The sequence below is a fragment of the Carcharhinus amblyrhynchos genome, chromosome 9 (genome assembly GCF_965287045.1).
Source record: "Carcharhinus amblyrhynchos chromosome 9, sCarAmb.v2.hapA, whole genome shotgun sequence".
NCBI classification, from domain to species: domain Eukaryota; kingdom Metazoa; phylum Chordata; class Chondrichthyes; order Carcharhiniformes; family Carcharhinidae; genus Carcharhinus; species Carcharhinus amblyrhynchos.
In genome coordinates this window covers 21776440-21920618 of record NC_137332.1, presented here as the reverse complement: position 1 = coordinate 21920618, position 144179 = coordinate 21776440, and the positions used below count along the sequence as shown (strand labels likewise).

General features: G+C 44.6%; 2 protein-coding genes across 2 annotated transcripts; both read left to right on the top strand.

The window, feature by feature from the left end:
* Positions 1-31594: 31594 nt before the first annotated feature.
* On the top strand, positions 31595-67654 carry c9h1orf210 (chromosome 9 C1orf210 homolog). The gene is made up of 5 exons (XM_080195301.1): positions 31595-31924; positions 38779-38899; positions 45929-46442; positions 51206-51370; positions 62308-67654. Exons 2-5 carry the CDS (start codon positions 38798-38800, stop codon positions 62643-62645), a joined length of 1119 nt encoding a protein of 372 aa, XP_080051427.1. The 5' UTR covers positions 31595-31924; positions 38779-38797; the 3' UTR covers positions 62646-67654.
* An 8016-nt stretch (positions 67655-75670) lies between these two features.
* On the top strand, positions 75671-138528 carry LOC145347643 (AP-1 complex subunit mu-1-like). The gene is given in 13 exon segments (XM_080195300.1): positions 75671-75943; positions 75946-76011; positions 90702-90858; positions 95086-95153; positions 98307-98437; positions 112089-112236; positions 117970-118096; positions 121726-121868; positions 124519-124590; positions 129989-130147; positions 131079-131204; positions 132575-132650; positions 134201-138528. Coding segments are annotated over 13 exon segments (1557 nt in total). The 5' UTR covers positions 75671-75685; the 3' UTR covers positions 134227-138528.
* Positions 138529-144179: the final 5651 nt, after the last annotated feature.

The following is a 144179-nucleotide window of genomic DNA, read 5'->3' as shown; positions in this document are numbered from 1 at the left end:
CTATGAACAGTATGGTTTGTCTGTATAGTGTGCAAGAAACAATACTTTTTCACTGTATCCCAATACACGTGACAATAAAAAGTCAAATCAAGTTGAAGACCCTGAGATACTGATAAATACAATACTGATACTGATAAAAACAAACTCACCGCACGCAATCTTACCAACCGTTCACGCCCCACTTCCACTGCAGCGAGGATGGAGAATTTGGTGTCCAGCCAATCTCCACTCGTTTGCATGACCAATTAAAGAAAGATTTTTGCCAGAATTCCCCAACTTTGTCCTTAGATTCTCCAGTCCCACCACAGTCAATGGAGTTTTGGCTGAGGGTCAAATTCTCCGTTCTCGCTGGTAGCAGTGGCAGGGTATAAGACATGGAGAATCCGGTCATAGTATCATTGGAGGCAATACAGAGGAGGTTTACGAGGATGATCCCAGATATGGAAGGAGTGCGGTGTGAAGAAAGATTAAACAAGTTTTTCTTTTATTCATTCATGGGACATGGGCATTGTGTTTGGTCAGCATTTATTGCCCATCCCCAGTTGCCCTGGGAGAACAGTTGAGAGTCAACAACATTGCTGTGGGTCTGTATTCCTTGGAGTTCAGAAGAATGAGAGGAGTCATGATTGAAACATATAGAACAGGATTTTACAGCCTTGCTTGAGCGAGACTGGAAAACCTCGGCCGAAATAAGCGGGCATTTCTGTTGTCCACCCCTTGCCTGCTCTGATTCCAGGGTGGGCGAGGGGCAGACAATGGGAGAGGGGCAGTAGAATTTCAGCGATAAGATTCTTAGAGAGTTAGATGGGTAAATGTTGGGAAGATATTTCCACTCATTACATTTGTGACTGGCAGACTGGGAGATGTCGCAGATGTTGCTCTGTGCACCACTGGAAGGAGTCGCTGGTGAAAAAGTTTCGTGCGCCTGTGACTTTAAGGGCATTTTTTGTTGTCCAGTTCCATGGGGTGTCAGCTTAGGCAGCATGTGGCAGAGGTGGCCCACCGAGCCCCTGAACAGACGGAGTCTTCTTTGGCGTGACGCTCAGACACCTGAAGGTGTGAGCACCTTTACCAGAAGACTCTAGGCCGGTACTGTCGCTAAGTTAGATTCTGCTCCCTGGACAGCTGCAGGCTTTTGGTCCTGGGCTGGTGTGACATTTTGTCTTTGTCTCTGCTGCTGGCTAATCGTGATTAGCAGAAAGGCCAACTCCGCAGGACCATGCTTCTCCTGGATCATATATTGAAAGAGTGAGAATATCACAGTGAGTCATGAGGAGCCCTACCACAGCCTGACCCTCATCCCTCTGTGCCTCCCTGACTTCCATCCAAGTGCTTCCCATTCACTGAGCTAATATCTGCTCTCCCTCCTGACATCCCCTCTGACACAACAGCCACAACCCCCCATTATTTTCATTGTAATCCTCCAGGATGAATAGTGTTGAGTCTCCATTTTTTCATGGCATTTGACCCACCCATTTCCCCCTTACACCCCGGTATGGTGAGAGAGAGAGAGAGAGATCCTCACCCCAGCTCCAAGCTGTCCCCAGCATTCTCCCTGGTGCCCCTTGAATATTGGATAGGCTGAGGAGAACCAGAGTGTCCACCCTCCAATATTCCCCTGGGAGGTGAAGGTGCCAGGTTATGTAGAGTTGTTGTAAATGGTGCTGGTGTAACGTCACACCAACACCTGCCGAATATTCGGTGCTGGCCCAATATCCAGTATGAATGCTCAATAATGAGATGCTAATATACTAAAATGCGGTTCCCAACGTTCCGTGGCATGTTCTCGATCACTCCGCCAGCAGGCCTAGTCCAAAACTGCAAAACGCCATCCCAGCGGGAGAAGATCATGTTTCTCAAAACTCTCTGGATTTTGAGCATGCGCTGCTATTCTGGCCCAAGGTTCTACCCATTGTCTTTGTTACAACCTAATTGAAAAGATATTTGAATATTGTCATTAGGTTGCACAGAACGTGAATGTTGCTGAACATAACTTTTCATCTTGCAATCCTCAGGATAAATTCACAAATTGACCAAATCTCAAAGGGAAACAACAATTTACACTGCATGAGAAAAGCATACTGATTGGTTGAAAAATAACAGACATTCCCTCATTTCTCCCTCATGACAACGCCTTGACCAGTCAGTGCCAACTTGCCTGGTTGGAATCTAAGCAATAGCTTGGCAGTTAACTGTTCCCTGGTGCATTGTCTATAGCATCACCTCTACCAATCAGAGTCCATTTAAGTTTTTTTTTAAGTTAATAAAATAGACTCTGATTGGTAGAGGTGATGCCATGGACAATGTAACAGGAAACAGTTAACTGCTAAGTTATTGCTCAGATTCAAACTGGGCAAGTTGACACTGATTGATCAAGGCATTGTTATGAGGATGGAACCAAGGAGTGTCTGCACCCCAAGCTTTTGGTTCATCAGAAAAGGTGCAAATGTGTGAATGTTCGTATTGTTTGCAGGGTCCTGTGCATAAGCACGTGTAAATGTGTCACACTACAATGATCATTTTAATTTGGTTGTCAGTGTAACTCTTAGTACAATCAAGATGGGGATCTTTAAGGAAATCTCCTTAAGCACCATGCATCTTGTGCCAGACCCTTAGTCTTTTCCGAAGCAAATACTTCCTCACTTGATGTCCAAGTTGACTGAAAGGAAATTGTCCCTTTGAATTTTAATAGCAGCAATACAAATGTTCCAGAGAAAATTCAGCCACTATTGTAAATAAAGTCTGACAAACTGCCAGGAGGAAGGAAGGAGAACAATCTCACGCACATAAAACTGGACCTCTTATATTGCCAGTCTTATCCAACACACACAGACCCACTATATTGCCTTAATGATCTTTGCAAAAACAAGTTAACAGATTAAAATAACAGATGATAATCATTAACCACTGGGATCATTATGTTCTCTGTAGTTTTGGGAGACCAATAATCATCACTTATCGGTTGGACTTGATTCTGGGTGCAAATTTAAGGTTGTGTTTGGAACTGATACAAAGGAGTCAACAAGTCAAAAAGAAGCTACTGAGACTGCATTGACTGGAAAATCATTGGTGCTGAGCTAAGAGAATATACAATACCAGCTCTGCAACACACAGACCCTGTTACAGTAGTAGCATTACACCAAGAATATCCGTCCACTTCACAATAACCCTGTGCTAACCTTCACCAGTAGTGCTCACCTTCATCATGGGCAGCATAGTGATGCAGTGGTTAACACTGCTGCCTCACAGTGCTGGTGACCTGGGTTCGATTCCCACCTTGGGTCACTGTCTGTGCGGAGTCTGCACATTCTCCCCATGTCTGCGTGGGTTTTCTCTGGGTGCTCTGGTTTCTTCCCACAGTCCCGAAAGACATGCTGGTTAAGTGCATTGGCCATATAAAATTCTCCCACAGTGTACCCAAAGAGATGCCACAGTATGGTGAATAAGGGATTTTCACAGTAACTTCACTGCAGTGTTAATGTAAGCCTAGTTGTGACATAAATAAACTTTAAATTTTAGTAATCACCTATTATATTGGGGTTCTAATGCAAGTTCTAGAAACACAGATGCAGGTCCAATTTGAGATCTACACCTACGTATACATATATAGAGTACATATAGAAAGCTTTCTATACCTATTAGTGTGCCAACTGTAGCCACCATCCAATAAATAAAGTGTCATGCCCAGAGGACATGAAGGAAAAAATTATAAACAGAAATGTCTATATTATTCTGGTTACTTTACAAAATTATTATTTTTTTTAAATGAGAAGGGGTTTACACTGTCTGAAGCCTGACTAGTTATGATTCATACAAAAGGAATTTCTAGCCTTCAGAAAGGAGCAAGGATCTATTAACTCCAAAGGTGATTGCAGAAATCAAAGCTGGGATTTCCCCAAAAAAATTCTAAGTGTCAAATTCATGAGAAATTGGAGCAAATCACATTTTTCCATTGGGAGTTCACAATAGAATCTCCCACATGCTGTGCAAAGCAGAAGCCACCAGCATGGATATCATTAGATTTCAGTGGACGTGGCCTACTCCCACCCAGTAGGCTGAAACCAGCGATCCTCTGTGCATGCGCAGTGACCCTGAACTGTCAGCCTCCCCATTTGCTAGCCAGCTCAATCATTGGCTAGCCTGGGACCCTCGTTGTGCTGCTCCCTTGATCCCTTCACAGCCTGATTGTGGCCCCCTGACCATTCCTGGACCAGCCCCGAACCCTCCCTCCCCCATTCCAGACGGCCTGATCTCCAGCCCCTGCAGCAACAGATTCCTTTGACAGACCTCCCCCTCCCCTGGAAAGCAGACACCCCCCCCAAGGCAGATCGCACCCCCCAACAGACCCCACCCCCTCCCGGCAGACTTCCCAGACTGACCACGTCCCCCACCAGTCCGCCTCAGTCGCTGGCCTCCCTCCTGCTCAGACTGGATTCCAATGCAGAGTGGCAGCAGGAACCCCCACCTCCACTAAAGACCCCTAGGCACTGCTCCCAGCAGGCCCCACCCCAAATAGGCCCCACCCCCTTGCCACCACCACATGCCTAATGGTGCCTCGGTGCCCCCTGGGCATGGGCCCTTGGACAGTGCCAGGGCCCAGAGGCTGGCATGGCCAGAGTACTAGGGAGCACCATACTCCACCACCTGACCCCTGGGGAGCCCCGATTTTCCCTCTTCACTCCAGCGGGGTCGGACGCTTGCTCTCTATTAGTAGGGAACTCGTAATTCCTGCTGGAGTGAAACACTCCGGTGGTGTGGGAGATGTTAGCCGGCCTGGACTAGCTAATAGCATTTAAATAATGTGCTAATTACTATTTAATGACTGACCCCGCCTTCCAACCGATTTCCAGCGAGGAGCAGATCACACCGGAAATCCAGCACTGGGTGACGCAAGCATGGCACCAACGCTCGCGGGAATCCTGTGAATTGGCTGACATGCAATTCTCCCAGCTCACTGCACTAAAAAACGAACACAGTGGGATGGGATGGGAGAATCGTGATTCTAAGACTCAGGCTGGAGCTGAGGTGAAGTCCATCACCAAACTTAACAATTTACCTCTCTCCAATCTTCCAGAAAAAGCCTGGGATTCTCACTCAGATTTTACCTCCATGATGAACCCCTAGATCTCGGACAAAATCGACGAGGGGAAAATAAATAGCTTAGAGCCTTGTCCGAGCTGCTCAAGCCCACTTTCAACAGATTCTGCACAATGGAAGCAGAGATGTTGCTGGAGGTGACTATTTCAGCAGAAGGACATTTTGTACATCAGCAAAAAGTGAACAGAGGAAATGAGACAGCAAGATGATCTCAGAGAGTTGGTGAAATTCCTGTGCCTCTGTGTCAAGCTAACGCAGTAGTATTTTTCATTGACAACTGTGGCACATTGCGCATTTTGATTTGTACTCAGGATGTGAGTGATACAGGAAAGATTACTTATCTAGGGATCAAGATCCGACCACGCAACATGAGATTGGAATCATTTTGTAGCCCAAAATAGGCAGGATGGCAGCTTTCCTTCTCTGAAGGACATGAGTGAACCAGATGGGTTATTGTAACAATCCAACAGCCATTAGGAGTACATAAGAACATAAGAACATAAGAAATAGGAGCAGGAGTAGGCCATCTAGCCCTTCGAGCCTGCCCCGCCATTCAATAAGATCATGGCTGATCTGTTGTGGCTCAGTTCCACTTTCCCGCCCTCTCCCCATAACCCTTAATCCCCTCTCTTATCAAGAACCCATCAACCCGCTTCTTAAAAATATTTAGCGAGGCAGCCTCCACCACTTCAACGGGCAGAGAATTCCAGAGATTCACCACCCTTTGAGTGAAGAAGTTCCTCCTCAACTCCGTTCTAAACCGCCTCCCCTTTATCTTGAGGCTGTGCCCCCTAGTCCTACTGTCTTTTTTGAGCGGGAAGAGTCTCTCCACCTCTATCCTATCCATCCCATTCATCATCTTATACGTCTCAATGAGATCTCCCCTCATTCTTCTAAACTCTAACGAGTACAAGCCTAGTTTATTCAGCCTCTCCTCATAGCTCAATCCCCTCAACTCCGGTATCAGCCTAGTAAACCTCCTCTGCACTCCCTCCAGGGCCAAAATATCCTTGCGCAGGTGCGGCGCCCAAAACTGCACACAGTACTCCAGCTGCGGCCTCACCAATGCCCTATACAGCTGCAGCAAGACCTCCCTACTTTTATATTCAATCCCCCTCGCTATGAAGGCCAGCATCCCATTCGCCTTCCTGACCACCTGCTGCACCTGCAAGCTGGGTTTTTGCGACTCATGCACAAGGACCCCGAGGTCCCTCTGCACCGTCGCCTGCTGCAGTTTTTCGCCACGTAAGTAATAGTCCTTCTCACAATGCTGTGGCACAATTTACCAGATTTGTTGAATTCAGTTTCACAACTTGCAGGATTTAAATTTATCATCTTCTCGACTTTTATGGGGGGATTGTCCTGTCCCACTCTCCACTGGAATCATAGCGAGGGCAAATCATGTAAAGGTCCTTTAACCTTGGGCGGTTTTGGGTGACCATGACTGGCAAATCCCACCATTAGTTGAGGAACACAATCACAAGGTTACTGCATTGTTTATCATTTTCCTTTGATGCTCACACATGTGAATCAGCCATGCCCTGCTTAGAGGTAATTGTCCAGTTTTTAAGTTTATTTAGTGTCACTAGCAGACTCACATTAACACTGCAATGAAGTTACTGTGAAAATCCCCTAGTCGCCTCACTCTGGTGCCTGTTTGGGGTACACTGAAGGGGAATTTTGCATGGCCAATACGCCTAACCAACACGTCTTTTGGATCATGGGAGGAAACTGAAGCACCCAGAGGAAACCCATGCAGACACGGGAAGAAAGACTCCTCACAGACAGTGACCCAAGCCAGGAATCAGACCCAGGCTCCTGGCACTGTGACGCAGCAATGCTAACCATTATGCCACCATGTCGTCCACAATGTGGGCATAGTGAGTTGCTTGGAGTCTCTCCAATGTGCTCCTGGCGCATTGCTAAATTATACAGTGACTGCCTGTGAGCCTGTATTTCCAAGAGATCAGCAAGACACGCACTTGTAAAGTATATCATGCGTGAAATTAAAACAATCCAAATTTTATGGGAACACTGAAACATCTGGAGCTCAGATAACATAATCATCCAAAACTGTACAGTGGAGGGGCTGCACCCAACAGGGAAACATAGGGGTGTTGGATCTAACTAATTCATGAGGAAACTGGGTGTGTTTGCTTTTTAAATAGATTTTAATTAAGGTTTCGTCCACAGCGGAGGAAATAAAGCTTAGTATTGGTTTGGAAAGTACACATTTCCTGTGAGATATAAAAATAAACTGTTATCAATCAAATTACTCAACAGATAATGTTGCTGGATTAGGAAGCCAGAGGATTGTGAGATAAAAATGTATCATCAGTATGTTATTCAGCAAAAAACAACTTGAATATTGCAGCAAAGCAGTTAGGGCCAATTGTGAGTTTTCCTTTAGGATTCCTTTGTTAAATCTAGTGCAGTTTCAAAGAACAAAGAAAATTACAGCACAGAAACAGGCCCTTCAGCCCTCCAAGCCTGCACCGTCTGATCTAAAACCCCCTACCTTTCTGTGGACCTATCCCTCCATCCCTATTCAATTTATGTATTTGTCAAAGCGCCCTTGACAAATACATACTGTATTTGCTTCCACTACCTCCCACTCCAGCAAGTTCCAGGCACCCATCACTCTCTGTGTAAAAAAAAATTGCCTCATACATCTCCTTTAAATCTTACCCGTCAAATAGAATCACAGGCTGAACCATGAGCTTGTTTGGTAAATTTTGCCTATACTGCCTGGAGTTTAAAGGAATGAGAGGTGCTGTCATTGAAATATAAGAATATAAGAACATAAGAAATAGGAGCAGGAGTAGGCCAACTAGCCCTTCGAGCCTGCCCCACCATTCAATAAGATCATGGCTGATCTGTCGTGGCTCTGTTCCACATTCCCGCCCTCTCCCCATAACCCTTAATCCCCTCTCTTATCAAAAACCCATCAACCCGACTGTGAAGAGGCTTGACATGGTAGACACTGAGAGGCTGTTTCCTCTGCCTGGGGCTCGAGAACCAGAAGGCATTGACTGAGGATAAGGGGGCGATTGTTCAGAATCAAGGTGAGGAGAAATTTTTTCACTTGAAGAGTTGTCAGTCTTTGCAATTGGCTACCCCTGAGGGATGTAGATTCTCCTTTGGTGAGTACATTCAAGGCAAATCTGTGATCCCTTAGGGAATCAAGGGATTTGGGGAACTGTCAGAAAAGTAAAAATGGGACAGAGGCTCAACCGGGATCGTATTAAACGGTGAAACAGACTCAAAAGGCTGTATGGTCTATAATGGCACTATTTCTTATGATGAACAAATGAAGATTCAGGGCGCGATTTAAGGACGTCACCTCCCACCCCCCCCCAACCGATTGGCCCCATCTGCAGAGTTCCTTCCTTGCCCCCCCCTGCAGAGTTCCCATTCCTCCCTTCCATCCCCGGCAAAGTTATGGTTGCCAGTGAGCAGTGCCAGGGTGTCCAGTGGACAGTGTGGGGGTGCCAATGGGCATTGCCTAACCCTACCACAACCACCCAGGGTGTTTCAAAGGCCATCATGTCTGGCCTCCACTCATGGAGACCATTCATGATTATCGCCAGTGAAAACCTTGACCGGCTAGGTGGTTAAGGTAAGTGAGTCCGGCACAGTGGCAGTCCAAAGATGTGTGGTTTGGGTGATTGGCCATGCTGAATTGCCCCTTAGTGCCAAGTGGATTAGCAGGGTAAATACGTGGGGATACAGAATGGGTAGGATTGTGGTCGGTGCAGACTCGATGGGCCGAAAAGCCTCCTTCTGCACTTAGGCATTCTATGATTTTATGATAGTGGCTGGGAACCATTAATTTCATGCTAAGCATGTCATTAAAATTTAAATTGGCTTTGCGCCCTTTCTTGGTGCAAAGATGATTTCTTCAGCAAAACAGGGCTGGTACCAACAGGGGAGGTGAGAAACCGGAGCCTTTCTGGTTTTTCACCTCCTGTTCAATCTTACCACCTTGCCTCAGCAGAAGTTGAGTGGGACAAAGGCATAAGATCATGACCTCAGTCAAAGGGCAAACCGTGTAAATCAGTCACTTTAACAACTACGAATCAGTACTGAATCAGAACAATAATATTGACCACAGGATGTGAGAAACATTCCACAGATCTGGAAGGTGCAACTGGATTTGGATCTTGATAAGCAATTGACAGACCTTAGGTCTATTTGGCTTACAAGGGACTATGGATTCATCTCCAGTCCCCGTAACCCTGCAGTAAGCAAATAGCTCTCCCTACGTCTTCCAATATGGTCAGAATGTTCTCACAACACAGTAGCATACTAACCACCAGAGTAGTAGAGATTCAATCTATTCACAAACATTAACACAAGTTTTGGTAAGTTTATTGGAAAAAAATTGTCAATTAAATTAGAGCGAAATGCTCATTAACCATCCTTCACCTCAATATACCATCAGTCAACGCCTGATTTCTTAAGGACAGTCAAAAGCTAACATAGCCTCTGGAAAGAAACAAAAGGACATTTAATTGGCCGGCTGAGTCCAAACCACATTGGATAGTTTAAGCTTTACCCACAATTATGTACTCCCAATAGTAACAAACACTTTAGTGAATGCGTTCTTTTCTATTTCAGGCTTTTTCTGATACTCAGCTCCGACACAAAAAGCTCTATCATTTGACCCAGGATCAAACTGACGAATAGTATATATCGTCAAACACCAGCTGACGTGCAAGGCGTTGTGCCAAACATTCAATCCAAACAGCTGAATGAAAATAAAGCACAAAAGAATGAGACAGAAGAAGCATAACAAATAGGAGCAGGAGTAGACCATATGACCCCCCCAAACCCCCTCTGCCATTCAAGAGGATCATGGCTGATCATGGGCTTCAACTCCATTGGCTCCTTGTCCTGAGATTTGGCGCCCCCTATGTTCAGATTCTTCAGCCAGGGGAAACAATCTTTCACTGTCCACTCTTGTCAAGGTCCTCTAGCATTTTGTATGTTTCCATGAGAATAGCTCTGATTTTACTAAACTCAGGAGTGTAATTGATCCAATTTACTCTGCCCCCCCTTACAGGACAACCTTCATTCCAGGAACCAATCTATTAATTTTATTTGATTTGATTTATTATTGTTACATGTATTAGTGTGCAGTGAAAAGTATTGTTTCTTGTGCGCTATACAGACACAGCATACCGTTCATAGAGAAGGAAAGGAGAGAATGCAGGATGTTGTGTAACAGTCATAGCTAGGGTATAGAGAAAGATCAACTTAATGCAAGGTAAGTCCATTCAAATTCTGATAGCAGCAGGGAAGAAGCTATTCTCAAGGCGGTTGGTACGTGATCTCAGACTTTTGTATCTTTTTCCCAATGAAAGAAGGTGGAAAAGAGAATGTCCGGGGCGCGGGGGTCCTTAATTATGCTACCTGCTTTGCCGAGGCAGTGGGAAGTGTAGACAGAATCAATGGATGGGAGGCTGGTTTGTGTGATGGTCTGGGCTTCATTCATGCTCAAATGTTCCCCCAGGCTTCCTCCAAGGATGTATTTCCTTAGATAAGGAGACCCAAACTGTGTGCAATATTCCAGGTGCGGGGCTGGATTTTCCAGACCCGCTGCAGTCAACAGAAATTGACTGAGTGCAAATTCTCCGTTCTCAATGGCAGCAGAAGCAACAAGAATGGCTAAAGAATTCTGGCCATAGTCTCAACAAATCCCTGCACAATTGCAGCAAGGCTTCCATATTCTTGTTCGAAGATCTCTTTTTAATATGGGCAATATAGAATTTTCCATCCTAATATCTTGCTAATCCGGCAAGCTGAACTTTTATGTTTCTTGTCTGAGTACAGCCAAGTCCCTCTGAGTATCAACATATACAATTTTCATGTCTTTAAAAACAATTCTGCTTTTCTATTCTTTTCTATTCTAAGTTAATCACACATCTGTCACTTTGTTGCCCACTCACAAGGAAGGGGCTGGGAGGACCTTTAAGTTGGACTGAGCCTGCCACCAGCTTATTAATTGGCTCAGAATGAGATGTTCCACTGCATCGGAGAGGAGGTCTTGTCTCTGAGAGCTGCCAGCTAATCAAGTGGAAATTTGGTCCTAGCATCACCACTGGGAACAGCAGCCACTGGCGGGAAAACAGGCAATCCCTTACCAAGAGGAGTCATATTGTGAGGCACCCAACTAATTTTGGTGTTTCATCGGGGCCAGGCAGACCCCACCAAAGGTAATGGGAGGGATGCACACGGCAGGACAATGAAGGGAGAGCACAGGGTGGGCGGCACCATGTGGGAACAGGCCTCTGTCATTAGCAGGGTGCCCAAACAGGAGGGACCATCCTACACCAACTGCCTACAAGGCTGCCTTGGCACTTGACCTGCGCTGCTACCAGTACGTGGCAGAAGAAGACCTTTTAGCATCATTAACTTTGCATTACTGCCTGTACTAGCCCTAATCCCCCTCAGATTGTTTGATCTCTAATCTGAATGGAGATTAATGGGGTTGGATGTGGAGGAAGAGGTGAACCAGTGTCAACTTCTTTGAGGCCCTTTGAGTGTCAAACTGATGAAAAATTAGGTTGGAGTGCATGAAATGTTTCAATCTCATTAACTACATTTCTTTTCTGCTTTCTGTAAATGTAGGCCCTGCCTCGCCTTTTGGGGATGCTCCAGTTAGAAATCAGTAAGTAATATAGTGTCACGGGTTTTTTTGCCCCTTTTACCTTTGCATCTGGATAACAGGCATTTGGTCAATAGGAAAATCAGCATTCAAATTTTATTACCAAAAGGAATAAAATGCAGGCGTTGGTAACTACAAGCAAATTCTTCACTGTTTATAATGTCAAAGTTCACGAAACCCCCCATTAATGAGAAACCATGCCATGATGACCATGATAGAATGTTCCCGATGGTGGGGGAGTCCAGAACTAGGAGTCATAGTTTGAGGATAAGGGGTAAACCTTTTAGGACAGTGGTCAGGAGAAATTTCTTCACCCAGAGAGTGGTGACTATATGGAATTCTCGACCACAGAATGTATTGAGGCCAAAGCATTGTGAGAATTCAAGAAGAAATTAAATATAGCTCTTGAGGCTAAAAGGATCGGGGTATATGGGGGGAAGGCAAGATCATGATATTGATGATCAGCTATGATCATAATGAATAGCAGAGCAGAATGGCCTACTCCTACTTCTATTTTCTATGTTTCTATTTCCCTGTGAACCTCATTAGATATGAGCTCACCTGTTAGGTGAGTGGAGGCTTGCCCAATAGGGAAGGAGTAGTGGGGTGTTTAAAACTAGCTGGCTCCACTCAGGCCAACAGTGTATAGACTCAAGGCTGATCTATACTCTCTGTAGCAGTTGAACAATGTTTGGTATCACTGTAAATAAAAGGATGATTGGTGTTGGAAAACTGGTCTCAGTAAGGTTATTACAAGTGTAGTACACTATGTCATTCTTTAGTCTGTCATTTCACTGTAGATTGGACTGACCAACTTGCAATCCTCCCATTTTATAGGAATAAGTCTCATGATCCTGACCCTGAAGCCAAAGAAAGAGCTTTTGATATTCCTGCATCATTTGATAGTGTGTGACATTCCTGGTCTTATATTGAATTGAGGTTTTTGCAGTTTAGCCAGTGTTGTTCTGTCAGGGAATATAAATAACTTCCTGTTAGTTACATAAATCCTCTCATTTCAACAAAACAAAGGGTCCTTCAGGAAGTGTGTTTTCCCCACCCTGTTCCTCATCCATACCAGTGTATAAAATCAAAGCAATGTTGTTGTCCCTGTTGCTGATACAATTGATGCCCATTCCAGCCTGACTTGCAAAAAAAAAGGTACTAAGATCCATTGGACTGATGCAGAGAGGTGGACGGAGCATTGCGTAAGTCATTGCATAAGTCATCTATAATGTTTGCTAAAATTTTAGGTTCTTCCTCAACTTCCTCTCAAAATGATACCCTATCATGCTTTAAACATTGGTACGATAAAAGAATGAGGGCTTGGAAACCCTGATAAAAAAAATTCCCAAGCAAACTCCACTCTAATTATCACAGTCAACAACTTAAGTGTTCTGCAGCATTTATGCCTGGCGAATGATAGAGTGTCTATCACTCAGTTGTTGAGCTTGGTTAATTAGCTGTGAGTAACCTACTTCCTACCACAGTTTATCCCTTGGAGAACAGAGAACATATAACTAAAATAGCGGTCTTCTGCAATGCCAATGTACTCTAAGGACAAAGATAAGTGAGATATTACTCCTTTCTCAGAGTTACAAAGCCAACGTTCAGAGTGGACAGGGCAAGCCCTTAATCTACCTCCTTGCTTTCTCCTAGAAACAATTCAAATTGAATCCAATTCATGGCCCTCACAACAGCGACATACAAGATCCAAGTTGACAGGAACAGACATTATCACCTGATCTCACATTTGATCTGGCACATTTTATTGATCCCTGCACAGTCCAGGGACTGATCCTGGAAATTCACTTGACCTGTTTAAAATCAAATTCCTTTGTTGTAAATTTATGTAATATTTAATTTCTTACATAATAATACATAAACACAGTAATATCTTTCTTCCCTGAGCCAAGAAACTATATTAGCACTGTAGAATAATTAGCGGATTGATTTCATTATGTGTGACGGTCTGGAATGCTATGAAGATTGGCTGCACACATGCTGTCTTATTTAGTAACGCATTTCAGTGAGTCAATGGTTTCTTCTTTCTCATGTTATTCGTGAACAACCCAATCAAAGTGGACAAGCCTCCAAATAAAAAGACAGTCGGGGAGTCCTTATCATATCCAATTCTTGAGACACTTTACCTTTGCTTTGTTCACATAGATCATTGAAATACGCAGTGCACAGGAACGCCAAGGAATATACAATGTGCGCAATTAAACAGCTTTGTTTAGGCCACACTAGAATATTCAGTGCTCAGTTTTCAAGTTGCCTAGACAGCTGGCATTCAGGGATTGGGCCTCTGTATACTAAAGTCTGAACTTGGTAATTAGACCTTTGCAATCATCTCAATAGCTGGAAGAACTTTATAACCATGGTCCGTGCATGCAGTAACTGATCCAATCTCATGGTGGGACACAATTAAAACTCTTGCAATTATTTTCTGGTTGTGGGGTGCCTGCATCAGCAGTTGTCTTTTGAAAGTGTGCGTACAAACAGGCTGCACTGAATTTTTCTGATAAAGGCTTCTGGCAGTAAAATTGATACAGAACTGAGTCACAAGGCACTAAATTAGCCTCACTGAGAATGCGTCGTTTGTCTGATAAGAACTGGAAGTATTTCACTCACAACTTATTTCATTGGCGGACATCTATTATCTAAATTATATTTGATAACTGCTATGATTCCGCGGCACGGTAGCATAGTCGTTAGCACTGCTGCCTCACAGCGTCAGGGACCCTAGTTTGACTCCTGGCTTGGGTTTCCGTCTGCGTGAAGTCTGCACATTCTCCCCATGCCTGCGTGGGATTACTCTGGGTGCTCCGGTTTCCTCCCACAGTCCGAAAGACATGCGGTTAGGTGCATTGCTAAATTCTCCCTCAGTGTACCCAAATAGGCGCCAGAGTGTGGTGACTTGGGGATTTTCACAGTAACTTCATTGCAGTGTTAATGTAAGCCTATTGTGACACTAATAAATAAAACTTAAATCTTAAGTAAGATCATAATGAATGGTGGAGCAGACTCAAATGGCCTCCTCCTGCTCCTATTTTCTATGTTTCTATGAAATACTCTTAAAAGTAAACTGAGGACACATTTGTCTAGTACCATATCTTATTTAACACTTAAAGTGTGTTAGCAACACCCCACCTCCCAAATATTTAAGATTCGACATGTACAATGAAGTGAAGTCCTATCCCCCCCATCCACCCACCATGCCACAACCCATATTTCAGACTAATTAGATGTCGTGCATCATAAAGTGAGACTAATCCAATATCAGTCAGCACTACATAATGAAATGTAATGCTACGGAAAACCTGATGTACCCTTACAGAACGAAGATTGTGTCATTTCTCATGGTGCTCTCTAATTATCAAGCAGACTATACCAGTCTGAATGTTGTGGTCATGGTTGATATGAGTAACTCAAACCTGTGTGTGAGAGAATTAGGCCCAGCAGAGATACATAGAAAATAGAAGTGGGAGTAGGCCATTTGGCCCTTCGAGCCTGCTCCGCCATTCACTTTGATCATGGCTGATCATCAAGTCAAATTGTAGCGAATGATCCATGAAAAACTGTGCTGTGACTGCTTGTTATTGGGGTATAGGGGTCAAGAAGGGGTGGATACAGATTACTTAAAGAAAACTGCAGACATCAAACTTTGAAATGATGTCTTCACTTATAGTAAGATAGTTTTTATGAGTATCAGCAGATTAAACGTAGTGTTGAAAGAGCTACCTACCACTGTTCACAGTCGCGGTTGTGTTGTTTTCTTTAAGGACTAATGTAGGGAATGGGAAATTTGCACACACAAGTCAAAGGCAGCAATGAGAAGGTCACACCACCATGAGAGGGTTGCCTAGTTTATCACTGCAGTCTCAGCAGGGAGGTAATTCAGGTGTGTATATTGCGGCACCAGACTTAGAGGGATTTTCACTGACATTGCTTCCTCTCCAAGTGGCTTTTTAATTAACACAGTCAGTCTTCCAAATGCCACGTGCAATAATTCTGCAACTTTACACTTAAATCCATAAATTATACTGATTGATTTCTCAGAAGGAAGATTTTGGCTGAATGTAATGTAAATGGAAATTCGTGCCAATAGGTGGCTCACACAGATTCATTGCGTCCTTACAGTCAAAGCAAAATGTTGCAGATGCTGGAAATCTGAAATAAAAACAGCAAGTGCGGGAAATACTCAGCAGCTCAGGCAGCATCTTTGGAGAGAGAAACAGGGATCAAGAGATTAACAGAGATTAAGGTCAAGGGCCTGAAAAAGGCTGCTGGACCTGAAGAAATTTCCTTGACCTGAAACATTAATTGTTATGTATAATGGGTGGCACAGTGGCACCCAATTAGCACTGCTGTCTCACAGCGCCAGGAACCCAGCTTCGATTCCCAGCTTGGGTGACCGTCTGTATGGAGTTTGCACATTCTCCCCATGTCTGCATGGGTTTCCTCTGGGTGCTCCGGTTTTCTTCCACAATCCAAAAATGTGCGGGTTAAATTGATTGGCCGTGCTGGATTGATCCTTATTGTTAGAGGGCTGTCAGAGGGATTAGTAGGGTAAATATGTGAGGTTACAGGGATAGGGCCCAGGCGGGATTGTTGTTGGTGCAGGCTCGATGGCTGACTAGGCGCCATCTGCACTGTAAACATTCTATGTATTAACTCTGCCTCTCTATCTCCACAAATGCAGCCAGTTCTGCTAAGTATTCCCAGCATTTACTGGTTTTCATAAGTCCTTGATCCTGTATAATTTGTCGCATGGTAATAAAGCTATTATATTGATTGATGAGAATACACTGAGGAGGCAAACATTCATCTTTGGAACTAAGATAAAATAACCCCTACCCTGAAACCGTAAGAGAGAATGATCAAGAGCCTAAAATGTTTTGACCCTTACTGCAATGACTCTTTTGACAATAGAATTCCAGGAAGAGGAACCATAGAGACAGGAATTTTCTTTTCCCGGGCTTTAAGGGCAAAATCCTGCCGCTTCAGCAAGAAGCGATAAAGTATTTATACTGCACATATAATCAGCGCAGAAAAGTTAATGACATGGAAGATGGATGGAAGAAAATTTCCTCTGTGTGTTTTGTACTGCAAAACCATAAATCAGTTTGCAAAGATAAGTTTACAATTTCGTAGTGCACAAGGATTATATTGTGTTTTGGCTTTTAATCCACAATATTTTTCAAAGCAACGGACTTCAGAACTAACCCTAAATGTGCTGTGCAATTTTCTTTTACTCACAATTAAAAATGATTGCTGTGTTTTGAATCAGGGTGCACCCAGGATGATGTCCAGACTAGTCCCAGCCAAGCAACGTTTCAGGTTGTTGAACTGAGAAGAGACCAAAATATCCAAAACATGAGATGGTGAAGCATATTAATAATGCCAAAACATTAACCTGTGGGTGGCACGTTGGCACAGTGGTTAGCACTGCTGCCTCACAGCGCCAGGGATCCAGGTTCGATTCTCGGCTTGGGTCACTCTGTGTGTGGAGCTTGCACATTCTCCCCATGTCTGTGTGGGTTTCCTCTGGGTGCTCCAGTTTCCTCCCACAGTCCAAAGATGTGTGGGTTCGGTGAATTGGCCAAGCTAAATCGCCTCTTAGTGTCAGGGGGACCAGCTAGGGTAAAAACATGGGGTTATGGGGATAGGGCCTGCATGGGATTGTGGTCAGTGCAGACTCAATGGGCCAAATGGGCTCCTTCTGTATGTAGGAATCTATTATTCTACGATTCAATTACACCATACCTTCGTGCTCCCAATCTCTCACCGGAGAGCGTTGCCCCTTTCGTGCCACCAGTGGTGGGACAGAAAGGGATGCGAATGTAAAGAGCACTGTCAGAGTGATGGACAGAAAACATAGTAAACTCAAAGCAGGAGTAGGCCATTCAGCCATTTGAATCTGCTTCACCATTCATTCTGAGCATGGCTGATCGTCAAATTCAATACCCTGATCTTGTTGAAACTCTTGTTTCTCATCTGGAATCCCAGTTTTCACCTATGAAGATCTTGTTTTGTAAATCTCGACAAAGGTTGCTCCAATTCAGGCGGCCTCCACTCTGCCTGAATCTCATTCCCCAGGACTCCAGTCCTCTGGGTTCCTGAATCTGCAATGTATTTGTACTCCATGAGGCAGAGAGTCGAAAATGAGAGTCGGATACATTGCACAAAAATACAAGCAAACAAATGAAATTGTAAAGACTGTGATTTATTGTTTTCATTCAAGTTGTGAAATAAAATCTACTGTTAGATATTTATAAGAACAACAACTATTACAACCCAACCTCACTCATGCGTACACAAGTGAAAACATGAAGGCAGTTTGATATTAGTTCCATTTAGCCAAATTGCATATTAAAATATTTAGATAAGTTTTAAAGATCAGGCCAAGAAGGAACTTGGTTTTTTCCAGGCATTCTTCAATGTACAGGAGATGGTCGCTACATTAACTTCTTTGCTCTTTCACGCTTCACTAAGATGTGCCTGAGGCAAGTCGCTGCATTCCAAACTAATGCATGTACATGAAGGGCTTGAAGGCAATTCCGAGAGAAGTAGGATTAGGCAATATAGAAAAGTAAATCTCTTTAATTTTCTTGACAGCGCGATTGCATTATTTGTGTGGAGCAGATTGTTAAAAGTTTCACATTCTCCATTGTTGAATACTTAATTTACTTAATATGGCTAAATGATCCATACAGTGGATATCATGTACTCCTCTTCAGAGGAGGTAATGCAGGATGTGTCTTGGCAATTAAATATTTGAAAGCTGAGCACAAATGTCTACTAAGTGACCATATTGTTTGATTAATTTGATGTAACTGTGCTCTGGTGTAATAACAAATGGACTAGAATTTCTCAGAATCCGTCAAAGGCAGATAGCAGGCAGGAAAAGTGACGTTAAGCCAGCCAATGGCAGTGACAACTTTTCACGCCATATAATGTGGCATTTAATATTCAACCCAGGACTTTGCGCAAGGTGTCCAGCACATTGATGGTGTCCTTTCACAGTGACTGAACACACCAGTCATGCCTATACTCATAGAGAATGAGGATGTCTCCCACAATATGCAGGGTTAACCTCACTCATTTCAGTCATGGTCAATATGCACCTTTGAGCTTAACCCCACGCCCTCTCCCCCCAACCCCCTCTCAGCTCACAAAGGATGCTATTGGATCAAGAGATGTAAAATTTTCCCCCACTGCATTGCCATGATATGACCCAAGTCATTTATTCTTATTTGTTCATGAGACATGGGTGTCGCTGGCTGGCCAGCATTTATTGTCCATCCCTAGCTGACTGAGTGCAGTTGAGAGTCAAACACATTGCTGTGGGTTTGGAGTTACATGTAGGCCAGACCAGGTAATGACAGCAGATTTCCTTCCCTAAAGGGCATTAGTGAACCAGATGGGGTTTTCCTACAATTAACAATAGTTTCATGGTCTTCAGTGGATTCTTAATTCCATTTTTTTTATTGAATTCAAATTCCACTACCTACCATGGCAGGATTTGAATTCAGATCCCAAGAACTTTATTTAAGTCAAGCAATAATATCACTGGGCCATTGCCTTCATCATTGAGAGCAAACGAGTTGTGATCAGTCAGACAGGAGTCAGATATTCACAGAAACTCTATGCACTGTCCCCATTGCAGGTCATTATCTTCCGCCTGGAATGTAGGGAGCTTGGGTAATTACTGCGTCCCCAGGACAGGAGTCTTATCACAGAGAGTGTACACCGCCATTGGTCAGATAGGAATGCAGTGCTCACAGAAGTTATGCAAAGATAATGGGATGTGCTCATCACCTTCCATGAATTTAGCGGCAATGAATGCATCGTAAACTCATCTTCCTTGTCTGAACATCGCCATGGCCTCACGACTGACATCCTCTCCCTCGAGGACCTCCTCAGCCTCATCCCCTTTGACATCCCCCTCCTCAGAGGAAACATGTCACTCCTCCATCTCGTCCTCAGGTTGTTCTTCCTCCTGTTGCAGCGGCAGGTTGTGCAGCACACAGCAGATGACCATGATGCATGACACTCTCTGTGGATTGTATTGCAGGGCTCCACCAGACCAGTCCAGGCACTGGGACCATATCTTCAGCATCCCTACTTCCCCAAAGTGCAAGTTGCAGCATGAGCCTCAATATATCTTGTCTCAGCTGGACTCTGTGTCCTGTCCATAGGAATCATCATCCATGTCCTCAGTGGATAACTATTGTCCCCACAGAGCCAACAATCTTGCAATGGCTGTGGACTCTGAAACATGTCTGGGATCTGAGTGAATATAGGAGTCATGCACACTCCCAAAGATCCATGCACACACCTGAAAGATACATTTGGTGTGGTTGCAGACCAGCTGAACATACAGTAAGCATCCTTGTCGTTCACACAGTTGACAGCTTGATGCCCTGGAGATCTGCATGCCACATGAGTACAGTTGAGAGAATCCAGAGATTTGTGCAAAGCCCATCAGTCTTGTTCCTGGCTTGCCTGATCTGATCGAAGTGGATGAAGTTGTGTGCCTTCGCGAAAATTGCGCCCGTCACATTCTGGAAACCCTCGTGTGCAGAGGCTTATGAAATTCTGCAGAGGTTACCTGGAAATTGCCACTTGCCAAGAAATTGAGAGCCACAGTCACATGCAGCAATACTGGCAGTGAATGATGCTAACCATTGCGCCACCATGTCCATTGAGTTACAGGCTGAATAATCTCTGCTGCAATGGGGTGATGATCACTGGCATGTTTTCCAATGAGCCTAGCCTTGTTAACAACACATCTTGAGAAGCATTCCCTCCATATTTGAGTAGAACTATTAGGACATGATGACTGACAACCACCCTGAGCATCGTCCAGGCTTCCCTTCCCTCGATGAGGTTCTACCAAGAAGCTTGTGATCCAGCAGCAGAGACTGTCCTCAAGAATGGTACTTTACACAGTTGACAGTCAACTCCAGAGTCTATCATCCTCAGTACATCCTAGATCTAACCATCATATCCACCCTTCCCACACTGCACACTCTCCCAACAAAGTCAACCCCTGATCTCCCACAAATCAACCCCCTGGTCTCCCCCAAGTCAACCACCCAGTATCCCGGATTCAAAACCTCTGCCCCAGTCCCCGCACCCTTCCTGCCCTACCCCCACCCCCACCTCCCTCCCCACCAATTCAACTCCCTGATACACTCTGAATTAAACACCCCTCTCCTCTGCCGGATCACTCAGTGTCAAACCCTCACACTCCCTTTGAGTCAAACTCGAGTACTACCGAGTCAAGTCCTGGTACTCCCAAGTGAAGGCTGGTGTCTGGCAAGTCAAACCTGGCGTCTTGGGGGTCAAGACTCTGTGCACCTGAGTGGCCTCTCAGTCAAATGAGATTTCTAACGTTGAATGGTCAGAATGTCTGAAATGCAGGCCCCCACTGATGGGCAGGAAAGGAACAATAATAGCAAGCTGTCACTTCTCACAATAGTTGAACACACCTGACACAATTGGGAGTGGAAAATCCCAGTTTATGGCTCACAAAACTTGGAAGTTAGTGATGCAAATGTTCATCTGACTCAAGATAAATGAGTTTTGCATTAAAGTCTTGCAAACATGGACAAGGTTTTCCATATTACAGGCAAACTCTATTAATGATGCACAAATCAAAGCAAACTGCCAACATATTTGTATATATAACATACATATATATTCGTATATATAAGGAACATATAATGTTCCTTCACTGTAGCTGTGTTAAAATCCTGGAATTTCCTACCTACTAAGGATGAGTTATCTTCACCACATGGAAGACAGTGGTTCAGAAAGAAGTCTCACATTCTCTTCTCATAGGCAGCTATGAATTAGCAATAATTGTTGGCTTTGCCAGCAATGGCCACATGGAATCATTGCATGGTTACAGTACAGATGGAAACATCTGGCTCATTGTATCCATGCCGGATCTCTGGAAGAGCATCCCTACAATGAATATTTTTTTAAATGTGGAATCCATTGCACCCAGAAGAAAATGTCTAATCATAGCACAGGGCAACGCGGAGGCACAATGGTTAGCCCTGTTGCCTCACAGCCTCAGGGAGCCAGGTTCAATTTTGGCCTTGGATCACTGTTTGTGTGGAGTTTGCACCTCATCCCCATATCTGTGTGGGTTTCCTCCAGGTGCTTCTGTTTCCTCCCACGCTCCAAAGGTAGGCAGGTCAGGTTGATTGGCCATGCCAAATTGCCCCTTAGTGTCGGAGGGACGAGCAGGATAAATATGTGGGGTTATGAGAACTGGGTGTTGGTGGAATTGTTTTCGGTGCAGGCTGAAATGCTTCCTTCTGCTGAGTCTAGGATTCTATGATTTAAATTGCTATTTACCTTTTGAAAAATTGATGTATCTGGATGCCCTCATTGGTAGCACATTAGTGACCTCCTAAATATAATTGGACATGGTTGACGGCAAGATGTTCCTAGAGTTCAAGATCTTCCTTGGAACTTGGAGGATTCTGTGATAGAATGAGCACAGTGACCTTAGTGATACAGGGGCAATCAAATAAAAGTGATTTAGATTGGTGTTAAAGCTGTGGATGAGCGAGCAGATCCCCACTGAATTTATGTTTCACTCAGTAACAGAGAGCACCTAATCTTATTAAAACCTACAATGCACTGAAGAGAGCTGTGCAGAGTCAAATTGAGTTAGTACTTCTACAGGGAACGGTCATATTGGACTCGAAACGTTGGTCTGGATTTTCCAGTCCCGCCTGTCACAGGACCTGAAAGTCCCACCCAAAGTCAACAGACCTTTGGCTGCTCCGTCAAATTTTCTGTCCTGCCTGTGGAGCTTCCCGGCATGGGTGAGACTGGAAAACCCGAGCGTGAACTTGGCTTCTCTCTCTGTGGGTGCTGCCAGACCTGCTGAGTTTTTTTTCCCCGGCACTTGCTGTTTGAATTTCAGATCAGCTGCGTCCACAATAGTTCACTTTAACTTTTACTAAAAACATAGGTAAAATTCCAGTTGCCTGTTCAGCAGTAATAAAATTCCAACATTGCCAGCAGGTTGAGTGCGCACTGTCTAGTCTTGCTTATGATTTATGATTTATGAAACTGACAGTTGCTTTCTACACGGCCGGCATGAATGTAGCACTTGTAACGTAAGGAATGCGTTACACAGCGAGGCATGACAAAAATGAACGTTGAGCTGAGAAGGGAGATGGTATGGCTAAAAGAGGGCCCTCCAAATGATGAAATGGCAATAAGCTCAACGGAGAAATAAAGGGCAACCAAAAAAGCTTTAATGCATAAATACATGGATAACACAAGAATTCTCTCCAATGATGAAAGAGTATTAGGAGAGTATACCTGGTCACTAATCATAGAATCCCTTCAGTGCAGAAGGAGGCCATTCGGTCCATCAAGCCTGCACCAACTCTAACTGGTTAACTCCCTTTCCCCAACCCTATCCCTATAACCTCTCATATTTACCCCGCTAATCCATCTGACCAACACATCTTGGGACACTAAGGAACAATTTATCATGGCCAATCTACCCAACTGCACATCTTTGGACTGTGAGAGGAAACCGGAGCACCCGGAGGAAACCCGAGAAGACATGGGAAGAACGTGCAAACTCTGCACAGACAGTGACCCAAAGCCGGAGTTGTACCTGGGTCCCTAGCACTCTGAGGCAGCAGTGCTAACCACTGTGTCACCGTGCTGCCCACAAATGTGGATCCTCAGAAAGTGCAAGGCTGGCACTTCCCTGCAGCAATGCCCTGTGAGCGCAGTCTTCCTTCTAACCCGGAAAGTCAGTTTTGAACACTAACTGATGTCAGTGTCATCTCCCAGATCAAAGGCAAATTTCCAAAGGGCAGCAACAAGCGATGGCCCTGTTCTGTGAGACTTTAACAGGAAGCAGCCAGATCCTCAAGATATCAATGTTATTGTTCAAGCGTCTTTCATGAAAACATTGCTTTCACTGTGAGGAAATAAGTCTGCTCTGCCCACCGCTCCCCCTGCTCCCACCTCCCCCTCCCCCAGACAAAGGTAAAAGTACCGGAACAAATCTGGAAAGGCAGAATTTTCCCACATTGCCATCTGAATTTGCTTTCTCTCTGAAGCATGGCTGATATAAACAAAAGCATTTCAGTTTCTGATAATAGAACTCCTCCACACACACAGTTCATATTGACTGCAGAACAACATGTGATGCACTGAAGTATAGCTACAAGCAGTATGGCACTATATCATACAGAACAGCATTTGATAGCATGTGTTAAAATAGTGGTACTGAATTGTACAACAGTGCCTTTAACGCAGGGGATGCCCCAAAGCACTGCATATGGAGAATAGACACTGAACAATGGAAGCAGAAGGGCAATCATAGAATCCGCATAAGGCAGAAGGGGGCCATTTAGCCCAGCAAGTCTGCACCAGCTTTTACTCGGGCTTAACCCCTGTAATCACAAGTATTGTACCCTCCAAAACCCTAACCAAATATATCTTGGGACCCTAAGGAGCAATTCAGTATTTGCAAAACACATTTGGACAGTGAGAGGAAAATATATGCAGTGCTCTGGGGCATCTCTTATGTTAAAGGCACTGCTGTACAAGTTGATATCACTGGTTAGTAACCCTTGTGTCTCCCAGTAATGATGGGGCTGGTTATTAATCCCAGTGTCTCTCAGTAATGACTGGGATGGTTACTAATCCCTGTGTTTCTCAGTAACAATGGGACTGGTTACTAATCTCAGTGTCCCTCAGTAATGATAGGGCTAATTACTAATCCCTGTGTCTCCCATTAATGATGATCCTGGTTACTAATCCCAGTGTCTCCCAGTAATAATGGGGCTGTTTTCTAAATCCTGTGTCTCTCAGTAATGTTGGAGCTTGTTACTAATCCCTGTGTCTCTCACTAATGATGGGGTTGGTTACTAATCCCTGTGATCCTCAGTAACCATAGAGCTGGTTACTAGACCCTGTGTCTCTCAGTAATGATGGGGCTGGTTACTAATCCCTGTGTCTCTCAGTAATCATAGACCTGGTTACTCGTCCCTGTGTCTCTCAGTAACAATGGGGCTGGTTACTAATCACTATGTCTCTCAGTAATAATGGGGCTGGTTACTAATCCCTGTGTCTGTCAGTAATGATGGGGCTGGTTACTAATCTCTATGTCTCTCAGTAATGATGGGGCTGGTTACTAATCCCAGTGTCTCTCAGTAATAATGGGGCTGGTTACTAATCCCTGTGTCTCTCAGTAATGATGGGGCTGGTTACTAATCTCTATGTCTCTCAGTAATGATGGGGCTGGTTACTAATCCCTGTGTCCCTCAGTAATGATGATCCTGGTTACTAATCCCAGTGTCTCCCAGTAATAATGGGGCTGTTTTCTAAATCCTGTGTCTCTCAGTAATGTTGGAGCTTGTTACTAATCCCTGTGTCTCTCACTAATGATGGGGCTGGTTACTAATCCCTGTGATCCTCAGTAACCATAGAGCTGGTTACTAGACCCTGTGTCTCTCAGTAATGATGGGGCTGGTTACTAATCCCAGTGTCTCTCAGTAATCATAGACCTGGTTACTCGTCCCTGTGTCTCTCAGTAATGATGGGGCTGGTTACTAATCCCTGTGTCCCTCAGTAATGATGGGACTGGTTACTAATCCCTGTGTCTCTCAGTAATGATGGGACTGGTTACAAATCCCTGTGTCCCTCAGTAATGATGGGACTGGTTACTAATCCCTGTGTCTCTCAGTAATGGTGGGGCTGGTTACTAATCCCTGTGTTCCCCAGTAATGATGGGGCTGGTTACTAATCCCTGTGTCCCTCAGTAATGATGGGACTGGTTACTAATCCCTGTGTCCCTCAGTAATGATGGGACTGGTTACTAATCCCTGTGTCTCTCAATAATGGTGGGACTGGTTACTAATCCCTGTGTTCCCCAGTAATGATGGGGCTGGTTACTAATCCCTGTGTCTCTCAGTAATGATGGGGCTGGTTACTAATCCCTGTGTCTCTCACTAATGATGGGACTGGTTACTAATCCCTGTGTCTCTCAGTAATGATGGGGCTGGTTACTAACCCTGCGTCCCTCAGTAATGATGGGGCTGGTTACTAATCCCTGTGTCTCTCAGTAATGATGGGGCTGGTTACTAATCCCTGTGTCTCTCAGTAAAGATGGGGCTGGTTACTAATCCCTGTGTCTCTCAGTAATGATGGGGCTGGTTACTAACCCCTGTGTCTCTCAGTAATGATGGGGCTGGTTACTAACCCCTGTGTCTCTCAGTAATGATGGGGCTGGTTACTAATCCCTGTGTCTCTCAGTAATGAATGGACTGGTTACTAATCCCTGTGTTCCCCAGTAATGATGGGACTGGTTACTAATCCCTGTGTCTCTCAGTAGTGTTGGGGCTGGTTACTCATCCCTGTGTCTCTCAGTAATGATGAGATTGGTTCCTAATCCCTGTGTCTCTCAGTAATGATGGGGCTGGTTACTAATCCCTGTGTCTCTCAGTAGTGTTGGGGCTGGTTACTAATCCCTGTGTCTCTCAGTAATGATGAGATTGGTTCCTAATCCCTGTGTCTCTCAGTAATGATGTGGCTGGTTACTAATCCCTGTACCTCTCAGTAGGATGATGCTTGTTACTAATCCCTGTGTCTCTCGGTAATGATGGGGCTGGTTACTAATCCCTGTACCTCTCAATAGGATGATGCTAGTTACTAATCCCTGTGTCTCTCAGTAATGATTGGGCTGGTTAGGAATCCCTGTGTCTCTCAGTAATGATGGGGCTAATTACCATTTCCTGTGTCTCCCAATAATGATGGGTTGGTTACTAATCCCTGTGTCCCTCATTAACGATGGGGTTGGTTACTAATTGTTGTGTCTCCCAGTAATGATGATGATCTGTTTTGCATAAGGCTTCCTCCACCAAGCAGATGACATAAAGTGAGATCATAAAGTGCTGTTTTCAACCAAATTGTCCTGGATTTTACTCACAGTGCTGACTCCATAGTTTTTTTCTGGTATTTAAAAAACTTTCTTGCTATCCCAAATCATGGAAATAAACTCTCTGCTTAATATTTGAAATCAGAGAACATTTGCCATGTTTCCATCTCAGGGATGGGTACCAAATGCCACCCTTGCTGTTGATGCCTGCGTCCTGTGTAGGAATACATTTTTATAACTCTTTTCTGTCCAGGTCACATGACTGTGTTGACAGCAAAGTTCAAAGGACAGTGATTGCCCCAGTCAGCAGGACATTGAATATTGTTCTTGAAGCTCATATCTAACTTCCTCCCGAGCCTGAGAATCAGTTCTGTCTTGATTAGACTGCGGAAGTGCTCCGTATTTCCAGTCCCAGTTGAAAACTCTGGGTGTTAGCCACAGCTCAGGAATTAATTAGTGAAGATTTAGGAAGGACATTGAAGGCTGTCGATCGCAGGGGTTTAGATTTCTGTCTCATTTTTAGAAGACAGCATCTTGATGCAAAAAGACATTTGCAATAATTTCAAGAATTCATAGAAATGGAAGTAAATGTGAGCAAGTTTGTGAGAGTGGATTGATGGTGCATTTGCGAGCTTACAAATGGGCGAAGGTTTGACAGTTTCATAGAGGGTTTAAAAGATGGCTAAGGGACTAAAAATACATGAAGGAAATTGAGATTGAACGCGAGATGAGCGCATTGGAGAAGCTGAACATGGCAAACCTATGAGGGAAAATGAGGAGGGACAAGAGAGCAGGAAGATTACATTGATGAGATTGCGAGTCAGCAATTGTATGAGTGTGGAGAGTCTGCAGAAGGATCTAGATAGGCTGGGCGAATAGACCAGGAACTGGCAAATGGAATTTAATGTTGGCAAATGTGAGGTTGTCCACTTTTGTAGGAATAATGGTCGGAAGGACTATTACTTACATGGCAAAAAACTGCAGCATGCCACGGTGCAGAGGGACCTCAGGGTCCTTGTGCATGAGTCACAAAAACCCAGCCTGCAGGTGCAGCAGGTGGTCAGGAAGGCAAATGGGATGCTGGCCTTCACAGTGAGGGGGATTGAATATAAAAGTAGGGAGGTCTTGCTGCAGCTGTATAGGGCACTGGTGAGGCCGCAGCTGGAGTACTGTGTGCAGTTTTGGTTGCTGAACTTACGCAAGGATATTTTGGCCTTGGAGGGAGTGTAGGGGAGGTTTACTAGGCTGATACCGGAGTTGAGGGGGTTGAACTATGAGGAGAGGCTGAATAAACTAGGCTTGTACTCGTTGGAGTTTAGAAGGATGAGGGGAGATCTCATTGAGACATATAAGATGATGAATGGGATGGATAGGATAGAGGTGGAGAGACTCTTCCCGCTCAGAAAGGACAGTGGGACTAGGGGGCACAGCCTCAAGATAAAGGGGGGGCGGTTTAGAATGGAGCTGAGGAGGAACTTCTTCACTCAAAGGGTGGTGAATCTCTGGAATTCTCTGCCCGTTGAAGTGGTGGAGGCTGCCTCGCTAAATATTTTTAAGATGCGGGTTGATGGGTTTTTGATAAACGAGGGAATTAAGGGGTATGGGGAGAGGGTGGGAAAGTGGAACTGAGACACGACAGATCAGCCATGACCTTATTGAATGGTGGGGCAGGCTCGAGGGGCTAGATGGCCTACTCCTGCTCCTATTTCTTATGTTCTTATGTTCTTATGTATGAGAATGATCTGAGCTGTAATTTTACCAGCCCCTTGGCAATGGGCTAGGAGAATATGAAAAAAAAACGTGTTAGGCATTTGGTTGCCTGGACTCGTTGGGCCGAAGGGCCTGTTTCCCGTGCTGGGCTTTTCTTTGTTCTTTGTTTTGTTGTTTTTTGGAGACCTGCTACACAATGTCATTTTGCCAGTGACATAAGCTTGGCCGATGTGTCACATAGTGGAGCCCAATTGAGCCAGTTAAGTGGCCAATTAAGGGCTTCTTCCAGCCTCTGTGGACATTTCACCGGTAGTTTAGCAGCCTTCAAGCGGCCTCCAGGGAGGCATCACTTTTTGGGCACTGTAAAGCCCAGGGAAGGATCCCCTGGCAGCAAATGGTCATCCCCATAGCAAAAGGTCCTCCTGCCGTCTGTGACTACTTCCCTCCCCCAATCTCTAGGGCCTGCCCGCCTGACTTGGGCGATCCCAGATTCCACTCACCCATCTTTCAGGGCACCAGGCCAAGCCATGTGCCCTCACCTCACAGCTGCAGTTCTCACACTGGCCACCACTAACAGTGGTACTGCTGAGCTATCGAACCTCTGAGCAGGTTGGCAGCTCTGATGGGTGGGCCCCTGTCCTTAACGCTTGTACATTGATACAGGACACACCATTCTCAAGGTGTCGGCTCACATCGGCATTTCTGTGAACAGAAAGTGTCGGGGTCTGTAGCTTCCCTAAAGTAGAACAATGCATACCTATTGAGACACTCTCTGGCCTGTTGGCCTTCCTTACTGCAAGTTACTGACAGACAGGTAACTGAATGTTGTGAATCTCTGACAAACTACTCTCAGAGTGTCAGATGTAGGTGAGGAAAATTGTCCCAAAATACGAGGGTGAAGCTTCAGGAATGAGGGGATTGACAGTGAAATGGTTGAAATTTACTGTCTCTTTATCAGCAATTCTCTGAAGCCATTCATGAACTAAACTGATGAGTGGTCCAAATAAGAAGCTGGAGAAAAGGATTTGGTGCAATTTGTGGGGAGTTCACAGTGGGTGGCAAACTGAAATAGCTAACACCAGGTGTGGCAAGAAAACATGAGAGTGATCTTTCAACTTCCTACAAAAGGGTCAAAAAGGATCTGAGTGACAATGTGATTTGCCCGAAAGCAACTTCCGTGGCAGAATGCCTAATCTAGCCGTTGCAAATGCTATGTCCTTTGAAGAATTTTGCAATGGTGTTACACATGCAATCTTGAAGAGACTGACATGGAAGCACTATCAATGTGTCAATGTCTCATCAAGTGCATGCTTTGGCAATTATATTGTGAAGCTAATTGCTTTATTAAAGACAGGTGCTGGTTATTGCCTCAAGCTCCAAAAGAGAATAGAATCGCTACAGTGCAGAAGGAAGCCTTTCAGCCCATTGAGTTTGCACCGAACACAATCCCACTCAGGCCCTATTCCCATAACCCCACATATTTACCCTGCTAATCCCCTGACACTGAGGTCAGTTTAGCATGGCCAATCAACCTAACCTGCCCATCTTTGGACTGTGAGAGGAAACAAGCAGCCGGAGGAAACCCATGCAGACATGTGGAGGATGTGCAAACTCTTTGCAGACAGTGACCCGAGACTGGGATTGAACCCAGATCCCTCGCGCTGTGAGGCAGCAGTGCTAACCACTGTGCCACCAAACCATAAACACAACTGGAACAATTGGTCTGGGAGAACCATCTGGAGTTTGTATATCCACTGTGCTCTTTGTAGAATTGAAGGTAAAAAATAAGCTGCTGTATTATTCATCCATCAGATACTATTGTTGAATTTCACAAACACTGTACAAAATATTTGACATTGGAGAAAACTCTGCATTCTCCCCAGGAGAGCTACCTGACAGTTTCCAGCAAAACATTGACCGTTACGAAGAAGACACACCTCCTAGCAATGTTCAACAGATCGTGTTTTTTTCCATAAAAAACACTGCCTGAAAACCAAGAGGAACAAGAATTGGATAGTCTGAAACCAGGGCAAGGCAAAGGCTGAAGGGCCTATTCCTGTGCTGTAATTTCTTTGTTCTTTGTTCTATGTATTGGCGTATGTAATTAGAGATAGAGTCTTAGGGTTGCCAACACTCCAGGATTGATCTGCAATCGTCACAAAGAGAAAATCAATCTCCAGGGCACTGTTGTGTGTAATCCTGGAGAAAATCCTTCAGAACATATACATTTTTCACTTTCTCCTGACCAGGTAAAAAATTTTGAAAATGATGGGGGAAAGGGGAAGCATCATCCCATTGGGTAATGAGTCTTTTTGCTTTCCAATTGGTGTAGGAAAGCAGTACGTCACTAACTGGCTAATTGGGTAGCACAGTGGTTAGCACTACTGCCTCACAGTGCCAGGGACTCAGGTTCAACTCCGGCCTCAGGTCACTGTCTTTGTGGAGCCAAAGCTGTGCGGGTTTCTCAGGGTGCTCCGGTTTTCTCCCACAGTCCGAAGGTGTTCGGGTTAGATTGATTGACCATGCTAAACTGCCCCTCAGTGTCAGGGGGACAGGCAGGATAAATATGGGAATAGGCCCTGGGTGGGATTGCTGTCGGTGCAGACTCGATGGGCCAAATGGCTTCCCCCTGTGTTGTAGGGATTCCATAATTGGAATTCTATAATGCCTGGAATGCGAGGGCAAGTCATGCGATGAAACCTCCAGAAATACACTAAGACATTTTGTCATTATTTTCAACAGTAACGACTTAACGCCAATGTCAGCAGTCATCACTGTTGCTACTGATCTGTCTGCAGCAGTTACATTTCTTTGCTGCCAGGCTCAAGGCCTAGTTAAGGAGCAGGTGAGTGGCCTGATGGGTCATCCAACAAGGTATGTACACTGTGGCACTTTAATGGTTAATCCTGCACTGGCAGAATGTTTTTGTCTCACCTCTGTAGCTGATGCAGTAGAAAAAGTTGGGCAACTGCATTCCTTTGAATCCACCCATATTTACTGTCACCTGCAAAGCATGTATCATGACTGTTGTCTCTTTCTGTAGCCTGTAAGAACGAGTAAACTTACAGGAAGTGTTTCTTGTATGGCAAGTTCAGCTCGGGCACTGATCAGCTGGGAACACATGCAAATACATACAATTACACACAATTGCTCCTGTCCTCTTGGACTGGTTAGCTCTCAAGACGAGCTTTCATTTTCCTCAACCTGGTGTTCAATATCACAAGACTGGTAGTGTGCGTGAGGCCAGGGATAATTACTACCCTGCCTGCAACACAACAGCGAACACAAGGAAAGCCAGAAAAGGTTTGATTTGCTTGTTTGGTTAAAGATTAGCCAATACCGAGCATGCAGGGATCAGTTAACCACGGACGGATATAACCTGGAGAAGGTTAAATGTGGGCTGCAACCTTTGCACTGTAGCACTCCCGCGTTACAAACACTCCTGCATTTGGAGAGGCGAAACAACGGCAAGAAAGCAGCCTTTTTTTCAAAAAAATTAAATACCCCTTCAGGTAAGAGAATCCATTTGCGTCAACTTCAGTAAAAGGGTTTCAGGTGTTCAGGCTGACAGAGACGGGGAAGAATTCTCCCCCACCCCTCACCTTCAACCTGTAAGGGATCCGTCAATGGGGAGGTAATGGTGGAGTGTGCAAAGGGGGATTAGGTTTCCCTTCACGCAGATACAGGATCCAATGGCCTGATATTTGAGTTACTCTGCAGAGGTGTAAGAAATCTTGAAGGAAGATATAGGAACAATAATGAAATGTGGAAGAATATGCAGAGTAAAACCGAGAGCACACGAGCAAAAGCGGCAATGATTTGGAGTGGGGCAACTTTAGAGTACAGGAACATGGTAGACAGGAACCAAAGGGGAAGGATTTTCATATAGAAGAGCTGTGCAGCACAGTGGCAGAGTGGTTAATACAGCTGCCTCACAACACCAAGGACTCGGGTTCGATTCCAGCCTCGGGTTATTGTCTGTGTGGAGTTTGCATGTCCTCCCTGTGTCTATATGTGTTTCCTCCCACAGTCCAAAGATGTGTGGGTTAGGTAGATTGACCATGCTAAATTGCCCCTTGGTGTCAAGGGGTCTAGCCAGGGACACATGGAGTTGGAGGGATAGGGCCTGGGTGGGAATTGTTGTTGGTGCAGGCTTGATGGGCCGAATGGCCTCCTTCTGCTGTAGGGATTTTATGTATATTGTTATTTCCTCGGCACATTTATAATATTGTGCAGGATTACCCGGAATGTAGGAGCTGGACAAATTCCCATTTATTTAAATGATGCATATTCTATTAAACAGACATGCTCATTGAGATTGGGAATATTCATTATTGCACCGACAATATACGCTGTTGTAAGTTTAATTACAGTTGTGAATAATTTATAATCTTTGAGCAGCACCTCCTTGTGAAACTTCCACAGAAACAACTGAGAAAGAATGTTGCCAAGACATGGTCTCCATATGTTAATCTAGAGTTCCCAACCTGAAATATTTAATGACCCTAAAGAACAAAGAACAACACAGTGCAGGAAACAGGCCCTTTGGCCCTCCAAGCCTGCACTGCTCATTGGTCCAACTAGACGATTCTTTTGTATCCCTCCATTCCCAGTCTGCTCATGTGGCTATCCATATAAGTCTTAAACGATCCCAGCATGTCTGCCTCCACCACCATGCTTGGCAGTGCATTCCAGGCCCCTATCACCTTCTGTGTAAAATACATTGCTCTGATATCTGAGTTAAACCTCACCCCCCCCTCACCTTGAACCTGTGACCCCTCGTGTTTGTCACCTCCGACCTGGGAAAAAGCTTCCCACTGTTCACTCAATCCATACCTCTCACGATTTTATACACCTCTATTAGGTCTCCCCTCATTCTCCGTATTTCCAGGGAGAACAGTTTACCCAATCTCTCCTCTTAATTAAGACCCACCATACCAGGAAACATCCTGGTAAACCTTCTCTGTACTCTCTCCAAAGTCTCCACGTCCTTCTGGTAGTGCGGCGACCAGAACTGGACACAGTACTCCAAATGTGGCCTAACCAACGTTCTATACAGCTGTAACATCAGAAGACAATTTTTATATTCCATACCCTGTCCTATAAAGGCAAGCATGCCCTATGGTTTCTTCACCACCTTCTCCACCTGTGCTGCCACCTTCAAGGATCTGTGGACTTGTAAACCCAGGTCCCTCTGTGTGTCTATACTTTAAATGGTTCTGCCATTTATTGTATAGCTCCCCCCCTACATTGGTTCTATCAAAATGCATCACTTCGCATTTATCTGGATTAAATTCCATCTGCCATTTCTCTGCCCAATTTTCCAGCCTATCTATATTCTGCTGTAAAGAGCTGTTAGATATTGGGCCGTTAATATATGAATGTGAATCAGCTGAACAGCAAAAGATTGATGAAAGCTGATTCTGCCTAAACATTAAAAACAACTGCCTTGAAGTTCAATAGCACCCAAGGACTGGTATACTGGGGGAAGCATAGAGTTGCCAACACCTTCAGGATTGATCTGGAGCTCCCAGGAATTGGAAGTCAATCTCTAGGGCACTGCAGTCCATGTGCCACCCTGGAGAAAAATCATAGAGTCCCTACAGTGCTGAAGGAGGCCATTTGGCCCATCGAGCCTGCACCAGCAACAATCCCCCAGGCCCTATCCCCATAGCACTATGTATTTGCCCTGCTAAACTCCCTGGCAATTTAGCATGGCCAATTACCTAACCCTCACATCTTTGGATTGTGAGAGGAAACTGGAGCATCCGGATGAAACCCACGCAGTCACAGGGAGAATGTGCAAACTTCACATAGACAGTGACCCCAGGCAGGAATTGAACCTGGGTCCCTGGCGCCATGAGGCAGCAGTGCTAACCACCATGCCACTCAGACCTTGTATTCCACAGGCCCCCAAGGATATTAAAAATGGATTGTGTTGAAAAGATATTTCTTCGAACATTTTTCTGATATAAAGCTACTGAAAATGGAGGGGAGGGGTTGGCGCGAGTGGATGTTAATGGCTGACAGTCAGGCATCATCCAATTGGGGATTGCTTTCCAATTGGCATTGTAGGAGGCAGTGTGTCACAGGGATAGATATGGTTGCTGAGTAACCGGAGCACGGGATGAGGCCATGTGAGGAAATGTCCAGGAAAACATTCAATCACAGTTATCGCCCCTATGGGGATAGGCTGCCAGGCTGCACATGTTGGTTCACAGGGTTGTAGGGTTGGTAGGTGCTGCTGCATTATCATGTGCCTGTTTAGGAGCAGAGGAAATTAGCGACACAAATTAAAGGCACTTCTTAAAGGGGAATACAGAAAATGCTGGAAATACTCGGTAGGTGACACAGTGGTTAGCACCGCTGCCTCACAGCGTCAGAGACCGGGGTTCAATTCTGGCCTCGGATCACTGTCTGTGTGGAGTCTGCACATTCTCCCTGTGTCTGCTTGGGTTTCCTCTGGTTGCTCTGGTTTCCTCCCACTGTCCAAAAATGTGCGGGTTAGGTTGACTGGCCGTGCTGAATTGACCCTAGTGTCAGGGGATTAGCAGGGTAAATATGTGAGGCTATGGGAATAGGACCAGGGTGGGTTTGTGGATGGTGTAAACTCAATAGGCCAAATGGCCTCCTTTAGCACTGTAGGGGTTCTATGATTCTAGGTCTGGCGGCATCAGTGGAAAGAGAAACTGTATTACTGGGTGGGATTTTCTGTCCACCTATCCTCCCTACCCCCGCCACGGCATGTACAGCAACAGCGGGAGGCAAACCGCTGGTTTAGCTGGGCCTCAGTAGGGAGGTCTCTTTCTCTGTCTCCCTTTTTGCAGAGCTTTCCTCTTTCTACATCCTTAACTCAAGTTGCCAACCCATAGGCATTCCTACCACAACTCCTATAGGTCAGATATTTGTCTGCCTTCCCTAGCTGTAAGTATCAGCTCTCAAAAACCAACTCCAAACATATAAAAGCGAGCTTCTAAAAACTCTGCCCAGGGAGTAGTGAGTCAAAAACACCTCACCTGGAACTTATTGACTGGCCCCTTTAAATATTGGCGGTAGAGAGCCCATTTTAGAGTTGAAAATTTGGGGTAGGATTTTCCCCTGGGTTTTGGAACCGTAATGGTAGTGGTGAGCTCTCACCTGCCAGGAACCCAGACTGGGTCTCCCAAATGACTCCCACCACGCCCACCATCCTATTCAGAAAGTTCTAGAATGGTGATGAGGAGCATGCATGACAAGGCAGTGCAGTCAATGGCACTCGGCTCTCTGGGTGAGCGTGCACTGTGGTAAAACACAATGCCCCCTCATCCTGCTCTTCCTTCCCCGTTAGGTAGGCGAGGTAAGTGTTCCTCTTGCGGTACAGAGCCTCTGCGTTGTTCCAGATGCAGCAAACTGAGAGATGCCTCTTTCTCAAATCCCTGCAATACCTTTTGCTGAAATATTAAGGGCCAATGTTTGACCTCGGCAGCTACAAACATTGCGAACATCTGACGCCCTGAGATTACCACAAATGATTCCTAACAAGTGACTAAAGGTCACTCAAAGAGTTAAAAATCTGGAACTGCAAATAGGTGGCGGTTTTAGCTGATAGATGCCACTTACAGCTCCTAATTTTAGAGTAATGTTTATAATAATGCCTTGCACTCCAAAGTATGAAGCAGTTGGGGGAAGTGCCAAATTTATATTCCACATTGTTTTTGCAGAACAATGGTTGTATCCCCCCGCCCCTCCCCTCCCCCCTCCATGAGAACAGCCAAGCCTTAATCTATTTACTGTAAGAACACTGAAGGTTCTGGCCATGGCCTCCAGGCGACTGTAAGATCTAACCTGCAGAGCATTAGAATAACAGTTGAGAGCTCATTTGGCTGCTTTCCTCATCAGGACTGCGTTTAAACAATGAGTCCATCACCTTGTGACCGCAACCATACACTCTTTATTTTCTAAAAAACAGACAGGAAAGGAAGTTTAATTCTTCAGAGGCCCATTTTCTGACGCTGGCAAGTATATGCCATCTAATATTAGATCAAAGGAAGATATACAAGCATAGGGACAAAGAGCAGGGGATGGCCATTCAGCCCCTCGAGCCTGCTCTGCCATTTAATTAGATCATGGCTGATAGTCACCTCAAATCTGCATCCCACCTACTCCCAATAACTTATCACCCTTCCTTGTGTACCAAGAAACAATCCGCCTCTGCGTTAAAAACATTCAGAGACTCCACTTGTAGCACCATGGGCGGCACGGTAGCACAATGGTTAGCACTGCTGCTTCACAGCTCTAGGGACCTGGGTTCAATTCCTGGCTTGGGTCACTGTCTGTGTGCAGTTTGCATGTTCTCCTTGTGTCTAGCTGCTCTGGTTTCTACCCCCAGTCCAAAGATGTGTGGGTTAGGTTGATTGCCCCTTAGTGTCCTGAGATGTGTAGGTTAGAGGGATTAGCAGGTAAATATGTAGGGATACGGGATAGGGGCTGGGTGTGATTGCGGTTGGTGCAGACTTGATGGGCCAAATGGCCTCTTTCTGCACTATAGAGTTTCTACAATTCACCTTTTCAGGAACAGAATTCAAATGCTCATAGCTCTCTGAGTTAAAATGCTTTTGCTTCATCTCCATTTTAAACGGGCAATCCCTTATTTTTAATCAGTGATCCCAGGTCCTAAATTCTCCCATTAGTATTTAGAATCATAGAATCATAGAAACCCTATAGTGCAGAAGGAGGCCATTCGACCCATCAAGTCTGTACCTGCAATAATCCCACCCAGACCCGATCCCCAAAACCCCGAATATTTATCCTGCTAATCCCTCTAACATACACATCCCAGGGCACTAAGAAGCAATTTAGCATGGCCAATCAACCTAACCTGCACACTTTGGACTTATATAAAGATTTATAACCAATGAAGTATTTTTGAAGTGGAGTTGTTGTTGTGATGTAGAAAACACAGCTGCCATTTTCCATTGAACAAACTCTCAGCAACTTGAAAATGACCAGATAATCTGTCTATTGTGGATGCTGTTTTAGGGATTAATATTCCCTGCTCTTCCTTAAAATAAAGCCATGAGACCTTGTGCATCTACCTGAACTTGCAAATGTGAGCTTGCCCATATAAAAGGCAACACATTCAGATCATAAAACAATAAGATGTATCAGCAAAAGTAGGCATTCAGTCAATCAAGTCTGCTCCACCATTCAGTGATATTGCGACTGATCTGATGTGTTACTCCTCAACTCCACTTTCCCGCCTTATCCCCAAACCACTGATTCACTTACAATCTAACAATGCATCTAACGGTACAATGCTCCCTCAGTATTGCACTGTTGGAGTGTCAGGCTTAACTCTTACACAAACCCTGGAGTGGGACTTACATAAAGTTTTTAAAATTTATCAACTAGTGTGACAAGCAGGTCTACATTAACACTGCAATGAAATTACTGTGAAAATCCCCTAGTCGCCAGATCCCAATGCCTGTTCGGATAAACTGAGGGACAATTTAGCAAGGCCAATGCATCTAACCAGCATGTCTTTCTGAATGTGGGGGAAAACTAGAGCCCCCAGAGGAAACCCACACAGACACGGGGAGAATATGAAGACTCCGTGCAACAATGACCCAAGCCGAGAATCAAAGCCAAGTCCCTGGTACTGTGAGGCAGCAGTGCCAACCACTGTGCCACTGTGCGCCCATATGCAGAACCTTGTTAGTCAGACACAAGATGTGCAGGTTAGGAGTTAACGATTGCACTGTGGACTAACATTTCATTGCTGCAGCAATATTGGTAATAGTCAGATAAACCATTAGTAATAATACTTAACTTCAATATTCATATTAATTGAGAATTTTTACGATCAGATGTGAGAATTAGAACAGAGAACAGTACAGCACAGTACAGGCCCTTTGGCCCTCGATGTTGTGCCGAGCTATGCCCAAACCCAAGATCAAGCTATCTCACTCCCTATTACTATGAGTCAACTTGCATCATAATTTTTGTTATGATAAATCTCTATTGTGGACCCTCTGATTGTTGGATTGTCAGCATTTTGTTCTATTAATAAATTACTACTGTTGCTAATATCCTGCTTATTATAACATGTGGAACAGTCAGAGGAAACATCTTAGTAAGATGAGTTCTGAGTTAAAAATGTTTTTGCCTCATCTGACATATTCGTAATCACCATTAATATTAACATTACCCAGCTTTGCAACAATTTTATTTTACAGCAATTTTAATGCTAAGATAATTTATAAAGATATTGATTTTCAATTCTCACATTTTACCATCAATAATCACATCAGCATTGGTGTTCGGATACTTTACTGATCATTGTGGGTACTTGGATTTTAAAACAACCTCTGAAAATATTAATTTATAGAACAATTCTTTGAAGAACCATGACAATAATTGCACGGCATTATGTTGGCCTGGTCCTGTTCTCTCTGGGATGCGTGGTGGCTGTTACACATACAGTGAATCACTGTGAAATCCACAATGAAGTAAGTGACATTGGAAGTTTCTGTCTGATTGGTGTTTACACTAACTTGTGGACGATATCTTTTTTGTTACTCATGGGACATGGGTGGCACAAGCGGTTAGCACTGCTGCCTCACAGCACTAGAGTGCCTGGGTTTGATTCCTGGCTTGGATCACTATGTGGAGTTTACACGTTCTCCGAGTGTCTGGATACTCTGTTTTTTTTAAAAAGTATTGAAGTTTATTTATTAGTCACAAGTAAGGCTTACATTAACACAGCAATGAAGTTACTGTGGAATTCCCCCAGTTGCCACAGTCCGGCGCCTGTTCGAGTCAATGCACCGAACCAGCATGTCTTTCAGAATGTGGAAGGAAACCGGAGCACCCGGAGGAAACACACACAGACGCAGGGAGAACTTGCAAATTCCACAGCCCCACAGTCTGAAAGACATGCTGGTTAGGTGCATTGGCCATGTTAAATTCTCTCTCAGTGTACCCAAAAAGGCGTCGGACTGTTGACGACTAGGATAATTTCACAGTAACTTCCATGCAGTGTTAATATAAGCCTACTTGTGACACAAATAAATAAACTTTTTCTTAAACTGGGCGTCGCTAGTTGGCAAGCATTTGTTGCCCATTCCAAGTTGCCAAGGGCAGTTGAGAGTCAACCACATTGCTGTGGATCTGGAGTCACATGTAGGCCAGACCAGTAAAGGACGGCAGATTTCCTTCTCCGAATGGCATTAGTGGGTTTTTCTGACAATCAACAATGTTTACATGGTCATCAGTAGATTCTTAATTCCAGATTTGTTTTAATTGAATTCAAAATCCATCATTTACCGTGGCGCGATTTGAACCCAGGTTGCAGAAGATAGCTGAGTTTCTGGGTAAAGGGTGGGTGGGTGCGGGGGTGATGTGGGTGATGAAGTTCTGGTGACACCATTGCCAAGATGGTAGCCAACCCGCGGGCCATAGACTGCTGATAAAGGACAGCACCCCCAACTGGAGCCCACTGGGAGGCCACTAGACTTCACCTGTCAGTGTCGCCACACAAAATGTCTGCCAAAGCAGGAAACAGGCATTCATTGGCCATCCAAATTGGCCATTCAGCAAGCAATTGAACCACCACAATCCTGCTGCTGGAAATTTGGCTTTCAGAGTCATAGAGGTTTTCAGCATGGAAACAGGTTCTTCGACCCAACTTATTCATGCTACCTTTTTTTTTAAAATCCCGAAGCTAGTCCCAATTGCTCTCATTTGGCCCATATCCATCGATACCCATCTTACCCACGTAACTATCTAAATGCTTTTTAAAAGACAAAATTCTACCCGTCTCTACTACTTCCTCTGGCAGCTTGTTCCGGACACTCACCTGCCTCTGTGTGAAAAAATTGCCCCTCTGGACACTTTTGTATCTCTCCCCTCTCACCTTAAACCTATGCCCTCTAGTTTTAGACTTCCCCCTATCTTTGGGAAAAGATATTGACTATCTAGCTGATCTATGCCCCTCATTATTTTACAGACTGCTATAAGATCACCCCTCAGCCTCCTACGCTCCAGAGAAAGAAGTCCCAGTCTATCCAGCCTCTCTTTATAACTCAATCCATCAAGCTCTGGTAGCATCCTTCTGCACTCTTTCTAGTTTAATAATATCCTTTCTATAATAAGGTGATCAGATCTGTACACAGTATTCCAAGTGTGGCCTTACCAATGTCCTGTAAACTTCAACAAGATGTCCAATTCTTGTATTCAATGTTCTGACCAATGAAACCAAGCATGCTGAATGCCTTCTTTACCATTCTGTCCACCTGTGTACATGTTATGTACCTGTATCCCTAAATCCCTTTGTTCTGTCACTCTCTCCCAACACCCTACCATTGACTGAGAAGTCCTGTCCTGGTTCAATCTACCAAAATGCATCATGTCGCATTTATCTAAATTAAACTCCATCTGCCATTCGTCAGCCCACTAGCTCAATTGATTAAGATCCCCTTGCAATCTGAGATAACCTTCTTCAGTGTTCACTGTGCCGCCAATCTTGATGTCATCTGCAAACTTATTAACCATGCCTTTTATATTCTCATCCAAATCATTAGTATGAATGACCTTCTTGGTTACCCCTTCAAAAAAACTCTATCAAATTTGTGAGACATGATTTTTCACTCACAAAGCCACGCTGCTTGTCCCCAATCAGTCCTTGCGTCTCTAAATGCCTGTAGATCCTGTCTCTCAAAATACGTTCCAACAACTTACCCACCATAGATGTGAGGCTCACAGGCCTGTAGTTCCCAGGCTTTTCCCTACAGCGCTTTTTAAACAAAGGCACAACTTTCAATCTTCAACCTTCAGTCTTCAGGCACCTCACCTGTGACTATCAATGATTTAAATATCTCTGCTACGGGAGTTGTAATTTCCTCCCTAGCCTCCCACAATGTCCTGGAGTACTTTTTGTCAGATCCCGGGGATTTATCTACCTTGATGTGCTTTAAGACTTCCAGCACCTCCTTCTCTGTAATATATACACTCCACAATATATCACTTTATTTCCCCATGTTCCCTAACATCCATGCTTTTCTCAACAGTAAATACTGATGAGAAATGTTCATTTAAGATCTCACCATCTCTTATGGATCCGCACATAGATGACCTTGTTGATCCTTAAGAGGCCCTACTCTCTCCCTTGTTACTCTTGTTGCAATTTTACCAGTCCTCCCACTGTAATGACTTTAATCAGGAAATTGAGGTGGACCTGTTAGAATATGAACTCCATGATTAATGGCCAAATTGATGGGCCAGTTTGGGAGCCTATTGCTTTGTATTTAACCAGGAGTGTCAGTTCCTCTGTGACTCTGAGTGCAGACTGCTAACTGATGTCAGACTTGTAAATAACGGGATTTTGGTGAAAGGACTTCTGCCTCCGAGGACTTATGACACCCATCCATCAGCCTGTCACCAACGGGCTAGAAAACTGAGCCCACCAACTAATGCTCTGATTTCTTCTTACTCCTCAATTTTCCTTTTCAACATTTACAACAAAGACAATTGTTGGGCTTTCAATATAAAGAAAGTTTCAGAAGCATAATTAGAAAAAAAAATGGACAACTGAACTTAGAAGGAGATATTGAGCGAAAGATTGGATTAGGTCTGATATTAGACACCGAGATCAATGTGTGCAATGAATCCATCATTGTCACACTGAGGCAAACTCACAGTGTCTGACATGGGTGGAATGGACAGCGCAGTGTAAAACGCATTACTGATTGACTTGTCGAGCGTGAACTCCAGCAGTGTGTGACTAATATGACATGTAGCTGGCCTGCAATCATTAAAGGCCATGTGCCCCTTTCAAAAAGGAAATGTAGTCGGACTACAACAGTTACTGGGATAGCGTCAGGAAGGCTATGTTTGAAGGAAGTAGACTAGGAATGGAACAGCAGGTCAGAGAGCGGGCTCTCCTGTTCTTGGACGCAGTGCTGAAGACCTTACTGACAGGGGTCGAAAAAGGAGTGAGGGTCTGGGTGGCGCTTCCCAATTTTCTTTCAATGCATCAGCTCATTCGGGAAGAGCGGAGTGCAGTTTACCAGCTGTGCTGCCAACTTTCCTATCATATTCATTGACATTTTGGGGAAATGAAGGGGCAGGTCCCACAATGTCAACCTGGTAGGGCAGGCAAAAATTGGCGTCATTTAAAAGGGCATCCTGATATAAATACAATCAATATTAAAAAGAAATACCCATGGAACCCCCGCCCGACCGCCATCCCCACACGGACTCACCCCTGCCCCCCTACCCCCCCACCCACCAACTACAGAACCCTGGCATCTCCACCATGGAACACCCCTCTGACACTGTTCTTTGGCAGTGCTGAGGGCTGTTCCCCTACTGCCCAGATATGACCATTCCCTCCACCACCACTACCAACCCACCCCCCCCCCCCCATTCACCCACCCCCCAAAGTCCGTCCACAATGTACAATACACCAGTCCGAAGTGCGATGGAATACTCTGCCCACTTGCCTGAACCTCCAACAATACTCTAAAAGCTCAACAGCATCCAGAACAAAGCAGCCCGCTTGATTGGCACCCCATCTACAAACATCCACTCCCTCCACCACCGATGCACAGTAGCAGCCATGTGTGCCATCTACAAGATGCACTGCAGGATATCGCCAAGGCTCCTTATGAAGCATCTTCCAAACCCATCGCCATTACCATTTAGAAGGACAAGGGCAGCAGATTCCTGGAAACATCACTATCTGCAAACTCCCCTCCAAGTCACTCACCATCCTGATTTGGAAATATATTGCCGTTCCTTCACTGTCAATGGGTCAAAATTCCACAACTCCCCCCAATAGCAGCCCAGTGAGCGGATCTACACCACATGCAGTTCAAGAAGGCAGCTCAGCACCACCTTCTCAAGGGCAATTAGGAATGGGTAATGAATACTGGCCTAGCCAGTGATGCTCATATCCCACAAATGATTTAAAATTATGCAATTTTCTGAGTTCATCTTTCTGACTTTGTTTGATGTTGAAGTTGATCATCCAGCTTGACGAGATAAGTATGCTCAGCATCAAACTTCAAACTTACCCAGATTGATGGCTGAAATCCCTCTCCAAAATTTACAAACTCTGATTTTGGTAGTTGACGTGTTTCTCTCATGGTGGAAAGAGCAAGTAGGGAAACTCAGGTCTCCAGATTAAGGTCCTGATGGGAAGATTGCACCAATTGCTTTTAGGCGGCATGGTGGCACCGTGATTACTGCTGCTGCCTCAGACCACCAGGGACCCGGGTTCGATTCCGACCTTCAGTGATTGTGAGAAGTCTGCACATTCTCCCTGTGTCTGCGTGGGTTTCCTCTGGATGCTCCCATTTCCTTCCGCACTACAAGGATGTGCAAGTTAGGTGGATTGGCCATGCTATATTGCCCCTTAGTGTAAGGGGGATTAGCAGGGTAAATATGTGGTTGTGGGTGGGATTGTTGTCAATGCAACCACAAGAGACCAAATGGCCTCCTCCTGCAATGTAGGGATTCTATGATTCCCATTTGTCATTTCCCAATTGGCCGTCTTCTAAAGAAAGTGGACTACTTTTGATATGCACCTCCCGATATAAGTGAGAATCTGGTTTCCAAGTTTTACGGCCTCGTTCTCCAGCACCCAAAACTGGCAAGGTTAGTTGCTATAACACCCTGCCATGGAGTCAGGAGTAGACAAATGGTGGAGTGAGACCAACGATTTGTCTTTTTCCTAAGTTTATTTATTAGTGTCACAAGTAGACTTACATTTAACACTGCAAGGAAGTTGTTGTGAAAATCCCCTAGTTGCCACACTCGAGCACCTGTTTGGGTACACCGAGGGAGAATTTAGCTCGTCTTTAGGATTATGAGAGAAAACTGGGGAACCCGAAAGGAACCCATGCAGACATGGGGAGAACATGCAGACCTATTTATGTCAACCCTCTGTTTCCTGTTAACTGGCCAATCTTGATTACCCGTTCCAACAATTGGTTCAGTACCATTTTCCTGGTGATTATCATTTTTTCAAGTTCCTCCTTCCTTTCCATTTCCTGATTTGCAGCTATTTCTGGGATGTTACTTATGTGTTCTCTAGTGAAGACTGATCAAAATACCAGTTCAATTCCTCTGCCACCTCCTTATTTTCCATTGGTGATTTCCTAGACTCAATTTCCACAGGACAAATGCTCACTTTGTTAACTCTTTTCTTTTTTTCTAATCATAGAATCCTACAATGCAGAAGGTGACCATTCGGCCCATCGGATCTGCACTGACCACAATCCCACCCAGTCCTTATCCTCATAATCCCATATATTTAACCTACTTAGTCCCTGTGACACTAAGGGACAATTTAGCATGGCTAATCAACCTAACCTGCACATTTTTGGACTGGGAAGAAACCGGAGGAAACCCACACAGACATGGGAAATATGTGCAACCTCCACACAGACACTAATGCGAGCCAGGAATTGAACCCGGGTCCCTGGCACTGTGAGGCAGAAGTGCTAACCACTATGCCACCATTCCGCCCCTCCCAGAGCCACTATGATGTTGATTTATAACGTATCATTGCAACAAACAACAAACGAGAACACAACACAGCTACTGTCCCAGATAGTTTATTTTTCTCTATTTGTTCATGGGCTGACCAGCATTTATTGCCTTGCTAAGCCATTAAAGAGTTAACCATATTGCTGTGGCTCTGGGGTCACATGTAGGCCAGATCTAAGACCTAAATTAGTGAACCACATGTGTCTTTATGATTCATGATTATCGTGAGATTTTTATTTTAGTGCATTTTTTCATAGAATTCAAATTTCACATTTGCTGTCATGGCACTCAAACCCTTGATTTGATTTGATTTATTATTGTCATGTGTATTAGTATACAGTGAAAAGCATTGTTTTTTGCACGCAGTACAGACAGAGCATACCATTCATAGAGAAGGAAAGGAGAGAATGTAGAATATAGTGTTACAGTCATAGCTAGGTTGTAGAGAAAGATCAACTTAATGCAAGGGAGGTCCATTCTGATGGCAGCAGAGAAGGAGCTGTTCTTGAGTCAGTTGTACTTGTCCTCAGACTTCTGTATCTTTTTCCCGATGGAAGAGAGTATGCCTGGGGTGTGTGGCGTTCTTACTTATGCTGGCTGCTTTTCCAAGGCAGTGGGAAGTGTAGACAGAGTCATTGGATGTGAGGCTGGTTTGCGTGATGGACTGGGTTTCATTCATGACCCTTTGTAGTTCCTTGTGGTCTTGCACAGAGCAGAAGCCATACCAAGCTGTGATACAATCAGAAAGAATGCTTTCTATGGCAGATTTCTAGTCAATGACAATATCACTAAGCCACCATCTTCCTGTGCAGTGGTTTCCACCTGGTGGTTTAACTCTCTGAATCATGCCAGGTTTAGGACACCAATTAGATTTTATTTTTGCTCAATATAAATGACCCTATAGTCAATCTTGCCATATTTGAACATTTGAATTTCAATTGCAGAAGCATTGTAATAGAAATTGAGATTTTGAACGTATTTCTCAGGAATCAGCAAATTGCACTGGGAGGAATCTTACGACAGTGCCAAAAAATCTTCCTACCAATTTAACCAATTTGGATTTATCGTACAACTCAGTGGATGCAACCGATCTCGAAAACAGCAGGAGACTGGAGGCACTGAAGAATCTGGTCTTCCTCAATCTTTCAAATAACCACATCCCAACTCTAAGCCCTGGGACCTTTACAAACCTGAAGATGCTGGAGGTATTGGATCTGAGTAACTGCAAGATTGATTTACTTCACCCCAGGGTTTTCGAAGGTCTTGTAAGTTTAAAGATCCTGATTCTGAACAATAACAGAATAAAGGACTTGGCGCCTCAGTTCCTCAGTGACATGCAGGCATCGTCATTATTGGACCTGTCCAATAACAAACTGAGCACAGTCTCCATTCAGTTGTTAGAGAAGTTCAAAGGAATGCATGAGGTTCGACTGCAAGGAAATTCTTGGGTCTGTGACTGCACTCTGTACCCACTCCAGAGATGGCTGAAGCTACAACCTGGTAAGTAATTAATAATTGGCAAATTAAGTTCAGTTTCAGAGAGTCTTGTTCTCAAATAAGGTCTGCCAAGACACTGGACTGTCAGTGTGAGCTTAGCCATTAAAGAGCCTTCCTAGCATAGAATAGAGACTAATTTTTATCTTAACTGCCCATTGAAAAGCCAAGGGGCAATTCAGCCATCCACTTTACAAGCCACTTCAATGGAAACATTGGACAGTCTGTAACACATATGGTTGATCCAAGCACATCACTGTGGGACGTAGGTCACAATGACCTAGACTGCAGTACAAAACACACTTCCAATTTCAGAATAGTCCATCAAGCATGGCTATTGATATCAGCTGGGGTCTCGATAACATACTCAATTCAAGGGCAATTCGGGATGGGCAAAAAACAATCCCACCCAGTTCCTATCTCCAAGACCCCACACTTTTGCCCTTCTAATCCCCCGGGCACTCAGGGACAATTTATCATGGCCAATCAACCTAACCCACCCATCTTTGAACTGTGAAGGGAAACGGGGACACCTGGAAAAAACCCATGCAGACAACTGGAGAATGTCCAAATTCCAAACAGACAGTGACCCAAAGCCAGAATTGAACCTGGGTCCCTGGCACTGTGATGCAGCAGTGTTAACCATTCATAGAATCATAGAACCCTACAGTGCAGAAAGAGGCCCTTCGGCCCATCAAGTCTGCACTGAACACAATCCCACCCAGGCCCTACCCCCATATCTCTACATATTATACCCACTAATCCCTCTAACCTACACATCCCTGGACACTAAGGGGCAGTTTCTTAACATGGCCAATCAACCTAACCTGTGCATCTTTGGACTGTGTGAGGAAACCGGAGCACCCGGAGGAAACCCATGCAGACACGAGGAGAATGTGCAAACTCCACACAGACAGTGACCCGAGCCAGGAATCGAACACAGGACCCTGGAGCCGTGAAACAGCAGTGCTAACCACTGTGCTACTCTGCCGCCCGGTACCCAATGGTGCCCATTGTCCCACCATGCCAGGTCAGTGGATATGGGGAAAAGGTGGGATCAGGATATTGATTTTGATGATCAGCCATGATCAAAATGAATGGTGGGCAGGCTAAGAGGGCCAAATGGGCTACTCCTAGTTCTAGCTTCTATGTTTGGGCTAAGGCTGTAATGAAGCCAGAAACTGAATGACGCTGGCGGAACTCAAACTGAACATCGCTAAATAGGTTATTGCTGAGTAAGTGTTGCTTATTAGTATTAATGATGACACTCTTCCATCACTTTGCTGATGATAGAGAGTTAACTTGCCAGCGATACCCACATCCCAGGAAAGAATAAAGAAACAAATATCCCTCAATCAACAGCCAAACAAACCCACAACAAGTGTATCAGATCAAAGTTCTGCAGTCCTGAATGATGGTGGACAATTAAACAATTAATGGAAGCGAAGATTGAAAAACATTGCCCGCCTCAGTGGTGAGGGAGCCCAGCACATTACTGTGAAAGATAAAGCTGAGGCGTTTACAACCATCTCCAACCAGAAGTGCCATGTGGATGACCAATCTCAATCTCCTCCTGAAGTTCCCCCCACCATAAGCAATTCAATTAATTCCACATGATATCAAGAAATGGCTGAAAGGCAACGGATACTTTCAGGCAATGGCCCCGAACAACATTCCAGCAATAGTACTGATGATTTGTGCTCCAGAACTTGCCAAGCTCTTTGCTCAGCTTTTCCAGAATAGCCACCACCTTGGATCTACTCAGTAATGTGCAAAACTGCCCAAGTATGCCCTGTCCACAAACAGGAGGAAAATCCAATCTGGTTAATTACACACAGTTAACTCTCTATCATCAGCAAAGTGATGGAAAGTGTCACTGTTAATACTAATAAGTGGCACTTACTCAGCAATAACCTACTTAGTGATGTTCAGTTTGACTTCTTCCAGGGTCATTCAGCTCCTGACTGCATTACAGCCTTAGCCCAAACATAGAAACTAGAACCAGGAGTAGGCCCTTCCAGCCTGCCCCACCATTCATTTTGATCATGACTGATCACCAAAATCAAAATCCTGATCCCACCTTCCCCACATATCCCTTGATCTGGCACGATGGCACAGTGATTAGCACTACTGCCTCACAGCGCCAGGGACCCAGGTTCAATTCTGGCCTTGGGTCACTGTCTGTTTGGAGTTTGGACATGCCACCCTTGTCTGTGTGGATTTTCTCCAAGTGTTCCCGTTTCCTTCCACAGTCCAAAGATGGGTGGGTTAGGTTGATTGGCCATGATAAATTGCCTCTGTATGTCAGGGGGATTAGGAGGGTAAATGTGTGGGGTTACGGGAATAGGAACTGTGTGGGATTGGTGTAGGCTCGATGGGCCAAATGGCCTCCTTCTGCACTGTAGATCCTATGATCCCTTTAGCCACAATCTAATTTCTTCTTGAAATCACATATAGTTTGATCTGAACTATATTCCCTGATAGTGAATTCCAAAGATTCACCACTCTCTGGGTGAAGAAATTTCTTCTCACTTTAGTCCTAAAAGGTTTACTCTTTATTCTCAAAATAAGACCCCCTAGTTCTGGCTCCCCCACCATCGGGAACATTCTTTCTGAATCTACCCTGTCTAATCCTGTTGAAATTTTATAACTTTCTTTCGGATCCCCTCTCTTTCTCCAGTGAATATAATCAAACCGACTTAGTCTTGTCCCCATATGACAGACCTGCCATCCCAGGAATCAGCCTGGTAAACCTTCACTGCACTCCCTCTATAGCAAGGACATCCTTCCTCAGATAAGACCACCAAAACTGCACACAAAACTCCAGGTTTGGCCTCACCAACACTTTCTACAATTGCAATAAAACATCCTATTTCTATACTGAAATCCTCTCGCTGCGAAGGCCAACATACCATTTGTCTCCTTCACTGCCTTGCTGTACTTTTAAGTCTGTCCATCATCTACAAAGCACAAGTCAGCCTAGACGTTACAGCTCCAACAACACTCAAGAAGCTCGACACCACTCCAAACAAAGCAACCCATCCAACAACTTAAATATTCATTTCCTTCACCACCAGCAGGCAGTGTCAGCAGTGTGTACCATCTACAAGATGCACAATATGACCTTCCCAAGGCTCCTTGACAGCACCTCCCGAATCCATGTCCTCTACCATCTAGAAGGTCAAGGGCAGCAGATGCATGAGAACACGATCACATGCAAGTTTCCCTCCAAGGCACTCACCATCCAGACTTGGAAATACAATGCTGTTTCTTCACTGTTACTGAGTCAAAATCTTGGAACTCTCCTCCTAACAGCAGTATGGATGTACCTACATGACACAGACTGCAGCGGTTCAAGAAGGTGGTTTTTCACCTTCTCAAATAGCAATAAATGCTGCCCTCACCAGCCTCACCAACATTTCACGAACAAATAAGAAATACTAAATAGGGTGGTACTAAAGCAACTTACTATAGTTGCTGCAAATTTGAAATAACAACAGAAAATGCTGGAAATTCTCAGCAGGTCAGGCAGTGTCTGTAAGGAGAGAAACAGAGTTGGCTCATTAATCTTTCATCAGATCTGTTGGTTTGGCTATCCGATCATTATCACATTGATGTTTGTGACCTGTTACTGTCTGCAAATTGGCTCCCATGTTTCCTACATTACCACAGTAACTATACAACAGTGCTTACCCAGGCTAACACCTAACCCTAGGTGTTAGCCCCACTAATCCCCCTAGCCTACCTTGGGACACCGAGCAGCAATTTAGCATGGCCGATCCACCTAACCGGCACATCTTTGGAGAGTGGGAGGAAACTGGAGCACCCAGAAGAAACCCACACAGGGAGAATGTTTACATTAAGTTTGCACAATCACCCAAGTCTGGAATTGAAACTGGTTCCCTGGTGCTGTGGAGCAGCAGTGCTGACCACTATGCTACCCTTGTTCTAATCAGATCTGAGCTTCTGCTTAAATGCCTTTCTTCACTCTACAATTTGACAACAGATGGTAGAGGAGAAGGTTCCTATTGTGCATTTTCAACAATAAGACTGAAAATACATTTATGATTGTGCCAAAATAAGATTAGTTTCTATATGATCACCTTCATGCCTTTAGAACATTACAGCTGCTGAAATGTTACTTAAGTTATGATGTCATTTAAGCAAATGCACAGCAAGACCTCACATATAATGAAATATCAATCCAGACTTTCTGTTCAAATCTCTTTATTGAGACTGTACATTCCTGATCTTCTGATTTGGACAAATACTACTGAGCCCAGGCTCATGTCAAAATCCACCCTAAAGTGCTATTTAATAAGTCTAAGTAGCATAAATCCTGCCCTGGAAACGGAAATTCCCACCCGAAGCCAACAGACCTTTCCACTCTCCATCAAATTGCTTCTCCCGTCCACGTCGATTCCCACAAGGGGCGCGACTGGAAAATCTACCGACATATCAGCCTTATGGTTGGGATTCTCCGACATCGCCCGCGGCTGGAATTCTCTGGCCTTGCAGCAGTAAATGGAGTTTTGGCTGAGCGCCAAATTCTCCGTTCTCACTATTAGCGGTGGCAGGGCGAACGAGAATCCCTGCCTATGGTTTTGTCCTTCACCGACTTCCCTGACCAACGTTATTAACTGCATTGACAGACCGCTTCATTCAGTTGCCTATGTGTAAAATCGAAGTGACCAAAATTGGAATATGTTTTGTCGTGGACCTCAATATGCTGAGCAAAATAATAGTTTGAACGTCTTTCTCCTTGACAGAGCAGAGAGAAGAGATACAGTGCATGTTCCCGCCTGAGCTCCGGGGAATAAACTTGTTGGATCTGGACCTCTCGCCTGTGTCCTGTTTAGAAAACACTAAAAGGTTTCCCCGCCTGGCTGGTACAGAGACATCAGCGTTCACAGTCACAAGCATCACCAATCAGAGTAAGTCATGAGCATAAGCAGAAATCTTTCTAAAATAACACTACATTTCCCCGAGAATGTTTGCTTGATGTATCTATTTGTGCTTGGATAATCACACTGTCACATGAGATATATGGGACATTTAACACAAATGGTCTGCATTAATTTCTTTCAAATGAACTACGAGGTGTAATATATATTCATCTTTACCACCTGGGTGTTATAATATTGACACTGCTTTCATAGAATCTCTACAGTGCAGAAGGAGGCTATTCGGCCTATCAAGCCTGCTCTGACCAACGGTACGATGGCAAGTGGTTAGAACTGGTTCAATTCCCGGCTTGGGTCACTGTCTGTGTGGAGTCTGCACAGTCTTCCCATGTCTGCGTGGGTTTCCTCTGGGTGTTCTAGTTTCCTTCCACAGCCCGAAGATGTGTGGGTTAGGTGGATTGGCCATGCTAAATTGCCCCTTAGCTTCAGGGGGACTGGCTAGGGTAAATGCATGGGGTTATGGGGATAGGGCCTGGGGGTGCGATTGTGGTCAGTGTGGACATGATGGGCCAAATGGCTTCCTTCTGCACTGTAGCATTCTATGACGATAATCCCATCCAGGGCATAACCCCACATATTTACTCTGCTAACCCTCCTGACATTAAGGGACAGCTTAACATGACCAACCCACCTAGCCAGCACATCTTTGGGCTGTGGGAGAAAGCCAGAGCACCTGGAGGAAACCCACGCACACTCAGGGAGAACGTGCAACTTCACACAGACAATGGAACATGGGTTCCTGGTGCTGTGAAACAGCAGTGCTAATCATTGTGCCATCATGCCGTCCGTTAAGGATGCTTTGAGGCGAAGCCTTCCTCATTTTATCTCCAGATATTTTTTTCCAAGCTTCCCTTTTAATATTTAAATAACTCAATTTTCAGGTTTGGCCCGCCAGAACCAAATGGGTTAAAGAGACTTAAAAAATTAGCATCTCTGGTGGGACGTCTCACCATTTGCTAACACAGAATGTGTAAGTGCTTTATCAGGCATGGATAATATATCAAAGTGAGGGCATTGCAACGTAACCCTCAGTTTCCAGTTTTCAATAACTCTACCCACTGATACTGATGATGAGCTGCCTCATTACATTCAGGCAGGAGGATTTGTTAAAGGTAGACATTTTATTAAGTGGACCTTTTTCCAAATACATGATAAATGTGTTTACAACTTCCTCATCAAAAGTTTGCATTCTTTAACACAAATTAAATATATAGCATTACCTTTAACTTAATAAAGATGTTCCAAATGTTTCACAAAGCGTGGAAAAAAGGCATAAGCTGTACTTTCGAAGAAAAGTTAGCAAAAGTGGCTGAAAGCAATTGTCAAAATGGTTTTTGTTCGGTTTTTGCGAGGACAGGTAGCGAAACCTTCCTTAAGTACAGGAATGAGGGTTCTGTGAGCAAAAGTTTATGTGAGGAGACTTTGCAATGGGTGGCACAGTGACGCAGTGGTTAGCACTGCTGCCTCATGGCATCAGTGACCCCCGGTTCAATTCCAGCCTTGGGTCACTATCTGTGTGGAGTTTGCACATTCTCCCCGTGTCTGCGGCGGGTTTCCTCCTGGTGCTCTCTGGCTTCCCCCCAGAGTCCAAAGATATGTGGGTTAGGTTGAATGGACATGCTAAATTAACCCTAGTGTCAGGGGGATTAGCAGGGTAAATATGAGGGGTTACGGGAATAGGGCCTGGGTGGGATTGTTGTCCGTGCAGACTCAATGGGCCAAGTGGCCTCCTTCTGTACTGTAGGGGCCAGGAACAGGAGACTAAAGGTTATCTGCTGACAATATAATGTTGGAGGACAATGTTAAATTAGATGAGAGTTGGTTTGTGGAGGATTTGTAGACAATTTGGAGGTGATCTTACCAAAAATAGTCTAAACGCCAAACGAGTGTGAAAATGGAAGAGAATCGTGCCAATTTATTTGACTGAACTCCCAGTCACAATCATGCAGCACTTAGGAAAAAAAGAGCCAGGACATGATTCTCACCAGTCGGGGGCGAGCGGATCCTTTTCTCGTCAGGAAGCCAGCTGCTGAGCTCTGGGGCACCATTGTACATGCACCCCGATCTCCCAGAATACTATGTACACACAATGTACACAGTACACTGGGAGATCTCCTAATGCCGCCCCCCCTCTCCTCACTGGATATTGGCCCCCCACTGCCCACCCTGACCACCGGGTGGATGACCGATCAGTGGGATGAGCTGGTAGGATCACCCCTTTTGATTTCAATATGCTGGAGTAAGGTGAACCACTGGAGGTTGGCAAGGGTAAAAGGTATTGGGACAGGGAAGGCTGGAAGCAGCAGCAGCTTCACGTGGAGTCAGCCTTTTGGTTCAGATCAAGTGTGTCGGATCAAGCCCAAGGTAATGCCTTATCTTGTCAGCTTGGATCTTGTTTGTCTCTCTCTTGTGGGGACTTTGAATTGGATTCAATTGGATTTTGAATTTGATTTTTGGAGCAAACAAGGAATGGATTTGTGTTGGTCTTGTCCACTCTAAATATTGGCTTTGTAATTTTAACGACAGAGTAAAATTAGTTTTTGAAAAGCAGGGTGGGATGTAGGCAGTATGGAACTCGGAAGGTCACTGCGGAGTTCAGTGTAACCATTCAGCTGAGAGCTGGTAAAATCAATGGAAATAAAAACTGGGAGAGATGTCAAATGGGCTGCCAACTCCCATTCACCCATATCGCCCCAAATTATCTATCCCGTCGATTTAAAATAATGTAAAAGACACCAAAGACTCAGTCTAATTACAGTGTAAAATATTTGCAACCTAGCGGTTTATCAGTATTTCATGTGGTACAGTTACGCACTCACTCACCTTGCTGACCTGTAGCAAACCTCTTGTTTGCAACATCAATTTAAATACCAAGACCATAGTTAAGAGAGAGGAAGGAAAACAAGCAGTTTAATTCCAGTATTTTAAATCAGTGAAGTACTTTGGAGCAACACAGTGGTTCGCACTGCTGCTCACAGCGCCAGGGTCCTGGGTTCAATTCCCTGCTTGGGTCACTGTCTGTATGGAGTTTGCACATTCTCTCTGTGTCTGTGTGGGTTTCCTCCAGGTGCTAGTCCAAAGATGTGTGGGTTGAATGGATTGGCCATGCTAAATTGCCCCTTAGTGTCAGGGGGACTAGCAGGATAAAGGCATGGGGTCATAGAGACAGGGCCTGCATGGGATAGTGGTCGGTGCAGACTTGATGAGCCGAATGGCCTCCTTCTTCACTATGAATGTGCTATGAATCACTTACACTGTGGTTGGACCTATTCCAGATGTTTTTCTCTGATATTAGTGATATCTTTTATCCTATTTCCTGCAAGCTCACTGGTTTGAAATTGTTGCACATTTAACAAACACTGTCGCATTTGAAATTTGCATGAGGAAACTGAACCCAAGCTTGGTCAAGCCTGAGAAAATACATTTGTTGTCTAATATAAATGCACTGCACATTTTCCCTTTCAAATCATTAACTTTAATATTCTTCCTGAAATGATTGTGCAAGTTCATGTCCACATTACCTAATTTATTTTCTAATGATAGTAAAGATAACGTTAGAGTTTATTTATCAGTCTCACAAGTAAGGATTACGTTAACACTGCAGTGAGGTTAGTATGAAATTCCCACACTCCTGTGTCTGTTCGGGTCAATGCACCTAACCAGCACGTCTTTCAGACTTTGGAAAGAAACCCGAGCACCCGGAGGAAACCCACGCAGACATGGGGAGAATGTGCAAACTTCCCACAGATGGTCACTCAAGTCGGGAATTGAACCCAAGTCCCTGGTGCTGTGAGGCAGCAGTGTTAACCACTGTGCCACCATGCCACCCGTGAATCAGGTACAATGGGTATTTAAGAAAATTCAGTCTAAGATAATTACTTGTTTGTCTACAACTCCCATTTCTTTTGTTCATGAGACAGTTATCTACTGGAACCAATGACTTTTGCTGAGACATCCTGTTTATTTCTCGGCATTATTCAAAGCACTTTTTACCCCCCTTTTCCGGATTACTTTTTCATATTTTGAGTTCCTTCTTGAAGGTTACTTTGTTTGCAGTCTATCTGCTAACCGTGAATTCATCTTCTGTGTTGAATATATTTGTTTAACAAAGCCTTTGCAAATTAAGTTGCTATAGTTTGCTACATTTCACTATTGGGAGAGTACAATGGCTTATTGTAATTGTCAAAACAGTTAACAATAAGCCTGAAACCATAAACCTTGAGGTGTGTCTCTGGATAATTGGGGGGCATAACTCACGCTTGGCTGAGTCTGGGAGATCAAGGGGCCGCTATCTACGTGTATGTTATTAAACTGGACCTTTTTGTCAAACAGAAGGCAATCATCAATTGCCTGAAATAGACTTCCAGTTTTGCTCATTCTTACTATTCTGTGTGACAGCCTGGCTATGTAAAACATAGAGTGGAATTTTACCGATCCGCTTGTCACGGGACTTGTAGGGAGTGGGACAGAAAATTCAGCAGACTACGCAAAGGTCCGTTGACCTCGGACGGAAAAAAAGAAGCAACTTAATTCAGTCTTAATTCCCTCAATGTGGAATGCCTTAAACAATAGATAAGGGTCATGGGCGGAGGGGGGACTGGTAATGTTAAAATGGCGGCATGGGCTTGTTGGGCCGAAGGGCCTGTTTCCCAGGCTGTTTTTGTTCTTTGTTCTTTGTCTTGGGGCTGGAAAATCCCGCTCATAGTTCTTGGATCTGGACCAGATACGTCTCAACAGTGCTTCATTACATCCACATCACTGTTCGAATCGGTTTAGCTCAGGTGGCTGGGCAGCTGGCTAGTGATGCAGAGTGACACAATCAGCGTGGGTTCAATTCCTTTACCATCTAAGGTTAATCATGAAGACCCTGCCTTCTCAACCTTGTCCCTTGCCAGAGATGTGGTAATCTTCATGTTAAATCACCACCAGTCACTTCTCCCCCTCAAAGGGCAAAGCAGACTATGGTCATCTGGGACTGTGGTGACTTTACCTTATCTCTTATGTTCAAATCACCACTAGGGGGAATGCACTTTCTTGCAGCAATAGCAAGCATCAATTATAAAGGAAGTGACACTTGGATCAAATCTGCAATGAGCAGTAATCTGTTTCACCAAGCTTCCATTCAAGTGGCAAAGGTGAAAATGAGCCCCAGGATGTTTTAGCTTTTTAAATAGGATGTAGCCCATTAATTTCAAATATTATAAACATTATCACTGCAACTTTGGGGTTTGTCAATCTACCATGTATAAAATCATGCACTGACTTGTTGATGCTACTTTAGTAATCTATTGTTTGTAACTTCACTTTTACAATAAAGTGCGTAGTCACAGAGGTGAAAGCAGGAAAAAGGAATAGATGAACTGTTGCAACTAAACCTGAATCATTTCTGCTCTTGTAGCATGGAGTGGGGGGCACAAGAGAAAAGATGGCGTATTCAGTCCATGCAGATCACAGGCAAAGCAGCAGGTTGAATGTGGTGCCCAGTTTTGGTATCCTATTTTAGGAAGGATGTGCACATGATGCCAAAGATATCTGAGATGACTACTGTCTGGGGCAGCATGGTGACACAGTAGTTAGCACTGCTGCCTCACAGCGCCAGGGCCCCAAGTTCAATTCCAGCTTCAGGTCTGTGCAGTTTGCACATTCTCCCTGTGTCTGTGTGGGTTTCCTCCAGGTGATCCAGTTTCCTCTCACAGTCTGAAAAACATGTGGGTTAGGTTGATTCACCATGTTTAATTGACCTTAGTGTCAGAGGGATTAGGGCTGTAAGTATGTGGGGTTATGGGGATAGGGTCTGGGTGGGATTGTTGTCAGTAAAGGCTCAATGGGCCAAATGGCCTCCTTCTGCACAGTAGATTCTATGATTTAACTGAGAGCATGGAGAGGAGAAATTGAGACCTTATTTCTGTAAAAACATTCAAAATTGAGGATTTTGAGAGGGTGAATAGGAAAAGCCTGTACCCATAGGCCACAGATTCAATAGCCAATCACAATAAACTTAAAATTATCGCTAAAAGAATGAAAGGTGTGTTTGAGGGAATTTTTTTAGGAACAAAGGAATAAGGAGTGAGAATAGGTAATTCAGACCTTCAAATCCACTCCACCATTCAACATGATTGAGGCTGATTTTAGCCTGGTCCCAACTCCGCTTTCCTGCCTGCTCCTCACAACCCTTTCTCCCATTTTCATCAGAAACATATCTATTTCTTCCTTAAATCCATTGATTGATTCTGCCTCCACTGCACAGATTCACAAGTCATTTCCGCTCATCACCGTTTTGAACCTACCTCCTCTCACTATATATCTATAACCTCTTGTTCTAGACTGTCCCACGAGGGAGAACAACTGTTCAATGTCCACCTTATCAATCCCCTTTAAGATTTCAGATCCCTCGATCAGATCCCTCCTCATTCTTCTGAACTGCAGTGAGTACAAGCCCAAGTTATCCAACCACTCCTCACACGACAGCCCTTTCATCCCCAGAATCAATCTGGTAAACATTATTTGCACTACCTCCAGTTCCACCATATTCTTCCTCAAGTAAGAAGACCGCAACAATACTCCAGGTGTGGTCTCACCAACGCCTTATGCAATTGTAACATCACTTATTTACTTTTAAAATCTAGTCCTTTTGCAGTAAACGCCATTGCAGGGGAATGTAAAAAGCCCTTCCTAAAATATTGAGGGAATTTGAATAAATGATGGCTTTAAAAGGCAAGTGAATGAATACTTAAATGGACAGGACAATACTGATTGTGCTTTCAGAGAGCTGGGGTAACTGTGATGGCCTGGATGGTCCCCTTGTCTGAGGCAAAATTCAATAGCCGAATGGGTTCTGCGGTGATGGGTATGGGGTAGGTGGTGGGGGGAACCATAGAGGGGGTTGAGGGGGGAAATTGCATGGAGGGGATTTCTTCTGGGTTCTTGCTCCCCTGACTTTGCATCAACTTTACATTGGGGTGGGCAGGACTGTAACTGGAAACCTGTCCCAGCTGCCTCGATTCTCCAATGATTCTCACGTCTGTGGTTGGGAAACTACTGAAGGAGATTCTGAAGGAGAAAATCTATCTCCATTTGGAGAGGCAAGGTTTGATCAGAGATTACCAGCATGATTTTGTCAGAGGTCATGCCCAACAAATTTGATTGATTTTTTTTAAGCATGTAACCAAGTGTGTGGATGAGGGTAGTGCAGTTGATGTAGTTTTCAGGGATTTCAGCAAAGTCTTTGACAAAGTCCCACGTGGGAGACTTATCAAGAAGGCAAATGCACATGGTATACAGGGTGATCTGATAATTGGCTTAGTGTAGGAGACATAAGGGTGGTGACAGAAAGCTGCTTTAGTGACTGGAGGCCAGTGACCAGTGGCGTGCCATAGGCATCCGTGCTGGGCTCCCTATTGTTCATCATTTATTACTGTGTGCAATTCTGGTTGCCTCACCACAGGAAGGATGAGGAAACTATTGAGAGGGTGCAGAGGAGATTTACAAGGATGTTGCCTGGATTGGGAGGCATGTCTTATGGGGATAGATTGAGGGAGCTAGGTCTCTTCTCCCTGGAGAGGTGAAGGTCGAGCGGCAACCTGATAGAGGTTTATAAGATGTTGAGAAGTATAGATAGGGTGGATTCTCGGAGGCTATTTCCCAGGTCTGAAATGGTCACAATGAGAGGACACAGGTTTAAGGTGCTGGGGAGCAGGTACAGAGGAGATGTCAGGGGTAAGTTTTTCACTCAGAGGGTGGTGAGTGAGTGGAATCGGCTACCGTTGGTGGTGGTAGAGGCAAACTCGTTGAAGTCTTTTAAGAGACTTCTGGATGAGTACATGGGATTGAATGGGATTGAGAGTTATAGATAGGCCTGATAGGTATGGATATGATCGGCGCAACTTGTGGGCTGAAGGGCCTGTTTGTGCTGTAGTGTCCTATGTTCTATAAATGACATAGATGACCATGTGGCAGATAGGATCAGTAAATTTGCTGAGGACATAAAGATTGGCTGGGTGGTAAACTGTGATGTTGAGTGTTTTGAATTACAGGAAGATGTGGACAGAATGGTCAAATGGGCGGATAAGTGGCAGATGGAATTTAACCCTGAAAACTGTGAGGTGATGCACTTTGGAAGGAGTAATTTGACAAGGAAGTGTACGATGACAGGTCCGACACTGGGAATTTCTGAAGAGCAAAGGGAGCTTGGTGTGTTTGTCCATAGAACTCTGAAAGTGGAAAGGCAGGTTAATAGGGTGGTGAAAAAGGCATATGGAACACTCGCCTTTATCAATCGGGGTATAGATTACAAAAACAGAGAGGCCATGATGGAGTTGTATAGGATTTTGGTGAGGCTACAGCTGGAGTGTTGTATGCAGTTCTGGTCATCACATTATAGGAAAAACATGAACACACTGGAGGGATGCAGAGGAGATTCACCAGGGTGTTGCCTGGGATGGAACATTTAAGTTATAAAGAGAGATTGGATAGGCTTGGGTTGTTTTCTTTGGAGCAGAGAAGACTGAGGGGTGACTGATTGAGGTGTTTAAGATTATGAGGGGCATGGATAGGGAGCAGCTGTTCCCTTTAGTTGAAGGATCAGTTATAAGTGCACACAAGTTAAAAGTGAGGGATGGGAGGTTTGGGGGGATCTGAGGAAAAACATTTTTACCTAGGGAGTGGTGATGATCTGGAATGCAACGCCCAGGAGGGTGGTGGAGGCAGAAGGCCTCACATCCTTTAAAAAGTACCTGGATGAGTACTTGTCACGCCATAACATTCAAGGCTATTGGCCAAGTGCTGGCAAGTGGGATTAGGTGGCAGGTCAGGGCCTTTTGTGCATTGGTACAGACTTGGTGGGCCAAATGGCCTTTTCTGCACTGTTATATTCTGTGATTCTGTGAATTAAGGTTTCAAAGGGCCATTTCCCACCCAGCTTCAAATTTTACACTAGCGGGCGGATAAGAAGTCAGGGGGGAAGCCTGGTGTTGGTTATTGTAGTGCTGTTTCCAGAGGGACCAAGGACTTGCAAGCCAATCTGATTGGCTGGCAGATGCCCAAGGCATGACTTCCTCCCAAAATGGAGATGGAAGGCCAAACTTAAGCTAATCAACGGTCATTCCAGCATAAAATGGCAGTTGGGCTGCAGCTATTGGTGGGAGTGTGTTCCCAGCCTCCCCTCCCTCTCCCATCTCCTCCACACCTTCCTACAAATTCAGGCCTAAGATTTATTAACGTTTCCACCTTGCTGAGCCCTTATTCAATAGATGTTGAGCATATAACACTGGTGTTGCATTACAGCTGTCTCGGTAGTTCCAAGGGTAGGTTAATGATCTCTGCAGAAGGTCTCAGCACTTCTTATTTGTGTTCAGAGGAATCAAATATTTCCCATAAACAGACCAAGGGCCGAGTTTTACAGCCCCATCATGGTGAGAGTGGGGCTGTAAAATTCGACCTGCCATTCAAAAGTCCATTGACTTCGGCAGGACAGGAAAATCCTACCGGTGTAAATTTCCATGCTGAGTTTCCCATTAACCAAAATCTCAAATAACAAAGAACACAGCACAGGAACAGGCCCTTCGGCCCGCCAAGCCTGCACTGACCATGCTGCCCAACTGAACTAAAACCCACTACCCTTCTGGGGACCATGTCTCTCTATACTGCTGAGAATCAATGGGCCACGACTAACATTTATGACTGAATTATACATTGCTGGTTAAGTGGGATAAATGAGATAAATGGGATAAGTTGTACTTTGAAAGTCAATAAATACCACACAGTCAAACGATTATGCTCAGGCTAAAATAAATAATTTCTTTTCTTTGCAACAAAATAATAGTGCTGGTGGAAGATCTAATATTTTGGCTGGTGGCACAACTGACTTGAAACCAATAAGCATTGAGTCAATCAATTTACGCGGAAATAGTGGTGCTGTGGTAATGTCACTGGACTAGTAATCTACATGTCGAGGTTAACATTCGGGGGCATGGGTTCAAATCCCATCATGGCAGCTGGTGGAATTTGAACTTCACTAATAAAATCTGGAATTATGAAGTTAGTCTCAGTGACGGTGACCATGAAACTATTATCAATTGTCTGGTTCATTAAGGGAGGGAAATCTTCTGTCCTGACTTGGTCTGGCCTATGTGTGACTCCAGACCTATAGCAATATGGTTGATTCTTAACTGTCTTCGAAGTGGCCTAGCAAGCTATTCAGTTCACGTGCAATTAGTGATGGGCAACAAATGTTGGCCTTGTCCGTGACACCCATATCCCAGGGTTGAATAAAAGATAAGAGGTGAAGTATTCTCTTCAGTATATCATCACACATACTGCCCAGTGGTCTGGAAGGGTTTTTAAATGAAAGACGTTTAGAGATTGCCAAATGTACAGATAATGTGAAAACGTGATTAGGCTGAACTGGCTGAAAGGGAGGTGATCAGTAAAATTGCCTCAATGCTTTTGTTGTAGTTTGTGGTTTAAAATCATTCACACAATGTTATTGGTAAGGGAGAGGCACAAAGACGTTGAGAGAAAATATTCCCGCCTGTTCATAACATCTTCGTATTTGGCAACAAAAATGTTATATACAGATCCAGGAGTCCCACATGTGGGCAGGTGAGGGGGGAGTGGAGAGTTTTCCCACCCTGTCCACCACATGAATCGTAGCAAGCAGGGGGCAACCATGCATTGGTCGATCTGGGATGGGATTTTCCAGTTCTCGGGTGAGCGGGGCTGGAAAAATCCATCCCCTGACTTTCACCACCACACTCAGCAACATTATAAACAATGTTTGTCATATTCTGTACCGTTTGCATGGATTCCTGTTGTTAAGTACAAATGTTTCTCTAAGGTGCGTACGTAAATATTGATTGATGTGTATATAGTTTAATATTTAATTGACATTACTTTATTAAAACTTCCAGCTTCTGATGCGCCATCGAAAGAAGGCAGCAAGGGATGGCCGTATCTTGTTGGAGTTCTGGTAACTGCCATCGCCATTTCAGCCTTGATTGCCATTGGTGCGAAATTTAAACTCTTCCACAAATACCTCAGCAGCTATAGCCACCAGCTATTACCAGAGCACGATGCCATCAGCCAAGATACAGTTAGTGTGATCATGCCAAGAAGTAGTGAGATGGGGGACATTCGTGACAGAACGACGTTTCCAGATCTAGAGGAAGATGACGGATACATTGAGGACAATTACATCCAGACAGAAGTGAAAGCAGAGGATGAGCAGGAGGTGAACGTTTCCATTTAACAGAATGCAACGGGTATTTTGCCATCTCAAACTCTTCCGAACCATCCAGGGTATGTATTTTTTTTAAAAGAAGTCAACTTAATATAAGGTGACTTCCTTCTCTTCATGGTACCTGATGGGGTATCGCACAATTTCATTGGCATTCACAAAAACTTCTCTTTGCTGTTTATATATAATGAAAAGGAATGGCAACTGTTGGAGCAAGGATTAACAATAGAAAATACTAATGAACGGCAGGATCATCAGCTTCTGTAAGGTGAAAGGACAAGCTAACATTCTGATTGGCAAGGTATCCCTGTCTTGAGACTCTTCCATGTGCCTGTAATGCCTGTACCTTGGCCCCTTCCTACAACATTGACCACTCTGCCACACAGTACAGCAATTCAAACGTACTTCCCTCAATTCACACATGCAACACTTGCTGTTCAAGGTGAGGACTCCTTTACAATAAGGAGAGTGAGACTGCATTGTTGAACTTGTTTTGTTTTCAAATGTTTTCCAGACTTCCATACAGCTTGTCATTTAAACGCACCCCCCATCCCACCCGCCCCATTGCCGATCTCGTACTGGTGTGCCATCTTGGACCTCTTATACTGGTTTAGTGAAGTACAACACAAGGTTGAGGAACTGTGCTTGACTTTTGGTCTCTATTCTGAGCACTGAGCCTAGCAACTTTAGACCTTTGTCCTCTTTGGGGCAGCATGGTGGCACAGTAGTTAGCATTGCTGCCTCCCAGTTCCAGGGACTTAGTTCGATTCCCAGCTTGGGTCACTGTCTGTGTGGAGTTTGAACATTCTCCTTGAGTCTGTGTGGGTTTCCTCTGCGTGATCCGATTTCCTCCCACAGTCCAAAGATGTGCGGGTTAGGTTGATTGGCCATGCTAAAATTGCCCCTTAGCGTCCTGAGATGCATAGGTTACAGGGATTAACAGGTAAGTGTGTAGGGATATGGGGGTAGGACCAGGGTGGGATTGTGGTCGGTGCAGACTCGATGGGCCACATGGCCTCTTTCTGCACTGTAGAGTTTCTATGTTTCTATTCTGTTCTATGTGTCTGCGTGTGTTCCCTCTTGGTGGTCCGGTTTCCTCCCACAGTTCAAAGATGTGCAGGTTAGATGGGTTGGCCATGCTAAAATTGCCCCTTAGTGTCAGGGGGACTGGCTAGGGTAAATGCGTGGGGTTATGGGGTTAGGGCATGGGTGGGATTGTGGTCTGTGTGGACTTGATGGGCCAAATGGCCTCCTTCTGCACTGTAGGATTCTATGATACATTTGTTTTGTTCCTGTAACAAAAAACATCATTGCTTTAACTAAAAGTTTTCTTTAGACCTAAGACTGGACTGCAGACCGAACAGAAGAGATAGGATATATATGGACAGCAGCACAGCCATTCTTCGTCATGATTAGGTATCAGCATTAAGTATTGGAGGCAACATTCAGATTCAAAACTGTTTTCTGAGATGCCACATGATGAACCACACCAGGAAAGATGCAATTTTGGACACAATTCTGAGTAATGAACTGGAACTAATTAGCAAAAGGAAGGAAGGCACAAAATAGAGATAAGTGACCAAAGTTATGAAGTGTTGACAGGGCATAGGTAAAGATGTTTCCATTCATGGTCAGCTCTAAAATGAGGGGCTATAAATATAGGACAGTCACCAATAATGCAACATGCAATTCAGGAAAAACTTCTTTACCCAAAGAGTAGACCTTTGTCCTCTTGGGGTGGCATGGTGGCACAGAAGTTAGCACTGCTGCCTCACAGCTCTAAGGATCCCGGTTCGATTCCTGGCTCGGGTCACTGTGTGAAGTTTGCACATGGTACGCATGTGGAACTTACTTCCCCAAGGGTGTAGTTGAGATGAATATTGTTGATGCATTTACAAGAAAGTTAGATAAACATATGAGGGGGAAAGGAATCAAAGGTTACACTGATAGGATTAGACGAAGTGGGAAAGGAGGAAACTCATGTTTACTATAAACATGACAGCTCATCTACTTGAATTGTATATTGTGAAGTGTTAACTGCAGAGCAGGAACGTACAGAGTCAGAAACAAAGGTGAAGGGAGTTGAACAAACTACATTGGGATGCAAGAAGAGTTTAGCAAGGTTGCACAGGAGGAAGACATTAGTGAGTGAAACAGTGGAGTAACAATGGGAAATATTTAAGTGTGAGCTTGAGACAGCGTGGTTGAGAAACACTCAAATGAAGTTAAATGGGGTCCCAGGCAGTGAAAAAAACACATACATCCCTGTATTGGAAGTTGGATGACCCTGTGTTTAAATGGGAAACAAGATGTGATTGAATGGCTGAAAAGATAAACAGCAGAATGTTTCCAGAATTTGTTTTAGCTTGCCAGCAAATCAAACCTTTCCTTTTTCACTCACCATGGAGAGGGGTCATTAGGAAAATGAGCATTATGAAATTATTCACAAGATGAGGAAACGTTAGCATCCTTCCATGAATATTGTGCTTCAAGATAAACACAAAAAAGTTCACAGTTATATTAAAAGGTTGCCAGCAGCAATGAGGCCCCTTGAAAACCTGAGCAGTATTCATGAAAATAAGGAAGCCGCTCACCATCCTGACTTGGAAATATATCATCATTCCTTTGCTGTCACTGGGTTAAAATCCTGGAACACTCTCCGTAACAGCACTGTGGGTGTACCTACACAGTAAGAAGTCTCACAACACCAGGTTAAAGTCCAACAGGTTTATTTGGCAGCAAAAGCCACTAGCTTTCAGAACGCTGCCCCTTCGTCAGGTGAAAACTACATGGACTACAGCAGTTCGAAAAAGGCAGCTCATCACTTCCCAAGAGCAATTAGGCATGGGCAATAAATGCTGGCCTAGCAAATCATGCAGACATTCCTTGCATGGATTAAAAACAAATCCTTGAATATTTTCAGTTGATCAGAGTTACATTAATTCATAGAATCATAGAATTTTCCAGTGCAAAAGGAAACCATTCAGCCCATCGAATCTGCACCAACTACAATCCCACCCAGGCCCTATCCCCATAGCCCCATGCATTTATCCTAGCCAGTGCCTTTGACACTAAGGGGCAATTTAGCATGACCAATCCATCTAACAATCACATCTTTGGACTGTGGGAGGAAACCAGAGTGCCTGGAGGAAACCCACGCAGACACGGGGAGAATGTGCAAACTCCACACAAACAGTGATCCAAGCTGGGAATCTAACCCGGGTGCCTAGCGCTGTGAGGCAGCAGTGCAAACCACTGTGTCACTGTGCTGTCCAAAAGATAGATCATGCCTGACAAAATTGATTAAAAGTTTTGGAGAGGTGACTAAAGCAATAGATAGGGGAATATTTATGAATATTAATTATATGAACTTCCAGAAGACATTGGAAAACATTCCTCATAAAGGACTGTTAGTTCACATTGAAGCTCAGGGGATTAAATTTAATTATTGACATGGTTAGGTAAGCAGAGAATAGGGATTATGGATAGGTACTCTAATTGGGTATCCCACAATGTTCTGTTTTAGAGCCTCAACTATTCTTTGGTTTCATTAATGACTTAAATGATACAATGGAAAACCACATATCCAAACTTGTCTATGACATAAAGAGAACCATTACTTTATTAACCATTATGGGGAGGCGCTGTATCATCACTAGACAATTAATCCAGAAACTCAGCTAAAGTTCTGGGGATCTGGGTACAAATCCCACCATGGCAGATAGTGGAATTTCAATTTAAAAAATTTGGAATTAAAAGTCTAATGATGACCGTGAAACCATTGTCCATTATCGGAAAAACCCATCTGATTCACTAATGTCCTTTAGGGAAGGAAATCTGCCGTCCTGACCTGGCCTGACCTATATGTGACTCCAGAGCCACTGCAATGTGATTGCCTCTCAACCGTCCCGCAAGGGCAACTATGGATGGGCAATAAATGCTGGCCTGCCAGCGATGCCCATGCCCCACGAATAAATAAATAAAAAAGAACTACTGTCAACAGTGTAGATGGAAGCACAAAACTACAAAGAGATGTTGATAAATCGCATGGATGGGCAAATGAATTTCATTTTAGACAAATGCACTGTGGTCCTAAAAAGAATAGAAAAGGGATCTTTCGGAATGGTGTAAGACTGATCGAAAATGTGAAGGTGCAAACAGACTTGGGCATCCAGGTAATGGATCATTAAAGTGGCATGAACAGGTACGAAAATAATCAACAAGGCTAACAAAACTTTGGACTAGAATACAAGGATTTAGAAAAAAGACTTCAGTTAGCAGCCAGTTTGCCCAGTCTGCTGGAGGTAGCTCAACATTGTAGCAGCTAAGCTCTTTAGTGGATTATTATGTTGAGACAGATTTTTCTGCATTAGTTCAGTGTTGTCTTTAGAGGGCCAAGGTTGTCTTAGAAAGCAGGCTACAATCTACAACTATACATACACCTGGCTAGATGACACCTTAGTTACTGGGAGTAGTTCTGGGCACCAAGCCTATTATCTTTGGTGGGGGTGCAGCATGGATTAACCAAAATGATACCAAGGGTCCAATTACAAGGAGAAAATGCAGAAACTAGGGTTGTATTCCCTAATGATAGATTTTTTTAACCAATGATATTCAGGGATATGGGCAAGGGTGGGCTTACAGGAGTTAGGTCATAGGTCAGTGCATGACTTCAGCGAATGGTAGGGCAAGATGATCTACTCCTATTCCTATATTCCTTCTAATATTCACAGAGGAAAATTAAGGAAGTCTTGAAAGATTACGGCATGATTTAAGTTTTCAAAATCCCATGGGAAACAGAAAGGTTAAATTGAGAGAAGCTGTTTGTGTTATTGGGGAGTCTAATACTCCAGGGTATAATCTAAAAATTAGCGCCAGACCTTTCAGGGAAGGGTTGAGGAAACACTTTCATACATGAAGGGTGACAGAAGTCCAGAACCCTCAAATGACAATTAATGTGAAATCAATTGTTCATTTTAAATCTGAGATTGATAGATTTTTATTAACCAAAGATTTTGATTTGATTTATTATTGTCACATGTATTAGCATACAATTAAAAAGTATTGTTCCTTGCATGCTATACAGACATAGATCATAGAATCATAGAATCCTACAGTGCAGAAGGAGGCCATTTGGCCCATCAAGTCAGCACCGACCACAATCCCATTGAGGCCCTATCCTCATAATCCCATGCACTCACCAAAGCTTGTCCCCCTGATACTAAAGGGCAATTTATCATGGCCAATCCAACTAACCTGGACATTTTTGGATGGTGGGAGGAAACCAGAGTACCTGGAGGAAACCGACGCAGACATAGGGAGAATGTGTAAACTCCACACAGACGGTGATCCAACCCAGGAATCGAACCAGGTCTCTGGCGCTGTGAGGCAGCAGTGCTAGCCATTCTGCCACTGTGCTGCTCAAGGAAGATGGAGCAAGATTGGGGGTACAGGGAGTTAGGTCATAGGTCAGCACATGATTTCAGTGAATGGTGGATCAAGATTGAGGGCCTAAATGTTCCTGTTCGTATGTTCTTTCTGATGTTCACAGAGGAAAATGAAGTCTTCAAATGTTTATGGATGAGTTAAAAAAAAATTCATTTTTATAGCATGTTTCATGTCCTCAGGATAGAATCATAAAATAGAATCATAGAAACCCTATAGGGCAGAAGGAAGCCATTTGACCTGTCGAGTCCCCACCGACTCTTTCTCAGAGCATTTTACCCAAGTCCATTCCCATAACCCCCACATATTTATCCCGCTAATCCCCACAACCTACACATCTTGGGACACTAAGAGGCAATTTAACATGGCCAATCCACCTAACCTGCACATTTATATCCCAAAAACTTTACAAACATGACATTCACATTAATAAGGGATTAAAGGTGTTAAAATTTGAAAAGTGCCCAGGGCCAGATGAGAGACAGACTTTAGCATAAGACCAGCAGCTAGTGAAGAATTATTGAATAAATCAATCGTGATTTTTCTAGACTGATTAGAAACAGAAGTGCAAAATCCCTTTAGTTTGCATTCTTTTTTCACACCCCGATACACGAGAGTGAAATTAGTAACAAATCTTCGATTGTTTGTTAAAGCTTTTTAATACCTTGTTAATGAACTTTCAGAAAGAGCTTATGGAGAATTTGCAATGCTGCCAGTCAGAGAAACCAAACTCCAGTTAGCAGTCGGTTCATCCATTCTGCTGGAGGCAGGTCAACAATGCAGCAGTTAAGCTCTTTAAATGGATTATTATTTTGCGACAGATTTTTCTGCAGTGGTTCAGCATTGCCACTGGAGGGCCAAGGTTTACTAGGCTAAGTCCTGGGATGGCAGGCCCATCATATGAGGAGAGACTAAATTGGTTTGGATTATATTCACTGGAGTTTAGAAGAGTGAGAGGGGATCTCGTAGAAGCTTATGAAATTCTAACAGGGTTAGACAGGCTAGATTCAGAAACAATGTTCCCGATGCTGAGGGAGTCCAGAACTCAGGATCATAGTTTGAGGATAAGGGGCAAACCTTTTAGGACTGAGGTGAGGAGAAATTTCTTCACCCAGAGGGTGGTGAATGTGTGGAATTCATTACCACAGAAAATAATTGAGGCCAAAACATTGTGTGATTTCAAGAAGAAAATGGATATAGTTCTTGGGACTAAAGGGATCAAGGGACATGAGGGGAGGGGGGGAAATTTGATGATCTGCCATGATCATAATGAATGGCAGAACAGGCTCAAAGGGCTGAATAACCTACTCCTGCTTCTCATTTCTACGTTGCCTTAGAAAGCAGGCTGGGTTGGGGGAATTAAGTACCCACCCAAATAGGCTACCATTTTAATAATGCTACAATACTCAGTAAACAAAGACCAGCCCAGGTTACTGCAAACAGTTGATTCGCAAAGTGCCACCTTTCTGTGTCCTTCACCTCACAGGGACTCAAACATTGCAAAAACATTTAGATGCCCAACTTAATTATTACCAGCGCAAGAAAGGCTAAATGAAACCAAAATAGGAAAGTGAATAATTTTCAATACAAGCTCCACAAGTGGACATTGAAAACAATTTTTAAAAATCCAATTGTAAAGCTGTTTTATTATTTCTGATTTCAATGTCGGAGGTTACCAAATGCAGGAGCACTAACATTTGGGTTCTAATTAGAATCATAGAATCCCTACAGAGCAGAAGGAGGCCATTCAGCCCATCCAGACTGCACCAATCACAATCCCTATCCCCATAACCCCATGTATTTACCCTACTAATCCTCCTGACGTCTTGGGAAGAAATACACGCCGACACAGGGAGAATGTGCAAACTCCACACAGTCACCCAAGGCCGGAATTGAACCCAGGTCCCTGGCGCTGTGAGGCAACAGTGCTAACAACTGTGTCGCTGTGCCACTCATAATTCTATGGATCTAGTCCCAAAATGAGGATATACTGAGGCAATGAACAGGTGGGTTTTCACAAATCTGCTGTGCTGCTTAAATTTCTAGAATTTTCCATTCTCTGAAGCTGTATTAAAGTCCTTAGCCATTACTTTGACATAAGCAAAAGATGGACTTTTGCTTATGTCCATCAAAAGACACTGGAATGCTGGAAGTCAGAAGTATGAAAAGAAATTGCTGGAATCCCTCAGCGGGTGAAGTAGCATCTGTGGAGAGAGCAACAAAGTTAATATTTCAGGCCGATGACCTTTTGCCAGAGCTGGGCACAGGCTAAGAGATTGAACAAGTTTTATACAAATACAGAGGGAGGGAAGAAAAGAACAGTAGGGAAAATCTGCCGTAGGGTGGAAGGCAAGAGAGATTAATTTACAAAAGAAATGGTAAGGCAAGGGAAAACAGAATGGTAATGGAACAAGAAAAGATCGAAAGAAACTAAAAATGGGAGCAGTTTTTACAATCTGAAATTGTTGAACTCAGTATTAAGACCATAAAATATAGATGCAGAATTAGGCTATTCAGCCCAACAAGTCTGCTGTGCGAATCAGTCATGGCCGACAAGTTTCTCAACCCCATTCTCTCGCCTTTTCCATTCGACCATATTACCATAAGACATAGGAGCAGAATTAGGCCACTTGGCCCATCGAGTCTCCTCCACCATTCAATCATGGCTGATATTTGATGATACTTGGAGTACTGTGCGCAGTTCTGGTCGCCTCACTATAGGAAGGATGTAGAAGCTATTGAAAGGGTACAGAGGATATTTATAAGGATGTTGCCTGGACTGGGAGGCATGCCTTATGAAGTTAGGTTGAGGGAGCTGGGACTCCTCCCTGGAGAGACGAAGGTTGAGAGGCGACCTGATAGAGGTTTATAAAATGTTGAGAGGAATAGATAGGGTGGATTCTCAGAGGCTATTTCCCCGGGTTGAAATGGTCGCTACGAGAGGACACAGATTTAAGGTGCGGGGAGGCAAGTACAGAAGTGATGTTAGGGGTAAGTTTTTCACTCAGAGGGTGGTGAGTGAATGGAATCGGCTGCCGTCAGTGGTGGCGGAGGCGAACTCGCTGGGGTCTTTTAAAAGACTTCTGGATGAGTATATGGGATTTAATGGGATTGGGGGTTATAGATAGGTCTATGGATTGGTAGGTGTTGATGTGATTGGCGCAACTCGTGGGCTGAAGGGCCTGTTTGTGCTGTAGTGTTCTATGTTCTATATTTTTTTCATCCCCGCTCTCCTGCCTTTTCCTCATAACCCCTGATCCCCTTATTAATCAAAAACCTGTCTATCTTTTCCCCATAATCTTTGATCCCCTTAACAATCAAGAAACTATTTATCTCTATCTTAAAGACACACGATGACTTGCCCTCCACCGCCTTCTGTGGCAATGAATTCCACAGATTCACCACCATCTGGCTGAAGAAATTCTTCCTCATTTCACTTCTAAAGGGTAGTCCCTTTATTCTGAGGCTGTGCCATTAGATCCTAGGCTTGCCCACTAATGAAAACATCTCCACGTTCACTCTATCCAGGCCTTTCACTGAATGTGGAAGGTTGTGATGTGCCCAATCGAAAGGTGGGGTGCTGCATCTTGAGTTTCCATCAAGCTTCATTCGAATGGTGTAAGTAGCCAAAGAGTGGAAGTGGGATGAAGAATTAGCCATTACTTGATCAATTCAGTAACTGTTCTTCAGCCACTTCAAGAGGCACAAAACGCCTATTTTTGCAGGTAGGCCAACGGCATGTCATGTTTCTGTTGCTAAAGATGATTAAATGCTCTGGAACAAATTCAGCCATCAAAACACAAAATAATTAGCATTTTTGTGCATGGCCATAGAACAAGCAGGCATACAGTGAGATTAACATTCACATTCCCACATCCATGAAACATTCCCGATTTTGTTTGTGTGAAATTAGAATCATTGAATCCCTACAGGGCAGAAGGAGGCCATTTGGCCCATCGAGCCTGCACTGACAACAATCCCAGACAGGCCCTATCCCTGTAACTCTACCTGGTATTTACCCTGCTAATTCCTCTGACACTAAGGGGAAAACTTAGCATCGCTAATTAACCTAACCCACACATTTTTGGGCTGAGGAAAGAAACCGGAGCACCCAGAGAAAACCCACAACGACACGGGACGAACATTCAAATTCCACACGGTGTGTCACTGGAGGCCTGATCTGAACCCGGGTCCCTGGCACTGTGAAGCAGCACTGCTAACCACTGTGCCGCCCATATTGGAAAGGACTTCTTTTTAAAAAACACACAGTAGTTATATTGTAATTGTAATGTCTCACTGCTGCCGTCCTGATACGGCAGAAGGTAAATTTAGTGTCCCACTGCCTCTGGTCCTACCGGTGTTACAAGACGCAAAATGTGTAATAAAGGCAAAATACTGCAGATGCTGGAATCTGAAACAACAACAGAAAATGCTGGAAAGACTCAGCAGGTCTGACAGCATCTGTGAGGAGAGCATAGAGCCAACATTTCGGATGACCCTTTGTGAAATGTGTCATGTCTCATTCTTGTAACAAAGAGGCTGCATGTTAATCAAGGGGGCAAATGAAGACAAGAATGGACAGCAGAAGCTTCCTTAATATGATTGTATTCAGGAAATGTAAATAAATATGTTTTATACAAGCAATTATCGTGCAAAGATCTATAATTTTAATGCATTCTAATATGGTGCAATTGATTACTGCTGATTTTGAAACTGGAAGGATTGACATGATGTAAACTGTACTGCATTCTGCTGAGTGCATTTAACATTCAAAAAATAAAACTAATAATATGCACTTGACTTTATGTAGTATCTTGTCACATCGAAGCACTTCACAGCTGGTTTGTTTTGAAATTCAATCATCCTGCCGCAACAACATCTCAGTAACGAGTTAATCTGGTTTTTATGCGATTGCTTGAGGGAGAAATGTTGTCACAGCTCCAGGAGAGTTTTAATCTACTTCAAATAGAGCACCCGCTTGTGAACGTTCACCAGGACAGGTTTCACTTTTCACCTGAAAGGAGGCCTTCAGCAAAAGGGTAGGGAGAGATTAGAAGGAAGAATGGGAAAATGTAGGGGAAGAAAGGCAGCTGAAAGGGGAATAAAAGTGAAGGAAGAGAGGAGCAGGGCACTGAGAGACGGGGAAAGAGGGGTGGAAAGGGTAAGTGTGAATGGACGATGAGGGAAGGGGAGGAGGATTGGGAGGTAAGGGAGGAGGGAAGGCTGGACAGAAGGGGAAAGGCAGGAAGGGTGGATGGGGAAAGGGAGGAGGAGGAGGGGAGGGAAAGGAGAGAAGGAATGGATGGAGGGGGGCACAAGGGCAAGGGGAGGACAGACAGTAGGGAGTTGGATGGAGGGGGAAGGGGGAGAGGAAAGGGGGGAAGGGAAAGGGGGAGGTGAAGGGGGGAGGAGAAAGGGGGCAGGAGAAAGGGGAGAGGGGAAAGGGGGGAGGGGAAAGGGGGAGGTGAAGGGGGGAGGGGAAAGGGGGCAGGAGAAAGGGGCAAGTGAAAGGGGGAGGGGAAAGCGGAAAGAGGGAGGGGAAAGGGATGAGGAAAGGGGGAGTGGAAAGGGGGAGGGGGGGAGGGTGGAGAGGGGAGGGGAGAGGAGGGAGTGGGGAGGGGGATGGAAAGGGAAAGGGGGAACAGGAAGGGAAGAGGGGGACGGCAGAGGGAAAAGAAGGCGGGGGAGGAGGAGGGGGGACAGAAGGGGAGAGGAGGGGATGGGGAAGGGCACGGGGATGGGGAAGGGCACGGGGGATGGGAGGGGGAGAGGAGGGAGGAATGGGAGCTGAAGGGGAGGGAGAGGGGAGGGCAGGGGAGGGGAGGGAGAGGGTAGGGGGATGATGGGGGAGGGGGATGGTAGGGGAGGGGGTGGTAGGGGGAAGGGGAAGGGGGGTGGTAGATGGAGGGGGTGATAGGGGGAGGGGGGTGGGGAGGGGGGATGGGGAGGGGAAGGCAGATAGGGAGGGTGAGGGGGATGGGGAGGGTGATTGGGATGGGAATGGGGAGGGGCAAATGGGAGGGATGATGGGAAGGGGAGGGGTGATAGGGAAGGGAGGGGGATGGGGGAGGGGGAGGGGGATTGGGAAGGGGAGGGGGAAGGGAGGGGAGGGGGAGGGGAAGGAGAGGGGGACAGGAAGGAGGAGAGGGGAGGGGGTGGGGGGGTGGGAGGCGGGAGGGAGGGGGAGGGAAGGAGAGGGGAGGGGAGGGAAGGAGAGGGGAGGGGAGGGAAGGAGAGGGAAGGGGAGGGAAGGGGAAGGAGAAGGAAGGGGGAGGGAGAGGGGGAGGGAGAGGGGGAGGGAGAGGGTGAGTGAGGGGGGAGGGAGATGGGGAGGGAAAGGGTAGGGTGGAAGGGGAGGGGGAAGGGGAGGGGGAGGGGATGGAGGTGAGACGGGGAGGGTGTGGAGGGGAGATGGGGAGGGGTTGGAGGGGAGTTGGGGAGGGGGTGGAGGGGGGATGGGGAGGGGGTGGAGGGGGGATGGGGAGGGAGTGGAGGGGGATAGGGATGGGGTGGAGGAGATTAAGGAGTGAGGGAGGGGGTGGAGGGGGACAGGGAAGAGGTGGCGGGGGGATAGGTAGGAGGTGACAGGGGGATGGGGAGTGGGTCGGGGAGGGGGTGGACAGTGTAGGGGTGGTGGGGCAACAGGATGGAGAGGGGTAGAGGGTGGACGGGACGGAGGGGTTGGAGGGGGGGTCAGAGAAGAGGTGGAAACAGGACAGAGAAGAGGTGGAGGGGGGAAGGGGTGAGTATGGTAGGGATGGAGGGAGAAGCGGTGGGTGTGGAGGGGGCGGAAGGGGATGGGCAACGAGGGGAGGGGATGGGCAGCGTGGGGAGGGGGTGGGCAGTGGGGGGAGGTGGGTGGGCAGTGAGGGAAGGAGTTGGGCAGTGAGGCAAGAGGGTGGGCAATGGGGCGAGGGGGTGGGCAAAGGGGTGATGGGGTGGGCAGTGGGGGAGGAGGGTGGGCAGTGAGGGGAGGAGTTGGGCAGTGAGGCAAGGGGGTGGACAATGGGGTGAGGGGGGTGGGCAGTGGGGGGAGGGGCTGGGCAATGGGGTGAGGGGGTGGGCAGTGGGGGGAGGAGGGTGGGCAGTGAGGGGAGGAGTTGGGCAGTGAGGGGAGGGTGTGGGCAGTGGGGGGAGGGGTGGGCACTGAGGGGAGACAGTGGGCAGTAAGGGGAGGGGTGGGCAGTGAGGGGAGGGGGTGGGCAGTGGGGGGAAGAGGGTGGGCAGTGAGGGGAGACAGTGGGCAGTAAGGGGATGGGTGGGCAGTGAGGGGAGGGGGTGGGCAGTGAGGGGAGGGGTGGGCAGTGAGGGGAGGAGGGTGGGCAGTGAGGGGAGACAGTGGGCAGTAAGGGGATGGGTGGGCAGTGAGGGGAGGAGGTGGGCAGTGAGGGGAGACAGTGGGCAGTAAGGGGATGGGTGGGCAGTGAGGGGAGGGGGTGGGCAGTGGGGGGAGGCAGTGGGCAGTGAGGGGAGGAGGGTGGGCAGTGTGGGGAGGAGGTATCAGGGGAAGGACACTGTTAGTGGAGAGTTGGGAAAGGAGAGAATGATGTGTTTGATAAATTGGTCAGTGTGCAGGATGATTGCTGTTTATCACTGATGTGTTTACAATGTGTCGTTGCCTGTGCAAATGTGGCTATTTTTTGCTTCAAAGTTTCCCTGGTGCCTGTAGTTGTGTATTTGTGTCTCTGAATATTTTGTGTGCTGTATTTATACTCGGATACTGGGCGCTGCTTTGTGGTCCAGCTCCAGCTCCCGGGAGTCACAAAGCTGTCGGTATCGGTGTCCGTGACGCGGAGGATACGGAAACCAGGAAGACTCGCCCCCTGCCAGGCGACAGTTCCCCTGGGCGAAACTGGGACACTGGCTTCCCTCTCAGCCGCTCCCGAGAACCATGTCAGCCTCGGCTGTGTTCCTGCTGGACCTCAAGGGGAAGGTAAGGCCCGGGGGAAGGGGTGAACCTTGCTGGGTGGGGAGAGGCTGGTGGGGACAGTTACATTACCTGAGCTGGCAGGTGAGACCATGTCAGTATCTCCTGACTTTGACAGTTTCACTGGCAGGGCGGAGAAATTCGCTTTGCAGAAATGTCTGCAAACTTAAATTGCGGCTGAAAGTTTTTCTCCCCAACCCCCCGGCTCCGAATGATTCTCAGACATCTACAGAGGGCGTTCTTTGCGAATTTGAATGTAGCAAAAGTTACGGCTGGAATTCAGCACAGAACTAATAAGGATTAGTTTTCATCATGGCTGTTTCGCCCTGTCCTTGACACTCCTCCTTCCATACACACGGTGATGTCCGGATCTTGGGTGCCGGATTAGTTTGTCCCTTAAGACCCAGTTGACAGCAGCGACACCAGTTAACATAGAGACTTATCAGTGTGTGCTGCACACAACTATTATTAACGCTTTGCACCCATGTTCTCCTCTCCCCTCGGGATTCCCTGGTGTTCAACTCTGCAATCTCCTCTCCCTCCCCCGCCCCCAGGATTTGTGCCAGCGATATTCAACACGTTGCCAACCGAAGGATTGCTACTAATAAAACCTGTTTACATTCCCTTCCCGAAACATCTGTGCTGCTGCTATCACAGACAACAAGACACTAGGCTCCACCGCGCTGTGACCAGTTGGAAGAGACGAGGCAAAAGAGAAAATAAGTTAAAGTTTATTTATTAGAATTAAAATTAGGGCGGCACGGTAGCACAGTGGTTAGCACTGCTGCTTCACAGCTCCAGGGTTCGATTCCCGGCTCGGGTCACTGTCTGTGTGGAGTTTGCACGTTCTCCTCGTGTCTGCGTGGGTTTCTTCCGGATGCTCAGGTTTTCTCTCACAGTCCAAAGATGTGTGGGTTAGGCTGATTGACCATGCTAAGAAATTGTCCCTTAGTGTCCAGGGATGTGTAGGTTAGCGGGATTAGTGGATATAACATGTAGGGATATGGGGATAGGGCCTGGGTGGGATTGTGATCGGTGCAGACCCGATGGGCTGAAGGGCCTCTTTCTGCACTGTAGGGTTCTATGATTCTATGATAATTGCCTCCCTACAGTACAGAAGGAGGCCATTCGGCCCATCAAGTCTGTGCTGACTGCAATGGCACCCAGGCCCCATCCCCACAGCCCCATGCACTTACCCTAGCTTGTCCCCCAACATTAAGGGACAAGTTTAGCATGGCGAATCCATCCATCTTTGGAGTGTGGGAGGAAACCAAAGCGCCCAGAGGAAACCCACACAGACACGAGGAGAACGTGCAAACTGCACACAGACAGTGACCCAAGCCAGGAAACGAACCTGGGTCCCTGATGCTGTGAGGCAGCAGTGCTAGCCCCTGTGCCACCATTATATATTTTATAACTAACTAACTAACAGTATATGCATGGCAAAAAAGAAAATAAGTTTATTTATTAGTATAGGCTTACATTAACACGGCAATGAAGTTACTGTGAAAATCCTCTAGGTTGTCACACTCGGGCATCTGTTCAGCAACACTGAGGGAGAATTTAGCATGGCCAGTGCACCAAAATATTGCTGAGATGAATGAATGGCATCCTTCGAGCAGTTGCCTCTGTACTACTTTTAACTGTCAGCCTCTTTGCAAATTCCCCCTCTGTGTCGAGCGGGTTACAATAAGGGTACCAAGAAGTGGCTGAGCTGCTGGGATCAGCTGCATTTCAACCCAATTGGAATAGAATTGGAATCTGGCCCAGTGGAAAAGCTATTGGGACTATCGAAAGATTTGTTGACCAGTTATAAAGGGAGGTGTGACAAGGGCCAGACCATTCAGCACTGTTCCATCACTAGCTTCATAATCCTTGCCCAGCAAGGTGGGGAGTAAGGCAAACAATACTGCAGATGCTGGAATCTGAAACATAAACAGAAAAATGCTGGAAAATCTCAGCGGGTCTGATAGCATCAGTGGAGAGAGAATAGAGCCAATGGCCAGAATTTTACCCAGGGAATGTTGGAAATGCATCTGTTGGCTTAGGGTGGGATTGTATGAATCTTGGGCGGACATGCTGATAAAACTCTGCCCAATGTTTCAAGTCTGGATGAGACTTTGTCAGAGCCCGTGGACGGGGAGTACATTGGGTCTATGGTTCTCTGGAATTTAGAAAATGAGTGACAATCTCATTGAAACATTCAAGATCATGAAGAGGCTTGACAGGCTGAGAATGTTTCGCCTGGCTAGCCAGCACAGTATCACAATAAAGGGCCAATCATTTAGGATTGAGATGAGGAGAAATGTCTTCACTGAAAGGGTTGCAAATCTTTGGAATTCCCTATCCCAGATTGTTTTTGGTGCATTATCGTTGAATATGCTTAAGACTGGAGTAGAGAGACTTTTGGTCAAAAGACCTCAATTTGATCATCCCTTCCTCTTTTAAACTCAAGATTCAAACATGATTCATGAAACTTCCTCATTTAACCCTTTCAACCCAGGTATCATTTTGATCAATTGATGTTACACAATGAGAGGTAATGGTATATTATCATCAGATCAGTAATCCTGAGACTCAGGGTAATACTGTGGTGTCTCGGGTTTGAATCCCACTATGGCAGATGGTGAAATTTGAATTCAATAAAAATCTGGAATTAAATATCTAATGGTTACCGTGAAATCATTGTTGGAAAAACCCATCTGGTTCACTAATGTCTGATAGGGAAAAAAATCTGCCATCCTTACCTGGTCTGGCCTACATGTGACTCCAGAACCACAGCAATGTGGTTGACTCTTAAATGCTTCCTGAACTGGTCTGGCAAGTCACTTAGTTTAAGGGCAATTAGGGATGGGCAATAAATGCTGGTCCTGCCAGTGAGTCACACATCCCACAAAGGGATCAAAAAAAGCTTCCAAAGTCGAGATAATCTTTTATTATTTTGTACGTGCCACTAGCTTTTAGTGCATGGACCTCTAAATCTCTCTGTCCATCAACAGTTTCTAGTGCCTCATATGAATAGATACTTTGCCTCAGTTTTCACTGAAGAGACAACCAGTGTAGAAATAGCAGTGGTCGAGGCCAAAGATATTGTTACAGTTAAGATGGTAAGAGTGGAGCTACTAGACTAGCTGTGCTTAAGGAGAACAAGACTCCTCCTGCCCAGAATCATTACACTTGTGGATAGTTGAAGAAACATAGGAAATCAAACTGGTATTCAACAGGAACCAGACCAGAGACCAATTAGGTTAATGTTAGAGAGAGAGGGAAAATAAGAGAGAATTTGCTGTATGCAGTTGTGTTCCACATATAAACTAAAAGGACATTGAAGCATTGAAATTGGTGTAGAAAGATTTATAAGGGGATTACAACAACCTTTTAACCTTGGCCCATTACCACCACTGGTGCCACTGAATTGGAAGGTGGAGGGTTCAAGTCCCACTCCAGAGACTTGAGCATGAGATTTAAGTTGAATTTTGATTTGATTTATTGTCACATATATTGGGATCCAGTAAGAAGTATTATTTCTTGTGTGCTATACAGACAAAGCATACCATACGTAGAGAAAGAAAGGAGAGAGTGCAGAATGTAGTGTTACAGTCATTGTTAGCATGTAAAGAAAGATCAGCTTAATATGAAGGTAGGTCCATTGAAAAGTCTGACACAACAGCAGGGAAGAAGCTGTTCTTGAGTCGCTTGGTATGTGACGTGACCTCAGGCTTTTGTATCTTTTTCCTGATGGAAGAAGGTGGAAGAGAATATTGACTTTACTGAGTTAGTGCTGTACTTTCAGATGTGCCATCTTCAACTAAGATGCTAAACTGACATTTTGGGTGGATGTAAAAGATTTAATGGCACAATTTAAATGCCAGCAGGAAATTTTTTATCTGGTACTCCTCAGCCAATATCACTAAGAAGAAACAGATTAGGAACAGACGTAGGTCATTTCGCCCTTTGAGGCTGTTCCACTGTTCACTGAGATCTATTTACTTCCCTTCTCTCCATATCATCTTCTGTTGGCAAAAGGTTATCAATCTGAAATTTTAAATTAACAATTGATCTGGCATCAGTTGTAATTTGTGGAAGAAAAATCTAAACTACTTGGTATTAGTAAGGATTCCCTCCCTAGTATTCCACTAGAGAATTTTCACAGAAGGCACACATGAAGAGAAATCAATGGTTACCATAATTCAAAAAAAATTGACACATTTTCCTTAAAAAGAATCCTAAGAGCATGTGGAGATTTAAGGCTTGTGCAAAGTTACCCCATCACAGGACAAATCCGACCCAGCCAATTGCCAGGCATTAGCCTATTATCGATCATTAGCAAAGTGATGGAAGGAGTTGTTGACAGTGCTATCAAATGATCTTCTTCAACAATACCCTGCTCAGTGCTGCTCAGTTTGGGCTCCACCCGGACCACTTAGCTCCTGACCTCATTACAGCCTCGGTCCAAACATGAACAAAAGAGCTGACCTCCAGAGGTGAGATGAGAATCACTGCCCCTGAGCATCAAGGCTGTATATGACCAAGTATCAAGAAGCCATCGAGCAACTGGAGTCAGTGGGAACCAGCGGAGAAATTTCTCCCTGATTAGAGTTGATTTCTCCCTGATTAGAGTTGTACCTGGCTCAAAGAAAGATGGTTGTGGTTGTTGAGGTCAATCATCTCTGTTCCAGGGCATCACGGCAGGAGTTCTTCAGAGTGGTGTCCTAATCCCAATCATTTTCAGCTGCTTCATCAATGATCTTGCCTCCATCATGATGGCAGAATAGGAGATGTTCGCTGGTGATTGCACAATGTTTAAAACCATTTGCAGCTCCTCAGACATTGAAACATTCCCGGTCCATAAGCAGCAAGACCTTAACAACATTCAATCTTGGGTTGATAATGCCAAGTAATGTTACTAAAAGTGCTGACATATCCCAAACAAAAGAGAGTCCAAGCATCTCCCTTGATATTCAACAGCATTGCCATAACTGAATTCGCCACTATCAACATCCTGAGGTTACCATTAAGCAGAAACTGAACTGGAGCAGCCATATATATACTATAGCTACAAAAGCTGGTCAGAGGCTGGGAATTCTGTGGCAAGTAACTCACCTCCTGACTCCTAAAACTTTTCCACTATCTACAAGGCACAAGTCAGAAGAGTAATAGAATATTCTCCACTTAAAGATAGTAAAAGTTTATTTATTAGTCCTAAGTAGGCTTACATTAACACTGCAATGAAGTTACTATGAAAATCCCCTAGTTGCCACACTCTGGCACCTGTTCAGGTGCATTTGAGGGAGAATTTAGCATGGCCAATTCACTCAACTTGCACATCCTTGGACTGTGAGGGGAAACCGGAGCACCCGGAGGAAATCCACACAGGCACAGAGAACATGCAAACTCCACACAGACAGCGAACCAAGCTGGGAATCAAACCCAGGTCCCTGGCACTGTGAGGCAGCATTGCTAACAACTGTGCCATTGTGCTGCCCACTTACCTGGACAATGCAGCTCCAACAGCATTCAAGCAACTCAACATCGTCCAGAACAAAGCAGTCCCGCTTGATTGATACCCAATCCACCACCTTCAATATCCAATCCCTCCACCACAGACACACAGTGGCAGCAGTCTGTACCATCTAAGGTGTTCCTAGAGTGTACGCATTAGGAACTCAGCAAGGCTGCTTTGACAGCACCTTTTAAATCCACAGCCTCTACCCCCTAGAAGGACAAGGGCAGCAGATCATGGAAGTTCTCCTCCAAGCCACAGTCCATCCTGACTTGGAACTATATTGTCGTTCTCCATTCCATGTCCAGGAAGATTATTTTGACTCTGATGGTAGCGCAGCATAGATTCATCATTTGTGTGTAGAAGTGCTTCTTAATTTCACTGTTTTGATTTTCAGAACATGGGCCCGATTTTACCATTTAATTCTAAGTGCCGAAACTGGGAGTGTTTCAGATCCGACTTTTAGAACCGTTCTCGGGCGCCCCCGTACGCACTCTGCCTGAAAGAAAAGCTGCGATTCTGAATCGGGCTGCAGAAACCTGTTGGTGGGGCTTAATGTGCCGAAACACTGCTGCTCCGATTGGAGCTTCCAATTGCGCATGCACAGTAAACAAAAATAGAAAGACTGCTCCCATCACATTGCTCCTGGGTGGGATAATACCTCCCCCCTGGCCCATTGCACCATCCCCACAACATAACTGTCCCCTTTAACCCCCAACCCCTGCTACCCAGACCGATCGCGACTCCCTGACCCCCTCTCCCCCACTTCTCTCCCCCCACCACTGATCACACACACAGTGGCACTAGACATCTCCTCCCCCGCCCCACCATAGAATGATCAGACCCGCTTCCCTCCTCCCCCACCACTAGAGATCCATCTAACCCACTTCCTACCCTCTGAGTCAGAGAGACGCTGGAAGCTCAGAACTTACCTCCTCAGAAGCTGGAGCGTCTGAATCAGACTTTTGCGGACCATGTCTGTTTCGCGCCGAATCTGGATGGGCAATGGTAAAGGAGGAAATGCTGGCAAATTTGGGCATCCAGCCCATTAAGCAAATGCATTTAAATTGACATCGTGCCTGTTTTGGGCATGACCCCGATCATGGCCATTTTAGGCGCTTGGTTTAGTGGGAATGGGTGCGGAGCTGGTCACAGATCGTGCTACCCGCCTGAAAATAGATGTAACTTGATGGTAAAATCGGGCCCAATGCCTCACAGTTCTCTGGGTGTAGTCTAACCAGGGTTTTGCACGGGTACAGCCCAAGATCCTTCTGCTCTTCAACACAGCTAAGACTCCTACCCTTGGTATTGTACTCCTGCATCCCATTGGTCTTGCCAAAATGGACCACTACACATTTATCCGTGTTGAAGTCCATCTGCCACTTCTCCGCCCAGTCTTGCATCCTATCTATGTCACGCTGCAACTTCTGACATCCCTCCAGACTATCCACAACACCACCAACCTTCGTGTTATCGGCTGATGATGGCAGATTCTTTGAAGAACAAAGATCATGGGAATCCTTACCTCTGTGGTAATTGTTGTCATTTTTGATCTGCAGTTGGGTCACTGGAACTCCTGGTTTGGAAGGTTCTGTTATAACACCTTTGATTGTCAGCTGTGTATCTGTTTTGAGCTGGTAGGTGTGCCTGGTTGCAGAGTGCTGCAGGCGTCCTTATATGCACCTTTAGTAACCTGATTATCAGAGAATGGAAGTGTTCAATTGTGGAAAGAATTTTACTTCCAAAGAAATTTTGGATTTCCATGTTATTTTCATCAAACCAATCTTGGTTCCGTCTGGTTGCGAAGCCTTCCACTTCCACAGCTGTTTCTTGTCAGGATGGATTTTGAATGTTCTCATTGTTCTGCTGGATTAATGTCACTGCCCAGAGTCAGCCTTCAATCTTGCTCTGCAGAACTGCTGCTCCTTCTGTTAGATAAAGTTTATGAACTGTAGTTCCCTTTATTGTGGACCTTTCCATTTGCATGTTGGTTTGATTGTGGAGGCAATATGAGCTCAAACCAGCCTGAGGCACATCTACACTACTTATCTACCTTTCTGTCATTGGCATATTTGGATTGGTGCCCATCTGATCCATCATCTAAGTCAATAATACGGTGAATGGTTGATGCTGCAAAGAAAATCATTTTGGCTATCCTTTCACTATCCTTTTGGATAGTCAGAAGCTTTTTCCCAGGGCGAAAGAGTCAATTACTGGGGGGCATAGGTTTAAGGTGCGAGGGGCAAGGTGTAAAGGGGATGAATGAGGCAGGTTTTTTACACAGAGTAGTGAGTGCCTGGAACCTGTTGCCCGGGGAGGTAATGGAAGTGGATATGGTAGTAACTTTTAAGGGGCGTCTTGACAAGTACATGAATAGGATGGGAATAGAGGGATATGGTCCCCGGAAGTGTAGGGGGTTTTAGTTAAGTCGGGCAGCATGGTCAATGCAGACTTGGAGGGCCAAAGGGCCTGTTCCTGTGCTGGAATTTTCTTTGTTCTACCACTAATCACATGCAGCTAATTAGAGTAGCTACCCATTATCACCACTCTGTCTCTTACCGCTTAACCAATTTCCTAACTGGGTCAATAATTACTATCTTGTCATTATCTTCTAGTTGCTTATATTCTACATGACAATTGGCCAATAGTCATGTAGCATATTAACAGCTAGATGACAATCACTATTTGCAACAATTATATATTAATATAATCACTATTACAGCAGTTATTATACTTCAAAACTACTTTGTTGGCAACAAAGCACTTAAAGTTTTAAATTTTATTCATTAAAGTTACAAGTAGGCTTACAGTAACACTGCAATGAAGTGAAAGTCCCCTAGTCACCACACTCTGGTGCTTGTTTGAGTGCACTGAGGGAGAATTTAGCATGGTCAACGCATCTAACCAACGTATCTTTCAAACTGTGGGAGCAAATCAGAGCACCCGAAGGAAACTGACGCAGACAAGGACAACGTGCAGACTCCGCACAGACAGTGACCCAAACCGGGAATCGAACCTGAGTCCCTGGCGCTGCGAGGCAGCAGTGCTGACCACTGTTCCATCCATACTGCCCATAGCCTGTGTAATAACAAATTCTTTCTTTCCATGTATCGGAATTGTAAGGATGCAACGAACAGAAGAATGAGCAGGCTGGGGCTCTTTTCTCTCAGTAGAGAGTTTGGAAGTTATGAATATGGAATTATATAAAGAGTCTTAGTGACCTCCCTTATGCATCATCAAACTGAGATATTGTCAATATCTCCAACTCCACCACAGTCACTTTCTCAGCCATTGACAATGCCGTCCTTGCCCTCTCTGAGACTAGTTGTAGCAGGTGACAGATTTCAAAAGGGCATCTTAATGTAGCACAACTGCCATGCACTTTGTTTTTCATTCAGATAGAGCATTGTTCTCTGAACACCCCAAGTGGATAGGATTTCCTACTGAGAGCCCTTCTCCCCTCCACCTCTTCCAACTCCCAGCACCATTCTCTGAAATATGCCATTATTCAGAGCGAATGGGGCTACTCTTTCGTCCATGTTGGAGAGTGACCAGAGGTTTTGATGTCAGTCCTCAACTCAAATCAGCAATCATTTTAGAATCAAAGTGGGAAGAAATGAACTAGCAAGTAGTTGAAATATCACAGATGGATGGGAAGAGCTGTACTTTGATCCTGAACACATGTTGAGGTGTATGTGAGATTAAGAGAGGGAGTTAGCAGAAACATTGAGCTCCAAAGAGCTGATTGGCATCATGATCTGCCTGCTCTGGGATTCTTAAGGGGTTTGTCGGGATAAATGCTTCCCCTCATGAGAGGGCCTATTACCAGAGGGCAGAGTCTCAGAGTAAAGGGGCATTAATTGCAGACTGAGATGAGAAGGGATTTCTTCTCTCAGAGGGTTGTGAGTCTTTGAAACTCCTTGCCACAGAGAACTGTGGGGGCAGAGTCCTTGTGTATATTTAAGGCTGAGATAGATTTTTGATCAGTAAGTGAATCAAAGGTTATAGGGAAAGGGCAGGAAAGTGGACATGAAGAATGTTGAGTCAGTTATGATCCTATTGAATGGCAGGGAAGGTTTGAGGGGCTGAATGGCCTACTCCATATTTCTTATGGTCTCTGCATACTTTGTGGTTGCTTGCTGCAACGCTATTGCCTCACCAACATGACTTCCAGTTCAATTCCTACCAAAAGTGTGCGCAAGCACTGTGGACACCATTTTGTCTAAAAGTACTCTTAGCACCCAGAAAAAAGGTGCTTGTGATCCTAACTTTGTACTGAGTTCAGACCAAAGGAATGTAAATACAAGATAGCCACTGCAAATACTATATGGGAATCCTAATTCTGTAGATGAAATGAAGAACTTCTTCGCAGAGAGTGGCTGTGTGAAAGTGTGGAACTCTCTTCCATATCGTAGTTAAGGCAGACACAAGGAAGCAAGGAATAGAGGTAAATGGGGGCAGGGTATGAATAAGTGAAGGGAGGCTTGTGTGTTGTATAAACACTGGCAGAGACCAGTTGCTTTGTTTCTGTACTATAGGTTCCATAGTTCTATCAAAAGTCAATTTGTAAACAGAATCCCAAGATCAAAAACTGGACAGTCCCAGCTAATTGCCACATAGTTTTTAAGAATGATCAAAACTGCAGTATTAAAAATTATCGGTGTATTAGAATGATATTTAGTGCAGAAAGCATGCAGAGCACTAGAAGCAATATTTGTAACCCAGAATGAATTGTTAACTGTGTCATGATGGTATGTTTTCTTGTTTGGAAGCTAGTATACACCCCTTGGCACTAACTGTGTGCTATTTACAGTTCGTTCTTTGTTACTTGATGCCTATGGCAATAACTATACCACAGAGGATTTAACATCATAACAAAAAGCAACCATATTGGCTTTAGGTTTCAGGTGTTGTTTTGTATTACTGATAACACCGGTGCTTCCGAATAAGATGACTGCGTGTTCGAAGAATTACTCCTGGATTTAAGCAAATAATTTAGGCTCCGACTCCAGCACAATTCTGAGAGAGTATGACGCTACAGAAGATTGTCTCATTTTCAACCAGGGAGACACGTGCCCTCTCAGGATGGATGTAAAGGATACCATGGCTCCATTTGAAGGAGAATATACCAGTTCTTCTGATATTCTGGCCAACATTTACCCATCAGAACACAGGAGCAAGCCGAGACCATTCAGCCCATCAAGCCTGATCTGTCGTCAAACAGATCATGGCTGATCATCTACCTCGATGCCATTTCTCCCCACCCCCCCTCAAATTTCTTAACTCAGCACCATCAAAGCAGATTACCTTATTCTTCATCCCATTGCTGTTTGTAGAATCTAGTTGTATGCAAAATGGCTGCCACAAGGCTGCAGTGAACGCACTCAGATGTAATTCTTTGGCTGTGATGTGTTTTGGGGGCATCCTTTGGCTGTGAATGACATGTGAATTCCACTTCTCAAAAATAAAGTTCGGCCTGACCATGTTTACCAACCCCTTTGCGGGGTGGGGGGAGGGGGGTGGCGGGGCGGGGGGGGGGGGTGGTGCGGGGGATGGCGGTCAGCTTTCCTGAAATCTTTTTTAAAAAGTTCCTTATAATAGACAAGTATACACACAGTTAAAACAGTAAAGATAAAATTAGCAGGAATCTGAACCAATAAGGGACTGTCTGAAGGATACAAAGAAGCAAGCATTAGTTAGGAATGTGCCTCAGAAGGATAAGAGAAAGTAACTTAATGGAGGACCTCAAAGAACAATACTGGCGTCTGCACGGTTTTTAATTTGCATCTTGAATTTGAAGCTTCAGGTTCACAAATTTAATCAAATGGAAGGGATTTGCATGTAAACTGGAGGACACAGGCTTGGACTTATAAAAAGAGTTACAGAAAATAGTTGAGGTTTTGTGGCACGGTGGGTAGCGTCCCTGCCTCTGAGCTGGATGCTCCAGGTTGGAGTCCAATGCTAGGACTTGATGGCCAAAGGAAGGTCTGTTCATAACACGGTCGGACAGGTTGAGTGTATCAACCTGCAGATCCTTCCAAACACCTTTCAAATGCAAACTCAAATGAACCAGAAGAGTTTACTAATTAGAATGATCTGGGATTAAAGAAGTTGGCGAATGAGTGTACTAAAACGTTTTAAGCTAGAGTCACAAGCCTGTGACTCACTTAAAGCACATTAATGTTTATGCTAACTGATCTGGTCACTGGGGAAATTCGATTCATGCCTCCCCGTTGACACTAAAGGCAGCATTATCCAGTAGCTATCATATCTCCAACATTACCTTTTGTTTCAGATCCCAGCATCCACAGTAATTTGCTTTTATCTTTGTACTGTTTGTACAATGTGTACCATTCTCACTTTAGTTTGTGAACTGGCTGTATGATTTTTGTTTGATTTGGACCTTAGTAAGTTCATGGGATATGGGCATCTCTGTTTAGACCAGCATTTATTGCCCATCCCTATTTGCCCTTGAACTGAGTGACTCCTGAATGGCCTAGCAAGTCAACTTTCTTTAAAAGTTTATTTATTAGTTTATTTATCAGTGTCACAAGTAGGTTTACATTAACACTGCAATGAAGTTACTGTGAAAATCCCTTAGTCACTACACTCCAGTGCCTGTTCGGGCATACTGAGGGAGAATTTAGCATGGTCAATGCACCTAACTAGCATGTCTTTCCAGTGGAAACTGGAGCATCTTCAGGAAACACACTCAGACACGGGGAGAACGTGCAACTCTTCACAGACTGTGATCTAAGCTAGAAATTGAACCCAGGTCCCTGGCACCGTGAAACAGCATTGCTAACCACTGTGTTACTGTGCTGTGGGACTGGAGTCACATGCAAGCCAGACCAGGTAACGATAGCAGATTTCCTTTCCCAAAGGGCATTCATGATCCAGATGGGGTTTTACTACAATTGGCAATGATTTCATGGTCACCAGGTAGACTTTTAATTCTAGATTTTTACTGAATTCAGATTTCACCATCTGCTGTGGTGGGATTCTACCTTGGTCCCCAGAGCATTACCCCAGGTCACTGAATTACTAGTTATACTATTCAGCACCCTGGTAACCTGCCTGAAATCTCTTGTCAGTATCTTTAGCAGTTCTGAGCACTGCACTTTCAGAAGGTATTAAAGGGGGCACAGTAAAGATTCACAAGAATGGCACCAGGGATGAGGAACTTCACTTTAGATGGATTGGAGAAGCTGGGATTCTTCTGCTTGGAGTAGAGGAATTTTGATATAGGGATTCAAATATAAAGAGGGGTCTGGACAGATTTGGTACAGGAAGATTGTTCCAATTGGTGACAGGATGAAGAACCAGAGGGCACAGATTTAAGGTAACACGAGGACTAACTTATTCTCACAGCGGGTGGTTGAAATCTGGAATGTGTTGCCTGGATTTGGTGGAGGCAGGTTCAGTCCAGAAATAATGTACAGAGCTGTAGGCAGAAGTGGTTATAGAGTAAACTGCTCATTAAGAGAATCAGTGCAGACATGACTGTTCGAATGACCTTCTTCTTTGCTGTGACCAAACAGCAATGTGGGTGCTCCTACACCACGTGGACTGCAGCAGTTCAAGAAGGCGGCTCACCATCACCTTCTCAAGGGCAATAAATGCTGGCCTAGTCAGGGACACCCACACCCCTTGAATTCTTAAGATCCTAATCAGGAACCATGATTGCGGTGGATAGACAGAATCACCTGCAGGGGGCAGGTTCTTTCGGGTACGAAATCACCTGGGACTCTGCCATCTTCCTGATCTTTAAAATGGTGACAGCATGGACCACTGTAAGATGGCAGAATAGGAAAATAAGATTGGATTGTGCCCTCAACACCACTTTTCCATCTACCCGCTTTCACTGCCTTGTTAGTCACTAAACTATCTACCTCTACCTTAAAAAAAACCAGTGACCTTGCGTCTGCCAGTCTCTGGGGAAAGGAACTATGCAAACCCACGACGTTTTGAGAGAGAAAAAAATTGCCTTACCCTTGTGTTTAATGGCAGACTCCTTATTTTTTAAACTGTGTTGTCTTGGTTTGGTCTCTCCTAAAAGTGTAACATTGGTAAATTCATTACGTATAATGCCATCCAAAATCACAATTTTTGTCTGTCTATTTGTGCTAACTATTGAAGATTTATTTGATCTATGTCAATGAAATGTGACCATTGCTCAAGGTCAAATAAATGGTGTACGTTTGCAGTCCATGCATAACACATCCCATGATGCTCGAATATCTGACTTGATTTGATTTCATCCATCAATCCGTAATTGCGAATGAACACTTGAAGTAGCTTTTGTAATTCCCCCAGGTCCAAACCTTCAATTTTTCAATAGTTTACAACATTATACAAAGGGAGAGGCTGACTCTTTTTTCCCCCCACTGACCACAAGAAATAGAGGCAGGAGTAGGCCACCAGTCCCTTCAGGCCTGCTCCACCATTCCGTGTGATTATGATCCATGCCGACCTCAGCTCAGTTTCTGTGCCATTTCTCCGTAGCCCTCTATTCCTTGATCTATTCCTTGATCTTAAATTAGGGGAAAGAATCATACAATCCCTACAGTTCAAAAGAAGCTCATTCGGCCCATTGAGCCTGCACTGACAACAATGTCACCCAGGCCCTATCCCCGTAACCCCATGTATTTACCCTGCTAATCCCCCTGACACTAAGGGACAGTTTAGGCTGTCCAACACAACGCCTTACCCAGGCCCTATCCCTTTACCCCCATCATTTAACCTCCTAATCCTCCTAACCTGCGCATGTTTGGACCCTAAGGGGCAATTTACCATGACCAATCCACCTAACCTGCATATCTTTGGACTGTGCAAAGAGCAGGAGCACCTGGAGGAAATCCACACCAACACTTGGAGAACATGCAAACTCCACACAGACAGTCACCCGAGGCTGGAATTTAATCCAGGTCCCTGGCACTGTGAGGCAGCAGTGCTAATCATTGTGCCACCATGCTGCTTAAGAAATAGGAGTAAAAAATTCCAGGCGATCAGGATTAATTGAATAACTACCAACGAGCTAATGATGGACCAGATGGCTTTTTTCATGCTGCATTATTCTCCCATTCCAGGATTCTGATGAATTGTAACTGATTTTCTGCAGATGTTCAGTGTGCTTTTTTCAGTCATGTTGATCTCATGTTCTGTTCTTAAACTCCGTTTCTTTCTTGGTCAGGTTCTAATATGCAGAAACTACATGGGGGACGTGGATATGAATGAAATTGATTACTTCCTACCAATGCTGATGCAGAAGGAGGATGAGGGGACCAGCTCCCCTTTCCTCATCCATGGGCGTGTTCATTTCCTCTGGATAAGACACAATAACCTGTACTGTATCCTTCATAGTGGTGGATCTGGCATGGTGGAGATCCCTTTTGCAGCCCTCTGGCTTAGAGCAGTGCATGAGGGTAATGTTGGAGGGGATTGTGGAAACCTACTCTGTTTGTCAATCTGGCCCATCATTTCTGAGTGTTTCAGGACTCTGGGTCTGTACTAAACGGCTTTTAGAAGGATGAGGGGGATCTCATTGAAAGTTACACAATTCTGAGAGACCAGGGTAGACTGGATGTGGAGAAAATGCTTCCATCAGTCGGACAGACAAGGATCCGAGGGCACAACCTCCGAGTAAAGGGATAACCCTTTAGAACTGAGATGAGAAGGAATTTCTTCAGCCAGAATGTAGTGAATCTGTAGAATTCAGATTTGATGGGCCGAATTGACTAATTCTGTTCCTATCGCTCATGGTCTTAGGATCATCATCTTAGGATCATAGGGAGGTCTTGCTGCAGCTGTATAGGGCATTGGTGAGGCCGCAGCTGGAGTACTGTGTGCAGTTTTGGGTGCCGCACCTGCGCAAAGATATTTTGGCCTTGGAGGGAGTGCAGAGGAGGTTTACTAGGCTGATACTGGAATTGAGGGGGTTGAGCTATGAGGAGAGGCTGAATAAACTGGGCTTGTACTCGTTAGAGTTTAGAAGAATGAGGGGAGATCTCATTTAGACGTATAAGATGATGAATGGGATGGATAGGATAGAGGTGGAGAGACTCTTCCCGCTCAAAAAAGACAGTAGGACTAGGGGGCACAGCCTCAAGATAAAAGGGGGGCGGTTTAGAACAGAGTTGAGGAGGAACTTCTTCACTCAAAGGGTGGTGAATCTCTGGAATTCTCTGCCCGTTGAAGTGGTGGAGGCTGCCTCGCTAAATATTTTTAAGACGCGGCTTGATGGGTTTTTGATAGGAGAGGGGATTAAGGGTTATGGGGAGAGGGCGGGAAAGTGGAACTGAGCAGCGACAGATCAGCCATGATCTTATTGAATGGCGGGGCAGGCTCGAAGGGCTGGATGGCCTACTCCTGCTCCTATTTCTTATGTTCTTATGTTCTTATACCTGTGATGCCAAAATGGGCTGGAGGATCCAAGGCAATTTGTATTGCAGTCCTCACTGGAGGAAAAATAATCTGTACTACGTCCTTATTTGCAGGAGGATTGACAAAAAGGTCACACATGCTTTTATCAGATTGGGTTATTCAGACAATTTACATGCCATTGGATTTGTTCTGTTGAGGGAGGTAGGGTTGGGCTAGGGGATGTTGGTGGTGGTGGTGTGCACTGTTAGCAATGTCCAACTCGAATGGTTATGCATGTAACTAGAAAAGGAGGGATCTGGCAGAATATTGCAAGTGTTATTAGCTGCTGATAGCAGTGGCGTGTAGTTGGAGTGTCAGAACTGTTTTTGTGCTCACCTACATAATGGATATATCTCAGTCTGTAGTTATAGGGAGTGATCACCCAGACACAGGCAGAGACTTTAAAATGGGGTTTTGCTTGTGTCAGGGGTGGGGAGAGGGGAGGAAGGTGTGATTTCAACTGACAGCTGCTTAATCTGTAAAGGCCTGGGTGAGATATAAGACCAGGGTATTAAGTTGCAAATTTAATTCTGAAGTAATTCATGAATTAAAAATGATTTGTAAAGCGCTGTGAATCTGATGTTACTGTTGGCAATATCAGTGGGTGATACTTTTTCCACTAAAGAGTCATACAATTGTGCATCGCAGAAATGGCTGTTCCGCCTATCGACTCTGCACAGGCAATAATTATCTTTAAAGTCGCACTAATCCCATTTTCCAGCACTTGTCCCACATTGTGGAATGTTATGGTGTTACAAGGGCTTATCCAAAAACTTTTTAAAGAATGTCTTCCCAGGCAGTGCATTCCAGATTCCCACCGCCCTGTGAGGGACAAAAATGGTTTCTCAAAAACCTCCGTGCCCCTTACACTGGTTTAATGTTTCTCTCTGGCTGCTATTTTAACAGCAGTCATATAACACTTGCGTTAAAATACCAGACAAAGAAATGTCCTGGCATGTGTTACGTGTTTGTCCACTAAAGTATGCAACAGTAATTTCTCATCTCGCATTATATGAACATACGAATTAGGAGCAGGAGAAGGCTACTCAGCCCTTCAATCCTGCTCCACCATTCAATAAGATCATGGCTAATCTGATTGTGACCTCAACTCCACATTCCCACCAGTCCTCAATAACCTTTCACCTACTTCTTAATCAAGAATCTATCTTGTTCTGCCTGAAAAGTAATCAAAGATTCAGCTGAGGAAGAGAGTTCTAGAAACAAACATTCTCCTCATCTGTGTCTTAAATGAGTGACCCCTTGCTTGGAACTTTTCAGTCCCATCCACAGCTGGGACTTTCCAGTTCCGCCAAAAGTCAGTGGACTTTTGGCTGGGTCGCTGAACCTCCTGTGGCAGTTGAAAAATCTCGGTCCGTACCTTTACACAGCGGCCCTTAGTTCTAGATTCTTCCACAAGAGGAACCATCCATCCTCTCCACATCCATCTCATCAAGACTCCTCAGGATCATCTATATTTCAATCAAGTTTGCCTCTCACTCCTCTAAACTCCAGCGAAAACAAGGCCAGCCTGTCTAACCTTTCTTCATAAGATGACCCGCCAATTCAAGATATTAGTTTAGTAAACCTTCTCATAACTACTTCCAACGTACTTACGTCATTCCTTAGGTAAGGGGATCAGTACTGTACACAATACTCCAGATGTGCTCTCACCAATGCTCTCTATAACTGAAGCATAATCTCCCTATTTTTGTAATCAATTTCTCCTCACAGCCAACAATGATGTTCTATTACCTTTCCTAATTGCTTGCTGTACCTGCATGCTAACCTTTTTCAATTTATGCACTGTGATCCCTCTACACTTCAGGGCTCTGCAATCCATCACCATTTAGATAATTTGCTACTATTTTAATTTTCCAGCCAAAACGGTTCATTTCACACTAACCTACATTCTGTTCCATTTGCCAGCTCTTTGCCCACTCACTTAACCTATCTGTATTCCTTTGTAGCTTCCTTATGTCTTCTTTACATTTTACTTTCTTTCATGCCTATCTTTGTGTTTCAGCAAATTTAACAACCATACTTTTGGTTCCTTCATCCAAGTCATTTGTATAAATTGTTTTAAGTTGTGGCCCCAGCACTGATCTCTGTGGCACACTACTCATCACATCCTGCCAGAGATAAAGGCCTATTTACATTAACCCTCTGCATCCTGTTAGGTGGCCAATCTTGTTCACCCATTCCAACAATTGGCTCAGTATCACTTCCCTGGTGATTGTCATTTTTTTTTGAGATCCTCCCTCCTTTCCATTTCCTGATTTGCAGCTATTTCTGGGATGTTACTTGTGTTCTTCAGCAAAGACCAATGCAAAATACCAGTTAATTCCTCTGCCACCTCCTTATTTTCCATTGCTGATTCCCCAGACTCAGTTTCCACAGGACAAATGCTCGCTTTGTTAACTCTTTTTTTAAAATTAACTGTAGAAACACTTATTATTTGTCTTCATAGAATTATAGAATATATTTGAAAATTTACAAACCATTATATCTTAATATTCCGCACACAAGAGGACGGCCTCAACTGGGATCTTGGGCTCAAGTCATACTATGTGTAACCCCCACCATTTGTCTGGGCTTGCAAAATCTTACTAACTGTCCTGGCTTGAGACAATTCACACCTCTTTAACCTGTGATCATCCCTCTCTCCACTCGTACTGTCGGTATCTGTAAAGACTTGATTAGCTGAAAAGACTCGCATTTCAACCATTATCTTGCAATTATGTCTTTCTGTACATATTCCTTTTTTTAGTGAAACCTACCTCTCCACTCACCTGATGAAGGAGCAGAGCTCTGAAAGCTCATGATTCCAAATAAGCCTGTTAGACTTTAACCTGGTGTTGTGAGACTCCTTACTGTGCCCATCCCAGTCCAACACCAACATCTCCACATGATTTTAATTTTTTTTGGCTTACAAATGCAAGTCATCTAACAGTTATTGTTGATCTGAAAATGTGAAACAAAGTAAGGCAAATTAAATCTTGATTCAGACCCTGTCTCAATTATGTGACATTTAGTATTTCTGTACATTTTAAGATTGACTGACTGGAAAACTAAATTATATTGTTGTTAGAAAGTATACGTTCTGCTGCTTCGGATATTGTTCTTGCAACTTAACTTCTTTAACCTTGTACACCAAGTGGTAGCAGTGACGAAGAAAAATGCAAACGCATCCCTGGTCTTTGCGTTTTTATATAAAATTGTTCAGGTGAGTGTCTTCAGTTCAATCAATTCCTGGGTTCTCATGTTGTAAAAGTTAAGACTCGTTATCTTAATCGCTGACTATTTTAGTCTTGGACTAATGCGTTCAGCTAGACTGAAAGAATGTTTACTGCTGATCTTCTTTGTAAAGGAGGCATGATGGCACAGTGGTTAGCACTGCTGCCTCACAGCGCCAGGGACCCGGGTTCAATTCCAGTCTTGGGTGACTGTGTGGAGTTTGCGCGTTCTCCCCATCTGTGCTGTGTAAATTTGGGACTCTTCGATATTTCCAATATCAAAACCTCCACCATTGGTGGCTATGTCTTCAATGGCCCAGGCCCTAAACTCTGGAAATCCCTCCCTACCTTTCTTATCTCCTTTAAGATGTTCTTTGAGGCTACCTCTGACTCCCCGTGTCTGCGTGGGTTTCCTCCCACACTCCAAAGAGATGGAAAAAAATTACATTTCAATTTTTTTTGGTATGATACAGGCTTCAGCATAATTTATAAATGAAAGCAAATCTGGCCAACCCATTTCATGAACTGATTAGGTTTAATTTAAGGCCGATTTATTAGTATCACAAATAGGCTTACATTAATACCGCAATGAAGTTAGTGTGAAAATCCTCGAGTCACCACACACCTGTTCGTGTGCACTGAGGGAGAATTTAACATGGCCAATGCATCTAACCAGCATGTCTTTCAATCTGTGGGAGGAAACTGGAGGAAATCCACACAGACATGGGGAGAATGTACAAACTCTGCAATGACAGTGACCCAAGCAGGGAATCGAACCGGAGTCCCTGCCGCTGTGAGGCATCAGTGCTAACCATGGTGCCACCCTTTATACTATAGGTTGTTGCTCAATATTTATTATCTACCAGTTATCCTCACATTCCCAGTGTTTCACGCACTTCTTTGTTTACCCCTCGGATTACCTAAATGTTGCACCATTTCTCACTAGTGTTGTCCTGTAATCTGACTCCAACTCTCTCTTCTTGACAAATAGTTGTCATCACCTGATTCTGGCTCAGTGCTCATATTAGTGTTGCACAGGTATGGAAATTGAAGAGCTAAGGGTGAATTTCTCAACTTTAAGTTAATAACCTCTGCCCTCTCCCTCTGGGTCCCCTCACTCCCACTCACACTCTGGGTTTTAGCATCTAAAATTTCCTGAGTTTTTAACCTGCCTGAGGTACAAAAGTGCAATGTTCTGCTTTTCACCCTGGTGCTAGCAGCAGTTCTTGGGAAGATGAGTCACAACTCTGGAAGAGATTTGACCATCTCTGGTTAACTGTGCTGGGTTTACTGGGTGGAATCTCATAAGAACATAAGAACATAAGAAATAGGAGCAGGAGTAGGCCATCTAGCCCTTCGAGCCTGCCCCGCCATTCAATAAGATCATGGCTGATCTGTTGTGGCTCAGTTCCACTTTCCCGCCCTCTCCCACTTTCCCGCCCTCTCCCCATAACCCTTAATCCCCTCTCTTATCAAGAACCCATCAACCCGCTTCTTAAAAATATTTAGCGAGGCAGCCTCCACCACTTCAACGGGCAGAGAATTCCAGAGATTCACCACCCTTTGAGTGAAGAAGTTCCTCCTCAACTCCGTTCTAAACCGCCCCCCTTTTATCTTGAGGCTGTGCCCCCTAGTCCTACTGTCTTTTTTGAGCGGGAAGAGTCTCTCCACCTCTATCCTATCCATCCCATTCATCATCTTATACGTCTCAATGAGATCTCCCCTCATTCTTCTAAACTCTAACGAGTACAAGCCTAGTTTATTCAGCCTCTCCTCATAGCTCAATCCCCTCAACTCCGGTATCTCACACTCTGTGCACGCAGAGTGCTGGCTGGCTGGAGCGAGAAAGCTGGCGTGAGCGCAGAAAATCTGGGGCACGGTGTCCGCCATCACACTGGTGGGGCGGAGCCTTATGGAGCCAGATACCCGCCACAAGGAGCAGAGCTGGTTTCCAGTAATGCATAAGCACCAGAGCAGCCGCCCCCCCTCCCTCCCCCACCTACACAAGGGGAACAATCCTAATGGGGCTCCCACAGTGGGCTTACCCAGGCACAGTCCCTGACAGTTCCAACCCACGTTGTGGGCAATGCCAGGAAGCAGCCCGGGCCTATGTTGCTCTCTCTGAAGGGGTTGTACTTACCGTTGCACCTCAGGTGGGTTCCTCTGACTGCTTCACATTTTTCGATACCTGTTGTAAACTTTGCCAGTGTGGTGTCACATTGGTGAAAGGGGGAACATATGGCAGTGAAGCCCTTTAAATACATTTAGATTTATTTTGATGTATGGCGGGAACCTTGAATGACATCATGACCAAGTTGTGAGAAAACCCAGTTTTCTGGTGAGAGTCTCATTTTCCAATTCTTGTGACATTTTGTGCTCACGGCGAATGTGGACACTAAATACCCCCATTGTTTCCTCATTCCTCCAATGTACTCTACACGACTTCATCAATACTTTCACTCTGATGTAATGTCACATGACCGAGGTGGTGACTCACTCTCTCGCTTTTCCAGGTAACTTTGGTGCAGCAAGCCTATTGTGACACTAATAATTAAACCTAAACCCCTCTCCCTCACAATGGGTCATGATCTCTGGAACCAATTCCTGACTGGAATACCTCCATTTGAAAGGGAAAACTCAGGTCGGGTATTAATCAGGTGGCTGATTCACTTCTGCCCATTTTGTGTCCTTGCCGAGGTTGAATTCTCCTCCCTTCTTTTGAACTTCACTTTGACCAGGGAAAGCTAATAATCAATAAAGGGTGGCTGACTGGCACATTGCGCTCACTGCCTGCTGCCCATGTCACTGCTGCCCACTGCCCCAATCTGGCTTCCTCCACACATTCTTCTATTTTTCCATTTCTGCAGTGTGTTACCCTCAAGCCACCAGTTGCTTCTCCAGTTTCTGTTCCCTCACCTGCGTCGTCCCCCCCCAAAACCCCCCCAACCCAACCAACTACCACCCACCCATTGCCTGCCCCACAAACCCCCGCCCGACTCTCCACCTGCGGGTCCCCTTCCTCTACCCCTTCTCCATCAGAAGATAATGACTTCCTCCTCCGCAAGCCGTAGGCAGTTTATCTCTCTCAGTTGTTGTTGACCTGACGCCATCGTTCTAAAGATCACAATTTTTATCATCCTCAGGTTTTCACAGAATATTTTAAAGAGGTGGAGGAGGAAAGTATTCGAGATAACTTTGTTATTGTTTATGAACTTTTGGATGAGGTGATGGATTTTGGATTCCCACAAACGACTGATAGTAAGATCCTCCAAGAGTAAGTGCAGAGAAAGCAATTTGTTGGCTTTAATCTATTTACCCAAACTGATTAACTTAGCCATCAGTAAGTTTCTTCCTATTTTCTTAGCGTTTCTCTTTCAGAGTCAATGGGCGGGATTTTCCGGCCACTCACCCCAAAACCGGAAAACCCTGCACGGGATCAATGGACCTTTGCATTGTTCACCCACCCACCCACTCCCCCTGACTACGATTCCCATGGTGGGCAAGATGGGAAACTCCCCCAGTATTTTCCCCAATTTCCTTTTACGGTGCTTGTTATAACTTAATTTTGACACCACCTCACAAACTCTATTTTGTTAAACGTTTAAAAGCTATTCAATGTGATGGACAGTACTTATTCTGTCATAGAATGCAGAGCCAGTGGTGTTTAAAAGCTAGATACATTTGTCTACGTCCTTGCTGCTGAAGCTCGTATAAGTGGGTGGACCAGTGGTTTATTGCAGTGCTGGGTTGTTTAGGATGAACATCCTCAGATAATTTGATTTTGATTTGATTTATTATTGCCACATGTATTAGAACACAGTGAAAAGTATTGTTTTTTGCGCGCTGTACAGACAAAACATACCATTCATAGAGTCCATGGGGGAGGAGGAAAGGAGAGAGTGCCGAATACAGTATTGCAGTCGCAGGTAGGGTGAAGAGAAAGATCATCTTAATATATAATAGGACCATTCAAAAGTTTACTGACAGCATGGAAGATGCTGTTCTTGAGATGGTTGGTACGGGATCTAAGACTCTCTACCTTTTTCCTGACGGAAGAATGTGGAAGAAAGTCTATCCAGGGTGCGTGGGATCCTTGATTATGTGACTGCTTTCCGGAGGCAGCGGGAAATGCAGACAGCGTCAATAGATGGGAGGCTGGTTTGTATGATGGACTGGGCTACATTCAGGAACCTTTGTAGTTTCTTGCAATCTTAGAGCAGGAGCCATACCAAGCTGCGATACATCGGGAAAGCATGACTTCTATGGTGCATCTGTAAAAATGGGTGAGGGATGTAGCGGATATGCCAAATTTTGTTCACCTTATTTTCTTCTTCTAATTCTTTTTCTTTGAGGGTTTGCAAGCAGGTTCTTCACTATCTCCCTGACCAAATTAGGTGGATCAAATCATCAAGATGCTGGGAAATGATAGTCTAAATCAACACGGGTAGATAGGTTTTTGACAGACAGGGGAATTAAGGGTTATGGGGAGAAAGCTGGAAAGTGGAACTGATCCACTTCAGATCAGCCATGACCTTGTTGAATGGTGGGGCAGGCTCGAAGGGCTAGATGGCCTACTCCTGCTCCTATTTCTTATGTTCTTATGTAACCCAGTAAACACTACAGTTAACTACAGTGGCTTTAAACTTGTGCCTTATTTCAGGGACAAGCTAAAATGTTCACTGAAGTACGAATCACCATCCACTGTCTGAAATGGTTTAGGAGTTGAACAAAGTTTTTTAATGCTTTATTCAGTATTCCTTGTGATCCACACACTGTCCCGTGGGAAATGTTGTGTTCCCTTGTATATGTGTCAGTAAAGTTATCACTGACAAGGAAAGGGCTCCCATTTACTAAAGTACGACCTGACCTATGAATGGCAGTAATGTGCAAAAGAGTTCCAGGTTGCAGCAGATCTCAGTTTGTTCTTCCCTTCCCTACAGAGTATTTCCTGAGCTGTTTCAGGCACAAAAATAGCTTTATTTTCATTAACAAAGCTGTCTCATGCTGTGTGACCAGCAGAGGTCACTAGTGCTTTCTTTTTTACATATCTTTTATTATATAGTGGAATATCTTGATGAAGAAAAGCAAACAAATATCACCTGTTTGCTGATTTGACCTCATGGAATATCCGCCAACATTTTATTGCTGTTGGGTTAGAAGGTACATGGGTGTTAGTGATGATTTCTCAGGCCAGGTACTGTTAACTCCCTGCTAATGTTCAGTAAAGTTGCATCATGTGCAGGCATTTAATTCAAGCACCCTTCACAAGTGACTTAATTCCAGCCACCCGTATGTACAGTAGCTTCTTCACTGCTGTCCAAAGGCAATGCTGAATTGTGGCTTAACTTCTCCAGCTGAATTGGATCTATTCTGTGAAAGTTGAGAAATCAAACGCCCATTGTAGTAATGAATGCCCTATTGTCCAATCATACATTTGCATGGTAGGGACTGATGATGGTAATGCGGTAATTAGTTTGCCATTATCCTGTAGCATGTTGGATAAGTTACACGCTGCAGTCTTTGAAACATGAGAACACATGAACTAGGAGCAGGATAGGCTACTTGGCCTCTCAAACTTGCTCATTCAATAAAATCAAGGCTGATCTGATTATAACCTCAACCCTATATTCCTGCCTACTCCCGACAACCTTTCACCCCCACCCCCTTATTAATCAAGAACCTATCTAGCTCTGACTTCAAAATATTGAAGTCAAAATATTGTGTGAGATTTTACAACCTCACTCATCCTGAAACTGTAAAATCCCACCCAAGTCCCAAAAGATGTTTGTATGTTCTGCCCTTCTCTCGCTCCGATTCCCATGGTGAGCAGGGCAGTGAAATTCCAGCCACAACTTCCACTGTCTTCTGAGGATGAGAATTCCAGAGACTCGTGAACCCCCCCCCGAAGAGAGAAAGAAATTCTCTTTGATTCCTTATTTTTGAACAGCGACCCCTGGTTTCCTAGTTTTAGATTTGCCACGAGACAAAACAGCCTCTCCACATCCACCCTGCTAATAGCCCTCAAGGTCTTAAAGAAATAAGTTTAAGTTGATTTAACTGTATCACAAATAGGGTTACATTAACACTGCAAAGAAGTTATTGTGAGAATCCCCTCGTCACCACACTCTGGCACCTGTTCGGGTACACTGAGGGAGAATTTAGCATGGCCATTGCACCCAACCAGCATGTCTTTTGGACTGCAGGAGGAAACTGGAGCACCCAAATAATTACTCTCCAGTATTAGTCCAACTTGTTTTCACTGTTATACCTAAGAACCCCTGACTTTATAAAGGTGTTTCATGTAGAGACAGACCCAATAATCCAGATCATATCAAATGTTGTAGCTTTAGTTACACCTGTAACCAGCGAATAGCCTAGTTTTAATCACAGAACCAGAGAATCCGTATAGTGCTGAAGGAGGCCATTCTGCTCTGATGTTGAGCTTGCACAACAACAATCCCACCCAGGCCTTTTCCTCATAGTTTCAGTCATTTACCCTGCTACTTCCATGACACTAAGTGGCAATTTAGTCATGGCCAATCAACCTAATGGACACATCTTTGGACAGTGGGATGAAACCAGAGCACCCGGAGGAAATCCATGCAGACATGGAGAGAACGTGCAAACCACACAGGCAGAATTGAACCTGGGTCCCTGGTGCTGTGAGGCAGCAGTGCTAACCACTCTGCTACCGTGTCGCCTTAAGCTTCAAATCAGAACTGATATAGAAATAAATATATTTGTCTGGTACCTTTCATGAACTTGGGATTTCCAAATGGCTTTACAGCCTATAGAGTACTTTTGAAGTGTTGGATTATTAGAAAGTGACACCACAAACTATCACAAGAAGCTATCCAAAATTCAACACTACAGACAATATTGCAGAAAAATCTCAAGGTGGTCTGGTGGCACAGTGGTTAGCACTGCTGTCTCACAGTGCCAGGGACCTGGGCTCGATTCTCAGCTTGGGTCACTGCCTGTGCGGAGTCTGCACATTCTCCCTGTGCCTACCTGGGTTTCCTCCCATAGTCTGAAAGACGTGCTGCTTGGTTGCATTGGCCATGGTAAATTTTTCCTCAGCACCAGAGTGTGGCGACTTGGGGATTTTCATAACTTCATTGCAGTGTTAATATAAGCTTACTTATAACACTAATTTAAAAAAACTTTAAAATACAGATTTCTCTCAGTACTGCAGTGGAGTGTTGACCTACATATTTGTTCACAAATCTCTGGATTGGGAATGGAACTCACAATCTTCTGAATCAGAGCCTACCCATTGAATCTCATCTAATATCATAATGATTATGATGCAGAAGAGTTCAGTCTTGGTTGAGTGCGATTTAATCTAATAAAGAATGGTTATCCTGCTGAATACTGAGGTTTTGAAATGCCTTGTGAACATTTCAGCAAGTCAGTCGTGTAACAAGTGATTTTTTCTTCTTCAATCTTCATTTACTTGGAAGTGGATGAAAACAAGCAAGGTTTAAATCAATGTTGTAGACGCTAAACAAAGCCTTCCAATTTTCTTAAAGCAAAATACTGCGGATGCCGGAATCTGAAGCAAAGACAGCAGAGAGGAGGCGATGGCCTAGTGGAATTAATGCTAGACTATTAATCCAGAAACTTGGACCTGGGTTCAAATCCCATCATGACAGATGGTAGAATTTGAATTCAATTAAAAAAAATCTGGAATTAAGAATCTACTGATGACCTTGAAACCATTGTTGGAAAACCTCATTTAGTTCACTAATGCCCTTTAGGGAAGGAAATCTGCCACCCTTACCTGGTCTGACCTACAGCAACGTTGTTGACTCTCAACTGCCTTGGGTAACGAGGGATGGGCAATAAATGCTGGGCAGCCAATGGCGACAATGCTCCATAATTTAATAAAATAAAGAAAATGCTGGAAAATCTCAGCAGGTCTGACAGCATCTGTGGAGAGATGTTTTGAGTCTGCATGGCCCAAAGGTTCTTTCAGAAAGAATTGGCCCATCCAATTTCCAGTTTTGTCAGGTCATTTAATCTCTGATGAATTTTGTCATGAGGTAGCTTTTAATCTCTACGCAAAATATTCTACCATGTCCTGAATCTTTATAGCTTTAGCATCCTAGTATCACTCATGTATTATGTTCCCTGAATTAATGCAGAGCTCAGTGTATCTCATTCCTGCAATGGTGGAGAGGAATTTTAACCTAGTCCCTCACTCCCAAGGGTGTATGGAGAGGAGCAGGGAGTTACAACTCCATAAATCTGAAACTTGATCCTGACCTGTCTCAAACACATACGCTTCTGCTTTTAAATATTCCACTAATTAAGTACGCTGGCCCATTTATTGTCCATCCCTAGTTGCTCTTGAGAAGGTGCTGGTGAGTTGCCTTCTTGAATTACTGCAGTCCGTGTTCCGTGAGTTGACCCACAATGCTGTTGGGGGGGAATTCAGGATTTTGACCCAGTGACTGCGAAGGAATGGTGATGTATTTCCAAGTCAGGATGGTGACTGTCTGGTAGGAGAACTTGCAGGTGGTCGTGCTCCTGTGTATTTGGTGCCCTTGTCCTTCTAGATGGAAGTGGTCGTAGGTTTGGAAGGTGCTGCCTAAGGAGCTTTGGTGAATTGCTGCAGTGCATCTTGTAGAATGTACACATTGCTGCTACTGAGCGGCAGTGGTGGAGGAAGTGGATGTCTGTGGAATTGGTGCCAATCAAGCAGGCTGCTTTGTCCTGGAGGGTGCCAAGCTTCTTGACTGCTGTTGGAGCTGTACCCATTCAGGCAAGTGGAGAGTGTTCCATCACACTCCTGACTTGTGCTTTGTAGATGGTGGATAGGATTTGGGGAGTCAAGAGATGAAATATTTGATGCAGTATTCCTAGCCTCCGACCTGCTGTTGTAGTCACTCTGTTTATTTGGTGAGTCCAATAGAGTTTCTGGTCAATGGTAACCCCAAGGATGTTAGCAGTGGAGGATTCAGTGATTGTTACACCATTGAATGTCAAGGGGCGGTGGTTAGAATGTCTCTTATTGGTGATGGTCATTGCCTGACATTTGTGTGGCATGAATGTTATTTGCCACTGGTCAGGACATGCCTGGATATAGCGTGATGTGGAGTGTGGTGACTAGGGTATTTTCACAGTAACTTCATTGCAGTGTTAATATAGGCCTACTTGTGACACTATTAAAGTTTAAGTTTAAAAAAAATTTAGTTTTCCATCGCTGTTGTCCTCTCCTCTGACAGGCCAGCGGTCGCCAGGAAACAGAGCAAAAACAACTGCAGATGAGGTGTTGTCACTAAGTTCAGCTATAACGTCACATTACTCACATTTCCGGGTCCTCCAGTCGCTTTGTCAACTTCCCAATAGCTACCTTCAAAAGGTCTTCAGTACAGTACCACATGGTAGACTTAGGTCTAAGGTCAGAGCATGTAACTCAGAACTAATAGCAAAGTGGCTATAAAGCATCACATTTGATTTGATTTATTATTGTCACATATACTAGTATACACTGAAAATATTGTTTCTTGTGTGCTATACTGACAAAGCATACCATTCATAGTGAAGAAAAGAGTGCAGAATGTTACAGTCAGAGTGTTACAGTCATAGCCAGGGTGTGGAGGAAGATCAACTTAATATAAGGAAGGCCCATTCAAGAGTCTGATGGCAGCAGGGAAGAAGCTGTTCTTGAGTTGTTTGGTACATGAGCTCAGACTTTTGTATCTTTTTCCTCAATGGAAGAAGGTGGAAGAGAGTATGTCTGGGGTGTGTGCCGTCCTTAATTATGCTGGCTGCTTTTCCAAGGCAGCAGGAAGTGCAGAGAGAATCAATGGATGAGAAGCTGGTTTGTGTGATGGACTGGGCTTCATTCGCGACCCTTTGTAGTTACTTGCGGTCTTGGTTAAAGTAGGAACCATACCAAACTGTGACACAACTAGAAAGAATGCTTTCTGTGGTGCATCTGTACAAGTTGATGAGAGTCGTAGCTGATATGCCAAATTTCCAGACAGGGAGTAGATTAAAGGTAGACTGCACCAGGAGTATTGTGTGCAGTTTTGGTGTCCTTATCTGTGAAAAGATGTTTTTGCTATAGATGGAGTACAGCAAAGGCTTACCAGGTTGATTCCAGGTCTGTCATACGAGGAGAGACTAGATCGGTTAGAATTATATTCACCGGAGTTTAGAAGAGTGAGAGGGGATCTCATAGAAGCTTAAAATTCTAACAAGATTAGACAGGGTAGATTCAGAAAGAATGTTCCCAATGGTGAGGGAGTCCAAAACTCGGGGTCATAGTTTGAGGAAAAGGAGTAAACTTTTTATAACTGAGGTGAGGAGAAATTTCTTCACCCAGAGGGTGGTGAATGTGTGGAATTTGCTACCAGAGAATGTAGTTGAGGTCAAACATTGTGTGATTTCAAGAGAAAATTCGATGTAGCTCTTGGGATCAAGAGATATGGTGCGGGAGAATCAGGATATTGAATTTGATGATCAGCTATGATCAAAATGACAGAGCAGGCTTGAAGGGCTGAATGGCCTACTCCTGCTTCTAGTTTCTAGACATTGCAACTGTCAGTGAGTGGGAAGTGGTGTCCAAAAAGGATCAGTCCAGGGACCACTGTTGTTTGCTAGTTACATAAATGATGGGCTTGGAATTGCAGATATCATTTCAAAATTTACTGATGGCATATAATTGGGGGTGAAATTTTATGGTTAATATTGAGGAGGATTACGCCTAAAATATTGGTATTAATAATCGTGCAGAAGAGCACTTAATGACAAATGAATTTTAATGTAGATGAGTGTGGGGTAATACTTGTTGGTGGTAAGATTAAGGAGTTAGGCACTCCTTGGAAATGATTATCTAAATTGTATGGGGAAACAGAGGGATCTGCGGGTTCGGAAACACACATCATTAAAAGTGTTGTGCAAGTTAATAAGCTGCAGAAGAACTACAAAGAACTGACGTTTAGTTTTGGAGGGACGGAACTGAATACCAGAACAATTATGTTAAACTTGTACAAGGCAACGTTTAAACTCCACTGTGGACTGTGAGCTGCTCTGGTCTCTTCATTATAGAACAGATTTGGAAGCACTGGAAAAGATGCAAGAAAGACTTTCAGTGATTAAATCGAAACAGAGAGGTTATACCTATCGGGAAAGATTGAACCAGATGGGGCTCTTTTCTCCAGAAAAGAGAATGATGTGAGAAGACTAAATGAACTATGCCAAAAATAAAATTAAAAATCTTATATTATGGAGAGGATTTTGCAGCCGTGTGCGCTGCAAATACAAACGGCAAGATGGGGACAAAATCGCATGAGAGTCAGGAAATAAAATTCTCGCCAGTGGGATCTTGTTCCACAATTTTCTCCTCGGTGACATAATGAGGAAAGGAAGCTCGTTTTCATACATTATAATATATTCCCATTTAATTAAAGGCCTTCTTAGCTGGGGTGGCACAGTGGTTAGCACTGCTGCGCCAGGGACCCGGGTTCAATTCTGGCCTCGCGTGACTGTCCTTGTGGAGTTTGTACATTCTCCCTGTGTCTGTGTGGGTTTCCTCTGGGTGCTCCAGTTTCCTCCTACAGTCTAAAGATGTGCAGGTTAGGTTGATTGGCCGTGCTAAATTGACCCTGGCGTCAGGGAATTAGTAGAGTAAATATGTGGGGTTATGGGAATAGGCCTGTGGAATTGTGGTAGGTGCAGACTTGATGGACCAAATGGCCTCCTTCTGCACTGTGGGGATTCTATGATTCTATTCTATAATTCCCCACTCATTGAATATTGATACCTCGCTGACATGATGTCACGTTAGTGAGGTTTGCAGTAGTCGTACAAGAATGGGAATCGATCGGGGTGGGGAAGAACTTGCTGGGGGTGCCAAGATAAGTATAACCTTCCAGGGGTAGAGGGACATGCCTGCACAGATTGTCAATGCCCACCCAGCAGTGCCAACTTGGCAATGCCAACCTGTGTCAGGGTGACATTGACGGGGTAGGCCCCCGGGATCCCCATTATTGAGGTTCCCCTTATGTGTGGTGGGATCGTGGTGGACGGGGGGGGTGGGGTGCAGGCCAATGGCTGTGAAGTGGGAGGGAGAAGACTGTGAAAAGAGGGGGTGGGTGATATCTGTGAAGGGGAGGGCCAATGGCTGTGAAGAGTGAGAGTGATGGTAGTGAGGGGCGAGCAGTATCTAAAGGGTTGGGGGGTGATGCCTGTGAGGGTGGGGGCAATGGCTGTGAAGCAGGGAGGCAATGCCTTTGTGGGGGTAAAGTGCCCAGAATGTTGCCATGTTATTAAGGGGGGAAGGGGGAGTGGGAGAGAGTCCCCCAGTATACTGTGGTTTTGGTGGGGAGGAAAGAGAATGAGTCCTATAGGCCCCACTATTTTCAGCTGCTTCATCAATGACCTTCCCTCTATCATAAAATCAGAAGTGACGATGTTCGTTGCTGATTGCACAATATTTAGTTCCATTTACAACTCCTCAGATAACGCAGCAAGTCCTGAACAACATTCAGAGTTGGACTTATAGTTGGCACATAATATTTGTTCTACACAGGTGGAAGTCAGTGACAATCCCCAACAGGAGACAGTGTCTAACCATCTCCTGTTGATATTCAACAGCATTGCCATTGCTAAAATCCCCCATCCTAGATGTTACCATTAATCTCTACACCCCAGCTTTGACTGTAACACTGCATTCTCCACTCTCTGTGGCACGGTTGTTAGCACTGTTGCCTCACAGCGCCATGGACCCGGGTTCAATTTCCTGGCCTCGGGTCACTGTCTGTGTGGAGTGTGCACATTCTCCCCGTGTCTGTGTGGGTTTCCTCTGGGTGCTCCAGTTTCCTTCCACAGTCCAAAGATGTGCGGTTAGCTGGATTAGCCATGCTAAATTGCTCCTTAGTATCAGGGAGTCTAAGTAGGGTAAATGTCTGGGGTTTTGGGAATAGGGTGGGATTGTGGTAAGTGCAGACTTGATGGACTGAATGGCCTCCTCCTGCATTGTAGGAGTCTATGATTCTATGATTTTCTGCTTTCATTCTCAATGAACAGTATGCTTCATCTGTATAGTGCACAAGAAACAATACTTTTCACTGCACACTATTACATGTGACAATAACAAATCAAATCAAATCAAATCTTTCTGAATCAGTAATGTCAACATTGTAGCTACAAGAGCAGGTAATGCTGGTAATTCTGCCACACACCATGCTTCTCCTGACTCCCCAGATTCTTTCTACAAATCACGAAGCACAAGTCAAATGCAATGGAATATTCTCCACATGTTTGGATGAATGCAGCTCCAACAACAGTCAAATGAACTCAACATCATCCAGGACAAAGTAGCTCATTTTATTGGTACCCTCATCCAACACCTCTGCCATTGACGCAAAGTGACAGCAGTGTACCATCGACAAGATGCACTGCGGCACTGCAAGCCTCCTTTGAAAGCACCTTCCAAATTCACAATCTCTAGAGCAACAAAGGCAGACACGGGAGAACAACACCACCCACACATTGTCCACCCAGCCTCTCAGCATCCTGACTTGGAAATATATCGCCATGCCTTCACTGTCACTGGGTCAAAATCCTGGAACTCTTGTCTCCTTTAACAGCGCTGTGATGTCACAACAATTTGGTTGACATTAGCTCCAAGCTGCTGTCTGTTGAGACTTGCTGTGAACCTATTTGAATGGTGAAAGGAGAATATTCATTATATTGAACAGCTGCTGCTCAGTAGTCACTGGGCTGAGTGAGAATGCAAGCTTTTTGAGAATTCACTGTTTTACTCTCAGCGATAAACAATATTTATTTTGTTTGTATCAAGAACTCCTTGAACATACAATTGTGTTGTCATTTATTGGCGCAAATCATCGCTCAGAATGCTGTGGAGATTGTTAAAAAAAATCGTTGATATATTTTCCTGCTAAAATGGTAAGCTACGTGATATAGGGTTCAGATTGAGTTGGGAGGTATCACAGTGTCGTATGGATGTGGGTGTTTTGGAGATCAACTCTATTTTAATACATTATGGAAGGAAATGGGTTAATCTCCAGGGGCTATAAATTTCCTCATCTTGAATCATAGAATCCTATGTGCAGAAGGAGGCCATTTGGCCCATCAGGTCTGCATCAACCCCAATCCCACCCGAGCCCTATTCCCATAACCTCTTGTATTTACCCTGCTAATCCCCCTGGCGTGCCAATCCACCTAACCTGCACATCTGGGCTGTGGGAGGAAACCAATGCAGACGTGGGGGAGAATGTGCAAACTCTACACAGATAGTAACCCAAGCTGGGAATCGAACGCGGGTCCCTGGCACTACGAGACAGCAGTGCTAACCACTGTGCCACGGTGAAGGGGGATCTAATAGGGGAAGTGATCATCGAGTGATATTATTGCTAATCTAGTAATCCAGAAACTCAGCTAATGTTCTGGGGACCAGTGTTCGAATCCCATCAAGGTGGATGGTGGAACTTGAATTTAATTTAAAAAATCTGGAATTAAGAATTACCTGATGACCGTGAAACTTTTGTCAATTGTTGGAAAAATCCACCTGGTTCACTTATACCCTTGAGGGAAGGAAATCTGCCACCCTTATCAGGTCTGACCTATGTGTGACTCCAGAGCCACAACAGTGTGGTTGAGTCTCAACTACCTCTGAAATGGTCTAGCAAGCCACTCAGTTGTATAAATCACTCAAAAAGGCAGCTCACCACCACCTTCTCAAGGGCAATTAGGAGTGGACAATTAATACTGGCCAGCCAGTTACACCCATGTCCCAAAAATGAATTAAAAAATTTATAATCCTCACATTGGCCAATGGTATTCACATCAACCTTGGCATAATTTTTCAGAAGACAATTTTACCTTACAGAACTTGGGTTCCCTTAAGATGGCAGGGCTGTGACCAACATTGGACAATTACAATCGAGGCACAACCCTGCTTTATTCTATTGGATGGTGCCTGAACAATGTTTCTGCATTGACTGAACTGGGTGTTGTAAGCTAATCCTTACAATAATCTGATTCAGAGAGAGAAGGAACACTCTGGAGTGACTCAGAAAGGCAGCAGTGCAGCAAATGTGACTGACAGAATGCCACTTCCCACAACCAGTGTCTGTGAGAAAATTCACTGCCTGAATGGTTACTTTTCAAAGATTTGTACTGGCTGCTGCTGTTGGCAGCCTTGATGTGGAGATGCTGGTGTTGGACTGAGGTAAGCACAGTAGGAAGTCTCTCAACACCAGGTTATAGTCCAACAGGTTTATTTTGCACTAGCTTTCAGAGTCTCAGGCTCCTACATCACGTGATGGTAGCCTACCAGAGATGGGGTTTTATACAAATCTTCATGTTAACTTATTATCTACTAAAGATGATTGGGATATGTTCCACAGAGAGATATGTAATCTTGAAAATGGCAAATCCACATGTAAAATACTAATAAACAAATAGCATATTCCATTTGACTGAGACTAAAGTTCATTTGATATGTGTTGCTGAGAAAAGAGTTTTGTCTTGTCAAAGCTTTTCATCTTGTGCTCATCAGGACAATCACATGTATGTCTTTATTTATTATTTATTATTGTCACAAATAGGATTATATTAACACTGCAGTGAAGTTACTGTGAAAATCAGGGGAAACAATGAGTTTATACTGTGTGAGAAGAGGGTGCCTGTTGATCAGCAAGTGGACTCTGAGGCATTAACCATGGAGAATATAGTTAATGGCGACTGACAGTTAACTGCCAAGCATTGTTTGAAAATTTAAACTAACAGATTGACTCTGGCCAAGGTATCGCCCAGAGGAGTGAACCAGCAAATGGCTGCCACTTATACCTGGTGGCCTGTGGTTCAAGCACAGGGCTGGAGCTTCTATGTTCACCCAGGCCCCATTGCTGCTCCTACTGGGCCCACAAGAAGAAAAAGTTACCATTTCTTCGATCATTTTTTTGAGTGGCCTGAAGTAGTCCTTTTCAATTATCCATCGCATCTTAACATAATTAATTGTCCTGGATTTAACAGTGAAACAACGAGATTTGTTGGAATGCACTTCACCTTTTTAAAATTTTATTCTCATGATGTGGGCATCACTTGCAATGCCAACATGTGTTATTTATCCTTAGGTGGCCTGAGAAGATGGCTATGAGTTTCTATCTTCAGCTCTGCAATTGCAATAACTTGATACAACTCAATAGCTTGTTAAACCAGCCATTAAGAGTCAACCATGTTTGTGTAGAAATGGAGTCACATGCAGACAGGTCAGGTCAGGTCAGCCAGTTTCCTTCCCAAAAAGACAGCAGTGGCCAGTTGAGTTTTTACCACAACCCAACGTATTTGTGGCTAATTTTCTCTTTGTGTTTTTTAAAGCAGAATTGAAGTGTCATGATGGCACAGTGGTCAGCACTACTGCTTCACAGCACCAGGGATCCGAGTTCAATTCCGGCCTTGGGTGACTGACTGTGTGGAGTTGGCACATTCTCCCCATGTCTGTGTGGGTTTTCTCCCAGGGACCAAAGATGTGCAAGCTAGGTGGATTAGCCATGCCATGCTAAATTGCCCCTTAGTGTCAGATGGACTAGCAGGGTAAATACGTGCGGCTATGGGGATAGGGCCTGGGTGGGATTGTTGCTGGTGTAGGCTGGATGGGCCAAATGGCCTCATTCAGCACTGTAGGGATTCAATGATTCTGATTATGATTCTCAAACTGCTACGGTGCAGGATTTGGACTGCTGTACTCTACATTGCTAGTTCAGTAACATAACCATTACCATTACGCCATTAAACCCATGTATGGCACCCATGGCAGACGTTGCATGTTTAAGTGTGTTGCTGGGTAACTAAAACATTCCAAGAAGTAGTGGAGAAATGCGTCTTAATTCTACTTTGGCAGGATTGCATTGATGGACTCTTTATTTTTAACCCTCAATGTTCAGGTACATCATCCAGCAGGGACACAAGCTGGAAATTGGAGCACCGCGCCCTCCTGCCACCCTTACAAACGCAGTGTCCTGGAGATCAGAGGGTATCAAATACAGAAAGAATGAAGTGTTCATTGATCTGATCGAATCTGTCAATTTACTGGTGAGTAGTAATGACTGTAACAGCGACATCTTTTGATCCTTAGAAACCATAGAAAGATTACAACACAGAAGGAGGTCATTCAGTCCATCTTGTCCATGCCAGCTCAAGGATGCCCAGGTGCCCTTTCTATTTCTATCTTACTGTACACGGCCCATGGCCCTGTAGCTTACAGCATTTAAGGTGCAGATCCAGGTACTTTTTAGAAGAGTTTAGTGTCTCTGCCTCCACCACCGATTCAGGCAGCAAATTCCAGACACCCACTATCCTCTACGTAAAAAAATTCTTCCTCATGTCCTCTCCACACTTTCTTCCACTTATCTTGAATCTATGTTCCCTGGTTCCAGAACTCTTTGCCAAGGGAAACAATTTTATCCTGTCCACTCTATCTCTTCCCTCATAATTTTGTGCACCTGAATCAAGCCTTCTTTGTTTCAAGGAAAATAACCCCAAATTATCCAATCTCAGCTCCAAATTCCTGAGACCTACATGTTCATCCAGAAAGAACTCTTCAAATCTGGGGGAAAAAAATGTCAAAACTTACTCCAACTTATAAATCAAAGAAAAGGTTTAGTAAAGAAACTTCATTACTCCAAACTTGAGGCTTCACCCTGGACCACTCCAAGCTTGCCACAAATTCCCAGCATGTTCTGATGTTCTGGTCAGCTCATCATTCTGTCATTGGTTATATGGTTTACTGGGGTCAGCTGACCCTTACAGTTTGTTACCATTGGTCACAGTAGATTGGTTACATTAGACCTAATAGAGGTGTATAAAATTATGAAGGGTATAGATAGGGTGAACAGTGGGAAGCTTTTTCTCAGGTTGGAGGTGACGATCATGAGGGGTCACAGGTTCTAGGTGAGAGGGGCGAGGTTTAACTCAGATATCAGAGGGATTTTTTTTATACAGAGGGGCCTGGAATGCACTGCCAAGTAGGGTGGTGGAGGCAGACATGCTGGGATCGTTTAAGGCTTATCTGGATAGTCACATGAGCAGACTGGGATTGGAGGGATACAAATGAATGGTCTAGTTGGACCAATGAGCAGCGCAGGCTTGGAGGGCCAAAGGGCCTGTTTCCTGTGCTGTATTGTTCTTTGTACAACAGATCCAATATTGTCACTGGTTACATTTTAACACCATGCTTATTCTGGCTGTGTCTCACTCCAGATGAGTCTCTCCCACAGCCCATGCACATCTGTCCCATCTTTTAGTGAGTCTTGCACAGGAAGAGAAGAGGGGACATTAACACAGCCTGCAGTGTTGCAGTAAACAGCATCCTTTTCTAATGAGATTGTCATTTACATGTTTGGTTCTTTTGTGAAAAGGTCTCAAACAACAGTGCTACTGATTGTATGAATTAGATTTTAATTTCTTGATGGCTAACTTCAGGCTCTGATAGTAAATGAAGCCTGGGAATCAAAGGGGTTATAAAACATTCATTCGGCTTTGGGTGGAGTGATGAGTCCAATTCTGGGCATCGCACTTTCGGAAGAATGTAAAAGCATTGGGGAAGATGCAAAAGAGAATGACAAGAAATGGTTCCAGGGCTTCAGTAATGTAGTAGATTGGCAAAGCTGGTGTTTTCTCCTTAGAGATGAGAAGGTTTGATAGAGGTATTCAAAAACAAGAGGGATCTTTGAGTCATAGATCCATACAGTGCAGAAAAGGCCCTTTGGCCCATGGAATCTACACCAACAATAACTACCAATAAATGCGCGCAAATCCCATTTTCCTGCACCTGTCTCATATCCTTTAATATTAAGAATATTAAATGCTCATTCAAATATTTTTTAAAGAGTGTAAGGTTTCCAACTTCAACTACCTTCCAAAGCAGTGCATTCCAGATTGCCATCACCCTCAAAGTGAAAAAAAATTCTCACATCCACTCTGAGTCTCCTGCCCTAAATCTATGCCCCTCTGTGATTGACCCCTCAACCAAAGAGAACAACTGCTCCCTAATCACCCTGTCCTAATCTTATACACCTCAGTCATGTCCCCTTCCCTTAGCCTTTCCTGCTGTAAAGAAGACAATCAAGCCTATCCAGTCTCTCCTAATAGCTGAAATCCTCCATCCCAGGCAATATCCTGGGGAACCTGGTAGATAAGAGGAAAGTGTTCCACTGGCAGAAGGGCTGAAGACCAGATAACATGAATGGATAAAGGATCAATGGAGAAGCTATCTTACGCAGGGTGTGGTTAAAGTAAAATTTACTTATTAGTCACAAGTCAGCTTAAATTAACGTAGCAATGAAGTTACTGTGAAAATCCCCTAGTCGCCACACTCTGGCGCCTGTTCGGGTACACTGAAGGAGAATTTACCATAACCAATACACCTAACCAGCATGTCTTTTGGACTGTGGAAGGAAACCGGACTACCCGGAAGAAACCCAAGCAGATATTGGGAGAACGTGGAAATTCCTCATAGACAGTGGCCCAACCTGGGAATCAAACCCAGGTCCTTAGCGTTCTGAGGTAGCAGTGCTAAGCACTGTGAGACAGCAGTGTTAACCACTGTGCCACCATACCAACCACAATCTGAGATGTACGGCCTATGAGCATGATGGGGGCAGATTCAATCATGGCTTTTATGAGAGAATCGGATAAGCACCTGAGGACAAAACAAAATCGCAAGACAAAAGGCAAAGGGCAAGGAAGTGGGACAAGCTGGGTTACTCTCGCAGAGGGCCAGTCCAGACGTGAAAGGCCAAATGGCCCCATTCTGCCATGTAACCAATCTCTGAGTCTATAAATGTGTTCAGAGAAAGGGTGATATAAAGTCACAAATAAAAGTTGAACATTGGAGGGGTAAAGCATTTCCCCCAAGCGTCAAAAATGAAAAACAGTTACAAACTAAATTAGGTGTGTACCAGATTTGATTGAGGAATGTTATAAACTCCATCATGCTATAAATGCCTCATCTTGATCCACATAAAGATTGTTACTGTTTAAAGAGAAATGTGAAATTCCCGTGACCTGCTGAAAGAATGAAGGTTCAAGATTCCACGCTTTAACCAAATGGCTTTTACTATACAAGAGTCAAACAAAGCAAACACCACTAACTAAACACCAACTTAAATTAACGAATATAACTTACACTCAAAAAATACTAAACGTGATCGCTTGTACTTTAAAACTGAACTTTTCCCTTTCCACTTTGACCTGCATCTGACATCCTGTACCACCCTATATCCTCTAGAAAGTCTGTGACAATTGATCACATGTTTGTAAGATCCTTCGCTTCCTGGGAGAAAACCAAATTGCTACAGTTTTCAGGAATTCACTTTGATTCTCCTTGGTATTCATGCTGTTCCCCCGAGGTATGAACTTTCATGGGGTCCTTTCACCAGCCTCCATCCAAGCGACCCTCCCCAGCTCATAAAACACCTCACTTTCGTTCAAGTGCGGGCGACACTGCACTCTGACTTCATAGAAAACCTACAGTGCAGAAGGAGGCCATTCGGTCCATCGAGTAAACACCAACAACAATTCCACCCAGGCCATATCCCTGTCGCCCCACATACCTATCCTGCTAACCTATACATCCCGGGACACTAAGGGGTAATTTAGCATGACCAATCAGCCTAACCCGCACATCTTTGGACTGTAGGAGAAAACTAAAGGAAACCCACACAGACACAGGGAGAATGTGCAAACCCCATACAGACAGTGACTCAAGCTGTGAATTGAACCCAGATCCCTGGAGCTGTGAGGCAGCAGTGCTAACCACTGTGCCTCCACCTCACAAAGACCCTTGATTTCTGGATAGCCCTTTAGCTTTTAGGCAGCAGTTATTTTCAGCTCTGAGCACCCTGCCTCTTTCTCTGATTCCTAATCTGTGGGTTTACGCTCATCAACTTGGGTGTATTTGGCTCCAACCCAAAACAAGACATTCTGGAAAAATCCCACAGATAATTTCTTAGAATTAGAACCAAAGCTCCACCCTGGATCACTGATCTCCAAGGCAACCGCAGTTAGTTTGATAGATGTTTACCTTAATTAACTTGTTAGCTTCAAAACCAACCCCTTTGACCTTCAGTCTGCATGAAAAATTTAAACTCCTAATGACATCAGGACAGTCCCTCTCACTATGTGGATAAAGGGCCAATGGAGAAGTAAAGTTTATTTATTAGTACAAGTCAGCTTAAATGAACACAGCAATGAAGTTCCTGTGAAAATCCCCTAGTCGCCACACTCCGGCGCCTGTTCGGGTAAACTGAAGGAGAATTTACCATGGCCAATGCACCTAACTAGCGTGTCTCTTGGACTGTGGAAGGAAACTGGAGCACCCGGAGGAAACCCACGCCGATATAGGGAGAATGTGGAAATTCCTCATAGATAGTAACAAATTGTCCCTAAATTATTCCCCCCTTAATCTGGTTTCCAATGGGGGTACCATAAGCATAGACATGGGTCAAGGGTGGAGGAGGAAAACCACATTGTTAAGATGGCGGCGCGGGTTCGTTGGGCCGAAGGGCCTGTTTCCCGTGCTTGTTGTTCTTTGTTCTTTATAGTGCCCCGCAGTTCCCCGGCAACAGACTTGTCGTATGGCTTTTAGTCTCTGAACGTTGATCTCTCAACTAATTACTTGAGGTATTCCAGCAATTTCTACAATGCAGAATTTTAATGACCTTGCCCGTACAAATACAATCTTCCCAAAACTAAAAATTACACCTAAAATATTAAATTAATCATGAGCTGGGGAATACAAATAGCTGCAATTTCAGGCTCCATTTCTAGAAAACACTTTGAGGCTGTAGAGATTCTCCAGGATGTTGCCAGGCAAGGGGAAACATCGACACAAAACATGTTAATTCTAATGTGGGAACAGGTCAGTAAACTTTCTTGGGGGGGACAGGTTATGTCCCCCCCCCCCCCCCTCACAGAGCAGAGTGTGTTTAAATGTATGGATGTGGAGCTAAAGGGATCAAAGGAAAAAGGGGGAAAGGGAAGATCAGGTTATTGAATTTGAAGATCCCAACTTTCTACATAGAAACATAGAAATGAGAAGCAGGAGTAGATCATTCGGTCCTGCGAGCCTGTTCTGCCATTCATCTTGATCATGGCTGATCATCAAATTCAATAACCTGATTTTCCCTGTCCTCCTTTTCCTTTGATCCCTCTAGCCCCAAGAGTTAATTTTTTTCTTGAAATCAGACAATGTTTTGGCCTCAACTATATTCTGTGGCAGTGAAGCCCATGCATTCACCACCTTCTGGATGAAGAAATGTCTCCTCACCTCAGTTCTAAAAGATTTACCCCTTATCCTCAAACTATGACTGGACTCTCCTACCATCGGGAACATCCTTTCTGAACCTGAACATTCTAGGGGCGGCACAGTGGTTAGCACTGCTGCCTCTCAGCGCCAGGGGCCTAGGTTCAATTCCGGCCTCCGGTCACTGTCTGTGTGGAGTTTGCACATTGTCAACGCGGGTTTCCTCCGGGTGCTCTGGTTTTTCCCAGGCCAAAGATTGGTCATGCTAAATTGGTCCTAGTGTCAGGGGGATTAGCAGGGTAAATACATGGGGTTACGGAGATAGGTCATGGCTGGGAGTATGGTCAGTATAGACTTGATGGACCGATTGGCCTAATTCTGTGCTGTAGGGATAATATAAGAACATAAGAACTAGGAGAAGGAGCAGCCACTCATCGAGCTGTTCTGCCATTCAATAAAATCATGATTCTATGATTCTACCTGCTGATTAATACGTGCCTCGTCATATTGTGTTTCCCCAGGTGAGTGCTAATGGCAGTGTCCTGAAAAGTGAGATCATTGGAAATGTAAAGCTGAAGGTCATCCTGTCAGGAATGCCAGAACTACGACTCGGACTTAATGATAAGGTTCTGTTTGAGATCTCTGGACGTAAGTAAACATGGTGCAAGCAACAGTGAACCCACTTGTTTTAAGCTGAACTCTGCCAATAAAGGGGGGAATCCAGCGATTGGGCTAGGGGGTGGGGGGGGTGGTACGGGGTGGTTGCACATTTGGCATTGTGGGATCGCGGAATGTTGGCCAGCAGTTGGGAAGCCGGCAGTGCGGAGCCACTGCACATGCGCTGATCTTGGCAATGACAGATCGGCGCGTGTGCAGTGGCTCCCTCAGCACTATGCTGCCGGCCTCTCCAGCAGGAATTTTACTGAATTTTAACATGATACATGCTAGGGCTCTCTGCAGTGCGTGGAGAATGGGAGATTCATTTTGAAACTGCCGCTGAAAAAAAACCCAGCATGATTTACTCCAGTTTTTATGTGAAATCGACGCTTAGCATTTATTTTGGGAGAATCCCACTCAAAGTTTTTAAGTTTATTTATTAGTGTCACAAGTAGGCTTACATTAACACGGCAACGAAGTTACTGTTAAAAACTCACGGCGCCTGTTTGGGTACACTGAGGGAGAATTTAGTATGACCAATGCACCTAACCAGCATGCCTTTTGGATTGTGAGAGGAAACTGGAGCACCCGAAGGAAATCCATGCAGATATGGGGAGAATGTGCAAACTCCACACAGACAGTGACCCAAGCCAGGAATCGAACCCTGGGTCCCACATGCTGTGAGGCCGCAATGCTAACCACTGTGCCATGGTGCTGTCCGTGCAAGTGAAAACATTGATGGAGTTTGGGTGACGTTGTGGACATATGATGATGTGATCTGATCACTACAACTCAAGTCTGAAGATACTCTGGACTAATGGAGATCATTCAGCCCAGACTCTTCTCTTCCTCTCTCTCCCTGGTAATAGGATGGCTCATAGGGGAAATGAAAATGGTACATTGTGCAGTCAGAAGTGATGTTCTCAGGTTTAGGTTTAGTGTTGGTTTCTGTGTAGATGGAGCTTGTCCTTAATGCCGCACCTATCCAGAGAGTGTTTGAAGCTGCTAAAAGCAACAGAAAGAACCACCAGTGATCATTCCACAGCAGTGACACTTTTGTAAGCCCAAGTTCATCTTCTGATTCATGCACAGTATAGATTCATAGAATCCTTACAGTATAGAAAGAGGCCATTTGGCCCATTGAGCCTACACTGACAGCAATCCCACTCAGGCCCTTTTCCCGTATCCCCACTTTTTATCCTGCTAATCGTCCCTGACAATTTAGCATAGTCAATCCACCTAACCCACACATCTTTGGAGAGTGGGAGGAAATCCACACAGACATGGGGAGAAAAAGCAAACTCTACATAGACGGTCACCCAAGGCTAGAGTTGAACCCATGTTCCTGGTACTGTGAGGCAGCAGTGCTAACCACTCTGCTACTGTGCCAATTGTGTGACCATGTGTCAAGCTGTTTGTAATATTTCCTGTTTGTAAATGTGACTAGATTCACCTCCTAATAAATACAGGCACTACATGTTGGTTCCTATTGATCAGGTAGAAAGACTTGCTGGATGATTTTTACTTCAGACAACAATTTGAAAAATGCAAAATTTCAAAGGACATATTGGAAACAACTTGTCCAAGAATTTTTCTTTTCTTATTCATTTGTGAATCATGGGCGTTGCCAGCTGGCTGGCTTTTATTACCCATCCCTAGTTGCCCAAGGGCGGTTGAGATTCAACCACATTGCTGTGGCTCTGGAGTCACATGTAGGCCAGACCAGGTAAGGACCGCAGATTTCCTTCCCTAAAGGATATTAGTGAACCAGATGGGTTTTTCTGACCATCAACAATGGTTGCTGGGCCTTCTATAGATTCTTAATTCCAGATTTTATTTTTATTAAATTCAAATTCCACCATCTGCTGTGGCGGGATTCAAACCCAGGTGCCCAGAACATGAATTGAGTTTCTGGATTAATAGTAAAGTGATAATACCATTGGGCCAACGCTCCTCCTGTTACTAAAGTTAGGTAGGTAGATGAGTAATGGGATTTAATTATTGCCGTTCTAAATGGCAAAATACCAAAACACTACAATGGGTGGGATTCTGAACTGGGGTGATTGGAGATTTGGTACCCTTTATGTCTTTTATCTCAGTTCCTTCTGTCCACACTGGTGACATTTCAGCTGAAAATACTTGTGTCTGTCTCCTCGTGACTGAGACGGCCTTGCTTTGTTGTGTAGACTCTGTTCCAGATAGTGATAATGTGCAAGCAGCAGATGTGAAAAATCTCTGTGTATTGCTGTGTGAAATCCTGGAGGTTGCCTTCAGTAATCTCTCAGGATGAAGCCCAGCCACTCATTCGCATCGCATCAGGCTAGTCTTTGAATTTGTTTAAGTCACAGATCACTATAGCAAAAAAAAGTTAAATTTGTTTCTCTGCCCATAGATGCTGCCAGACCTGTTGAGTTTCATAGAATCTCTACAGTGCAGAACGAGACCATTCAGCCCATTGGGTCACTCTCCCACAGAGCATCTGACCGAAACCCATCACCCCCATCCTGTCCCGTAACCCCACTAATCCCCTGAACCTACACATCTTGGGATACTAAGGTGCAATTTAGTATGGCCAATCCACCTAACCTGTAACATCTTTGGAATATGGGAGGAAACCGGAGCACCCGATGGAAATCCATGCAGACATGGGGAGAACTTGCAAACTCCACATTGACTGGTTTCGAACCTGAGTCCCTGGCTCTGTGCGTCGGTAGTGCTAACCATCATGCTACCCCATTTTGTTTTTCTGTTTTTCACAGCTCCAGTATCCGCAATCCTTTGCTTTTGTCTCACCGTGTATTGGGTGTGCTGCGGTGTACAGTACTGACATCCCACTGCTTATTTGCTTTAGCTATCAGCTTAAATTTATCAATAGCTCTGATACCACCATCACAAATCTGCAGCAATCCCATAGTAAACTATGCCAAGTAATTCTCTAAGCAGGCCTAGCAACTCAATAATAAGAATTGGCTTCAGGAATTCAGCAGGTTTATTTTTGAAATACCGTCAGTGACGCTGGTATGCATGCCAAAAACCAACACCTCTTAGCCCAATATTGGATGTGGATCAAAGGCTACACAACAAGATTTTGGGAGGCACAGTGGCACAGTGGTTAGCACTACAGCCTCACAGCGCCAGGGACCCAGGTTCGATTCCTAGCCTGGGTCACTGTCTATGTGGAGTTTGTACATTCTCCCTGTGTCCGCGTGGGTTTCCTCTGGGTGCTCCGATTTCCTCCCACTGTTCAAAGATGTGTGAGATTAGTGCACGGGCCCATGCTAAATTGAACCTTAGTGTCAGGGGGACCAGCTAGGGTAAATGCATGGAGTTGTGGGATTGTGGTCAGTGCAGACTCGATGGGCCGAATGTCCTCCTTCTGCACTGTAGCGATTCTATGAGAGAAATTTTGGTCTGTTGGATCCGTGTTGCTGCTTTTAGCGGGATCGGGAAAAACTGGGAGAGGGAAGTTTTGACAGATCACTGAACATCCTTCATTGCCTCCCTTAGACTATTAATAACCCTCCCTCTCACGCTCACCTTTGGAGTTTGTAACCCTCAAAATCATTTTACCTTCACGTCAGCGACACTTTTAACTGTCTGTCTGTTTTGTTTCATACAAGGGGACAAGACTAAATCTGTGGAACTAGAGGATGTCAAGTTTCACCAGTGTGTGCGCCTGTCTCGTTTTGAAAACGATAGAACTATTTCCTTCATCCCTCCAGACGGAGAGTTTGAACTCATGTCTTACCGCCTGTACACTCAGGTATGTTTTGTGTTCACGAGCTGAGCTGGTAAGTGTAAACTCGTACCTGTGACTTGTTCACATGTAGCACAGATAAATATAGACTCATTCCCATGACTCATTGGTACCTCGTGCGCGGCAATTCAATTTTTAACATGTTGTAGAACCAGTTTTAGTTACAATATTTTGACAAGAGTTTGCTGAGGCGTTTTAAAACAAAATCACACGTGTAGAGCAGAGAAGAATCAAGGCTACAGAGTTATAGTTTTTGATGCAAATAAAGTCAGAAAGCCATAGAGGTTTACAGCACAGAAACAGGCCCTTTGGCCCAACTTGTCTATGCTGCCCAGTTTTTAACCACTAAGCTGGTCCCAATTGCCCATATTTGGCCCATATCCCTCTCTACCCATCTTACCCATGTAACTGTCTAAATGCTTTTTAAAAGACAAAATTGTACCTGCCTCTGGCAGTTTATTCCAGACACTCATCACCCTCTGTGTGGAAAAATTGTCCCTCTGGACCTTTTGTATCTTTCCCCTCCCACGTTAAACCTACGCACTCTATCTTTGGGAAGATATCTTCGGTAAGTCATACTGCCACTGAAGTGCTGCTGGTACAGTCTTGAGACCAAAAGAGCTCTGCTGACCAAGGTCAGGAAGAGAATGTTCAGCACCATTCTTAACCCCTCAGATACTGAGCTAGTCGTGTCCAAATGCAGCAAGACTTGCACAATGTCTAGGCTTGGGCCAACAAATGACGAGTAATATTCACGCCATGCAAGTGCCAGGGAATGACCATCTCCAACAAAACAGAATCTAACCATCGCCCCTTCACATTCAGTGGCATTATCATTACTGAGTCCGCAACTGTCAGCATTCAGGGGCTCACCATTGACTTGGACTAGCCATATAAATACTATGGCTACAAAAGCAGGTCACAATGCTAGGAATGCTGTGGTGAGTAACTCGCCTCCTGACTCCTTTAAGCCAGTCCATTATCTGCAAGACACAAGTCAGGGGTGTAATGGAATACTTTCCACTTGCCTGGATAAGTGCAGTTCCAACAACACTCAAGAAGCCTGACACCATCCAGGACAAAAGCAAATTATTGTGGATGCTGGAATCTGAAACTAAAAGAGAAAATGCTGGAAAATCTCACGAAAGGGTCAACTGGACGCGAAACATCAGCTCTTCTCTCTCCTTACAGATACGGCCAGGCCTGCTGAGATTTTCTAGCATTTCCTCTTTTGGTTACCATCCAGGACAAAGCGGCCTGCTTGATTAGCACTCCTTGCACAAACGTTCACTCGCTCCTTAACGAACAATTAGTGGCAGCAGAGTGTACCGTATACAAGATGCACTGCAGGAACTCACTATGGCTCCTTGGGCAGCACGTTCCAAACCCACAACCATTACCATCTAGAAGGACAAGAGCAGCAGATACCTGGGAGCACGACCACCTGGAGGTTCCTCTCAAAATAAAATCCTGACTTGGAAATCTATTGCACCTCTTCACTATCATTGGGTCAAAATCTTGGAACTCCCTTCCTAACAGCACTATGGGTGCACCTAAACATAGAAACATAGAACATAGAAAAACTTAGAGTTGTGCCAAACATGTCCCTACCTTAGAGATTGTTAGGCTTACCTATGACCCTCTATCTTACTAAATTCCATGTACTTATCTAAAAGTCTATTAAAAGACCCTAGGACTCAGTGGTTCATGATTAAATAAAAGTTGGAATTCCTTAGACATGAATAAATTAAAATTTAGAAAGTCTGATGGGGAAAGATCAAGAGTAAAGAGTTCAAGGTCGACATAGAATGATCTTTCTAAAAATCCTTGCACACTGGATGAATGTACCACCAATGAAGATGACACGGTGGCACAGTGGCTCGATTCCCGGCTTGGGGCACTGTCTACGTGAGTTTGCACTTTCCGTGTTTTCGTGGCTTTCTTTCAGTGCTCCGGTTTCCTCCCACAGTCCAAAAATGTGTGAGTTAGTTTGATTGGCCATACTGAATTGACCCTGGTTTTGGGGGGATTGGTAGCATAAATATGTGACGTTACCAGCATAGAGTGGCATTGTTGTCGGTGCAGACTCAATGGGCTGAATGGCCTCCTTTTGCATCGTTCAGATGCTATGATAATCCAGGTCTCCAGAGCAAGATTAAAAAGAGGTTCATTGCTGCCGACACCCTCTTAGGATGGGATACCTGAAGAGAGAGGAAAATAATGTTTTGCTAAGTAGTATGAAGGAAATTTGGACTTCATATAGTAATTCAGAGAAGTTACAAATTAATAATTAGAAATGACAGATTAACATCCTCTTTTGCCCTTGTGAGAAAGAGTGGATCCTATTTGGCTGTTGTCTTAAATCTTACTTAGCATTAAATAACTAATGTTGCCTAACAAACATATACATATAGGTGAGATTCTATATATATAGAAGCACACACTGTTCTGGAGTTAGTACTAACCAGCTATTTCTTTGAAACTCTATATGAGATGCTTGTACGAGAAATTAACTCTATAAAGATGGTCAAAATATGCTGAGGTTCATTCCATTTCTTTGTTAACGGTATCATTAAAAGCCAGTGATCCATTGGCTCATTTCTGTTGCTGTAACTTATCACATGCACACTAACTGATACAAGACATTATTTCTCAGGTAAAGCCCTTGATTTGGATTGAGTCGGTGATTGAGAAATATTCACACAGTCGAGTGGAAATTATGGTAAAGGTGAGACTGATAACTGCGACTGCCATCGAAATATTTTAATCCAGATTTCCCAAAGCCTGCTTATGAGTGCTTCTGCCTTCCAACTCCCGGGATTCTGCTGACCCTGAACATGTAGGCCCCTCTATCATGGAGACTAACTTTGTTTTCCTAGTTACCTAACCTCTATTTACCTTCACTCTATTTTGTGTTATCTCTCCCATGTTCTTTCTACCAAAATGCATCACCTCACACTTCTCCGCACTAAACTCTGCCACCTATCTGCCCACTCCACCAACTTGTCTGTGTCCTTTTGAAATTCTTTTGTCAACTTTCAGTACTGACTGTCTATTCAATACTTCCTCCTTATCAATTTTGAACCTCTCTGGGGACAGAGTTTCCTCTCCTATCATCATGTCCAGCGTGGCATCTACTTCCTTGGTAAAAACGGATATTCATATAATACCTCAGCCAGACCCGCAGCCACCATGTATAAATTCCCTTTAGGGCCCTAATTGGCCCTACTCCTTTTACCATCTTTCTTCACACTTTACTTCTAAAGTACTGTGTCATCCGCAAACTTTGAAATTGTCTCCTGTGCATCAAGATCTTGATCATTAATAATTATTAGGAAAAGCAAGGGTCCCAGTACCAAACCCTGGGGAACACCATTCTAAAATTTCCTCCAGCCCAAAAAATACCCATTGACCAGTACTCTCTGCTTCCTATTATTCAGCCAATTTCATATCTGCATTGCTACTGTCCCTTTTATTCCATAAGCCATCACAATTTCTCCTTTTAAAAAGGCTCTTCCTAATCAACCCACATGTGACTACTAATTTTATCCTGAATAATAATTTCTAGAACCTTGCCCACACTGATGTTAAACTGACTGTTCTGGGCCTATTTTTACAACCTTTTTTGAACGTGGGTGCAAATTCGCAATTCTTTAGTCCTCTGAAGTTAACTGTGCCAATAGTTGATGAGACGAGAACACAGGTTTCCAAGAAGGGTGCCAAGAAAGCGCAAAAATAAGCTGCCTACGAAGGGCGGCAAGAAGAGGAAAAGATCCAGGAGGGAGGGTTACTCACTCCATCTACATCTACAAAGTGATGAAACAGGTTCACCCTGGCACCAGCATCTCCTCCAATGCCATGAGCATCATGAACTCATTTGAGTTAGATATTCTTGAGTGCCTTGTGGGTGAGGTTTCCCACCTGACCCTTTACAACAAGCACAGCACCATCAGATCCCAGGAGATCCAGACCCGCCATGCACCTGCTGATGCCAGGGAACTGGCAGAGCACACCATGTCGGAGGGGACAAAGGTGGTAACCAAGTACGCCAGCTCCTAGTAAAACTCCTCTGACTCTAGAGAAGACTGAAAGATTATGGCCAGTGCTCCTGCCATTTCCATTCTCACTTCCTTTAATATTTTTGGATGCACCTCATCCAGTGCTGATCCCTTGTCAACTTTCGGTACTGACAGTCTATTCAACACTTCCTCCTTATCAATTTTGAGCCCCTCCAGGGACAGAGTTTCCTCTCCTGTCATTGTGAACAGGGTGGCATCTACTTCCTTGGTAAAGACGGACATTCATTTAATACCTCAGCCAGACCCCCAGTCACCATGTACAAATTCCCTTTTAGGTCCCTAATCGGCCCTACTCATAGAACATAGAACATTACAGCCCTTCGGCCCCTGATGTTGCACCGACCAGTGGAACCAATCTAACGACCCTCTAACCTAACCTATTCCAATGTTATCCATATGTCTATCCAATGACCATTTGAACGCCCTTAAAGTTGGCGAGTCCACAACTGCTGCAGGCAGTCATTCCACGCCCTTACTACCCTCTGAGTAAAGAACCTACCTCTGACATCCGTCCCATAATTATCACCCCTCGATTTAAAGCTATGTCCCCTCGCGTTAGCCATCACCATCCGAGATAAAAGACTCCTTTTATCATTTTTTACTATTTGTATGCCTATTCAATACTTTGGGATCCCCTTTTTGTTGGCTGCCAGTCTTCACTTCTCTTTTCATGCAACTGTTTGATTGCATCTTTGAAGAAAAGTAGCGCCATTGAAAAGAATTAAGGAGCTGCCCTAAGGCAGTTAATTTAACATCATTTTTCAAATTTAAAACAACTGATCAAGGCACAACTTATCAGTGCTGCAGAATGACTTACACCATAAGGTCAGAAGCGGGGGTGTTCACTGACGGTTGCACAATGCTCACTACCATTCACAACTCCTGAGAAAATGATGCAGACTGTGCCGGAATGTCCCGCTCTATGGTTTTCCCAATGTTTACTCGGAGGAAGTTTCTAATCTAGTAGTGGATACCAGACAAGCAACCCGACAATGAGAGACACTGGAAGGGCTGAACAAATGGAATTGGTGGTGAGGCAGAGTGAGTGTCTTCCGTGTACGTGTGGAAAATGAGGCCGTGTTTTTGGATGATGTCACTGAAGAGCAGCGAGTAAATGGGAAACAGGAGGGAGCCAAGGAGAGATCCTTGTGGGACACCAGCTCCACAGTTCCCTAGAAGTGCCAATGCAGGTGGCCAAGGTGATGATGAAGGCATATAGCACGCTTGAGTTCTTCAGCTGGGGCATTGAGTACAAGAGTTGGGAAATCATATTGTAGCTATATAAAACCTTGGGTAGGCCACATTTGGAGTATCGCATGCAGTTCTGGTCACCACACGACCAGAAGGACGTAGAAGTTTTGGAGAGAGTGCAAAGAATGTTAGCTAAAAGTAAATTAATGCTGATGCTGGAATCTGAAACTAAAAGAGAAGATGCTGGAAAATCTCAGCAGGTCTAGCAGCATCTGTAAGGAGAGAAAAGAGCTGATAATTCAAGTCCAGACGACTCTTTGTCAAAGGGTCATCTGGACTCAAAACATCAGATCCTTTCTCTCCTTACAGATGCTGCCAGACTTGCTGAGATTTTCCAGCATTTTCTCTTTTGGTCACCAGGATGTTGCCTGGTCTCGAGGGTGTTGGCCGTGGGAGAGGTTGAATAAACTAGGATTGTTTTCACTGGAAAGATGAAGGTTGAGGGGAGACCTGACAGGTCTACAAAATGATGAGAGGAATATACAGGGTGGGTAGACAGAGGTTTTTCTCAGGGTGGAAGTGTCAATTACAAGAGGGCATAGGTTCAAGGGGAGGGGGTGAAAGTTTTTCATACAGTTGCTGGTGGGTGCCTGGAACGCGCTGCCAGAAGAAGTGGTGGAAGCAGGCACATTTAAGAGGCATATGGATGGATACATGAATGGGGAGGGAATAGTGGGCAGAAGGTTTTTTCAGTTTAGTTAGGGTATCATGATCAGCACAGGCTTGGAGGGCCAAAGGGCCTGTTCCTGTGCTGTATTTTTCTTTCTTCTTTATTACTTGTTCTTAAAACTGGTGAGGGAATGGAGAGATAAGTCAATGCAGCGGATTCACTAACTATGGTTAGATGGGTAAGTTTGGAATCAGGTGGGAGCAGTCCCACTCAGCTGGACATAGATATGCAGGATGATGGTGCAGCCAACTGTATCAAAGGCCAGTTCGAATAGGATGTGGGAAAGTTTACTTTTGTCAAGGTCAGGTAGGATCTCATCTGTGACATTGATAAAAAACTGTTTCCTTACTGTGGCAGGGATGGAAACCTGATAGGAGGAATTCAATTCCGGGAAAGTTGGCCGCGACTTTGGGAAGTGACAATGTGTGTTCAAGAACTTTGGAAAGAAAAAGGAGGTTGGAGAAGAGATAGTCGTTTGCGAGGGCAGTGGGTCAAAACTTATTTTTGAGGAGAGGTTTGACAACAGCAGATTTCAAGGACAGGGGAGGCAACACTTGAAGACGGAAAATTGTTTACAATATTGTCCATCATGGAAGGGAAGTGCGCAGTCAGCAGTGTAGTGGGAATAGCGGCAAGACAGCTGGAGTTGGCTTTCATGAACAGTATGAGCAAAGAGAGGACATGAGGAGAGAAACTAGAGAAAGATGCAAATTCAAAGTTAGCCCATGAACTAAGGAAAGGAAGTAAAATGGCAGAGGCAGCTGACCGGAAATTCTCAATTTTTGTGAGAGAGAAATCTATGAGCCCCTTTGTTATTGGAGGTGAGGATGGTGGAGGAGACAGGTTTAAGAAGAAAGGTTTAAAAAGGCGGCTTGAGACAGAGTAAAGAATCATGGTGGAGGATGTATTGGGGTGATATTTGGGGAGGTGGGGGAAGGAGGAGGAGCTGACAAATCTCCCTGTTCTGTTACAAAGAACACTGAGATCTGCGCATGCACAATAGAGCTGCCTAGCTTTGAGCAGCCCCCTTTCCGGCAAGAATAGACTCCATCCACTCCCCCTACTGGCATGAATCACACTTTGCCTCTTTTGCGCTATGTGGCATAAGATCGTGTCTGAAAGCTTGCTGAAAAAATGGGCATGATTCTTTCCCGTGTTGACATTCATTTGGTACTTAGGGTTTATTTGGTAAGATCGCCCCCTTTTTATTTTAGAATAGTGCATATGACAAGTGGAAGTCACGCCCAGTGTGTGATCCAATCAAATCTGGCAGTGAGTGACTGAACCAGTTGGCTATCATATTAGGCTTAGTAACAATTGGAATGTAGCATATCTGACAGGAAAATTGTAATTAACTGTGTTCCTGATCACCAGCTGTATTTCAATCCAGTCTTAGGAGTGGCATGATGGCACGATGGTTTGCATTGCTGCCTCACAGTGCCAGGGACCCAGGTTCAATTCCATCCACAGGTGACTGTACGGAGTTTGCACGTTCTCCCTTGTCCTCCGAGTGCTCCAGTTTCCTCCCACACTCCAATGATATGTGGGTTAGGTTCGTTGGCCATGCTAAATTGTCCCATAATGTCAAGGAGATGAGCAGGGTAAATAACTAGTGCTACAGGTATAGAGTTTGGGTGGGATTGTTGTCAGTGCAGGCAAGATGGGCCAAATGGTCTCTTTCTGCTATGATTCTATAGTATGTTTTTTTTTAAATTACCTTGGCGTCTGTTGCCTTTAGTGGGGATTGAGGGTAGAGGAAGGAGACAATAGGGAATGACATGCACTGTAACATAATGCCCCATAGTATCTTGGCAGAACAACATGTTCCCTGAGTTTTGAGCAATGTTCCCACTAAGGTGCATGGATGCATGGCATGTAGCAACCTCGAAAATATGATGCAGATCTTGTTCTATGAGAAATAATGCAGCCACACAAAAAAAAACAATCTAAACGAGGAAATGGGCTGGGCGACAGCAACTAAATTTTAAGGCAACATAAACTCTGTGTGTGTGTGTGTGTGTGTGTGTGTGTTAATCATTTATCTTTTTATTGCTTATGTTCATATATTAATCAGCTTGTTTCCTTGATACTTTAATTTCATAAGTTTTCTACCTACTCAAATTCAGGCTAAGAGTCAATTCAAACACCGTTCCACAGCAAACAACGTGGAGATTTTTGTCCCAGTTCCCAGCGATGCCGATTCACCAAAGTTCAAGACCAGTACAGGCAGCGCAAAATGGCTGCCAGAAAAGAACGTTGTCCTCTGGTCAATCAAGTCTTTCCCTGTGAGTAATGCGGAAAGATCACAATATTAATGTCAGGGTGCAGCAGATCAGAGCTCAGTCTGGTGCTGACATAAAGTAGTGAGATATAATTGGCTTGCCCACTCGGGTGGATTTAATGCCCTCTGCCATGGCGAATTTTGTGGCAAAGAGACTGTAATCAGATGGGTGGGGGGATGGGAACTCATCACCTTTCTGCCGCCACTCCGATTATGCCTGTGGCAGGATGGCCATGTGGACGGCCCGTAAGTGGGCAGTTAATATACAGCTCTCTTCCTGCCATGGCTGGTACTAGTCTAGTGATGATAGAGGGCCTTGCCATGCAGAGGGCGCAACACACAAGGCCAGGCAGAGATGCTTGCCAGACTCTGGGAAGGGGGGAAGGCGGGTCATGGTGGAGGGGGGAGTGGGGCGGGTGGGGGGCGGTGCGGAGGATAGAGAAGGAGGTGGGAGGGGTCAGAGTTCTCTCTTCCTCAGTGCCTGATCAAGCGACCTAACACAAGCGTAACTTTAGCCTGCGGAGAGTCAAGCCCTGCTGAGCTGACAGTACAATAGAGGGGGAGTTTTTGGAGTCTGTGCGGGATGGTTTTCTGGAGCAATACGTTAAAGAACCAAAAAGGGAACAGGCCATCTTGGACTGGGTATTGTGCAACGAGAAAGGATTAGTTGGTATTAAATTCTGCCCCTTATTGTAAGCTAGGGAAAAGTGGGTCAGTTAAACTCTCTCATGGAAAGATCTACGCTTTAGATTTTATTGAAGTCTGTAGTTCACTGAGGCTTTGAGATAACTGTTCAGAGGGCTCCTTTATCCCAAATAAAGTAAAATAGCGAAAGTAATAAGATTAACATAGTTTGAATAATTGCAGCACTTCTAGCACTCTATTGTGAGGCTCTCTTTCCTGCTGGTGACCACTCCTGTTTCTGTTATTTTCAGGGTGGTAAGGAGTACTTGATGCGAGCTCACTTTGGCCTCCCAAGTGTTGAGAGTGAGGAGCAGGAGGGGAAGCCACCCATTACCGTCAAGTTTGAAATTCCATATTTCACTGTCTCTGGAATTCAGGTCAGTTTTATTAGGAAATCTGAAACCTTATCTTTAATTATTTGTTTCCCGCTGTTCTTTTCAAAGATAAATTGGGATTGGGATTGAATCATAGAATCATACAGCGCAGAAGAGGCCCTTCGGCCCATCGAGTCCACACCGACACATTAGAAACACCTGAATTCCCACCTAATCCCATCTGCCAGCACTTGGCTCATAGCCCTGAATGCTATGATGTGCCAAGTGCTCATCCAAGTACTTTTTAAAGGATGTGAGGCAACCCGCTTCTGCCACCCTCCTAGGCAGCACATTTCCAGATCATCACCACCCTCTGAGTAAAAAAAAATGTTTCTCCTCATTCCCCTTTGGAATGAAGCAAATTCACCTAGTTGAAAGAAGGTGAAATGCAATGAAGAAAATGATTAGGGGATGCCACCATCAAACATGTCAGGGCCTCTGTGTCCTAGAGATTTCCCAGGTTCCTATCACACTTCTCACTCCTTCCCTATCTCTATGTGAATGTCAAGGCCAGTCAGTGTATTGACCTGCTGTCTGTGAGTTCCCCATTGCAACCTGCTGGACACCAGAGGGACTCGTGGTTCAATCATCAAAAACATTAATAGAAAGCAAGACAGACACTCAATGGCAATAATCAATTGAGGGACACACAGATTGTGAGCTTTGAGGTTGGTCAGATGGACCAAACTAGTCATTGTTGATTCTATGATAACAATTTCACACCATGATTGTATTCTTACTCCCAATTCTACAGCGTAAGGTTGTAATCTACCTTCAGAAAACACCATGGGGAGAATATTCCAGTCCCTGGCTGGCAGGTTAAGCAGATAGCTGTGCCTGATGTGGCCTTCCCGCCACCCTCCTTTCTGCCTCTGATCTGTCTACAATTTGCCCCAGTTGAGGCCCTCAAGTGGTTAATTATTTTCCTGCCAATTTTGAGGCTGGCAAGCAGCAGGAGGACTGCCCAAGAGATTCCCCAGCTCGGACGTCAGGCAGGAAGAGGTTGGGGAGAGGCACTGGTTTCCTCCCACAGTCCAGTGATGTGGAGGCTTAGGTGGATTGACCATGTTAAATTGTCCCTTGTTGCCCCAAGGTGTGTGATTAGTGCGGTTAATCCTCCTTCTGCCCTGTAGAGATTCGATGATTGTGTGTAAACGTGATACCCAGCAACAAGCAGCACCGGTTACTCTCTGCCACTGCTGAAATTCATTTTTTCCTATTCCAGTTCAGGCACATTTGTTTAGCTGCATTCACAACGCTCCAGCAGAAACATGCATTGAAAACAAAACAACACTGAGAATAGGCCAGACCCAAAGAGGCTTTACAAAATTCATTATAAAGAGTGTGTAATACTCAGGTTTGTTTTAAACCAGGTGCGTTACCTGAAGATCATTGAGAAGAGTGGTTATCAAGCTCTCCCCTGGGTTCGTTACATCACTCAGAGTGGAGGTAAGCAATTGGATGTCAAAAAAAAAGCTATTATTATTTAGTTTCTTTATAATTCTATACAATTTTGCTTTTATTTTAGCTCCAATATTTATCTACGTCTCCAATGCTTTTATAAATAGGGCAGCAGGGTGGCACAGTGATTAGCACGGTTGCCTCATAGCGCCAGGGACCTGGTTCGTTTCCCTATGGATCACTATCTGTGCAAAGTCTGCACGCTCTCACGTGTCTGCGTGGGTTTCCTCTGGGTACTGCAATTTCCTCCCAAAGTCCGAAAGACGTGCTGGTTAGGTGCATTGGCCATGCTAAATTCTCCCTCAGTGTACCCGAACAGGTGCTGGACTGTGGTGACGCGGAGATTTTCACAGTAACTTTATTGCAGTGTTAATGTAAGCCTTACTTGTGACACTAATAAATAAATATAAAAAGCGGTGTTCAAACTAAATCGCAACATTTGCTTGATGCCCTTCTTAATTCAGCAGATTCCTAACGGCTCCAGAACCATCCTGGAGGTTGGTAACCTTATCATGTGCTATTCCTGCCTTTCCTAAAATGCAGCTAAGCCATGGGCGGAATTTTCCCAGCCCGCCTGCCACAGAAATCGTAGCAGGCAGGGGTGAACCATCCAACAGTCCATTGACCTCAGGTGGGGTTTTCCAGCCTTGGTGTAAGTACGGCTGGAAAATCCCACCCATTGTACCTTTGAAACATTTTAGAAAGCCAGATATATGGGACAGGTTTAATAGAATGGGCGGCACGGTGACACGGTGGTTAGCACTGCTACCTCATAGCACCAGGATCCCGGGTTCGATTCTGGCTTCGGGTCACTGTCTGTGTGGAGTTTGCATGTTCTCCCACGTGTCTGCATGGGTTTCTTCCGGGTGCTCCGGTTTCCTCCCACAGTCCAGAGATGTGTGGGTTAGTTGGATTGGCCGTGTTGAATTGCCCCTCAGAGTCAGGGGGACCAATAAATCTATGGGGATAGGGCCTAGGTGGGATTGTGGTCAGTGCAGCCTCAATGGGCCAAATGGACTTCTTCTGCACTGTAGGATTCTATGAATGTGTCATCATTTTGCAATCATTTTAGGAAAGTGGCACATTTTTGTCGCCACTCTGGGGGTTATCCTTGCAAACCCGTTGGGTATAACCATAAGCAAAGTAGCTGAACAATAGTGTGCACCTGAAATGCGGATCTGCACCATGTTCTGTCTGATGTAATCAATCCAGCAGTGTTCTTACAGCTCTGGTATCCAGGCAACCTGTTGAGTAAACAAAGGTCATCAAATTACAAGAGAGCGATTATATGTGTTCAATTCCGCAACAAATCCCACTGTTTGCTGTCACCCATGGTGCAAACAGGAAGGTCAGGAAGAATGGCTTTAATATCTGGCACAGCAGGTGATCTGAACTCAAAATTTTGGTGCAATTTTCAGTCTTGATCCGAAAGTCGTTATTTGGGAGAGGGGAGGTTTCTTTAAGTGTTAGAGTGTGCTACTTGCAATCAATAGTTAGCCCTTCCTTTGATTGCTGTGTGTCTCTGGTTTGTATTCTAGATTATCAACTGCGCACAAATCAATAAGGGCTCTGCTAGCCTCTGAAACTCCAGAATTTGAAAGAACAGTTTGTGAACAAGGTTACATTTTGGAAAAAAAAGGAATCTTAACTCTGACTCCACAAAGCTTCGAGATCATGGATACTACAGAGCAAAAAGTCAAAACAAAACAGTTCCTACCAAACAAGATAGGAAAATGTGACTTGTCACTGATGTACCATCTCCTTACTGCTTCTGGGATATATGTTAGGTTAATATTTCATTATTGTTCCTTCACTGTTACCTGGAAACAGTTGGATGGATGCTGCTGGGCAGGTTAATTACTGCACCCTGCTGGATTTTCTGTCTCACAGTGTAACTTCAGAAGCTACGGACTCAGGAGACCATTAAAGCAACGCTACTTCAACCTTTATTATGCACTGAACCGGAGGAAGGTTTGCTGTCTTTGACATGAGCATCTCCATTTGGAGCCATGAAGAGATTCTGCTCCCTTTGCCTGCATGCAACTTTATTAGTCCTTCACTCTTTGCGTTTCCACCCCCCCCCCACCCCTTCTCACAACCAGATCCCAAATTGTCCCTGTGCTTCCTTGGCCTTTATGTTGGGATGCACCTCTGGAATCAGAAGTGAAGGTTCACTTCCATGAGCTCTGTATTCTCTCATTGACCGAGCAAAAGTAATTGGAAAAAAGGTCATAAACAATAGACAAAAAGAAAACACAGTGAAAGAAGTAGGCTAGATTTTCTTATTGCCTGCTTGAGATCCATGATATTGACCATTGGATTTTTGTACTCCACTATCTCAGTGAACAGGAAGCATCCACTATCTTGTGGGCAGAGCCTTCACATTCTCTCTGGGTTTCCTCTGGATACTCCAGTTTCCTCCCACAAAACCATAGAACCATAGAACACTACAGCACAGAAACAGGCCTTTTGGCCCTTCTTGGCTGTGCCGAACCATTTTTCTGCCTAGTCCCACTGACGTGCACCTAGACCATATCCCTCTCCACCCCCCTCATCCATGTACCTGTCCAAGTTTTTCTTAAATGTTAAAAGTGAGCCCGCATTTACCACGGGATCCGGCAGCTCATTCCAAACTCCCACCACTCTCTGTGTGAAGAACCGCTCCCCCCCAATATTCCCTTTTAAACTTTTCCCCCTTCACCCTTAACCCATGTCCTCTAGTTTTTTTTCCTCCCCTAGCCTCAGTGGAAAAAGCCTGCTTGCGTTCACTCTATCTATACCCTTCATAATTTTATACACCTCTATCAAATCTCTCCTCATTCTTCTATGCTCCAGGGAATAAAGTCCTTACCTATTTAACCTCTCTCTGTAACTCAGTTTTTCAAGTCCTGGCAACATCCTTGTAAACCTTCTCTGCACTCTTTCAGCCTTATTAATACCCTTCCTGTAATTAGGTGACCAAAACTGCCCACAATACTCTAAATTCGGCCTCAGCAATGTCTTATACAACATCACCATAACATTCCAACTCTTATACTCAATACTTTGATTTATAAAGGCCAATGTACCAAAAGCACTCTTTAACGACCCTATCTACCTGTGACGCAACTTTTAGGGAAATATGTATCTGTATTCTCAGTTCCCTCTGTCCTACTATGCTCTTCAGTGTCCTACCATTTACCTTGTATGCTCTACCTCGGTTTGTCCTTCCAAAGTGCTATACCTCACATTTGTCTGCATTAACTCCATCTGCCATTTTTCAGCCCATTTTTCTAGCTGGTCCAAATCCCTCTGCAAGCTTTAAAAACCATCCTCACTGTCCACTACACCTCCAATCTTGGTATCATCAGCAAATTTGCTGATCCAATGCACACCACTAGTCACAGGCCTCCAAACAGAGAAGCAATCCTCCACTACCACTCGCTGGCTTCTTCCATTGAGCCAGTGTCTAATCCAGTTTACTACCTCTCCATGTCTACCTAGCGACTGAACCTTCTTAACTAACCTCCCATGCGGGACCTTATCAAAGACCTTACTGAAGTCCATGTAGACAACATCCACTGACTTCCCTTCATCCACTTTCCTGGTAACCTCCTCGGAAAACTCAAATTGAAAGACGTGCTGGTTAGATGCATTGGCCATGCTAAATTCTCCCTCAGTGTACCTGAACAGGTGCTAGAGTGTGGCAGCTAGGAGATTTTCACAGTAACATTGCAGTGTTAATGTAAGCTTACTTGTGACACGAATAAATAAACTTAAATTAGGAGTAATTTTGTAAGTTGGGAGTCCCTGACCATGCTTCCTTTACTTGGAAATGTCGCAACCCAGATTCCCAAGAGCAGCAGATTGAGCTTCCACTGAACTTGAAGGCTCCATAACTGGGTACCAGGCTGCCTGTGATCAGGAAAACCAACTCATCTTAAGACCTAACCTGTAGCCCTAAAAAGATAAGGCTGTAGCCAGCTGGGGAGGCAATGGCCTACTGGTATTATTGCTAGACTATTAATCCAGAAACTCAGCTAGAATCCTGGGGACCCAGGTTTGAATCCCACCATGGCAGATGGTGGAATTTGAATTCAATTTTTAAACATCTGGAATTAAGAATCTACTGATGATCATGAAACCATTGTCGCAAAAACCCATCTGGTTCACTAATATCCTTTAGGGAGGGAAGTCTGCCATCCTTACCTAGTCTGGCCTACATGTGACCCCAGGGCCAGAGCGAGCTAGTTGACTCTTCCCCCTGAAATGACTAAGCGAGACACTCAGCATAAAGGCAGCTAGGGATGGGTAATTAATGCTGACCAGCCAGCTTCGCCCATGTCCGCAAGTGAATAAAAAATAAATAAAGGGAAGTTTGTTAGACTGTATTTATCTGATTGTGGATCTGGGAGGTGGAGCAGTGCTCCTTCTGATCACACATTAAATCACAGGCTTGCTGCTGACCATAGTTTTATTACGTGGCAGCCTGTCCTGCCTGGAGAAATGGAGCATCTTAGTACAGGGTTGGCTGCAAAACGATGTACATGCGAGGCCAGGTTTTGTGGAAGAATCCACAAGTTTAGGAAGCGAGGGGTATAATTGTGAGGATAATGCGCAGAGTGAGCAGAGGGAGTTTGAGTGAGGCATGCTGTTGTAATTGAAATAGATGATAGAGTGCAGGGAAGAGGAGGCTCAGGAGATAACAGGTCAGTTTAGGTCTCAGCAGCGTGTAAGAGAGGTGCGAATGGGAATCTTAGTAGCTGTGGTCAGGCGATTGAATTTTACTTTCCTACGCTCCAGCCAGCTTCTGGCTGTTATGCTCCTTGCACTCACTGGCCTCAACCACCTCAACCCACAGGTACCAAATTACCTGCTTTGGCGCCTTCTCCCATGGAATCTGGTCCCACTCCTTCTCCTGACCACTCTCACATGAACCTCCACAAGGCTGTCTAAAGATCTTGAGGTCTTTGCCATCCTCAAACTCACTGTATTCTCCACTTTCAAACACACAGTACGGGCAAAATACACCTCAGGTTTAAAAGTCTCCCTTTAAATGGCTTAACCACTGCCCCATTATACCGCAGTCCCAGTGGGCAAGCTGCCAGCAACCATTGGGAGTAGCATTTCCAGAGAGGCACAAAGCCAAATTTGGGTTGTTGGTCTTGCCCACGTCATCGGGTGGCGGCCCTGCCCACAAGACCCCACTTTGGGTGGAAGCTGAATTCCTCTGCCAGTAACCCTCGATTATTTTGTTATTTAATCTATTCATTCCTCCAGTTCTTGCTTCACCACTCCCTAGCGTAAAGCTAGGGAGTGTTCTGTTGTTTTATTGTTTCTAGGTATGTAGGCACTAGGGGAAAATTAAAGCTACAGGCTGCATTCTGCATTCAGCTGCGAATGAATAGCATCAATCTTTCACTACACCTACACTTGCCAGCAGGCTGCCTATGGGATTTCGCACTGGAATTTGCTGCAAATTGGAAAGCCAGTTTGGGGCAATGCTCTCTACATGGGATCTGGAAACTATATTAACAAGGTATGTAACTGCATCTCCTCAGGCAACCAGATTAAACTGTTAATAAGCAGTGCAGCGTCTGAAACAGGAAATGTTGCTGCAAATATTTAATTCAGTATCAAACTAGGTACAAAAAGCAAAATAAAGAGTGGGAAAGAAAGATATGATTAAGAGAGATAAAAGCAGAAAGACTAAAAAAAGGTTTTATTTTTCTTAAATCTCCATCGGGGCGACGTGGCACAATGGTTAGCATTGCTGCCTCAGAGGCACAGGGAGTATGGCGACTACGGGAATCTCACAGTAACTTCATTGAAGTATTAATGTAAGCCTTACTCGTGACTAATAAATAAATAAACTTATAAATAAACAGCACCAGAGCTCGATTCCTGGCTTGAGTCACTGTCTGTACATAAGCTGCACATTCTTCACGTGTCTGCATGAGTTTCTCCAGATGCTCCGGTTTCATCCCACAATCCAAAAGATGTGCTTGTTAGGTGCATTGATCATGCTAAATTCTCCCCTCAGCGTACCCAAACAGGCGCCAGAGTGTGGCAACTAGGGAATTTCACAGTAACTTCATTGCAGTGTTAATGTAAGCCTACCTGTGACACTAATAAATAAACGTTAAGACAACTATCAAAATATGAAGGAATGAAACTCCAAACATGTAAAAAAATTATTTTCAGTGCTAGAAAAGTTTTCTGGCAATAATTAAGATATATCACAGTTATAAGAAATATTTTCAATGGAGTAAGTAAGCCCCAAGTTTTTCTCATGTTTCTAGGAGGTATTGTGTCAATTACATGAGGGCACAGGTTCAAGGTGAGAAGGGGAAAGTTTCAGGGAGATATGCAGGGGAATTTTGTCAAACAGAGTGGTGAGTGCCTGGAACATGCTGTTAGAGGAGGTGGCAGAAGCTGGCACATGGATGGGTACATGAATAGGGAGGAAATAGTGGGATACAGACCAAGTAAGGGCAGAAGATTATTTTTAATTTAGTTAGGACATCTTGATTGGCACAGGCTTGGAGGGCCAAAGGGCCTATTCTTGTGCTGTACTTTTCTTTGTCCTTTGTATAAGAGCACTGTTGAAGTAAAGCCACTTCAGGCAATTCATGTCTTCCAATACTGTGCCTCCGGGTAAAATAAAAGCATTGTGAAGCTTCTGGAGAGCAGGACAACACAGACAGCAACTTCCTGATTTCCATATTTAACTGCGTACGTGCAGGAGATTGTTATCCAAATTTCTTCCACATATTCAGAATGTTATAGTCCCCTCCCCACATGCTGTTATACTTGCACTGTCAGCCACTAGTTGGATCCCTGCCCCCTCCACCCCCAACCTTTAAGGTACTGCATTCAGGCTCAGCCTAACTAATGAGGCTGTTGGATTTTGACTTTGGTGAATTGCTTATTGAGCATTGGGACAGCTCATTGCCGCTATGACGATTAACCTGAAGCTGAAAGCTTATGAGAACCTCCTGCTAATGGGTTTGGGAGGTACATGGATGCACCGCCACATTTCCGGCACAAGTTTAAAATGTCTACCCTTGTGTCTTATTAACCAGAGCGGGAAGGAGTTCAGCAGCAAGATAAAGGCAAAACACTGTGGATGCTGCAATCTGAAACAAAAACAGAAAATGCTGGAAAATCTCAGCAGGTCTGACAGTATCTGTGGAGAGAGAATGCAGCCAACATTTTGAAACATTAGTTCTACTCTCCACAGATGCTGTCAGACTTGCTGAGTTTCTCCAGCATTTTCTGTTTTTGTTGTGTTAAGAATTCAGCAGGAATTGATTAATGACATTTGTTCCATTCCTTCACCCGTCTCCTTGGCATACGCTGATTTACGCTGGCTCCTAGTTAAACACTGCCTCTATTTTAAAAGTCTTATCTATTTTTCCAATTCATCAAATCCCTCACCTCTCCCAGTCTGTTTAATAGTAAGAAGTCTCACAACACCAGGTTAAAGTCCAATAGGTTTATTTGTAATCATGAGTTTTTGGAGTGCTGCTCCTTCATCAGGTGATGAATGATTCCAAATAAATTGTTGGACTTTAACTTAATGTTGTGAGACTCCTTACAGTGCCCATCCCAGTCCAATTCCGGCCTTGGGTCATTATCTTTGTGGAGTCTGCGCTTTCTCCCTGTGCCTGTATGGGTTTCCTCCGGGTGCTCCGGTTTCCTCCCACAGTCCAAAGATGGGCGGGTTAGGCTTGAGTGGCCATGCTAAATTGACCCTGGTGTTTGAGGGATTTACCATGTTAACATGGTAAATGTGTGGGGTTACAGGAATAGGGCCTCTGTGGGATTGTGGTCAGTACAGACTCAATGGGCTGAATGGCCTCCTGCACTTTAGGGATTCTATGGATCCTATGGAATCTCTTTAACACCCTCCAGCCTACAATCCTCAAAGTTATCTGTGTTCCACCAATTCTGGGCTTCTGAAAATCCTTGTTTTAATGATTCCACTTTTGTCGATTGTGCCTTCAACTCCCTGAACCATACACTTTGGAATTCCCACTCCTTCTACAACTTTTCTCCCTTAAACCGTTCCTTAAAACCTACACCTTTGACCAATGTTTTGCTTACTTGCATTTAATATTTCATTATGTATCATATTTGATGTTATAATATCCTTGTGAAGCATCTTGGGATGTCTTATTATGCTAAAGGCATTATATAAATGTAAGTTATTGTTGTTGTTGAAAGGATCATGTCAACGTGAAGCTTTTACCAACAAAACTAATTGATCTCAATAACAGCCGGTTATAAGGCAGAATAAATTGCTGCATCGCTAATCTAATAGCTGTTATACTCTGTGCGTCTTGATCACAGTATCTTTGAAATAATACTGAGGTACCAATAGGGTATCACAAAAGAAATACAATAATGATTCAGGGACCTGGAGACTTTAAGATGTAAATAGAGATTTGCAAAATTTAATGTCTCTCTACTGGAGTAAAGATTATGAAAAGGCAGGATTCTTGTGTCTGAGAGTCACGGATATTGTGCTTAAAGTAAGTTATTTAATTTCCCCTTTCACACGTTAATAGCACCTGTGCAAAAGAAAATGTGTGTGAAATCTGAGATGAGAAATTCATTCAGTGGAAGAATCTCCAGGTGAATTTCACGGTGGCAGAGTGGTTAGCACTGCTGCCTCATAGTACCCGGGACCCAGGTTCAATTCTGGCGTTGGGTCACTGTCTGTGTGGACTTTGCACTTTTCCCTCTGTGTCTGCGTGGGTTTCCTCCGGGTGCTCTGGTTTCCTCCCGCAGTCCAAAAATGATTGACTGGCCATGTTAAATTTACCTGAGTGTTGGGGGGGATTCGCAGAGTAAATGTGTGGGGTGACAGGAATAGGTCCTGGGTGGGATTACAGTTGGTACACACTCTATGGGCCAAATGGCCTCCTCTGTACTTTAGGGATGAATCCAGTCACGTGATAGCATTTATTTTAATAAAGCAAGGTAGGCCCAAAAAGCTCATGTACTGACCTGGACCCTTCAGGGATAAAGGATGAATCCTCTGCTGTGAATAACCTGGGAGAACGTTCAGAAGGGCATTCACTAAATAAAAGCAACTACAAAGATTTACTTCAAACACTTTTGTTTATTAATTCTAACAACATTAGAGGTGGGAAAACAATTAAAGCCTGTTTCACTGGACAGGGTGGTTGGACGCAGGAAGTCATAGGATAAAGCTTCCTGCTTATATCCATTAAGAACTTTAAAAAAATTTCATTCATGAGGTGTTGGTATTGAAGGCAAAGATGGTGGTGAGTTACCTTCTGCTGTCCACGTTGGTCCATCCATAATTCCAAATGGAGACATTGAAGGAATGGCAATAAGTTTCCACATCAGGATGACGTACGCCTGCAAAGGAATCTTGCAGGTGATGGTGTTCTCTTTATTTTGTTGCCATTGTTATATCAGTCCAAATGTTAGAAGTCATGTGTCTTAAAGGAGCCTTGGTGAGTTGCTGCAGTCCATCTTATGGATGGTACACACTGATATCACTCTGAGTTGATGGTGGAAAGAGTGAACTCTTAAAATGGTGGATGGGTACAATCAAGTGGGACTACTTTGTCCTAGATGTTGTTGAGCTTCGAGTGTTGTTGGAACTGCACACATCTAGGCACGTGGGGAATATTTCACCACAATCTTGACTTGTGCCTCGTAAGTGGAGTCAGGAGGGGAGTTACTTGCAGAAATCACAGTTTCCGACCAGCTCTTGTAGCCACAGTATCATAGAATCATAGAAACACTACAGTGCAGAAAGACACCATTTGGCCCATCGAGTCTGCACTGACCACAGTCCTATCCAGGTCCTACTCCCATATCCCTGGATATTTACCCACTAATCCCTCTAACTTATGCATCTCAGGACAGTAAGGGGTAACTTTAGCATGGCCAATCAATCTAACCCGCCCATCTTTGGACTGTGGGAGGAAACCGGAGCACCTGGAGGAAATCCACGCAGACATGAGGAGAATGTGCAAACTCCACACAGACAGTGACCCAAGCTGGGAATCAAACCCAGGTCCCTGGAGTTGTGATGCAGCAGTGCTAACCACTGTGCTATTGTGCCGCCCAATATTCCAGTTCAATTTGTGGTTAATCATGGCGGGGTGTTGATGTTAACAGTGATGGGATTGGCTGCTGTTAAATGCCAAAAGGAGGTGGTTAGATTCTCTCTTTTGGAGATGGCCTTTATCTAGTCTTTCTTTGGCATGAATGACACTGGCCAGAATGGAACCCCACTGAGTTCCAAGATGATGGTGAGGGGGTGGGTGGGGGATGCAGAGTATTGTGTGGAGAGCGTGAAATATGGTGGACAGGAATGGCACACGCCAACAACCTGATCACAATTTTACACTGGGGTAGGCAAGGGCCTCAGAGGGGAAACTCACCTTTGCCACAATTAATGACTCATTTGGTGGCCACTTCAGGGCCTTTTCCCACCTGGTCTTAAGGTGAATGATTGAGATGGGGAAAGCTAAAATTGAACAAAGATTTGGGGCAGTGGGAGACCTCGACATTAGAAGCTCCCTTCTGAATGGGGACACACTCCCCTTTGGGTCTAGTGACTTCCAGACCTCCCTCCCAACCAATCCCCCAATTTGCCCCACCCCCACTCACACTCCCTCGTGCCTTCCCTACCGACCCTCCATCTGCCTGACTGCTGCCACTTACCGTTTCTCTGATTCCTTCCATTTAGTTCCAGGCAGCTCATTGCAGTGCCTCTTCTGGCCACCGTAGCGCTATTCCTGGTATGACTGTTGGGATTTCCTCCCTGTGACAGGCCGAAGTCCTGTGTTCTGCCAATCAAAACTTGTTAAAGTATGAAATAGCATCAGGCCTGCTGGAGTTGGGAATGTGTTCCCTTCCAGCCCCACAAAACTGAATATCCTGGTTAATGTGTGTACGATATTTTACCAAACTCTACAACCACCTTTTCAGAAAGGGACATGAGCAGGTTAGAGAAATCCCATAAAGTGGCTATATCTTCAACCTGTAAAAACATTGGGAACTTCCTTAGAATTCCCTTAGAATACAAACAAGGAACAGAAGAAGGCCATTCAGCCCCTCGAGCCTGCTCCACCATTTAAATTGATCATGGGTCATCTGATGGCCACTTCAAATCCACGTCCCACTTACCCCCAGCAACCGATCACCCCCTTGCTTACCGAGAATTTATCCACCTCGTCCTTAACGACATTCAAAGGTTCTACTTCCATCATCTTTTCAAGAAGAGACTCCCAAAAGGGTCACTGTCTGTGTGGAGTTTGCACCTTCTCCCCATGTCTGCGTGGATTTCCTCCGGGTGCTCCGGTTTGCTCCCAAAGATGTACAGATTAGGTTGATTGGTCATGTTAAATTGCCTCTTAGTGCCGGGTGTTAGAAGGGTAAATAAGTAGGCTTATGGGGATAGGGCTCGGGTGGGATTGTGGTCAGTGCAGGCTCGATGGGCCAAATGGCCTCCTTCTGCATTGGAGGGATTCTGTGATTCTATGGCTC

What these genes read in the sequence shown, in the direction of transcription:
- c9h1orf210 (XM_080195301.1), top strand. Translation starts at nt 38,798, where the DNA reads ATGACAATAATTGCACGGCATTATGTTGGCCTGGTCCTGTTCTCTCTG. An exon ending in ACTGTGAAATCCACAATGAA is followed by an intron (nt 38,900 to 45,928) that starts GTAAGTGACATT and finishes CGTATTTCTCAG; the next exon opens with GAATCAGCAAATTGCACTGG. An exon ending in CACAAGCATCACCAATCAGA is followed by an intron (nt 51,371 to 62,307) that starts GTAAGTCATGAG and finishes TAAAACTTCCAG; the next exon opens with CTTCTGATGCGCCATCGAAA.